Genomic DNA, 142,674 nt, shown 5'->3' with positions numbered 1-142,674 from the left:
CCGATGAAAGACACAGTGGGGTCCTTTCCCTGCCATGGAAGGGGGTTGGACTAGATGACCTTTGGGGTCCCCTGCGGCTCTATGTTTTTTTCTTGGGTTCTAAGCCATCCGAAAGACTGGAGAATGGCCTGCACTGGCTCTTGGCTCTGCGTCAAGAATATTTGTTGCTTAGTTCGATGAAAGGCAGCTGGGCCCCAGGAAGGCACCCCCCCTTCTTTCTTTCTTTTTTTCACCCACCCCCGAATTTCATTCCTGTTGGAAACGAGGCTTTTCCATCCTTTAAGGACACCCAGCTGAGTGACCGGCTCTGACAACCGAGGCAGGGCATCTTTAATGAGGTTTTACTCCTTCCCTGGTTGCACAAGCATGCGCCCAGCCTATCACGGGAAAATGGAAGCCTGCGCTCCATCGTAAGCCTTGAATTAGGGTTTTGCCGCTAAGAATTCATCTGACTTTCATTGAAGCTGCTTGAAAGACTGACCTCTCTCTTTCCTTTTGCCCAAACGCGGCAAAGAGATTTTTTTTTTAAAAAAAAAAAGTTGAAATGCAAACTGTCCCCTTTCTCTCTATCACTTTTTTCAGTGCTGTTGCAACTTCAGTCACTAAATGAGCGGACGTAAGCCGAGGACTACCAATACCTTTTTGGGGGGGAAAGGGGGGGGTCTGTTGTAACTTTTAAGTGGTCACTGAGCCACTGAATGTAAATCAAGGATGACTTGCAATTCTATCCAGTCAGGCCTAAAACACCCTCTACATTATCCTGACTGAGGTTAAAAATGAACAATGCCTCAGTGCTTCTCTAGACCTGCCCCTCCTCGGGACTAGCATGTTGTGGGAACGTGGCTTGTATCTCTGCTTGACCAAAGGACTGAAGAGGTGGAGAGGAAGAGAGGGGGATCTAGATCAGAGGCCCCCAACCTTTTGGGCACCAGGGACCACCGGTTCCGTGGAGAGAGGTTTTTCTGTGGACCGGAGGTTTTGTGTACTGCCTGCATCCCACAGATGGGGCTTTGCTTGTTTGTGCGGACCGGTTGCTGGCATCCCGCAGCCCAGTACCTGTCCATGAACTGGGGGTTGGGGACCCCTGACCTAGACTTTGCGAGATCATGCTTTTTGTCAAGGTCCCCATAGCCGAGGCTTTTGAGACTCCTCATTGTCACTTGTGCAGAATAAAGAAGTCATACAGAGCTCAAAAGGGACACAAGGACATATAATACAGGAGCACAGAGATCTGGCAAAACAAGGTAATCCTGGATTTGTCTGATGGCCTTCAAGGTAGGATCCAGCTGTCGCTTTGCCTCACCTGTTACCAGAACTCAGCTAGGGAGGGTTTAGAATTGCAATAGCGCTTAGACTTATATACCGCTGCACAGTGCTTTACAATCCTCTCTAAGCGGTTACAGAGTCAGCCTATTCCCCCCACCCCCGAACAATTTGGATCCTCATTTTACCGACCTCAAAAAGGATGGAAAGCTGAGTCAACATTGAGCCAGTCAAGATCGAATTCCTGGCAGTCAGTAGAATTAACCTGCAATACTCTAACCAATGTGCCACTAGAGAGAGAGAGAGAGAGAGAGAGAGAGAGAGAGAATTGACAGACAGATGGACAGACAGACAGACAGTGATAGATATTGTAGATAGAAGAGAGAGAGAGAGAGATGGTAGGTAGGTAGGTAGATAGATACATCATCATCATCATCATCATCATCAGAAGAAGAAGAAGAAGAAGTTGGAAGGGACCTTACAGGTCATCTAGTTCAACCCCTTGCTCAGGCAGGAAACCCTATACCATTTCAGACAAATGGCTGTCCAGTCTCTTCTTAAAAACTTCCGGTGTTGGAGCATTCACAGCTTCTGGAGGCAGGTTGTTCCACTGGTTAATTGTCCTAACTGTCAAGAAGTTTCTCCTTAGTTCTAGGTTGCTTCTCTCCTTGACTAGTTTCCATCCATTGCTTCTTGTCCTGCCCTCGGGCGCTTTGGAGAATAGCTTGACTCCCTCTTTTTTGGGGCAGCCCCTGAGATACTGGAAGATGGCTATCATGTCCCCCCTCGCCCTTCTCTTCATTCAACTAGACATCCCCAATTCCAGCAACCGTTCTTCGTATGTTTTAGCCTCCAGTCCCCTGATCATCTTTGTCACTCTTCTCCGCACTCTTTCTAGAGTCTCAACATCTATTTTACATTGTGGTGACCAAAACTGGATGCCGTATTCCAGGTGTGGCCTTACCAAGGCATTGTAAATTGGTATTAGTACTTCACGTGATCTTGATCTTGAACCTGGCCCTTTTATGACTTGTGGACTTCAGCTTCAACTCAGCATGCCTGGCTGAGGAATTCTGGGAGTTGAAGTCCACCTGTCATAAAAGGGCCAAGTTTGAAGACCCCTGCCGTACACCAGTTGGAGAGCCGTTATGAAAGGTGTAACATCAATCAATTACACCAAGAAATAAACACCGCCTCCATTACTATTATCATTTAACCAGAGACCACCTCTTTCTTTTTTTGCAAATATTAAGCTGTGCAGAAGACATCTGGATGTATCTGTTTGAGCCAAACAAAGTTCAGGAGAAGTGGGCGCTCTGCCAAATTGCAAACTGCTTTTACAATTGTGCTAAGATGGGTGGCTAACCAATTTTACAAATAAATAAAATAAAATATTTTCCATTCCCACCCCTCCCGGGCTCCCAAATGTAAGTTCCAATTGGATGACAAGCACTATTTTTAGAATTTGTTCCAAAATAATTAAATAAATACAGGTACCCCTCAACATAGCAGTTCATGTAGTGACCGTGACTACTACTACTATTATTGCTGCTGCTGCTACTACTACTACTACTAATAATAATAATAATAATAATATAAAAATAATAAAAGTTGGAAGGGACCTTAAAGGTCATCTAATCTAACCCCCTGCTCAGGCAGGAAACCCTATACCATTTCAGACAAACGGCTGTCCAGTCTCTTCTTAAAAAGATGATCATTTATCACACGACAGTTGCGACATCCCCATGGACAGGTGATCAACATTCGGACACTTGGCTGCTGACTCATATTTAGGACGGTCGCAGTGTCCCAGGGTCACGTGATCCCCTTTTGCGACCTTCTGACAAGCAAAGTCAATGGATTCACTTAACAAGCGGGTTACTAATTTAACATCTGCAGTCAGCCACTTAACAACAAGGAAGGTCACAAAATGGGGCAAAGCTGACTTAACAAATGTCTCACTAGTTAACCACATAAATGTTGAGCTCAGCTGTGATCAAACTGATGTCGGCCACCGATACAAAATTGATTGTCGCTGGCCAGCCTGGCTGGGCCAAGAATTTCTCCTAAAACACAAAAAAAACAAAGTCCCTAATCCTTTCCCTCAGTCATCCCAGCCAGGGGTTGTCTTCTCTGAGGATCATGGGCTTTGTATTCCACGGAGAAACCTGGGCAAATGACTCGGGCTTCGTAGATTACTCGAGAGCTGTCCAGGGTCCTGAAAAGTCCCAGGAAGACGTTCTGAAAAGCTTCCGCTTTCTTTCTTCTATCCAATATTTTGCTTAAATCATCCTCTCATTGACCCTTAAAGACTTCGGCTAATTAAAATATATAGATTAGTGATTGGTCGATTTGCATTTTGCAGTAACCCTAAACGGCTTTGCATCGTAACCATGGCAAATAATTAGGATGGCAATGGTCTTGTCAATGGTTACGACCTTCGCTGTTCAGCGGAGGCGTAAATATTCTGACGGACAGGTGGGCAGTTTGATTTACCTGCAAACTGCTTCCTTGAACCCTTTGGATGGAAAGTGACTAAAAAAAAATACTTTAAGGGCTATAAAATAAGTCACAGCTGTCTCCGGGGAGTTATCGAAGCGGACTCTGGTCTGTGGAAAGGCTTTGAGGACGGTCCTTTAATTTAAGGCAAGGGATAACTGGCTAATTAAATTAAAAGGACATAATTAAGGCCTTAATTTAGTTTAATTTAGTTTAGGAGCAAAAGGAAAGTACCTGCCCTGCCGTGCTTATAGTGGAAGATTCTGCAAAGAGAACGATTGCGAGAAAAGTACTAGAAGAGAAGGAGGGGGGGGGGACATGATGGCAGTCTTCCAGTATCTCAGGGGCTGCCCCAAAGAAGAAGGAGTCAAGCTCTTCTCCAAAGCACCTGAAGGCAGGGGAAGAAGCAACGGATGAAGCTAATCAAGGAGAGAAGCAACCCAGAACTAAGGAGGAATTTCCTGACAGTTAGAACAATTAATCAGTGGAACAACCTGCCTCCAGAGGTGGTGAATGCTCCAACACTGGAGGTTTTTAAGAAGAGATTGGACAACCATTTGTCTGAAATGGTATAGGGTTTCCTGACTGAGCAGGGGGTTGGACTAGATAACCTTTAAGGTCCCTTCCAACTTCATTATTATTATATAAAACTTTTATACATAAAACATGAAACTCAAGTCAACTGAACACTCAAATTGACTGGCACTAATGGTTGACACGGGTTGCTGCCAGAATCCTAGGTATCAACCAGATGATGATGATGATGATGATTAATTATTAATTATTATTATTATTATTATTATTATTATTATTATTATTATTATTATTATTATTATTATTATTAATGACCAGGTAAATTTATATTGGGACAGAGAGATTTATGACTACTGCTTAGCTCAAAATTTATCTTGCTAAGTGAGAAATTTGTTAAGTGAATTTCACCCCACTTTACGACTTTTCTTGCCATGTCTGTAAGTGAGACACTACAGTGATTCAGCAAGTCATGCAGTTGTTAAGCGAATTTGGTTTTTCCCCATTGTCAGAATGTCGCAAAAGAGAATCAGAATACTATTACGGTCATAAAAATGAGTCAATTGCCAAGTGTCCGAATTTTAATCACGCGACCCTGGGGGTGCAGCAACGGTCGTAAGCGTGAAAAACGGTCATGTCACTTTTTTTCCAGTGCTGTCGTAACTTTGAATGGTCACTAAACAAACCATCGTAAGTCGAGGACTCCCTGTACTTGCTTCAGTTGTATTATTTTAGAACATGAGTACAGGGAGTCCTCGACTTACGATGGTTTGTTTAGGGACCGTTTGAAGTTATGACGGCACTGAAAAAGTTCATTTAGCAACAGTTATGACGGCGCTCCAAAAAGTGAATTGTGACCAGTCCGTCCTCACACTTACGGCCGTCACTGCATCCCTACAGTCATGTGATCAAAATTTTACGCCCTTGGCAACTGACGTGTATGTAGGACAGTTGCAGGATTCCAGAATCACGTGATCCCCATTTGTGACTTTCTCAGCTGGCCTTTTTGACCAGCAACCCTTGCAAAAAAAATAAAAGATTGTTAAAAATCAGTGACAACTCACTTAGCAACAGAAAATCTAGTCCCAACTGTGGTCATAATATGAGGACTAGCTATATCCAAGATTGTCTGGGTAGGAGCATAAGACACAACCAGATAATTTTTTCTCTCTTTTTTTGTGCTGGAGAACCAGGACTGTTTTTTGTTTTTTTTTTGCTGGTTAGAAAGTGGTTTGCAGGCCTGCTGATGGCTTCCAAACTAGGTTTAAACGTGGACGCGACTCTTTGCGCCTCATAACTGTGTATTTATTTTATTGGTCCTTTGGGGTTTTACATTTTGGCCTTTTCATGGTGGTGTTTTCTGGCGGATATTAGTTTTTCTGTCAGCTTTAGCTTTTGGGGAGCGAGGAAGCATTTTAAGAGGAGAATAAAGGAGTAGAAAAGCAGCGGAAACAATCCTGGGTTTGAAGGAAAGATCGCACCTTCCCTCAGCTTAATTAACCATGGCTTGTAAAATAACGGGCGGGTTGGCAAGGATCCTAAAAGCTCTCGAGTTAAGAGCTGAGCAGCTGAGTGTCAGGCAGACGGAAAGTTTAACTTTTTAGGAGAATTTACAAACAGCCTAATACAGGCCGTCCTCGATTTACAGCACTTCATTTAGTGACCATTCGAAGTTACAACGGCGCTGGGGGAAAAAAAGCCACTTATGACCGTTTTCCACACTTCACCACCCAGGGTCAGCTGATCAAAATTTCAGACACTTCAATGGCGCAATTTTCTGCAAATCCAACAAAGGTGGGGGTTTTTTCCCCCTTTGCCTGGGTGGATTTATTTAAAAAAAATAGAGAATTTTTTTTTTAAAAAGAGAGATTTTCTCTTTAAAGACCTAGCACAGAATCGTAGAATCCTAGCTCTGGAAGGGACCTCGGAGAACTTCTAGACCACCCCCCCCTGCCCAAAGCAGGAGTCCTTATTGCATCCTACACAAATGGATTTTTTTTTAGAGGGGAGAAAGAACCAGGAATCTGCAAAAAAAAACCCACCCCCAATTCTGTGCTATTTATTGGCAGGCTAAGTTAATTGAAAAGTGAAAACGAGGCACTTTTGGTGGGGGGGGGAAAGTGAATTAAATCACATTAAATACATTAAATCTCGAGGTTCTCCTCTTGTGACACCGGGAGACAAGTAGGACAGGCCATTTGGGGTGGGTGGTGGGTGGGTGGGGGTCAGGTTTGCCCCAGGAGGAATGGGGCAAGCCAGGAGGTAGGCTAGTCCCAGGACTACAAGTCAGCTTGCCCTGGAATCCGAATCCAACCTGGATGGAGACCCTGGGAAGAAATCTTGGGGGCTCCATGCAGATTTTCCCTGGATGGGAAGGAATAACTTTGTTCAGTTGTTCTGGGCGCCCCAGAAATTTTGGAGGGCTGGCTTTCAGCTGAAGGCTCTTTCTTTTGCTTCAGCACCAGATGTTGTTGTTGTTGATAATAATAATAATAATAATAATAATAATAATAATAATAATAATAATAATAATAATAATAATAATAATTTTATTTGTATACCGCCCTTCTCCCGAGGGACTCAGGGCGGTGAACAGGGCAGTACATGTTAAAAGACAAAATACAAAAATTAAAAGAGATGAAACAAAATGCCCACAACTCTTGCAATAGGTTAAAACACATTAAAAGTAATAAAACCCAACCCCATCCCATTGTTGGGTTTGGGGAGTCTGGGTTAAAAAAAACACAACAACAGGAACACATACACAAATTCACACACAAACACACACACACACACAGGCACAAACCCGCCAAGAATCATGCTTATATTTACCTGGCCTTGCACTAAAGAAACTGCTTGGGTTGCGTCTGAAAATGATCCTTCTTTCCTTCCTTCCTTCTTTCCTTCCTGGCCCCTCTCACACCTTTTCTTCCTTTATTTCCTTCCTTCCCTCCCTCCCTCTTCCTTTCCTCTTTTCACAGCTTCCTTCGTTTTTCTTGTCCTTCCTTCCCTCCCCCATTCGCACCTTCCTTCCCTTTTCTTTCCCTTCCTTTCTTCTCTCCTTCCTTCCTTCCTTTCTTCCCCCATGCACACCTTCCTTCCTTCTTTCCTTCCCCTGTTTACGCCTTCCTTTCTTTTTCTCTCCCTCCCTCCCTTCCCCATTCACACCTATCTTCCTCCCCCTTTCCTTCCTTCCTTCCTCCCCTCCTCTGTCCCTTCTTCCTTCCCCCATTCACACCTTCCTTCCTTCCTCCCCTCCTCTGTCCCTTCTTCCTTCCCCCATTCACACCTTCCTTCTTTCCTTCTTCCCCTCCTCTGTCCCTTCCCCCATTCACACCCTCCTTCTTTCCTTCCTCCCCTCCTCTGTCCCTTCTTCCTTCCCCCATTCACACCTTCCTTCCTTCCTTCCTCCCCTCCTCTGTCCCTTCTTCCTTCCTCCATTCACACCTTCCTTCCTTCCTTCCTCCCCTGTCCCTTCTTCCTTGCCCCATTCACACCTTCCTTCCTTCCTTCCTTCCTTCCTTCCTTCCTTCCTTCCTTCCTTCCTTCCTTCCTTCCTTCCCTCCCCTGTCCCTTCTTCCTTCCCCCATTCACACCTTCCTTCTTTCCTTCCTTCCTCGTTCTCCTTCCTTCCCTCCTTCCAGCCCCCTCCTGTCCCTCCTGCTGAGATTTTTTTTTTTTAAAAAAAAGGTTGAGCCACTTTCTCACCTGTCCTTCAAAAGTCAGCCTCTGCCAGGCGGGGAGGGCAGTGGCCAGAAAGCACCCTGAGCTAGGGGACCCCCTTTTTATAGTCTATGAGAAAGACAGCTGGGAGGGGCTTGGAGCGGCCACTGTGAGACAGTTGGGCCTTTTTTGGCCTCCTCCCCCCCCCTTCGAGGCGGGCCAATGAGCGGCTGGTTGCCCACCCTCTGCCTGGTACTATGGCAAAGGGACAATTACATCATAGATGGAGAATAAGAGTTTCAGAATAAGAGTCTCCTCCCATCGGGGTGGGGCTGGAGAGAAAAGCTGCTAGCAACAGGTCTGGGGAAGATTTGGGGGGGTGGCTGGGGGGCTTCCAGACCACTGAACTAAGTGAACTGCTTTCCTGAGCTTTGTGGGTAATATCTGGAGAGGCTGACTTGGCGAGGGGACCCCTAACTGCCCCATCAGAGGACATCCAGCCCACCCCCCACTTCCCCTTCTTCTGTCAATCAGGTGACAAGGGGGGGGAACCCCTGCCAGGGAGACAAGAGGGTGGCTTTTACTCTGCTGGGGTTCCTCCCCCCCACTCCCCCACAAGCCGAGACCCCTGAATTCCTTCCTCTTCTTGGGAGTCGGAAAGACGGATGGCTAAGCGCCACAAGTCCCCTTTTCCTCCAGGAGATGCTTTAGTTATTGGCAGCTGTGTTACCGGCCGACTCGTCTTGGGGTCAGGAGGACCACAGAGCCCCCCCCGCCCCCCCCGCCCCCCCCGCCCCCTGTGTGATAGAGTCAAGGGCTCAGCCTCACGGCCTGCACCTCTGGGCAGATGCATCGCGGATGGCACACACACACACTCCCCTCCCCAAATGCCGTTTTGAAAGAACCTGCCAGCCATAGCTTCACTTTTGCTCCGTCTTCAAAGCTTCCGCTGGTTTTCAAGCCCTCTCCCATGCTCTGCCCTAGAAAGGAGCTGAATCAGCTGATGGACAATGTGGGGGAAGAGGTGGTTAGAGGGATGGGGTCGGGGTCGAGGTCCTACTACCTATGTCAGGCTGCTGGGGAACACCCCACCTCCGGGAGGTTCCCTGGATGCAGACACACACGCACACCCCGGCCTTTTAGCCTTGCCCTGCACCTGGACATCTAAGCCCTGATGGATCCAGAGAACTTGTGCGTATTATAAATGGATGAATAGAACAGAACAGAACAGAACAGAACAGAACAGAATAGAATAGAATAGAATAGAATAGAATAGAATAGAATAGAATAGAATAGAATAGAATAGAATAGAATAGAATTACAGAATAGAATAGAATAGGGAATAAATAGGAATAGAATAGAATAGAATAGAATAGAATAGAATAGAATAGAATAGAATAGAATAGAATAGAATGTAGACAATGAATAGAATAGAATATAGAAGAATAGAATAGAATAGAATAACAAAATTATAATAGAATAGAATAGAACATCAAAATACGAATAGAATAGAATAGAGTAGAGTAGAATACAGAACAGAACAACAGAACAGAATAGAATAATAGGATAGGATAGGACAGGATAGAACAGAATAAATAGAAATGGATGGATGGATGGATAGATAGATAGATAGATAGATAGATAGATAGATAGATAGATAGATAGATAGATAGATAGACAGACAGACAGAAGATAGATAAGCAAGTAGGCTGCTTACATTCACAGGTTTACAGGTAGTCCTCGACTTACGACCAGAATTGACCCCACAATTTCCATTGCTAAGCGAGATGGTGAAGTGACTTTTGCCCCACGTTGCTAAGTGAATCACTGCAGTTGTTAAGTTAGTAGCACAGTTGCTAAGCGAATCTGGCTTACCCATGGACTTTACTTGTTGGAATCACATGATCCCTGGGGACCCTGCCATCATCATAAATACGAGTCAGTTGCCAAGCCTCTGAATTTTGATCACGTGACCCATGGGGAGGCTGCAACAGTCATACGTGTGAAAAACGGTCCTAAGTCAATTTTTCCAGTGCTGTTGTAACTTTGAACGGTCACTAAACGAATGGTTATATGTCAGGACCACCTGTATTACTTTTGGGAAAGAGCACAAACTTGTTTGTTTAACCTGCATTTAGCCATCTTTATTTTAAACAAAGAAGATTGGAATTTGCTGGAAAGTCTTTTCAAAGTTTCACGCTGGCTGAGGAATTCTGGGAGTTGAAGTCCACAAGTCATAAAAGGGCCAAGTTTGAAGACCCCTGCTTGTGGACTTCAACTCCCAGAATTCCTCAGGCAGGCACGCTGGCTGAGGAATTCTGGGAGTTGACATCCACAAGTCATAAAAGGGTCAAGGTTGAAGACTAACTGCTCTAACTGAATGGTTATAAGTCAAGGACTGCCTATACAGGAAGTCCTCAATTTACGACTACAATGGAGCCCAAAATTTAAGTGGTTAAGTGAGAAACTTGTTCAGTGTGTTTTGCCCCATTTGACGGCGTTTCTTGACCCAGGGGTTAAGCAAAATCACTGCAGTTGTTAAGTGAGTAACACGGCTGTTAAGTGAATCAGGTTCCCCCCCCCCCCATTGACTTTGTCTCTCAGAAGGTCGCAAGAGGGGAATCATGTGACCCCGGGACGCTGTGACCGTCACAGATACGAATCAGTGGCCAAGTGTTCAAATTTTGATCACATGTCTGTAGGGATGCTGCTACGGTCGTAAGCGTGAAAAATGGTCATAAGTCACTTTTTTCCAGTCCTGTTGTAACTTCGAACAGACACTACATGAACTGTTGTAAGTTGAGGACCCCCTAGTACTCATTTTGCCTGCAACTTCTATTTCGCAAGCTACTTCTGGACACCAGCTGCCTCCGGCATTTGCACCTGGTGGTGTCCTGTCCTTGAACAGGACACGTTCTGCGCGTTCTCCAGCTGAACCTAACCAGAGTTCTGCTTATTTCCTCTTTTAGCTGCAAGGGCAGGTCACAGCCACCCCACACATGGTGTTGAATGGGGTGGGAGGCCAATCCCCTGTTAATCATTCCAACACGCTGGTGACCGGTGGCGTAAGCTCTTTCTGAATGTGGATCTAGAGTTGGAAGGGACCTTGGAGGTCTTCTAGGTCTTCTAGAGAGAGAAAATTGCCTGCTTGCCCGGCGTTGGGCAGAAACTTAAATCTCACAACTTTGGTCTGCTGAACGAGGGTTTGGTGCTGTGTCTCTTTTGCAGGCCCTTTCCTGGGAAATAAAGTAAGGTTCTAGTCCTCATGGAGATACATTAAAGGGACAGTGGAAATTGGCTGCTCTGGTTTTGTCCTCTAGTCCTCTTCCAACACGCTGGCTTAAGCTCCTTCTGAACGTGGGTCTACAATTGGAAGGGACCTTGGAGGTCTTCTAGTCCTCATGGTGCTGAATTAAAGGGACAGCGGAAATTGACTGCTCTGGTATTTTGTCCTCAAGTTCAGGGGTCTCCAAATTCGGCAACTTTAAGGCCTTGTGGACTTCAATGCCCAGAATGGGGAATTTTAAATTTAAAAAGAGAAAGAGTTGTTTGCTTGCCGGCATTGGGCAGAAACTTAAATCTCACAACTCCCGCAGGCTCTTTTCCTGGGAAATAAAGTAAGGTTCTAGTCCTCGTGGTGCTGAATTAAAGGGACGGGGGAAATTGGCTGCTCTGGTTTTGTCCTGAAGCCCAGGGGTCTCCAAACTTAACTTTAAGAGGGAATGGGGAATTCTGGGGGTTGAAATCCACAAGTCATAAAAGGGCCAAGTTTGAAGAACTCTGGTATAGTTACTCATCAAACCATAGTGGATCAAATCCCTATAGTTTTATAAACTATTGCTTTGTTGTCATTCTAGATGTTATAATCTTTCCTTTAGTTTTAGTATTTATGTAATTTAATAACAGGCTGCATCCCAGTCCTCACTTATGGATGTTAGATAAATTGTTTTACAGAAGTATTTTAACTTAATATATAATAATAATAATAATAATAATAATAATAATAATAATAATAATAATAATAATAATAATAATAATAATAATAATAATAATAATAATAATAATAATAATAATTGGAAGGGACCTTGGAGGTCATCTTGTCCAAACCCCTGCTAAGGCAGGAAACCCTATACCATTTCAGGCAAATGGCTGTCCAGTCTCTTCTTAAAAACTTCCAGTGTTGGAGCATTCACCACTTCTGGAGGCAAGGAGTTCCACTGGTTAATTGTTCTCACTTTCAGGAAATTTCTCCTTAATTCCAGGTTGCTTCTCCTCTTGATTAATTTCTGTCCGTTGCTTCTTCTCCGGCCTTCATGACCCCCTCCCCCCTTCTTTGTGGCAACGTTATCTTCAGTTTTATTTTGTATGTCATCTGTACCAGTTTACGATTTCAATAAATTAAATTAGTTGATTGATTCATCAAATTGTGGCTGTTTTTGTAACCTGCAGGGATGCGCAAGGATGACATTTGACAGGTACAAAGAGTCAGGACCCCAAGTTAAGTTCAAGTTTAGCTGATTTATTGCTCATCAGGCCTATCCAGGTTTTCCTTGACTTACACCAGTCCCCTTAATAACCGTTCAAAGTTACAACAGCACTGAAAAAATGACTTATGACCACTTTCCATACTTATGATTCTTGCAGCATCCCCATGGTCACGTGATCAAAATTCGGATGCTTGGCCACCCCACTCGTTAATTTCTCCTTAGTTCTAGGTTGCTTCTCTCCTTGATTAGTTTCCCTCCGTTACCTAAATAATAATAATAAGAGAGCCTTGGTGGAGCAGTGGGCTAATGCCTCCTTAAGTAACACCAGCTGCCTGCAATGAGTGCAGGTTCGCATCCCACCAGGCTCAAGGTTGACTCAGCCTTCCATCCTTCCGAGGTAGGTAAAATGAGGACCCAGATTGTTGGGGGCAATTAAGCTGACTTTGTAATAATGCCACTTGGGGTGTGTGTGAAAGCCCTAATAAGCAGGCATATACATAGAATGAAGGCTACTGCTAAGCTTGTAAGCCGCCCTGAGTCTTCGGAGAAGGGCGGGATATAAATGAAATTAAAAATAAATAAAATAATAATAATAATAATAATAATAATAATAATAATAATAATAATAATAATAATTGTGGTTAATGTGCATATCACCAAGATCATAGCATCCGGCCCTCTCAATTCCTGGCAAATAGATGGGGAAGAAATGGAGGTAGTGACAGATTTTATTTTCCTGGGCTCCAAGATCACCGCAGACGGGGACTGCAGCCAAGAAATTAAAAGACGCTTGCTCCTGGGGAGGAAAGCCATGGCAAATCTAGACAGCACACTAAAAAGCAGAGACATCACCCTGCCAACAAAAGTGCTCATAGTCAAGGCTACGGTCTTCCCAGTTGCAATGTATGGCAGTGAAAGTTGGACCATAAGAAAGGCTGAGCGCCAAAGAATGGAGGCCTTTGAACTGAGAAGACTCCTGACCGCTATGGAGCTGAAAACGTACGTTGTTAAGTGAGCCATTGCTTCAGTGAGTTTTGCCCCATGTTATGACTTTTCTTGGCACGTTTGTTAAGCGAGTCACGGGAGCTGTTAAAGGAGTAACAGTTGTTAAGTGAATCTGGCTTCCACCATTGACTTTGCCTGTCGGAAGGTGGCAAAAAGGGGTCACGTGACTCCAGGACATTGCAACCGTTGTAAATGTGAGTCAGTTGTCAAGCATCCCAAGGTAAATCACGTGACCATAGGGATGCTATAATGGCCATAGTGTGAATAATGGTGTAAGTCGCTTTTTTCAGCGCTGTTGTAAGTTTGAACGGTCACTAAACAAACTGTTGTAAGTTGAGGACCACCAGTAACGTGGTTGTTAAGCGAATTTGGCTTCCCCCATTGACTTTGCTTCTCAGAAGGTTTCAAAAAGGGGATCACGTGACCCCCCGGGGACACTGAAAACCGTCATAGACATGAACCGGTCGCCCAGTGTCCAAATTTTGATCACGGGGGATGCTGCTGCAGTGGTCATAAGCGTGAAAAACGGTCATACCTCACTTTTTCAAGTGCTGTTGTAACTTCAAATGGTCACTAAACGAATGGTTATAAGTCGAGGAATACCTGGACGCATTTATGCCAGCATATTCCACAGGCAGCAAGTTTTATATTGTTGCCAATTTTCCTTCAGAAATCATGGGCGCTCCATCACTGGAGGATTTTAAGAAGAGACTGGACACTCACTTGTCTGAGATGGTATAGGCTCTCCTGCTTGAGCAGGGGGCTGGACTAGAAGACCTCCAAGGTCCCTTCCAACTCCTATTCTATTCTATTCTATTCTATTCTATTCTATTCTATTCTATTCTATTCTATTCTATTCTTCTATTCTATTCTATTCTAAATTCTATTATATTCCATTCCATTCCATTCCATTCTATTATTCTATTCTATTCTATTCTATTCTATTCTATTCTATTCTATTCTATTCTATTCTATTCTATTCTATTCTATTCTATTCTATTCTATTCTATTCCATATTATTTATTCCATATTCTATTCTATTCTATTCTATTCTATTCTATTCTATTCTATTCTATTCTATTCTATTCTATTCTATATTATTTATTCTCTATTCTATTCTATTCTATTCTATTCTATTCTATTCTATTCTATTCTATTCTATTCTATTCTATTCTATTCTATTCTTTACCAAGTGATTTGAGAATTTGTGGGGGCGGGTTTCATTAGCAGCTTTTGTGGTTTCAAAAAATGTGCAAAATGTTGGTTTGGTTTTGAAAAAGTTGGCTTACACCCCCCCATTTCATTAAATAAGCATCAACACTGAAATGATTTTTTATTAATGCCATTGTTTTGAATGGCCACTAAATGAAAGGTTGTTTAGGTCGAGGAATACCTATACTGGATCCAAATTGACTGAGAAATTTTTAAAAGAACGCTGCCTCTGTTGATCATCTGTCCCTTCTACGTGGATCTTCTCCGGTCTTCTCCTGTCAGGTGAGATAGTACCGACCTCCCAGAATTCCTACAGAATTCCCAGGGAATTCTGGGAATTGCAGTTCTGGCACATCTTAAGGGCTCCAAGTTGGGGAAAATAGATGACCCCCCATCAGCGTTTCTCAACCCTAACTACTTTGAGGCCTATGAACCTCAACTCCTTAGACGTATGGACTCCAACTGCCAGAATTCCCCAGCCAGCACTTTCCTTCCTTCCTTCCTTCCTTCCTTCCTTCCTTCCTTCCTTCCTTCCTTCCTTCCTTCCTTCCTTCCTTCCTTCCTTCCTTCCTTCCTTTTCTCCATTTCTTCCATTTCTCCATTTTCTTCATCCTTCCTCCAGCAAAATTCTCAAGGCTGTTCCAAAGGGAAGATGTCTCTTCTTCTTCATTTCCTGGAACCAAACTCCAGAAGACGGTAGAGGACAGGAAGGCCTGGAGGAACGTTGTCCATGGGGTTGCAATGGGTCGGACACGACTTCGCAGCTAACAACAACAAAAATCACTTTGGCTCTTCCTTCCTTCCTTCCTTCCTTCCTTCCTTCCTTCCTTCCTTCCTTCCTTCCTTCCTTCCTTCCTTCCTTCCTTCTTTCCTTCCTAAATTCCTTCCTTCCTTCCTTCCTCCATCCCTCCCTCCCTCCCTCCATTTTCCTCTTTCTCCTTCCTCCCCTTCCTCCCTCCCTCTGTTTGTCCTCCTCCTTCTCTTTCTCCATTTCCTTCCTTTCTCCTTCTCCTTCTTTCCTTCCTCTATCCCCAGAGGCTCCAAAACTAGCCAAGAGCTGGGGAGGAAAGATCTCTCTCTCTCTCTCTCCATGTGAGACCTTGGCAGTGGCTGGGCCACTTAATCCCTCTAACCTGGAGGAGCGGCTCCTATTTCAGATTCACAACAGATGTGTAAATTTTAACCCTCCTCTCTAATCCTCGCCAAGCCCCAAATCCCAGCCTGGGCTGGAAAACATCAAATCACCTTCAGGCGGAGTGGAGGCCACCATCTGCCCGCCCGGCTCTGCCTGGTAAACACTGCTAATGGCCCACATTAGTGTCTCTATAGTAACCACAGAAGGAGGCCGTGGATGGGCATGGAGGACTTGCTGAGGGTGCCCAGAGGTGCCCGGGCTCTCCGCTGCCCTAGGATGCTCATGAAGCGGGCATGTGGTGGGCAGCCATAGCTGGGCTTCTCTTGGCATCCCTGCCCATCTCTCAAAATCTGGTTCTGCCAACAGAAGAGAATATTCGTAGCTCAGGGTTGAACTGTGCGGTCCTTGGTGCTCTCTGAACTAGGTTGTGTTCTTGCGCACGTTTCATGACCAGGCTAGGCAATATTATCAGTGTTAGAAGGGAGTGGGGTTTGTGGAGAGGAGGAGGAGGAGGAGGAGGAGGAGTCCTTACTATTCTCTGAGCTTGGTGGTTTTCTTGCACACATTTTATGATCCGACTAGGTAATATTATCAGTGCTAGAAGGGATTGGGGTTTGTGGACAGGAGGAGGAGGAGGAGGAGGAGGAGGAGGAGGAGGAGGAGGAGGAGGAGGAGGAGGAGGAGGAGGAGGAGGAGGAGGAGGAGGAGGAGTCCTTAGTATTCTCTGAGCTTGGTGGTTTTCTTGCAGATATTTCATGACCAGACTAGGTAATATTATCAGTGCTGGAAGGGAGTAGGATTTGTGGACAGGAGGAGAAGGAGAAGGAGAAGAGGAAGAGGAGGAGGAGGAGGAGGAGGAGGAGGAGGAGGAGGAGGAGGAGGAGGAGGAGGAGGAAGACTATGACCGTGGAGTCCTTGATGCTCTCTGAGCTGGGTGGTTTTCTTGCAGACGTTGCATGACCCAAGTAGGTAGCATCATCAGTGCTAGAAGGGAAGGGGTTTGTGGAGAAGAGGAGGAGGAGGAGGAGGACTGTGGGGTCCCTGGTGCTCTCTGAGCTTGGTGGTTTTCTTGCAGACGTTTCATGACCATACTAGGGAACATCATCAGTGTTAGAAGGGAGTGGGGTTTGCTCTCTGTTTGTATACCTCTATGTAAACAGCATCCCAACGTCCTGGGATTGTCATTTACAACTTTCTTAGGGAGCCTCCGGCAAACAAAATCAAGGCCTGATTGCCGAATGTCTGAAGGGCCGACCACTGGACTGTGGTCAAGGCAACCGTCGTAACTTTGAATCTGGGTTGTAAGTACCCCCGGATATGTCCAGCGAGGGTTTCCTGGATCCATGAAGGAACCTCTCGGTACAAGGAAGGACTGATGGGAGTTTAGAAATATTTGAGGACTGTTCTTGTGGCAGTGAGTTCCAGAGGTTAACTCGATGCTCCGTGGGGCACTGCTTTTCCTCTGTGGGTCGAAATCTGCCCTTAAGCTACAGGGGACGTTCCTGGGTTCAAAAGGAAGGCCAGATGGGAAAGCAAAATATAAACACTTTCCAACATTTTCCAATTAATTTCTCTCCTACCTCGAGGGCCAGCAAGGGACCGTCAGTCCAGACAAAACCTAGAAACAAGAAGTCCTCGACTTGCAACAGATCATTTAGTGACTGTTCAAAAAAAAGTGACTTACATCAATTTTTTTGCACTTACAACCGTTAGGAGCGTCCCCTTTTGGTCACGTGATCGAAATGCAGAGGCTCGGCAAACTGCTTCGCATTTATGATGGTTTCAGCGTCCCCGGGTGTGTGTGTGTGTGTGTCACGTGATCCCCCCCCCTCTCGCGTCCTTCTGACCAGCAAAGTCAAAATGGGGGAAGCCGGATCCACTTAACAACCATTTCATTAACTTAACCGCCGCAGGGATTCGCTTAACAACGCTGGCGAGAGAAGTCGTAAGATGGGGCAAAACTCAGTTAATGACCGCCTTGCTTAGTGACAGAAATTTGGGGTTCCGCTGGGGCCGTAAGCCGAGGACAACCTATAGTTATATTTATGCCAGCCTGGAAGAAGCCGATCTCTCTCTATTTCCCCCCCCCCTCTCCTCTAATCCACCTGTTTTTCTTTTGTTTTGTCTTGCGTTTTCCATTTCTAAGCCCGATGCTCAGTGCTCTCTCATTTGGAGTTGAAGACGCTGCTGAGGCAGAAGGTAATCATCAAGGTGGAGGATTAAAAGCTGCTCAGAGACATAATAAAGACGCAGAGTGATCGGAGGCAGAGCACCCAGCCTCCGTCTCCGACGTTTCTAGGCTATGGTGGTTTTTAGAAACGGCCCCCAAATTATCTGTTTTGTGAGCCTTTCCATCTTCCAGGCTAAAAGGCCAGCTGGTGGGACCAAGGCAGGACTGCCGCTGAAACCGTCTTTATCCCATTCCTTTCTCTGGTCTGACTCTCTGCAGCCCTTCTAGTTATTTATTGTTTTTTTTTCTTTCTTTCTTTCTTTCTTTCTTTCTTTCTTTCTTTCTTTCTTTCTTTCTTTCTTTCTTTCTTTCTTCTTTCTTTCTTTCTTTCTCTCTCTCTCTCTCTCTCTTCCTCCCTCCCTTCATAGACTAGACTAGACTAGAATATGGAATGGAATGGAAAATAGAATGGAATGGAGAATGGAGAATGGAGAATGGAGAATGGAATAGAATAGAATAGAATAGAATAGAATAGAATAGAATAGAATAGAATAGAATAGAATAGAATAGAATAGAATAGAATAGAATAGAATAGAATATATGGAATGTAATAGAATAGGACACAATAGGATAGGCCTTATCTGGACCTGGATGCCTTACGTACAGTCACCCATGCCCTTGTGACCTCTCGCCTAGACTACTGTAACGCTCTCTACATGGGGCTGCCCTTGAGATCCACTCGGAAGCTTCAACTGGTGCAAAGTGCAGCGGCACGGACACTTTTGGGAGCCTCCCGATACTCCCATATCACACCTCTCCTCCGTGCGCTGCACTGGCTTCCGGTTGCCTTCCGTGTGAAGTTCAAGGTGCTAACAATGACATACAAAGCCCTACATGGCATGGGTCCGGACTACCTACGGGAGCACCTTCTGCCAATGTCAACACCCCACCGCCCTGTGCGCTCCCACAGAGAGGGCCTCCTCAGGGTGCCACCGCTCAAGGAATGTCGGCTTGTGGCGCCCAGGGGGAGGGCATTCTCAGTGGGTGCGCCAGCCCTCTGGAACTGCTTACCAACTGAAATCCGGATGGCCCCCGACCTCCACACCTTCCGGCGCGACTTAAAGACTTACTTATTCCAGCAGTCCGGCCTGGCATGATAGCTCTAATTGGGGTCCCAGTTTGTTTTGTTCTGATTATTGTTTTCAATACAGTACTGTTTCGTTTTGTTGCCTATCTTACTCTGTACACCGCCCCGAGTCCCTCGGGAGAAGGGCGGTTTATAAAAACAAATAAATAAATAAATAAATATAGAATAGAATAGAATAGAATAGAATAGAATAGAATAGAATAGAATAGAATAGAATAGAATAGAATAACAGAGTTGGAAGGGACCTTGGAGGTCTTCTAGTCCAACCCCCTGCTCAGGCAGGAAACCCTATGTCATTTCAGACAAATGGCTGTCCAGTCTCGTCTTGAAAACTTCCAGTGTTGGAGCATTCACCGCTTCTGGAGGCAGGTTGTTCCACTGGTTAATTGTTCTCACTGTCAGGAAGTTTCTCCTTAGTTCTAGGTTGCTTCTCTCCTTGACTAGTTTCCATCCGTTGCTTCTTGTCCTGCCTTCAGGGGCTTTGGAGAATAGCTTGACTCCCTCTTCTTTGGGGCAGCCCCTGAGATATTGGAACATGGCTATCCTGTCACCCCTTGTCCTTCTCTTGATTAAACTAGACATGCCCAGTTCCAGCAACTGCTCCTTATATGTTTTAGCCTCTCTCTCTCTCCTCTCTCTCTTTTTCTTTCTTTTCTTTCTTTCTTATTTGATGCTATTTTATTTATGTATTTATTAGATGTCAGTTTATTTATTTGTGTATTTATTAGATGTTGAAACTCTAGAAAGAGTGCAGAAAAGAGCAATCAAGATGACTAGGAGACTGGAAGCTAAAACGTATGAAGAACGGTTGCAGGAATTGGGTATGTGTAGTTTAATGAAAAGAAGGACCAGGGCTGACATGATAGCAGTCTTCCAATATCTCAGGGGCTGCCCCAAAGAAAAGGGGATCAACTTATTCTAGAAGGCACTGGAGGGCAATGAGCAATGGAGAGAAGCAATCTAGAACTAAGGAGAAATTTCCTGACCGTGAGAATCAGTGGAACAGAAGCTGCCTTCAGAAGTTGTGGGTGCTCTGTCACTGCAGGTTTTCAAGAAAAGACTGGACAACAACTTGTTTGAAACAGTACAGTATAGGGCAGGGGTCTTCAAACTTGGCCCTTTTATGACTTGTGGACTTCAACTCCCAGAATTCCTCAGTCGGCCATTTTGATGAAACTGAGTTGAAACTTGGCCCTTTTATGACTTGTGGACTTCAACTCCCAGAATTCCTCAGTCGGCCATTTTGATGAAACTGAGGGCTTGGATCCAGACCAGGGGTCTTGAAACTTGGCCCTTTTATGACTTGTGGACTTCAACTCCCAGAATTCCTCAGTCGGCCATTTTGATGAAACTGAGGGCTTGGATCCAGACCAGGGGTCTTCAAACTTGGCCCTTTTATGACTTGTGGACTTCAACTCCCAGAATTCCTCAGTCGGCCATTTTGATGAAACTGAGGGCTTGGATCCAGACCAGGGGTCTTCAAACCTGGCCCTTTTATGACTTGTGGACTTCAACTCCCAGAATTCCGCAGTCGGCCATTTTGATGAAACTGAGGGCTTGGATCCAGGCCAGGGGTCTTCAAACTTGGCCCTTTTATGACTTGTGGACTTCAACTCCCAGAATTCCTCAGTCGGACATTTTGATGAAACTGAGGGCTTGGATCCAGACCAGGGGTCTTCAAACCAGGCCCTTTTATGACTTGTGGACTTCAACTCCCAGAATTCCACATAAGGAATTCTGGGAGTTGAAGTCCACAAGTCCTAAAAGGGACAAGTTTGAAGACACCTGGTGTAGGGTTTCCTGCTCGCGCAGGGGGTTCGACTAGAAGACCTCCAAGGTCCCTTCCAACTCTGTTATTCTGTCATTCTGTTTCTTATATTGATTGAGAAAATTTATATGGCTGCCCTAATTCAGACTCCATGTGGCTTTCAGCAATTAAATCCTAAATACAAACCCCAAGACATCCACACTCATTTTTTTCACTGCCGGGATAACTTCAAACAGTCACTAAGTGAATGGTTGTAAGTTGAGCACTGGCTATTTTGGGGAAGAGAGTTGGCCAAGGAGCTACAGATCTCCCATCTAGCAGTCCTGGCTTGCTCTTAAACTGAAATTGGACCGGTCAGTTTTCCCCAGACAACGTTTCTTCAACTAGAGATGGTCTCTCCAAAATTGGCAACTTGTGGACTTCAGCTCCCAGAATTTCCCCATTCCTTCTTAAAGTTAAGTTTGGAGACCCCTGGACTCGAGGACAAAACCAGAGCAGCCAATTTCCCCCATCCCTTTAATTCAGCACCACGAGGACTAGAACCTTACTTTATTTCCCAGGAAAAGGGCCTGCGGGAGTTGTGAGATTTAAGTTTCTGCCCAATGCCGGCAAGCAAACAACTCTCTCTCTTTTTAAATTTAAAATTCTCCATTCTGGGCATTGAAGTCCACAAGTCCTTAAAGTTGCCGAATTTGGAGACCCCTGAACTTGAGGACAAAATACCAGAGCAGTCAATTTCCGCTGTCCCTTTAATTTAGCACCATGAGGACTAGAAGTCCTCCAAGGTCCCTTCCAATTGTAGACCCATGTTCAGAAGGAGCTTAAGCCAGCGTGTTGGAAGAGGACTAGAGGACAAAACCAGAGCAGCCAATTTTCACTGTCCCTTTAATGTATCTCCATGAGGACTAGAACCTTACTTTATTTCCCAGGAAAGGGCCTGCAAAAGAGACACAGCACCAAACCCTCGTTCAGCAGACCAAAGTTGTGAGATTTAAGTTTCTGCCCAACGCCGGGCAAGCAGGCAATTTTCTCTCTCTTTTTCCCCCCCCTTCCAATTAAGGAATGATTGATCTGTTTTTTTTATCCTTGCTTTTATTTCTCCATTTTTGCATCGCCGTGGCCTTTGGCTAGCGGTGGCCACGTCTGTTTTTCAAGTGGCCATCGAAGGGTTGGGAGGTGGCCCGATCCTGTGGCAGGGGACGAAGGCAGGTGAGAGCCAGCCACAAGGAAAGGTCAGGGTTGAACGTGTAATTACTTGGGAGCTGTTTTTCCACCTGGGTTGCTGCCTTTTTTGTGTAATTAGCAACCGAAGCAGGAGAGGGGAGGGAGATATGTGTGTGTGTGTGTGTGTGTGTGTGTGTGAGTGAGTGAGTGAGTGAAGCTGTTGTACATTTGGAGTCTCCGGACTTCGCCCCAACCTGATTTTTTTTCTCTTTCTTTCTTTCTCTCTCTTTTTTTAAAGGGGTTGATTAATTCTCCAGCACACGTGATGGAGGCTAGCAACCTGTTGTTGAGAATTGCAGGTTGCCACGGGAACCGCCTCAGGACCTACCTGAGCACTGCCAGTGGTAAGGTAGCATTAGCCAAGCCAGGGCAACGGACAGGCTCTGTGCGTGCGTGTGTGTGTGTGTCTGTGTGTGAGTGAGTGAGTGAGACACTCGATCTTTTGCACAAAGCTCACCAAAATGCAGATTCCCCCCCCCCCACACACACACACAACAATCTTTGGAGAAATTCCTTAGTTCTTCCCTGTTTCCAACCAGCTTTTCCTTTCTTTCTTTTTTTAATTTTTATTTTTTAAAATAAGTCTAAGCCTTGTAGTTCCGTTTGCCCGAGAGGCTTATTGCCAGGGGTTTGAGACTATGAGACCCATAGGTCCCAGCCTAGTTAAGCATTAAGGGGTTGGAGGGTTACAATTCAAAGTATCGTTTATTGGGGGGGGGGGGCTCCTGGCTGCAGCGTTTGTGTCTGGAAAAAATAAAAAAATAAAAAAAGGCTTGCAAAGGTGGTTTTTCCCACCCGGCATCTTCAGTTGTTGTTCAGTTGTTGATTTTGAGATTTTTTTTTTTTTTGGATTGGGCTCTTTCGATCTGCAAGTGGACCAAGAACAAAAAAAAATGTATTGGAGGGGATAGGCATATAAACAAATCCATTTAAAGTTCACATTAAAACAAAGAGTCTTGGGTTGTTTGTTTTTTGAAGTTCCAGGCATGCTAAAAAACAAATTCTATTGTTAGTTTCCTTAGATGGTAAAAGGAAAATGAATGTAAATATTTGCTTAAGTGTCTCTAGAATCTTCACAGGAGAAATAGATGGGGGGAAAATCTATTTTCCCTTTTGTTTCCTCCCTCCCTCCCTTCCTTCCTTCCTTCCTTCCTTCCTTCCTTCCTTCCTTCCTTCCTTCCTCCATTTCCTTTCTCTCTCTCTCCTTCCTTCCTTCCTTCCTCCCTCCCTTTCCCCATTGTTTTTTTTCAACCCTTTCTTCTTCCTTTTTCCTTCTTTTCTTTTAATCCATTTCTGCTTCCTTTCCTCCTTCCTTCCTTCCTTCCTTCCTCCATTTCCTTTCTCTCTCTCCTTCCTTCCTTCCTTCCTTCCTCCCTCCCTTTCCCCCATTGTTTTTTTCAACCCTTTCTTCTTCCTTTTTCCTTTTCTTTTAATCCATTTTCTGCTTCCTTTCCTCCTTCCTTCCTTCCCTCCTTCCTTCCTTCCTCCATTTCCTTTCTCTCTCTCTCCTTCCTTCCTTCCTTCCTTCCTCCCTCCCTTTCCCCCATTGTTTTTTTCAACCCTTTCTTCTTCCTTTTTCCTTCTTTTCTTTTAATCCATTTTCTGCTTCCTTTCCTCCTTCCTTCCTTCCTTCCTTCCTTCCTTCCTTCCTTCCTTCCTTCCTTCCTTTCTTTCTTTCTTTCTTTCTTTCTTTCTTTCTTTCTTTCTTTCTTTCTTTCTTTCTTTCTTTCTTTCTTTCTTTCTTTCTCTCTCTTTCTCTTTCTTTCTTTCTTTCTTTCTTTCTTTCTTTCTTTCTTTCTTTCTTTCTTTCTTTCTTTCTTTCTGTCCTTGTCTTCCTTCCTTCCTCCCTCCTTCCCTCTTTCCTCCATTTTCTTTCTTTCTCACTTTCTCCTTCCTTCCTTTTTCTCCCTTCTTCCCTCCCCTTCCTCCCCCTTTCTCTTTCTTTCTTTCTTTCTTTCTTTCTTTCTTTCTTTCTTTCTTTCTTTCTTTCTTTCTTTCTTTCTTTCTTTCTTTCTTTCTTTCTTTCTTTCTTTCTTTCTTTCTTTCTTTCTTTCTTTCTTTCTTTCTTTCTTTCTTCCTTCCTTCCTTCCTTCCTTCCTTCCTTTCCTGTCTTCTCTTTCTTCCTTTTCTTCTTTCTTCCTTTCTCATTCCCTCTCTCCCTCCCTGTTCTACTGCCCTTTTCTGCTGTTCTCCCTCCCCCTCCCCCTCCCCTGCCTCCTATAAAATCCTCACCCTTTGCTGATACAACTTAAGTGCACGCCTCTTATTATTTTTGCCCTTTGGATTATGAAGATAGCTGATGTCTGAGAGCATCAAACTGCGGTTCCCCCCAGAAGCGGCTGGCAACCTCAGAAGTAAATGGAATTTGAATCATCTGCTCTGATGCCCGTCATTATTTTCAGTCTGACCTCTGGAAAAAATGGGGTTCCTGGTTTTTGAGAGCGGCATTTATTTAGGGTTATTTGCTGGGGATCAGAACTGGGGCCCCAATTGCACCCTGGAAGAAAGCTTGGACCTTTGGGGCGGGGGTGGGGGGGCAGCCTGGAGATCGTGTCCTCATTTCCACCCTGCATTCGTTCTAAACAAGTTCACAGCATTAGTGTAAAACGGGAACGCAAAACGGGGGGAAAAGTTCCATCTCTTCCCTGCCTTCCTTGGAAGAAAACCAGGCCTGAAATTCAAAGCAAAAACATGAACAAAAACGCACAAAAAGAATTTGCGGGCATTTTGTTTCAGCCTTCCCCTTCCTAGCAGAGCTGGGGGGTGGGGGCAGCCCCTCGGATTGTGGTCCAGTTCACAGACGGTCCTCAACTTCCCACCACAACTGAGCTCAACATTTCTGTTGCTAAGTGAAACGTATGTTGAATTTTGCCCCATTTTATGGCCTTTTGTGCCACAGCTGTTAACTGAATCCCTGCAGTTGTTAAGTTAGTAACAGGTTAAGGGAATCTGGATTCTTCCCCACTGACTTTGCTTGTCGGCAGGTCATACAAGGGGTTTCACGGGAGCCCGGGACACTGTGACAATCATAAATACGAATGCCAAGCACTTGAATCATGATCACATGACCGTGGGGGAGGCTGCTACGGTCGTAAGTGTGAAAAACGGTCACAAGTCATTTTCCTCAGTGTCCTTGTAACCTTGAACGGTCGCGAAATGAACGGTTGTAAGTCGAGGACTAGCTGTATTTTCCCTGCATGTAAGTCCCTTTTTACAGTGGCGGTGTAACTTTGAACGGTGACCAAACCAATCGTTGTAAGTCGAGGACTTACCTGTGTTGGAAAGTGGTCGATCGATTTACAAAAACATGGTTTGGGAGTCACTGTCAGAAGCAATGGGTCCATGGCAGGAACCAACCTAGAAATAAGGAGGAAGTTCCTGACAGTGAGAACAATGAATCAGTGGAACGACCTGCCTCCAGAAGTTGTGGTCCATTGCTGGAGATTTTCAAGAAGAGATTGGACGGCCATTTGTTTGAAATGGTTTAGCCCAGGGATAGGCAACCTTGGCTCTTTTTATGACTGGTGGACTTCAACTCCCAGAATTCCTCAGCCAGCATGGGGGAACTATGGCCCCTTCATGACTGGTGGACTTCAACTCCCAGAATTCCTCAGCCAGCATGGCTCAGCTTGGAAACTCTTCCCTTTCCCCTCAGCGTGACTGGCTCAGGAATTCAGGGAGTTGAAGTCCACAACTCATAAAGCGGCCTGGGCCTAGGCCAGGGGTAGGCAACTTTGGCTCTTTTATGACTCGTGGACTTCAACTCCCAGAATTCCTCAGCCAGCATGGCTCAGCTTGGAAACTCTTCCCTTTCCCCTCAGCATGGCTGGCTCAGGAATTCCGGGAGTTGAAGTCCACGAGTCATAAAAGAGCCAAGGTTGCCTACCCCTGGTATAGAATCACCTGCCTGAGCAGGGGGGTTAGACTAGGACAGGGGTCCCTGACGCCGAGTCCGTGGACCGGTACCGGGCTGCGACATGCTAGCAACCGAGCCACACAAACAAGCAAAGCCCCATCCACTAGATGCAGGTAGCACTCAAAAACCAGGCACTCTCCGGTCTGCGGAAAAACCTCTCTCCACAGAACCGGTCCCTGGTGCCCAAGAGGTTGGTGACTTCTGGATTAGAAGACCTTCAAGGGTCCTTCCAACTTTTATTATTCTGTATTCTGTAACAGTTCGGAAGAGAAGGACCAGGGGGTGACATGATAGCAGTCTTTCAATATTTGAGGGTCTGCCACAAAAAAGAGGCGGGGGGGTCAAGCTGTTCTCCAAAGCGCCCAAAGGCAGGACAAGAAGCAACGGATGGAAACCAATCAAGGGAGAGAAGCAACCTGGAACTAAGGAGGAATTTCCTGACAGTGAGAACAATTAACCAGTGGAACCTCTTACCTTCAGAAGCTGTGAATGCTCCAACACTGGAGGTTTTCAAGAAGAGCTTGGACAGACATTTGTCTGAAATGGTATAGAGTCACCTGCCTGAGCTGGGGGTTGGACTAGATGACCTCCAAGGTCCCTTCCAGCTCTGTTACTCTGATTATCTTCCATGGCTTCATTTATAGGGGCCTTAACAGCTTACTCTTAATGGAAGCGGCTTCCGAGAGCCACCTGCATTGACAGAGAAGGTCTTAAGTGAACCCTGAAAGAGGTGAAAAAGAACCAGACTCTTCAATGCAGATGGTTGTTAAGTGGCTTCCCCATTGGCTTGTGAGAAGGTCGCAAAAAGGGATCACACGACCCCGGGTCACTGCGACCGTCCTAAATACGAGCCAGTTGCCAAGGCTCCGCATTTTGATCACGCGACCCTAGGGGGGGATGCTGTGTAGAGGTCCTAAGTGCGGAAAAACGGTCCGGTGCCATTGTAACTTTTGTGAGCCAAGGACCATCTGTGAATCCCAATTCCCAATAATCAGTGAGGGCCTATGGATTAACCCCCATGCCAAACCTGTCCAAACCTTCTCAGGGAAACTTCAAACTCCTGGCGCGGAAGACCCCTTTTTGCCAGACAACGGAGAACTCAATAAAGCCAAATTAAAGTCCGCGCAACCGAAGACGTGTCAGCAGGAGGAACCGCGGCAGAAGCGGACGGTCGGGGAGTTTGGCCGCCGTCCCTGCATCGCCTCTTTGTGCTTTTCGACGAGCCCTGAGCATCTCCGGCGCGAGAGAGTCCTCGGCGCCTAATCGGAGAGAGTCTGCGGAGGGCACGGACGGACAGGAGGCCTCTGCCTTGGGGAAACGGCCGTCCACAATCATCTCAGTCCCAGGTGGCTGCCTCGCTCGTCCCTGAATGTTGGGGAAAAAAAGGAGGCATTTTTCACGGTCCGGCTGAATTGATTAGGGAGAACCGGGGACATGAAAAGAGACCGAGAAAGGTTGATCAAGTGGCCAGCGTAGCTTGAAAGGGTTTGGGGAAGTTAGGGGGTGTTTTTTTTTGGGGGGGGAAGGTGAGGGGTGGGAGAAAAATGCTCACTGGATGCCAAGGTTGATGTTCTCGCGATCATCCACACGGAAAGAAGGAGTTAAAAGGAAAGAGATGGCTGGTCGCCGTTCCTTTCCTTTTGCTTGTCTTTGTTTGCCTTCTGCCTCGGTTATTTTTTGCAAACAGCTCAAGCTAGTGAATGTATCCCACACGCTGCCTCCTGTCTTCTCCACAACACTCCTGTGAGGTGGGTTGGGCTGAGGGAGAGGGACTTGCCCAAAGTCACCCAGCTGGCTTTCACTTCTAAGGTGAGACTAGAACTCACCGTCTCCTGCTGATTGGCCCAAAGTCATCCAGGTGGCTTTCACTTCTAAGGTGGGACTAGAACTCACCGTCTCCTGGTGATTGGCCCAAAGTCACCCAGTTGGCTTTCATGCCTAAAGCAGAACTAAAATTCACAGTTTCCTGTTTTCTAGCCTGGTACCTTAAGTACTGTACCAAACTGGCTAACTTCCCCATTGACTTTTGCTTATAGAAGGCCAATGGAGAAGGTCACAGATGGTGATTATGTGACCGTGGGATGCGGTGGTAGCCACAACTTTGAGGACCAGTATCACTTGTTCAAAACCAATGCATGTCCAAATGGTCACTAAATGAGCGCTCATTAAACAAGGACATCCCATATTGCAGGGGTCTTGAAACGTGGCAACTTTAAGACTTGTGGACTTCAACTCCCAGAATTCCTCAACCAGCCAGCTGAGGAATTCTGGGAGCTGAAGTCCACAAGTCTTAAAGTTGCCAAGTTTGAAGACCCCTGCCATATTGTGTGGCTTAGGGTTGATTCCGGCTGTCAGCCCTCCGAGGTAGGCCGAACTTGGACATCAAACACATGCAAGTGAATACTACTTTTAATTTACAGTACAGTTAGTCCTCCGACGTACGACCGCAGTTGAACCCCAAATTTCTGTTTCTAAGAGAAACGGTTGCGAAGGGAGCTTTGCCCCATTTGATGACTTTTCTTGCTGCCGTTGTTAAGTGAATCACTTAAGCAGTCATTCAGTCAGTCACACGGTTGTTAAATGAATCTGGCTGTTCCCCCCTTGACTTTGCTTGCCATAAGGTTGCAAAAGGGGATCAGAGAACCCTGGGACGCTGCGACCGTCATAAATGTGAGTCAGTTGCCCAGCGTTTGAATTTTGGTCACATGACCACGGGGATGCTGCAACGGTTGGAAGTGTAAAAAATGGCCGTAACTCATTTTTTCCAGTGACGTTGTAACTTTGAACGGTCATTAAATGAACTGTTGTAAGTTGAGGACTCTCTGTAACTGAATCTTGCATGTCTGAATGTGCTTCTCTGCTGTCTTTCTTTCTCCTCAAGAGAAATATTGTCATTCTCAAGAGAAGAGAAATATTGTTATCCTCAAGAGAAACTCTTATTCTTCCAATCTTTCCTTATTACCTGTCTCCTATAACTTGGTTGCCTGTATCTTACAATTTATACTGTTTTATTTAGTATCCCAGCATGATTTATGTTGATTTCTTTTTTTAGAATCCTATGACTATCACTAAGTGTTGTACCTCATGATTTATGAGGAATGTATTTTTGCAATGACTGTGATCGTGATCTGTCGTTTTATTGCTTGCGCACTGGAGACAAATTCCTTGTGTGTCCAGTCACACTTGGTCAGTAAAGAAATTGACTCAGCCTTCCATCCTTCCGAGGTAGGTAAAATGAGGACCCAGATTGTTGGGGGCAATTAAGCTGACTTTGTAAAATGCCGCTTGTGGGGCCCCCGAAAGCCCTAATAAGCAGGCATATACATAGAATGAAGGCTATTGCTAAGCTTGTAAGCCGCCCTGAGTCTTCGGAGAAGGGCGGGATATAAATGGGATTAAAAAAAATTCTATTCTATTTATTCCATATTCTATTCCATTCCATTCCATTCCATTCCATTCCATTCCATTCCATTCTATTCTATTCTATTCTATTCTATTCTATTCTATTCTATTCTTCCATTCCCTATCCTATCCTATCCTATCCTATCCTATCCTATCCTATCCTATTAATTCCCCATTCCATATTCTATTCTATTCTATTCTATTCTATTCTATTCTATTCTATTCTATTCTATTCTATTCTATTCTATTCTATTCTATAGACCTACTATTTGATAAGATAGAAAAATGTGGGTTAGATAGCATCACCACCAGATGGATTCGTAGCTGGCTGACAGGCCGTACTCAGCGTGTGGTCCTCAATGGAACTGCATCTACATGGAGGGAAGTCTGTAGTGGGGTGCCCCAGGGGTCTGTTCTGTGCCCAGTGCTCTTCAACATCTTCATCAACAATTTGGATGAGGGGATGGGGAACTCATCAAATTTGCAGACGACACCAAGCTGGCAGGAATAGCCAATACTCCAGAAGATAGGCTTAAGATACAGGAGGATCTGGACAGACTCGAACACTGGGCACTATCTAACAAAATGAAATTCAATTGTGAAAAAAGTAAGGTTCTACATTTAGGCAGGAAAAATCAAATGCACAGGTGTCATATAGGTGGCACCTTGCTCAATAGTAGCAACTGCAAGAGGGATCTCGGAGTCCTAGTGGACAATCACTTCAATAGGAGCCAGCCGTGTGCTGCAGCTGCCAAAAAAGCCAACACAGTGCTAGGCTGCATTAACAGAGGGATAGAATCAAGATCAAGTGAAGTACTAATACCACTTTACAAGGCCTTGGTAAGGCCACACCTGGAATACTGCATCCAGTTTTGGTCACCATGATGTAAAAAAGATGTCGAGACTAGAAAGGGTACAGAGAAGAGCAACAAAGATGATTGGGGGACTGGAGGCTAAAACATATAGGGAACGGTTGCTGGAATTGGGTATGTGTAGTCTAATGAAGAGAAGGGTGAGGGGTGACAGGATAGCAGTGTTCCAATATCTCAGGGGCTGCCCCAGAGAAGAGGGAGTCAAGCTGTTTTCCAAAGCGCCTGAAGGCAGGACAAGAAGCAACGGATGGAAACCAATCAAGGAGAGAAGCAACCTGGAACTAAGGAGAAACTTCCTGACAGTTAGAACAATTAACCAGTGGAACAACCTGCCTCCAGAAGTGGTGAATGCTCCAACACTGGAGGTTTTTAAGAAGAGACTGGACAGCCATTTGTCTGAAATGGTATAAGGTTTCCTGCCTGAGCAGGGGGTTGGACTAGATGACCTCCAAGGTCCCTTCCAACTTCTTCTTCTTCTTCTTCTTCTTCTTCTTCTTCTTCTTCTTCTTCTTCTTCTTCTTCTTCTTCTTCTTCTTCTTCTTCTTCTCATTATTATTATTATTAATATTATTATTATTATTAATATTATTACTATTACTATTACTATTACTATTCTATATTCTATATTCTATATTCTATATTTTGTTCTATTCTATTCTATTCTATTCTATTCTATTCTATTCTATTCTATTCTATTCTATTCTATTCTATTTTTATTCTTTTCTTTTCTTTTCTTTTCCTTTTCTTTTCTTTTCTTTTCTTTTCTATTCTATATACTATTCTATTCTATATCCTATCCTATTCTATATTTTATATACTATTCTATATACTATTCTATTTTCTATTTTCTATTTTCTATTTTCTATTTTCTATTCTATTCTATTCTATTCTATTCTATTCTATTCTATTCTATTCTATTCTATTCTATTCTATTCTATTTTCTATTCTATTTTCTATTCTGTTCTATTCTATTTTCTATTCTATTCTATTCTATTTTCTATTCTATTCTATTCCATTCTATTCTACAAAAAAAGGAAGGTGTCATCCGAGAAACTTTCTCACGCTACAGTTTTGCCTGGGACTAAGTTCTCCCTTATCTGACTGGCGTCTTGGTTATTCCTTCCACTCATTACTACAGTTGGGCAAGCTGGAGTCAACAGATTAATACAGCAAGGACCTCTTTGAGTGCATTAGGTCTCCAGCAACAGCCAAGAGCTGGCTTTGGGTTCAGAAAATAATTTTCTGTTCCACCTACGAGAGTTTTCTTGAATTGAGCAACTCGTTATTTAGAATGGTAGCATTTTGAAGGAAGAAAAAAAATGCAGCATACTAAGTGCATCCGATGACTGTGGAGATTCTCCATCATCCAAGTCATGGTTGTCCCAAATTTGCTTTTGTTCAGGAGGCAACTGGACTTTCTTGTTTTTCCTTTGAAGACGTTTCGCTTCTCGTCCCAGAAGCTTCTTCAGCTCTGACTGGATGCTGAGGAATGGAAGGATTTATACTCCTTGCAGACAGCTGGTCGTTTGCATCCTTTTAGAGAGTCGTCGAGGCCACTTGGAGGTTTATCTGTGTCCTCGGGGTCTCCTGACTGATACAAATGGGTGTGGAGCCTTCTTGGAACTGCTGAAAGGACTGTGCTATAGACAGGAAACGGACGATATCGTATCACAAATAAACTTCCAAGTGGCTTCAACGGCTCTCTAAAAGGATGCAAATGACCAGCTGTCTGCAAGGAGTATAAATCCTTCCATTCCAGGCTGAGGAATTCTGGGAATTGAAGCCCACAAGTCATACAAGGGCCAGGTTGGAAGACCCCTGCCTTAAGGCATTCTTTCTCAACCTGGCTGGGGATTACTGGGAAATGGAGTCCACCCATCTTAAAGCATCCCAGCTGGGAATTCTGGGAGTGGAAGTCCACACAGCTTAAAATTAGCTAGGTTCATTCTACACTATTGACCTGAGCAATTTAAGATTTGCTTAAATCTGCGTTGCTCTGCCGTTTGTTCTTGATTGTTAGGAATGCATTATACTTTAGCTTTTAAAATCATTTCTAACGTGTGGTTTTTAGAAAGAGGGTACCAAAGTTGGTGTTATTATTAACACCAATTGGTTTTCAATGGTTTCCTATCAGCGAGGTGTAGGATTTCAAAGCAATCCTTGAAAATGGGTTGTTGGATTTCATTTTTGAAAGAGAAATTTTGGTTGGAAAGGGTATAAGCACTGGTTAATAAACGGCGTTTCTGAAGGTTTTTTTTTTTGGATACCTGGGTGGGTTCTGACCTCTGCTGGCAAATTTCCCAAGATGAACCAAATACAGAATTCAGGACTTGTTTTGAAGGGAAAATCTAAGGCAAATGTTACGAGGAGTCCTCAATTTACATCCAGATTTGGGACCGGAATTTCTGTTGCTAAGTTACGTCCAATTTCACAACCTCTTTTTGTCACGTCCTGGGAGGTCGCAAATGGCGATCACATGACCCTGGGACGCTGCAACCATTGTAATAGAGGCTGGTTGCCAAGCGCCCAAATTTTCATCCCGTGACTGTGGAAATGCTGCAGTGGTCATAAGTGAGAGGATCATTTTGGGAGTCAAAGGCCATCCTGGCTGGGGAATTCTGGGAGGTGAAATCCACCCTGGCTGGGGAATTCTGGGAGGTGAAATCCACCCTGGCTGGGGAATTCTGGGAGGTGAAATCCACCCTGGCTGGGGAATTCTGGGGGATGAAGTTCACCCTGGCTGGGGAATTCTGGGAGATGAAGTCCACCCTGGCTGGGGAATTCTGGGGGATGAAGTCCACCCTGGCTGGGGAATTCTGGGAGATGAAATCCACCCTGGCTGGGGAATTCTGGGGGATGAAGTTCACCCTGGCTGGGGAATTCTGGGAGGTGAAGTCCACCCTGGCTGGGGAATTCTGGGAGGTGAAATCCACCCTGGCTGGGGAATTCTGGGAGATGAAGTCCACCTTGGCTGGGGAATTCTGTGGTACCTTGAAAAGGGCGATACTTTGAGGCTACCCTTCGTTTTACTTCATTCAGTGGGATCCACAGCCCAGAAACGCAAGAAAACAACCCTGCAGGAATCCTATTGAGGGGTCAGGGTTGAAATTAACCTAAAAATCAAGAGCTTAGAAGGGGGATTTTTACGCTTTGAGAGACGCGCAGTGAGAAAAGGAAGGAGAGCCCAGGAACATTTCAGAAATCCAAGAGAAGCCCGTTTCGCAGATCAGGAATATCCAAAATAGTTCATATGAAGTAAAAGTAAAAAAATACTCCTAGAGGAAGGTTTCCGTAGTGTAGCGGTTATCACGTTCGCCTCACACGCGAAAGGTCCCCGGTTCAATCCCGGGCGGAAACATTTTTTTTAATTGTTCTGAATTCACACACACATACACACACGTGCACGGGGGGGGGTTAAGAGTTTTGCAGGTTACTTTTCCTCCCCCTTTTTTTTAAAAAAAAAATCAGTGGTTCACTTTAATCGAGTCAGCCTCGCTCCTGCATGGTGCAAAGCAATTTTAGCAACAAAAATTAAACTTCCAGGGTTTGCAGGGAATGGGGAGAGAACAGAATGGGGAAGGGGAATAGAAATTTATTTATTTATTTATTTATTTATTTATTTATTTATTTATTTATTGGGACTTATATGCCGCCCTATCTCCCGAAGGACTCAGGGCGGCTAACAAGAGTAACATATAATAAAGACAGAAGTTATGATAAAAATTAAAATTAAAGGCCTCTGTACAATAAATTAAAATGAAAATGAAATGAAATGAAATGAAAATGCAGAAGATGCAGCGCCTGTGCAAAGGGAAAAATCGACAGCGCGCTCGATTTATTTATTTTATTAGATTTATTTGTTTGTTTATGCCCAATTTATGCCCAATCAGGTGGTATAATTTTTAGTAAATAAGAGCAAAGTTGTATGCTAGGAATCAATAATAAAAGCGAAGCTGCGTTGGCCGGGAATCGAACCCGGGTCAACTGCTTGGAAGGCAGCTATGCTAACCACTATACCACCAACGCCACGACGGAATTTCCTTTTGGTTTTAGTCCTATTCCTACCTTCCCTCAATATGGGCCACACCATTTGTGAATCAGAATACGAATGTTATTTTTCTCGCATTAAACTACCGTTCATCCGAAAGATTTAAAAGAATGCCCTGCAGGAAACAAGAGAGAAACGGTGATTTGTCTGGATCGGTCTATTTTCCTTTCCTGAGAGACAAAATCTCCCCCGCTTTTTTAGTAAATGGTTTCTTCCACCTCAGGTACCTAGCCCCTCCCCATTGGTTACCTCGGCAACGTCGGCCCGCTGTCATGGCAACGTGGCCCAACGCCGCCACTCCCCTCTTTCGGGTATCGTTCCGTCCAAACCAAATTTAGACATTTATTTTCCTTTTACTTACAACTCTAATGTCGTTTATAGGTTTTCCGTGTTCACTCGTCAGGAGTTAGTTACGGTACGGCAGATACGGAGCGTGAAAAGTCAAAAAGTGACACCGTCCTGTCATTCTGAAACGGGTTTTTATTTCCTCGCAGTATTTTCTCTCAAGCCCCCCCAATTTTACCGAATGGTTCCTTCCAAGATCCCCCCTTCATATTTTGAATGAAATGATCCCGCCCCTCAAGCTCCGAAGGGGGCTTCCGCGCCTTTTTCCTAAGTCTCGCGAGATCATGCCTCACCGGATTTTTTTTTATTTTTTTTAAAAAAATGCTCCGCCCCTCTCGCGAGAACTGGAAGAATCCCCTCCTCCTCGCTTCCCCTCCCCCCTTTCCGGCCCTTCTCGCGAGATGACGCGGCCGTCCCGAGGAGGCCGACACCGCTTCCGTTTCCGGGCGAAAGGTCGCGGTGGGAGGCTGGAAGAGGCCGGCGGGTTTCCCTTTCCCCCCCTTCCTCCCCCGTTTCCGGGACCTCCTGAGTCCGCAGGAAGGGAAATGGAGCGGGAGTGACGCCGCCGCGGGACCTCCCGACCCCTCCCTCCCCCCCTTTTCCCCACAGCGGAAAAGCCTCGGCTTGGGGGGAGGCCGGCGAGCCACGTCGTAAGTGCGGGGCCGGCGGGAGCGTGGGGGGGGGGAGAGGAGGGAAAGGCCCCGCCCTTGAAGAGCGCCGGCCCCGCCTTGAGACAAATAAGAGAGAATGAGAGAGAGAGAGAGAGCGCGCGCGCGCAACGCCGGACCACGCCCCTTTTCGGCGCCCCGCCCTTGCGGAGGGCCGCCAACGGCCGCGGCCGAGCTCGCGCCGGGGGTGGGCGGGGCTTCTGGCCACGCCCTTGGGCGGGAGGGGAGAGGCCACGCCATCTTGCGGCCGCCCTCCGGGGAGCGTGGCCACGCCCCTCGGACCCTGGACTCACGTGATGCGCGCGCCAGGGCTGGAGAGCAGGCGAGCCCAGGCAGCGTCTTTTTTTTTGGGGGGGGGGTCGGGTCGGGGGTCCGGGCGGGGATGGGGAGCCGGCCTGGCTTAGGATTGTTGCCCTCACCTGCCCTGGGCTGGAGCTGCAGCGTGAGAAAAGGGGTAGCGAGGGATTCATTCATGGATTCTCCTTTGGCTCAACAGCTGGCTTGCTTCCCTCTGGCTGGGCAAAGCCTTCAGATGGGGAGGGGGGGACTACAACTCCCAGAATTCCCCAGGCAGCTTTGCTGCCTGGGGAATTCTGGGAGTTGCAGTCCCCCTCCCCATCTGAAGGCTTTGCCCAGCCAGGGGGAAGAAACACAACTCTGGAGGCAACCTTTGGCTCTGGGTGGAACATGGATGCTGGTAGGGAGGCGACCTTAGCAGAGAGGGGGAGGCAATGCACCCTGGAATGGATTAAGCCATGGGTCTCCAAACTTGGCCCTTTTATGACTCATGGACTTCAACTCCCAGAATTCCTCAGGCAGGCACACTGGCTGAGGAATTCTGGGAGTTGAAGTCCATGAGTCATGAAAGGGCCGAGTTTGAAGACCCCTGGAATAAGCCTTCCTGGGCTGCCTCTTTCTCAAGCCAGGTGCTGGGTTTCCATTGGCAGCCCTCGGGCACTGCAGCTACCTTCCTTCCCTGCGGCTTTGCTTGCGCCTCCCCCTCCCCTATTTTGTGGGCTGGAGTTGCTTTGCTGCCTGGGGAATTCTGGGAGTTGCAGTCTCCCCCCTCCCCATCTGCAGGCTTTGCCCAGCCAGGGGGAAGAAACACAACTCTGGAGGCAACCTTTGGCTCTGGGTGGAACATGGATGCTGGTAGGGAGGCGACCTTAGCATAGAGGGGGAGGCAATGCACCCTGGAATGGAATAAGCCATGGGTCTTCAAACTCGGCCCTTTTATGACTCATGGACTTCAACTCCCAGAATTCCTCAGTCAGGCACGCTGGCTGAGGAATTTTGGGAGTTGAAGTCCATGAGTCATAAAAGGGCCGAGTTTGAAGACCCCCTGGAATAAGCCTTCCTGGGCTGCCTCTTTCTCAAGCCAGGCGCTGGGTTTCCATTGGCAGCCCTCCTCGGGCACTGCAGCTACCTTCCTTCCCTGCGGCTTTGCTTGCGCCTCCCCCTCCCCTATTTTGGTGGGCTGGAGTTGCACTACTAGATGCACGTAAAATGGGACGGGCTGGTGGTGCCAGCAGATGATTTTATTCTTTATTTATTCTTTATTTATTTGATTTATATACCGCCCTTCTCCCGAAGGACTCAGGATTTTAGATTTTAGATTGAGATTTTATTAGATTTATATACTGTAAACCGCCCTTTCCCGAAGGACTCAGGGCGGTTTACAGGGCATTTTGGGGGGGTGGGTGTAACCGAAACCCGGCCGAGATCTGAGTATGTTGCGTTTTATTTTCTTTCTTGCGTGGCGAGCGTTGTTTGGATGAATCCGTAGAAGAGAAGGGCGGAAGGGCGGGCTCCCGGCTGCTCTCTTGAGCTCGGCGGTTTTCTTGCAGACGTTTTTTGACCCATCTAGGTAGCATCATCAGTGCCAGAAGGGAATGTGAGGTTTGCAGAGAGGAGGAGAAGGACTCTGTGTGTGTGTGTGTGTGTGTGTGTGTCCTTGGTGTTTTCTTGGGCGTTTGCTTGCAGACCTGTCACAACCCACCTGGGTAATATCATCACCCAAGAAGGTCGCAGTTGTATGGGTCAGGCTGCTGTCATGTGAAGCAGTAAATAATAATTTATTTTTAGGTTTGTAGCTGGTTATGTGAGCCCAGCAGTTATACTGGATTAAGCTGGGTTGGACATGGTGTGTGAATCCAAGGCAGAGGGCAAGTGTTGTAAATTAAGGTGAGAGTCAGGTCTGCAGCGTTGCCAGACCCTTAATTACAGTAGGCCTGTCTGGCTAAATTTGAATTAAAACATGTTATCCAGCCAGGGATAGAAAAGGTCAGGCCAACAGAAGAGATTATTACTTAGGGTTGAACTGTGAGGTCCTTGGTGCTCTCTGAGGTTTGCAGGGTTTGGGTGGGTTGGTTTTTTTGCAGACATTTAAACCAAAAACTCCAGCCCTATTATAGTAACATTCATTTATTAAAGCAAAGTTTGGCCTGATCTATGGGGGGTCGTTGATGCTCTCTTGTTTTTGTCTGGAAAAAAAAAACCAACCCCAAAGTCAGAGAGCATCAACAACCCCCCACAGATCAGGCCAGGCTTTATTTTGATAGATGAACGTTTTAATGTGATAGGGCTGGGGTTCCTGTGGCACGTCAATTATAAAAGTTTTAAGCCTTATTTACCCTATTGCAGCCTCAACATGAAATTTGGAATGTGATTCACTTGTGTGTGTGTGGTTTTTTTGTTTTTTTAAAAAATTAGCAGTTGGATAATTATACAGGAATGGACACTTTTGTTCTGTCTTAAGAAAATGGAAAAAAAAGATAGATCCTCTAATACGCATTTCCCCTTGAAGACTGTTCTTAAGATTGCTGGCAGATTCCACACTTAACGTGGAAAAATTCCCCACTCCAGTCCTTGGCACTGCCCTCTAATGCTTGGGGAAAATACTTTGCTGAAATGTTGAAAAGGCATCCCATAGTACAGTATTCTAACCTGTGATACAAAATATTTTGTGGGCCAAGGACTGTCCTTCAGAGTGGGCTGGAACGGGGCGAGACCCAAAGCTAAAATTGATTTAAATGAATGGCATACAGCTTTTGCTTGCCTGCTACTTAGTATTTTTCCTTTAAAATTACACTAATAGGAGGTTGGATATTGCCTAAGAGTCATTGGGGTTGGGTGGGTGGGTGGACTATGAGTTGGGCACTCCTAACACAAGGGAGTTATTTTGATTCAGGTTTTATGGCCGAAGTAAAATGCCTTTTAGCTAAACTGCTGAATTAGTGGCCTCTCTTACGCTCTGTTTTTTTTCTCCTTTTTCCTCGACACAGTTTCTTATCCCGTCTAAGGCTCGCTTAGCAGTTGATGCAGAAGATAAAGAGGGCTCGGCTGGAAAACGAAAGCACAGGAAGTTGGGGAAGGTAAGAAGGAAGCAGGAATTGTCCATTTGTGCAACACAAGAACAGGCAGAGCTACAGCTTAAGAGCGGTTGTTAAACGTTGCTTGTCACAATATTTACTTTTGGCCTTTTGGCTGGCATTTTGCTCTCAAAATTAAGTAAAGGTAAAGGTTCCCCCGCACACGCGTGCTAGTCGTTTCCGACTCTAGGGACCAGTGCTCATCTCTGTTTCAAAGCCGAAGAGCCAGCGCTTGTCTGAGGACGTCTCCGTGGTCATGTGGCCGGCATGACTAGACGCCAAAGGCGCACGGAATGCTGTTACCTTCCCACCGGAGTGGTCCCTATTTTTCTACTTGCATTTTGACGTGCTTTCGAACTGCTAGGTTGGCAGAAGCTGGGACGAGTAACAGGCGCTCACTCTTTTACGCGGCACTCGGGATTCGACCCGCCAAACTGCCGACCTTCTCATCGACAAGCTCAGCGTCCTAACCCTCTGAGCCACCGAGTCCCTGACACCTCACTAAATATTTGTGCGGGTAATTGTGTAGCCCTGGTGTTTTGAGATTGGGTGCTTTCATAGAATTATTAAGAGTTGGAAAGGGCCTTGGAGGTCTTCTAGTCCAGCCCCCTGCCCAAGGCAAAAGTCTTTTATACCACCTGGGACAAACATTCCACTATTTTCTTGAAAACGTCCATCAACCAAATACCCATAACTCCAGGAGGCTTGTTCTACTGTTTAATATTTCTCCCTGTGGGGTCCTCGGTGCTCTCTGAATTCGGTTGTTTTCTTGCAGACTTCTCATTACCCAACTAGGTAACAACATCAGTGCTAGAGGGGAGGAGGAGGAGGCTGCTGGCTGTGGGGACCTTGGTGCTCTTTGAGCTTGGTGGTTGTTTTTTTAAACTAATCCTTTGTTTATATGCATCTCTAACCCAAGACAAAATTATATATCTGCTTTGGAAAATGTCTGCTGTTTTGTCGCCCGTAATCACCTACGTAGGGGACAAGATGACTTAGTTTGTGCATGCGTGGTCAGGTTGGACAGTGAAAATGAGGGAGGCTGTTTGCCATTATTCAGTCGGCAGAGGTTAGATCATTTATGACTCTCCTTCCCTTAAACTGACCTTCAAAGTATAAGTCTGCGTAGCCTTAAAGTGAGAGATGGCTTCCTCCATAAGGAGCTCTCTTCCTTTGATTTTTAATTTGGGTATCTCTAGTTGGGTTGCGTTTCCTCATCATTATAGGCTGTGCAGTTTGGGCCCTTTTTTTTTAATGTGGACGTTTTGTGTTTTGTTTTTTTTAAAAAAAAAACTCAACAAAACAAAACCCGGCAAAACAAAAAAACTTTTTTCCCCCAGACATTTCTTAAAGAGCTGTTGAGGCTTTTAAAAAAAAGCTATTAAGTTTTGGAGGTGTTCAAATCAAGCTGCAGTTCCGTGGAATCTGGTACAAACTGTGTGTGTGTGTGTGTATATACATATGCGTGCACACACATACACGTATGTGTGTATATGTGTGTGTATATATGTGTGTGTGTGTGTGTGTGTGTGTAAATTACTAACAAAGAATTAAGGGAGACTGAAATGCATTTCAAACTTATTAGTTTTCATCAGTCAGCCATACCCTTCTGAGATTCGACTGATGAAAACTAAAGTTTGAAATGCATATATGAGCTGTCCGGTGTGACTACTGCCTGTTCGATGGACTTCAAGATAGGCTGAAAACAGGAAATAAAGATTTGCCCCATGTTTGGGGCCTAGCAAGGTAATCTAAATAGTTAACAAAGTATTTGACATATATATGTGTGTGTATATATATATGTGTGTGTGTGTGTGTAGACACACACACACATTTTGTTGTTAGCTGCGAAGTCGTGTCCGACCCATCGCCACCCCATGGACAACGTTCCTCCGGGCCTTCCTGTCCTCTACCATCTTCTGGAGTCCATTTAAGCTCACGTCTACTGCTTCAGTGACTCCATCCAGGCACCTCATTATACACACACACACACACACACACAGCGGGGGAAAAAAAGAATACAGATAGATTTTATAGCTCTCCATGAAGATTACTTTTGAGTTGAAGATTTGAGCTTTATTTTTTTAAAAAGTCCATTTGCTCTCCCTCCTTTGATACTTCATTTTACTGTGAGTTGGATGTACCTTTTTTAGAACATAGAATCGTAGGGCTGAAAGGGACCTTGGAGGTCTTCTAGTCGAACTAGTGCTCAAGACGGGAGGCTTTATACCATTTCAAACCAATGGCTGTCCAGTCTATTTCTGAAAACCTCCAGTGATGGAGCACCCACAACTCCAGGAGGCAAAGCTGTTCCACTGGTTAATTGTCCTCACTGTCAGGAAGTTTCTCCTTAATTCCAGGTTGCTTCTCCCCTTGATTAATTTCTGTCTGTTGCTTCTTCTCCGACCTTCATGTGCTTTGGAGAATAGCTTGACCCCCTCTTCTTTGTGGCAGCGTTATCTTCAGTTTTATTTTGTATATCATCTGTACCAGTTTACGATTTCAATAATTCCAGGTCGCTTCTCTCTTTAACAAGCCTCTACCCATTGCTGCTTCTCCTGCCTTCTGGTGCCCTAGAGCAGGGGTCTCCAACCCCCGCTCCGTGGACCGGTACCGGGCTGCAGCATGCCAGCAACTGGTCTGCACAAACAAGCAAAGCCCCATGCGCAAGATGCAGGCAGCACACAAAACCACACAACCCTCCCGTCTGGAAAAACCTCTCCCCACAGAACTGGTCCCTGGTGGTCCCTGGGGCCCAAAAGCTTGGAGACCTCTGCCCTAGAGCAGAGTTCCTCAACCTTTCCAGGCTGGTGGCCTGGAGGGGGGAGAGGAGGGAGTGGGCCCACGAGCACCCGTGACGTTCATGTGAATGGGGCTGTGTGTGTGTGTGCGTGCGCGCACCAACCAGCCATTCAGGCAGCCTGGTTGTGACCCCTGCCCTAGAGGATAAGTCAATGCCTTCTTCTCTGTGACATCCCCTCAAGTACCAGAAGACAGTTATCATGTCTCCTCTCCCCCCCCCCCCGCCAAATCCTTCTCTTTGATAGGCTACAAAGATGATGAGGGGACTGGAGGCTAAAACATAGAAGGAACGGTTGCTGGAATTGGGTATGTCCAGTTTAATGAAGAGAAGGACGAGGGGTGACATAATAGCAGCCTTCTAGTATCTCAGGAGCTGCCCCAAAGAAGAGGGAGTCAAGCTATCCCCCAAAGCACCTGAAGGCTGGACAAGAAGCAACGGATGGAAACTAACCAAAGAGAGAAGCAGCCTAGAACTAAGGAGAAACTTCCTGACAGTTAGAACAATTAACCAGTGGAACTCCTTGCCTCCAGAAGCTGTGAATGCTCCAACACTGGAGGTTTTTAAGAAGAGACTGGACAGCCATTTGTCTGAAATGGTATAAGGTTTCCTGCCTGAGCAGGGGGTTGGACTAGATGACCTCCAAGGTCCCTCCCATCATCATCATCATTATTATTATAAATCTTTCGCCTTTTATTATTATAAAACTTTTATTCATAAAACATGAAACTCACGTCAACTGAACATTCAAATTGACTGGCGCTGATGGTTGAAACGGGATGCTGCCAGCATCCTAGGTATCAACCAGGTATCTCCTTAAAATGTAAGATGTTCCGGGTAGCGCAGTTTTTGGTAGCTTTGCTGGAGTTATTGCAGGAAGTTGCAATTTCTTGAAGTGTTTTGTAAAGTTTTTGGACATAGTTCCCAGTGCCCCGATGACAATGGGTATCCATAATCACGCAGTTTCGATGGCCAGGTCGCGGTATTTCATAATTTTTTCCAGTTGTTTTTCTTTGACATCTGGCATCTCCTGGTACAGCAATATCAGTCTGCTGTACGCTTCAGTTCTCTATGACTGCAATATCTGGCGTGTTGTGTTCCAAATGGCGATCTGTCTATATTCGGAAGTCCCACAAGATCTTCACCCTCTCATTCGCGACAACTTTTTCCACCCTATGTTCCCACGACTTTTCGGACACAGGCAAGTTGTATTTTGGACGCAATGCCCAGTGGATTAGTTTAGCAACTTGGTTGTTAATAATAATAATAATAATAATAATAATAATAATAATAATAATAATAATAATAATAATAATAATAATAATAATAATAATAATATAGTAGTAGTAATATAAGAATAAAAAATATTAATAATTTATTATTACTACTACTACTACTGCTGCTGCTGCTACTACTACTACTTTATTATTATTAATCTTCGCACAGTCAGCCAGATGTTCAGACTGGATTTGGCATTTTTGTCGACCTGTCTAGTCCTTACCAAGGACCTGGGATAGGCAAATGTGGATGTTTGATGGTATTACAGATCTTGTCGCAGGATGGAAGCAGTTCCTAGTAAGGCCGTCTTTTGCAATTGACTAATGGCGAATTTGTCAATGCCGATGATGGTGTTCAAGTGGTGCTCCAGTTGTTTTGGGATTGCACCGAAGGCGCCTAATTACTATTGGTACTACTACCCTTGCTTGCCTTTGCCACAGTCTTTCTATTTCTGTTAGTAAGTCTTTGTATTTTGTGATCTTCTCCAGTTCTTTCTCGTCTATTCTGCTGTCTCCAGGCACTGCCACATCCACTATGCAGACTTCTTTGTCTTTCTTATCGACAATTGTTAAGTCCGGGGTGTTATGTTGCAGTGCTTATCTTTTTATTTTTGTTGTTGTTATTATACATACCTTGACTTCCTCAACTGTTCATCATACGATTTGGCTTCCAGTCCCTTTGTCAACTTTGTTGCTCTCCTCCGCACCCTTTCCAGTGTCTCAGCATCGTTTTGGTATCGTTGATTGACCTCCATCTAAACGACAGCCCTAAGGGATCCTTCGCAGTTGGGCGATTGCCATATCCCTCGGCAGGGGAGTGCACAAATAATTGAAACGCACAAACACACCCTCATTTGGCCTTGAGACAGAGACACAGCCTTGGTGTTTGAACACAGCCACAGCCCGGCCTTGGAAGACAATCTCAGAGATTGGTTGAGAGGCTGCAAAAGGTTGCATCAGAATTTGCTCGGATATTTTTTTCTAGAGGGGAGAGATAGACCAAATCAGTCCGTGATCGGTTTTGCACACTTGTTTGGGAGGAGGATTGTGGTTTTTAAGACATCGGTTAAGACGGGGTCCTTGGTGCTGTCTTAACAGGGTTGTTTTCACGTCGACGCTTCGTTGCCTAAACTAGATAACGTCATCGCCGTGAGTCTGGGAAGGCTTTGGAGATGTTTCCTTGAGTTTTCCAAGCAATGCACAAAAGAAGTCTCGGCTGCCTTGACCCTTGCTGGACAATTACCCAAAATGGGAAGTGTTTTTCCCCCCTGTCTTTTGAACATTCCTCGGAATTCTTTCAGAGGTTCTGGAAAAAGTCTACGGTTGTTGTTGTTGTTGGTGGGGTGTTAGACCACCTCAGGCTTGTCTCCACTTGGAGTCATTCCACTTTCTCTGAGCTGTTGCCTTCAGATAGCGTGGCAACATATCACTAGTCCTCGACCTACAACCATTGGGTTAGTGACCGCTCAAAGTTATGACGGCGCTGAAAAAAAAGGAACGTGGCCATTTCCCACACTGAACGACCCTTGCAGCACACCCCATGGATGCATAAATCTTTTCTGCTGCTGAGCGGCACTGCGTAGGCAGCTGGGCCCTACAGATTTGGTTGCCGCTTGGCAAAGGAGGTTGGTGACGGGGCGGTATTGTAGCCCAGGGTGCCAAACACTGGGCAGCTGGCTGGTCTAGCCAACACGACCGGGACCACTCCGGGGTGTTCCCTTGGGCCTGAAGACTGGCCGAGCGAGGAGTGCACAATCCCTTTGGCTTTCTGGTCCTTTTTGAACATCATGCAACGGTTACGAAACCAGATCTTGATCTGGTGCTCAGGTTTAGGAGCTTTGCCATCTCCACACGGTGCGGACGGCAGAGATATTGGTGCAGGTGGAATTCTTTCTCCAGCTCCACCAGCGGTTTCGCTGGCCTTAGCTGTGCGGGCTCTGTCGGTTGCCGGGCCGTCTGCCTGGCTTCCTCCGCTGGGGTGCAGGCAGCTTCCTCCCAGCTTTTGTGGGCAGGGGACGCTGGGATAGCAAGCCGTCGCGGGGTAGTCTGTCTCCAGAGCGGGCTGGGCATAAGGCTGGGGCGGGCCTGTGGCGTCCACTTTGCCGTAGCCGCCGCGGCCGCCGTAACCACCAAAGAGCGTCAAGTTTCAACATATACACAAAATTCAGATGCTTGGCCACGGGCTCATATTTATGATGGTTGCAGAGTCATGTAACCCCTTTTTGCGACCTTCTGACAAGCGAAGTCAATGGGGGAAGCCAGGTTGCCTTAACATCCAGGTTACTAACTGATCAACCGCAGCGATTCCCTTAACGAGAAAGGTCGTGAAGTGGGCCAAGATTCATTGAACCAAGGAACATAAATTTTGGGCCCCGGTTGTAGTTATACGTTCTCGAGGGCTATCCTCTTTGGCTATCTGACGTGAGATGGCCGTGGTGACGGGATGTGATGGTTCTGCAGGCCAGCAGCTTGGAGAAGAGTGGCAGTGAAGCGCGGCTGATAGTAAGCAAGCTTCTTTTGTAACTTTACTACAGGTCGTCCTCAATGGTAGCGATTGTCATAAAACGCACCACCACGCGGACACCATCGTAAGGAATTCACTGTGTTGTTAAACGGATCCGCGCTTGTGAAGCGAACCCATTGGTTGGATAATCAAGCGTGTTTGCTGAAAACGAAGCCAGTTGTTATTGTTGTTCCCCCCCCCACTCTGTTTGATGCCCATCTGGCGATGTGGCTCAGAGCGGCTGAAAAAGGCCGTTTTTTTCAGCTAAAGTTTCCTAAATCGCGTTCACACGACTGTGGGATGCTGCAAACAGAAATAAATCCAAGCCAGTTGCACCCAAAATGCAGTCACCTGACCATAAAAAGTAACCTCTTTCTAAGTTCCTTTTGACGGGGTGGGGTGGGTCTGTAGTAACTGATTGCTAAGCGTCGTAAATAGAGAGATGGTTTCCCAACCTTTCCAGGTTGGTGGGCGGAGGGGGAAAAGAGGGGGTGGTTTCATGGGAGGGGCAGGCACATGCACAAGCATCCGTTGCTCGCTCGAGTGGAATCCCGACTGCCTGCGACACGCCTATGAGTGGGGCCGCGAGCCCCCACGGCACTCGCACGACTGAGGCCCTGATAGTTTGCAACCCATAAGCGAGTGGGTGTGACGCTCATGCATGTGGGGCCCCGAGAGCCCACGATGCAGGAGTGGGGCCCTGAGTGCTTGCAACACACTCACGCAAGTGGGGGGCAGGAGCCCCTGTGATGTTCGTGTGAGCGGGGCCTTGAGTGCTTACGACGCTCGCATGAGTGGGGCTATGCGTGTGTGCGCCAGCCGGCCACTCACGCGGCCCAGTTGCGAATAGGCCACGGACCAGTAGTGAGCCGTGGCCCACAGGTTGTCCCATTTCAACAATCAGCATGAGCGGGGTCTGCAAAACACGGCTGCGCTATGGATGGTGGCCTGCTTTTCAGCACAGGGCTGGTGACCTTATAGGGGTGGAAAACACTATTTTCTTGACGTATTTTAGCATTCAGCATTTTATACTTGGTATAAACCTACCTCCGTGAGGCACAAGGCTTGCACTACACAGCAACCATTGAGGTTAAGGCTTCGCTGAGCAATGCTTTGATTTAGGCTGCCCTTGTTTTCATCGTAGAATAGAATAGAATAGAATAGAATATAGAATGGAATAGAATAGAAAATATAGAATGGAATAGAATAGAATGGAATAGAATAGAAATAGAATAGAATAGAATAGAATAGAATAGAATAGAATAGAATAGAATAGAATAGAATAGAATAGAATAGAATAGAATAGAATAGAATATGGAATGGAATGGAATGAAAGAATAGAATAGAATATGGAATGGAATGGAATGAATAAGAATAGAATAGAATAGAATAGAATAGAATAGAATAGAATAGAATATAGAATGGAATGGACAATAGAGAATAGAATAGAATAGAATAGAATAGAATAGAATATGGAATGGAATGGAATGGAATGGAATGGAATGGAATGGAATGGAATGAATAAGAATAGAATAGAATAGAATAGAATATGGAATGGAATGGAATGAATAAGAATAGAATAGAATAGAATAGAATAGAATAGAATATGGAATGGAATAGAATATGGAATGGAATGGAATGAATAAGAATAGAATAGAATATGGAATGGAATGGAATGAATAAGAATAGAATAGAATAGAATAGAATAGAATAGAATAGAATAGAATATAGAATAGAATAGATATTGGAATAGAATAGAGTAGAATAGATATTGGAATAGATATTGGAATAGATATTGGAATAGAATAGAATAAATATTGGAATAGAATAGAGCTTGAAGGGACCTTGGAGGTCTTCTAGTCCAGCCCCCTACTCAAGCAGGAGAACCTATACCATCTCAAACCCAAGTCCTGCAGCCGTTCTTCGTATGTTGTAGCCTCCAGGCCTTTGATCATCTTAGTTGCTCTTCTCTGAATTTTTTTTTCCAGACTCTCAGCATCTTTTTTTTGTGATACGGTGACCAGGATTGGCTTCAGTATTCCAGGTGTGGTCTGGCTAGGGCTTTATAAATCGGTACTAATACTTCGCGTGATCTCGATTTTCATTCCGGTTGACTGTTCGTGCTTTTTTTTTTTAGTTTTATGCAGTTACGAACTGGGTTAAAGCAGTGAGTGGTTGGGTATTAGAACGCAAACATGGTTAATCAATACATCACAGTGGCACTTGTGACCCAAAGGAGTCCTTTGAATTCTCTCCTTTCTTAGGACTGGTCTCGCAGAGTTGTGGGTTTGATTGTTTGTTTGAATTTGTGCAGCTGAGGTAGTGGGAATATCTGTTCCTGTATGTAACTCTGCAGTTGTGATATTATACAGTTTAGCTATGCAGGAAGCCCTCCACTTACAACCATTCTTTTAGGGACCGTTTAAAATTGCAATGGCACTCAGCATTCCTGGGTTTGTTTAATGACCGTAGCCCTTGCTGCCAAAATTGGGCCAATTTTGGGACCACCCACTTGAAGGCTCCTAGCTAATGGGCAGGCTCCATGACAGTCATAAGTCGAGGACTAACTGTATTACCAGTCGGGTGCAGTCAAGGAGGAGCAGCCCTGTTCTGCCCTAAATCCCAAAGAGGCAATCAATCAGCTGGAAGGGACCTTAGAGGTCTTCTAGTCCAGCCCCCTCCTCAATCAGGAGAGTCTATATTATTCCAGACAAATGGCTGTCCAGTCTCTTTTTAAAAACTTCCAGTGTTGGAGCATTCACCACTTCTGGAGGCAAGGAGTTCCACTGGTTAATTGTTCTCACTGTCAGGAAGTTTCTTCTTAGTTCCAGGTTGCTTCTCTCTTTGATTAGTTTCCATCCATTGCTTCTTCTCCTGCCTTCAGGCACTTTGGAGAATAGCTGGACTCCCTCTTTTTTGGGGCAGCCCCTGAGATACTGGAACACTGCTATCATGTCTCCCCACCCCCCTACCCCCACCCCAGTCCTCCTTTTCTCTAGACTAGCCATTCCCAAATCCTGCAACCGTTCTTTGTACGTTTTAGTCTCCCGGCCTCTAATCATCCTGGTTGTTCCTCTCTGCAGATTTTCCCCAAAATCTCAACATCTTTTTTTTCCCCCTAATGCGGTAAGCAAAACCTGGATGCAGCATTCCAGGTGTGGCCTTATACTAAGGATATTTAAACACAGACTCTCCCGTTCTCCTTTACTCTCCTACCATCGGGTAGGAGATATAGGAGTATAGCCAGCCGTACCAACAGGCTGAAGAACAGCTTTTATCCGTGGGCTGTCAGGCTTTTGAACGGGAAATAATTTTATAAACTTTATGCATGATTGACTTGCGAGGCCGGTGCGTTGTGCAATTAGCTCACATGGTGTAACAAGACGGTGGGTTTGTTGTCACCTGTGAGTTGTGGTAGTGGGGACTCAGCCAATCTCAATTTCTTTCCCCCCACCACCACATCTTTTTCTCCCAGCTCCTTGACCAGTTCCGGAGGAAGGCGGAAGATGACAGCGGTGGACGCTCTGCCTGACAGCGCCGAGGCAGTCGAGATGGAGGACGCCTCGACGTCCCACTTCCAGGTGGAGAAACACTCGTGGGAGGGGCTGCGTGACATCATCCACGGCAGCCGGAAGTACACGGGAATGATCGTGAATAAGGCCCCCCACGACTTCCAGTTTGTCCGTAAAACGGAAGAGTCCAGCCCTCATTCCCATCGGCTGTATTACCTAGGTACGACCTCACCTTGCTTGGCAACGTCTAGAAGCCACCAAAAAGATGCGGTTGTGGTTGATCGCGCAGCCAGCCAGATGTTCAGACTGAATTTGGCATTTTCATCCATCTATCCAGTCCTTCCCAAGGATCTGGGATAGGCAAATGTTATTTCACCCGTTAGTTACTTATCATGGGTAGCCCTGTCATAACCATTTTCAGCCCCAAAGTTTCCATGGTTCAGGGACACAATTTTGCCCCATTTTACGGGCTTTCTTGCCACAGTGGCAAGAGTCACGTGGTTCTTAAATGAATCGGGGCCGGGGGAATTCTGGGAGTTGAAGTCCACGAGTCATAAAAGGGCCAGGTTTGATGACCCCCTGGATTAATCTATGGTGGATAACCTTGTTTAGTTTTACTTCAAGCATGCTGGCTGAGGAATTCTGGGAGGTGAAGTCCACGAGTCATAAAAGGGCCACGTTTGAAGAGCCCTGGATTAATCTATGGTGGATAACCTTGTTTAGTTTTACTTCAAGCATGCTGGCTGAGGAATTCTGGGAGGTGAAGTCCACGAGTCATAAAAGGGCCACGTTTGACGACCCCCTGGATTAATCTATGGTGGATAACCTTGTTTAGTTTTACTTCAAGCATGCTGGCTGAGGAATTCTGGGAGTTGAAGTCCACGAGTCATAAAAGGGCCACGTTTGAAGAGCCCTGGATTAATCTATGGTGGATAACCTTGTTTAGTTTTACTTCAAGCATGCTGGCTGAGGAATTCTGGGAGTTGAAGTCCACGAGTCATAAAAGGGCCACGTTTGAAGAGCCCTGGTCTAGGCAGATGTGGATGGTTGATGACGCCAGAGGCCCCATTGCAGGATGTCAAGCTGCCTTTTGCAACTGACTGATGGCGAGCTTGCCCATGCCGGTGTGTTCAGTTGATGGTCCAGTTGTTTTGGGACTGTAATTATTTATTCAATTTCTGTAGCTGCCCTTCTCAAGTCAGTGGCCCTGTGCAACTTAGCCATTCAAAAATGACCTTACAATCAAAAGACTAAAAAAGCCCTTTTAGAACGATGAAAAGATCCCGAATAAACACAGGTAGTCCTTGACTTGTGATCGCCATTGAGCTCCCAAAATTTCTGTGGCTAGGCGAGACATTGGCCGAGTCAGTGTTGCCCCATTTTACGACCTTTGTTGTTAAGTGAATCATTGCAGTTATTAAATTAGTCACCCGGTGGTTAAGTGAATCAGGCTTGCCCCCTTTGACTTTGCTTGTCAGGCGGTCAGAAAAGGGGATCCTGTGAGCTCAGGACACAGCCACGGTCACAACTGTGAGCCGGTTGAATTTTGGCCACGTGATGAGGGGGACGGTGCAAAGGACGTAAGGTTGAAAAAACAGTCCTCTTTTTCAGCGCTGTTGTAACTTTGAGCAGTCACTAAATGAACGGTTGTAAGTCGAGGACTAAATACATACCTAACAGCCGGGATATTTGGCCAGTTCGCAGAACAGCCAGGAAATGGGGCCCTTGGCACATTCACACAGCCCAGTTTCAGGAACACGGCCAGGGTTTTAGGGGTCTTAAAAAAAGGTGGACAGAGTTGAGGCCATTGGAATCCCCCTGTTCCATAGAGCAGGGGCCAGCTGCAGAATTAGAATTCTGAACCAGCTTTGGACAGGAATTTTATTCACGGGGGAGAGTCAGCTTTTTACTTTACATTTATCTCCCTCCCTCTATCCATCTTCATTTTCACTATTTTTATTTATTTATTTATTTACACACACACACACACACACACACACACACACACACACACAAACACACTCCCCATAGGTGGCTGTTCTCCAGTCTCAGAAGCCGTTCCATGATCTTATGACCAGGCTGCCCAGTGGCCTATTCTAGGCCCGTTACAATACAATCTCTTGACTGTCTGTTTTCAGCCTATTCGTTTGTTCATTTCCTTCCTTCCTTCCTTCCTTCCTTCCTTCCTTCCTTCCTTCCTTCCTTCCTTCCTTCCTTTCTTCCTTCCTTGCCTTTATCAGTTTTACAAATAACTCGGGGTGTTGAGCTTAGCAACCCATCCTCCTTCCCTCTCCTCTTTCCCCACAACAACAACCTTGCAAAGTTGGTTGGGCTAAGTGGGAGGGATGGCCCAAAGTCACCCAACTGGCTTTCATACCTAAAGCGGGACTAGAACTCACCCTCTCCTGGTGATTGGCTCAAAGTCACCCAGGCAACTTTCGTGCCTAGGGCAGGACTGGAACTCACCGTCTCCTGGTGGTTGGCTCAAAGTCACCCAAGCAGCTTTCGTGCCTAAGGTGGGACTAGAACTCACCGTCTCCTGGTGATTGGCTCAAAGTCACCCAGGCAACTTTCGTGCCTAGGGCAGGACTGGAACTCACCGTCTCCTGGTGGTTGGCTCAAAGTCACCCAGGCAGCTTTCGTGCCTAAGGTGGGACTAGAACTCACCGTCTCCTGGTGATTGGCTCAAAGTCACCCAGGCAACTTTCGTGCCTAGGGCAGGACTGGAACTCACCGTCTCCTGGTGGTTGGCTCAAAGTCACCCAGGCAGCTTTCGTGGCTAAGGTGGGACTAGAACTCACCGTCTCCTGGTGATTGGCTCAAAGTCACCCAGGCAGCTTTCGTGCCTAGGGCAAGACTGGAACTCACCCTCTCCTGGTGGTTGGCTCAAAGTCACCCAGGCAGCTTTTGTGCCTAAGGCGGGACTAGAACTCACCGTCTCCTGGTGATTGGCTCAAAGTCACCCAGGCAGCTTTCGTGCCTAAGGCGGGACTAGAACTCACCGTCTCCTGGTGATTGTCTCAAAGTCACCCAGGCAGCTTTCGTGCCTAAGGCGGGACTAGAACTCACCGTCTCCTGGTGATTGGCTCAAAGTCACCCAGGCAGCTTTCGTGCCTAAGGTGGGACTAGAACCAGGGCTTTTTTTCTCATAGAACCCTCAGAACGGAGTTCCGGCACCTTTTTTGGATGGAACCTTGTAGGGTAGGCAAGGCGGGTTGTATGACGTGTGAGTTCCGGCACCTTTTTCTTTTACAAAAAAAGCACTGACTAGAACTCACCGTCTCCTGGTGATTGGCTCAAAGTCACCCAGGCAGCTTTCGTGCTTAAGGCGGGACTAGAACTCACCGTCTCCTGGTGAAGTCATCTTGTCACCCAGTCGGCTTTCAGGCCTGAAGCGGGACTGTGACGACGAACTTTACAGATTGTGTCTCTTGAGTTGCTCTCTCAGCTTGCGTGTTTTCTTGCAGACATTTCATTACCTAAACTGGGGGGGGGGCGTCATCAGTGCTAGTAGGGAGTGGGGTTTGTGGAGAGGAGGAGGAAGAGGAAGAGGAAGGGGGGGTAGACAGTGGGGTGCTGGGTGCTCTCTCAGCTTGCTTGTTCTCTTGCAGACGTTTCTTTACTCAAACGAGGTAAGCTCACCACTGCTGATTGTGCCAAGATTGGTCAAGAGCAGGGGTAGGCCACCTTGGCAATTTTATGACTCGTGGACTTCAACTCCCAGAATTCCTGAGCCAGCCATGCTGAGGGGACAGGGAGAGGTTTCCAAGTTTTGCCATGCCGGCTCAGGAAGTCCACGAGTCACGAAGGGGTCCATAGTTCCCTCATGCTGGCTGAGGAATTCTGGGAGTTGAAGTCCACGAGTCACGAAGGGGTCCATAGTTCCCTCAGGCTGGCTGAGGAATTCTGGGAGTTGAAGTCCACGAGTCACGAAGGGGTCCATAGTTCCCTCATGCTGGCTGAGGAATTCTGGGAGTTGAAGTCCACCAGTCACGAAGGGGTCCATAGTTCCCTCATGCTGGCTGAGGAATTCTGGGAGTTGAAGTCCACGAGTCATAAAAGAGCCAAGGTGGCCTACCCCTGGTCAAGAGCATTTCAAAAAGAAAAACTACAGTGTTTAAACTTACAAAGAGCTTAAATAAAAGAGTTTAAATAAAAGGCTTTTTTTTCCTTCTATCATTCTCACCTTATTTAGGGATGCCGTACGGAAGCCGGGAAAATTCTCTCTTGTACTCAGAGATTCCCAAAAAGGTACGGAAGGAAGCCCTCCTGCTCTTGTCATGGAAGCAAATGCTGGATCATTTCCAGGTGAGAACATCTGTCGTTTCTCTCCCCCCCTCGCAGGAGGGTGGTTAAGTGTGAGAATCAGTCATAAAGTTACTTTTGTAGCACCATCGTAGCTTTGACTGCTTGCGAAACAGGACCGTCGTTAAGTGAGGACTAACCCCTATGGTCCTTTACTTAAAGGAAAAATGCATTCTTTTTTTGGGGGTTGCACCCTAAATTCATGGGAGGCCCTCCATTCTTTCACCCCACTGATTCTTGCCCAGGCAACAACTTGGAACGGTCACTAAAAAGGACCGTTGTTAAGTGAGGGCTGTCCGTCTTGTCTTTTATTTAAAGGGAAACGCATTTATTGCTTGGGCCCGTCTGAATTCACACTAGTGGCCTGTTCCTTCATCACGATGATTCCTTCCCTCCCACCTAGGCAGCAACGTGGAACGGTCACTAAACAGGACCATCGTTAAGTGAGGACTACCTGTATTGTCCTATATTTGAAAAGAAACACATTTGTCTCTTGGTGGGGGGGGGGCGCCCTCTGAATCCGTACCAGCGCTCCATTCCATCATTCCACCGGTTCTTTCCCTCCCATCCAGGCAGCAACTTGGAATGGTCACTAAACAGAACTGTTGTTAAGTGAGGATCATCTTTATTGTCGTATATTTGGGAAAAAAATATCTCTGGAGGTGGGGGGGCTCTGAATCCGCACCAGCACTCTGTTGCTTCATTCCACCAGTTCTTTCCCTCCCGCCCAGGCAACTACTTGGAGCCGTCACTAAACAGAACCATCGCTAAGTGAGGACCACCTGTTTTGTCCTATATTTGAAAAGAAACACATTTGTCTCTTGGTGCGGGTGGGGGCGGCTCTGAATCTGCACCAGCACTCCGCTGCTTCATTCCACCAGTTCTTTTCGTCCCGCCCAGGCAAACAACGTGGAAGGGTCACTAAACAGGACCGTCATTAAGTGAGGACCACCTGTATTGTCCCATATTTGGAAAGAAGCACATTTATCTCTTGGGGGGGGCGCCTCCGAATCCGCACCAGCGCTCCATCCCTTCATTCCACCAGTTCTTTCTGTCCTGCCCAGGCAAACAATGTGGAATGGTCACTAAACAGGACCGTCGCTAAACGAGGACCACCTGTATTTTTCTTTATTTGAAAAGAAACACATTTATCTCTTGGGGGGGGGAGGCCTCTGAATCCGCACCAGGGCTCCGCTCCTTCATCCCACCGGTTCTTCCCCCCCCCTTCCCCGCCAGGCGACTCCGCACCATGGGATGTACTCCAGGGAGGAGGAGCTCCTGAGGGAGCGCAAGCGGCTGGGCGTCTTCGGGATCACCTCCTACGACTTCCACCGAGAGAGCGGCCTCTTCCTCTTCCAGGCCAGCAACAGCCTCTTCTACTGTCAGGATGGAGGCAAAAATGGCTTCATGGTGAGTTCCCTTCCTTACCGCCCTTGAGTGACAGCTGCCTTTTTTTTTTTTTTTTTGGCCTCCGTGAACAAAGAGAAAGAAGGAATAAACGCCCCCCCCAAAAAAATTTAGGTTGCTAAGTGAGGCGTTTGTGCTCGAAATAGGTAGGAATAAACGCCGCCCCCAAATTTAGGTTGCTAAGTGAGGCATTTTCTGCTCGAAATAGATAGGAATAAACGCAGCCCCCAAATTTATGTTGCTAAGTGAGGCGTTTGTGCTCAAAATAGGTAGGAATAAACGCCGCCCCCAAATTTAGGTTGCTAAGTGAGGCGTTTGTACTCGAAATATGAATAAACGCCGCCCCCAAATTTAGGTTGCTAAGTGAGGCATTTTCTGCTCGAAATAGATAGGAATAAACGCAGCCCCCAAATTTATGTTGCTAAGTGAGGCGTTTGTGCTTGAAATTGGTAGGAATAAACGCCGCCCCCAAATTTACGTTGCTAAGTGAGGCATTTTCTGCTCGAAATAGGTAGGAATAAACGTAGCCCCCAAATTTAGGTTGCTAAGTGAGGCGTTTGTGCTCCAAATAGATAGGAATAAACGCAGCCCCCAAATTTAGGTTGCTAAGTGAGGCGTTTGTACTCGAAATATGAATAAACGCCGCCCCCAAATTTAGGTTGCTAAGTGAGGCATTTTCTGCTCGAAATAGATAGGAATAAACGCAGCCCCCAAATTTATGTTGCTAAGTGAGGCGTTTGTGCTCAAAATAGGTAGGAATAAACGCCGCCCCCAAATTTAGGTTGCTAAGTGAGGCGTTTGTACTCGAAATATGAATAAACGCCGCCCCCAAATTTAGGTTGCTAAGTGAGGCATTTTCTGCTCGAAATAGGTAGGAATAAACGCCGCCCCCAAATTTACGTTGCTAAGTGAGGCATTTGTGCTCGAAATAGGAATAAACGCCGCCCCCAAATTTAGGTTGCTAAGTGAGGCATTTCTGCTCAAAATAGATAGGAAGAAACGCAGCCCCCAAATTTACGTTGCTAAGTGAGGCATTTGTGCTCGAAATAGGAATAAACGCCGCCCCCAAATTTATGTTGCTAAGTGAGGCATTTTCTGCTCGAAATAGGAATAAACGCCGCCCCCAAATTTAGGTTGCTAAGTGAGGCATTTCTGCTCAAAATAGTTAGGAAGAAACGCAGCCCCAAAATTTACATTGCTAAGTGAGGCATTTGTGCTCAAAATAGGTAGGAATAAACGCCGCCCCCAAATTTAGGTTGCTAAGTGAGGCATTTGTGCTTGAAATTGGTAGGAATAAACGCCGCCCCCAAATTTACGTTGCTAAGTGAGGCATTTTCTGCTCGAAATAGGTAGGAATAAACGTAGCCCCCAAATTTAGGTTGCTAAGTGAGGCGTTTGTGCTCCAAATAGATAGGAATAAACGCAGCCCCCAAATTTAGGTTGCTAAGTGAGGCGTTTGTGCTCGAAATAGGTAGGAATAAACGCCGCCCCAAAATTTAGGTTGCTAAGTGAGGCATTTTCTGCTCGAAATAGGAATAAACGCCGCCCCCAAATTTATGTTGCTAAGTGAGGCATTTGTACTCGAAATAGGTAGGAATAAACGCCGCCCCCAAATTTACGTTGCTAAGTGAGGCATTTTCTGCTCGAAATAGGTAGGAATAAACGCTGCCCCCAGATTTAGGTTGCTAAGTGAGGCATTTGTGCTCGAAATAGGTAGGAATAAACACAGCCCCCAAATTTAGGTTGTTTTTTTATTATTATTCATTTTTTCCATACGTACAGTAGTAATTTTACATCCAGTGTGCTGTTTACATGCTGATACATATTTAATTCCCAATCCTTTCTTCTTTCCTCCAGCCAATGGTGAAATAAGTCCCAGGTTTGATAATAGTCCGTTTCTTCTTTTTTCTTTCCATCTCATGATCAATCTGTCCATCTCTGCGCATTCTAGCATTTTTAAAATTATTTTTTCATCTGATGGTATTCCTTCATTTTTCCAGGGTTGCGCAAATATAATTCTTGCCGCTGTTGTGACATGCAAAGTCAAGTATAAGCTTTGTTTATTAGTCTTTTCTTGCATTATACCTATATAGGAAAAGTTCAGGTTTGAAATCAACATGTTCTCTTAACATCTTTTCTAGCCAAGTATGTATCTTTTTCCAATAATTCTTTTCTTTGTCACATGTCCACCAAACATGATAATACGTGCCTGGCTTATGTTTACATTTCCAACATCTATCAAAGAGGTTGTGCTGGGAAAGAAGCAAGAATACATTTATGTTGCTAAGTGAGGCTCGAAATTTATGTTGCTAAGTGAGGCTCGAAATACAGAGGAATAAACGCCGCCCCCAAATTTATGTTGCTAAGTGAGGCATCTCTGCTCGAAATAGGAATAAACGCTGCCCCCAAATTTAGGTTGCTGAGTGAGGCGTTTGTGCTCGAAATAGGGAGGTATAAAAACGCCGCCCCCAAATTTTGGTTGCTGAGTGAGCACCTGTAAAGGGTTCATTGAAAGGCAATTCCTTTGGCTCCAGGTCTCTCCGATGAAGCCGCTGGAAATCCAGACGCAATGCTCGGGCCCCAGGATGGACCCCAAAATCTGCTCGGCGGACCCTTCCTTCTTTTCGTTCATCAACAGCAACGACCTTTGGGTGGCCAACATCGAGACGGGGGAAGAACGGCGGCTGACCTTCTGCCAGAAAGGTAACGCCGCCGGGGCCTCGGCGCGGGGCTTTCCTCGCCCGGAAGGCCACGGCGGGGTTTCGTGTCGGCGCGTGGACGCACAGAAAGAGTTCCCGCCACATGGAGTCTTGTTTCTCTGTGCCCCTCTGGGGAGGGTTTTATCTATTTAGACAAATGTATATCCATTCACACATAACTCTGGGTGGCTAAGAACAGTTTATAGGAAACAATATAAAGTACCCCCATAAAATGATAAGAGTGCCAGTTTGGTCTAGGGCAGGGGTAGGCAACCTCGGCTCTTTTGATGACTCGTGGACTTCAACTCCCAGAATTCCTGAGCCAGCCATGCTGAGGGAAAAGGGAGAGGTTTCCAAGTTGAGCCATGCTGGCTCAGGAATTCTGGGAGTTGAAGTCCACGAGTCATAAAAGAGCCAAGATTGCCTACCCCTGGGCTAGGGGTTAAAGCACCCAGCTGGAAATAGGAGCCGGTGAGTTAGTCCTGCCTTAGGCAGGGTGACTAATCACCAGAACAGAACAGAGCTGGAAGGGAACTTGGAGGTCTTCTAGTCTAGCCCCTTGCTCAAGCAGGACAACAACCTGTACCAACTCAGATAGGTGATTGTCCAGTCTCCTCTTAAAAACCTGCAGTGATGGTCAGATAAAGGTCTCAGAGGGAGAACCAAAATTGTCCTTTATTGGAGGAGTGGATGCAAACAGGGTACTTAATTCATACTGCCTCCAGGAAAGTCACACTCCTTTAGAAAGTGTGCATTCTCCTTCAGCAATCAATGAATCTTTTTATCAATCTTGTTATCAATGAATTATTCTATCATCTATCTTCCAATTCCTCTACCTACCTAACTACCTATCCATCCATCCATCCATCTATATAAAAGGTAAAGGTTCCCCCGCACACGCGTGCTCGTCGTTTCCAACTCTAGGGGCCGGTGCTCATCTCCGTTTCAAAGCCGAAGAGCCAGCACTTGTCCGAGGACGTCTCCGTGGTCATGTGGCCGGCATGACTAGACGCCAAAGGCGCACGGAACGCTGTGACCTTCCCACCGTAGTGGTCCCTATTTTTCCACTTGCGTTTTTACGTGCTTTCGAACTGCTAGGTTGGCAGAAGCTGGGACGAGTAACAGGCGCTCACTCTGCTACGCGGCACTCGGGATTCGACCCGCCAAACTGCCAACCATCTGATCGACACGCTCAGCGTCCTAACCCACTGAGCCACCGCGTCCCTATATATCCATCTATATATCTATCCATCCATTCTCTATCTATCCATCTATCCTCTGATTTTAATACTACCTTTATTACTTTATAAATAACACAAAGTGACAAACTTATCTAATACTCTTTCCACCTTCTATTTTCCGCACAACAACATTCTTGTGAGGTGGGATGGGCTGAGAGTGAGTGTCTGGCCGAAAGTTATCCAGCTGGCTTTCGTGCCTAAGGCAGGACTAGAACTCACCCTCTCCTGGAAACTGATCAAAGAGAGAATCAACCTGGAATTAAGCAGAAACTTCCTGACAGTGAGGACAATTAACCAGTGGAACAGCTTGCCACCAGAAACTGTGGGTGCTCCAACACTGGAAGTTTTTAAGAAGAGACTGGACATTCACCTGTCTGAGATGGTGTAGGACGTTCTCCTGCTTGAGCAAGGGGCTGGACTAGAAGACCTCCAAGGTCCCTTCCAGCTTCTACTCTACTCTATTATTTTGAATTTATTTCTTATTCTGTTCTATTTATTCCTATTCCTATTCTATTCCTATTCTATTCTATTCTATTCTATTCTATTCTATTCTATTCTATTCTATTCTATTCTATTCTATTCTATTCTATTCTATTCTATTCTATTCCTATTCTATTCCTATTCTATTCTATTTCTATTCTATTCCTTATTCTATTCTATTCTATTCTATTCTATTCTATTCTATTCTATTCTATTCTATTCTATTCTATTCTATTCTATTCTATTCTATTCCTATTCTATTCCTATTCTATTCTATTTCTATTCTATTCCTTATTCTATTCTATTCTATTCCTATTCTATTCTATTCCTATTCTATTCTATTCTATTCCTTATTCTATTCTATTCTATTCTATTCTATTCTATTCTATTCTATTCTATTCTATTCTATTCTATTCCTTATTCTATTCTATTTCTATCCTATCCTATCCTATCCTATCCTATCCTATCCTATCCTATCCTATCCTATCCTATCCTATCCTATCCTATCCTATCCTATTCCTTATTCTATTCCTTATTCTATTCCAGGGGTGTCAAACTCAATTTCATTGAGGGCCGCATCAGCATTGCGGTTGCCCTCAAGGGGCCGGGTGGGTATGGCCAGGGTGGGCGTGGCCTACTGGGTGGGCGTGGCTAGAGTGCGTATGGCCTACTGGGTGGGCATGGCCAGCTCTACATCGTTCGCCTCAAGGCTGCCTATGGGGGCCTGGGCAGGAGTGGGGCAGATCTGAAGGTCTCTGGGCCAGGGCCAAGGCAGTGGGGGCCATTCCCTCACTGTTTCCAGGATGGCTTCACGGGCCACATGAAACCACTTCACGGGCCGGATCCGGCCCCGGGGCCTTGTGTTTGACATGTCTGTTCTATTCCTATTCCTATTCTATTCTATTCTATTCTATTCTATTCTATTCTATTCTATTCTATTCTATTCTATTCTATTCTATTCCTATTCTATTCCTATTCTATTCCTATTCTATTCTATCCTATTCCTATTCCTATTTCTATTCTATTCTATTCTATTCTATTCTATTCTATTCTATTCTATTCTATTCTATTCTATTTCTATTTCTATTTCTATTCTATTCTATTCTATTCTATTCTATTCTATTCTATTCTATTCTTATTAGGTAGATTAACTGAGGGTTTTTAAGACACTTGATATAAAGAGCGTCACAATTTCCCCCCCAGGTTTATCCAGTGTGCTAGATGACCCCAAGTCAGCCGGTGTGGCCACTTTTGTCATCCAAGAAGAATTTGATCGGTTTACAGGGTACTGGTGGTGTCCAACCTCTTGCCAAGAAGGTACGTATTCCAGGCTGCCCTCTCCAAATGGCTGTCTTCTCAAATTAATGTCTGGATCTGCTGGAAAAGAGGGTCCACCGTGTCTTTGGGATGGGAGGAACACCTCTGAGGGCAGCGTGTTCCATAAAAATGGGAGCCATGACGTCTACGGAGATTCTCAAGTCATCCAGGTCACGGTTGTCCCAAAGGTGCTTTTTCAGGGGGCAACTGGACTTTCTCGTCCTTTGAAGACGTTTCGCTAAAACAGAATTTTCTGTTTCTAAAAAAGAATTTCTGAAAAGAAGGCAAATGACCGGCCATCTGCAAGGAGTATAAATCCTTCCCTTCCTCACCATCCAGTCAGAGCTGGAGAAGCGAGAAACGTCTTCAAAGGAAAAACAAGGAAGTCCAGTTGCCTCCTGGGGAAAAAAAGCACCTTTGGGAGCCATAATCCAGACCACATGGTCTGTTTTTTCCCCCCACATCAAGACAAAAAAGGATTATAAGCAGATCCTCTCTGGGTGAGGAAGGACAATTTGGTGTGTGTCCCGTTTCCACAACACGAAAAGATTTTGCTAGATTTGTAGAGGACAGGATGGTAGAGGACAGGAAGGGCCTGGAGGAATGTTGTCCATGGGGTCACGATGGGTCGGACAAGACTTTGCAACTAACAACATTACCTAAAAGAGACTTGGCTTGAAGCCCAGACTTCAGGTAAAACTCTTTCGACCTTGATAGATACCACCTGTGAGAAACTCAACTGTAAAGAGAATTTCTGGGCACCACAATTTGCCTGCTTGAACTATGAATGTAAACATTTACTGACTTTCAGAGCTATATGCGGGGAATTGCTTTTCTATTTCTTTTATCTGAGAAACATTGGATATTGCATGAGATGAAATACCTTGGACTATAAAATCTTACTTGACAAACGACTTCTACAATGAAGACCACCTATAATACAAATTATTTTTAATGTCTGATTTTAAAGTTCTCAGCTTAACACACTATTTAAGAGAATATGGATGAAGACCAGGAAGAGATCCTTTCCATGTTGAAAGCAATACATGAAACCATTCTTTCAGCTTGTGACAAAATAAGATACAACATAAAAGAACAAGACACCAGCTTAGATACACAAACCCAAACTTTGACTACAACCAAAGAACTAACAACGCAGAAGATAACAGAAGAAGTGGAACAATCAAATACTAAGACAGAGGATTCAGTTGACCAACAAATACAGTTAATGGAAAATCCAGAAAAGGGAGTGACCACACTGAAAATGGAAAAGACTTTATAAATCAGAAGACATTTGAGGAGGAAAGAAGAACAGATTGAATGGAAGATAAACATAGCAGGAAAATCATGGGGAATTGGGAAAAATAGGGAGATGATCTAATGAAGATAAATGAGCTACTCCTTCCCCAAAAATGGCAACTAAATGGTCTCTTATTTCAAATAATATATATATAATAATAGAGAGAGATTATTTGATGATTTAAGAGCACTGACATGGAAGGCTAGTTGGCAAAGGAAGAAAGCCAGAATAAGGCTGAAGAAAATTGGGGTTTTGATTTATTAGAGGGGATTTCATATTACTAATTAGAGGGTTAAAGGGAGAAGTAGAGACAAGGGGAATTCTGGTCATTTAATTTAAAATATTTGGAAATTAGTTGAAAATAAGGATTCTGTTTGTTTAATACTTAAAAATTAGACCCCAAAGAAAAAAATATATGAATACGTTTGATTTATTGATTAACCAAGCCCAGGGCTTTTCAACCAGTGGTACGGGTACCACCTGTGGTACATTGGCACCTGGCAGGTGGTACGCGACCATCCTAGAAAAGTGGCAGCGGGGGAGGGGAAGGAGGTGAACCGGTGGCAGCACCGTACAAGCCTGAGCGAGAGACGGCTGGAGCTGCAGGGCTGTCAGGGCTCAGTGGAAGTGCCAGGATCAGCGCCAGGATCCAGCTGGAGCTCGGCGCTGATCCCAGCACGTCTGCTGATCCCAGAAGAAGCGCCGATCAGCTGGAATGTTGCAGCATCTCCAGGGTCTTGTGATTTACATTCAGATGCTTGGCAACTGATTCACATTTATGACGGTCACAGTGTCCCAGGGTCATGTGAAGTGACCAAAACCTGCTGCAACCACACAGCAGACGGGGGGGGGGGGAAATAAAAACCAAACAAACCCCCCACCCCACCCCTGCTGCCAATCCTCAACAGAAATGCTCACAACAATGAAAACCTCGGACAGGAGGAAGAGCGCCGCCGGGCGGGCAGGCGGGTGTGTTGCTCGGCTGTGGCTTGGGCACTTTTTTCAGTGCCATGGTAACTTCGAACAGTCACTAAGCGAACTGTTGTAAGTCGAGGACTACCTGGATTTCATCACTTTCTTCCTTTTTTTTTTTTTTTTTTTGGTCATCAAGTTTTTGACACCTTGCTAGGTGACTGGTGGTACTCGGATGTTGCCATATCCTAAAAGTGGTACAATGGGTGAAAAGGTTGAAAAGCCCTGCGCTAGGATCAGGTGGGTGTGGCCCTTGCTCATCACCTGAGCTCTTGTCTCACCTGTTCCTCCTGTCCCAATCCTAAAGGGCCCTGGCCTGCCTCGGCCTGCTCTTCCCCACATTCCTCTGAAGCCACATTGTGGGCTGTCCCCTGACACCACTGGATGACCTCGCCAGGGCTCGTTGCCTTGGAAGAGTGAGGAAAATTCTCAGGGATGACTCACACCCTGGACGGTATCTCTTTACTCGTAGGAGATATAGGAGTATAGCCAGCCGTACCAACAGGCTGAAAAACAGCTTTTATCCGTGGGCTGTTAGGCTTTTGAATGGGATATAATCTCTGTGAACTTATGCAGAATTGACTTGGGAGGCCGGTGTGTGGTGTAGCTGGTTCACATGGTGTGGTAGGATGGAGGGTTTGTTGTCACTGTGTGTTGGGGGGAGGGAGCACGGGGAGAGGCTCAGCTAATCTCAATGTACACATGTTGTACTTTGACAATAAAGGTTTATTATTTATTATTATTTATTATCCATACCTAAAAGTGGTACAGTGGGTGAAAAGGTTGAAAAGCCCTGACCTAGGCAATCGGCTAGATCAGGACACTGATTAAGCATGTCAATGTTCACTGCAACACTGACAGGGCAAGAGCTGAGGAGAAGAGTCGCCTGTATCATTTCTGCAGGCAGAACGGCTATCCAGTGAACTTCCACTGACGATACAGCAGACCGTATCAGCCCCGTGGGACTCAACATACAGGCACGCCTATGGCATGGACAGCACTGCCGTATATCAGTGGCGCGTCGGAGGCAACGGCGCAGATATTAGCTCCATATAACATCAGCATTGCCCACAAACCAAACCCGACGTGCCAGAATAATGCACCCCAAGGTGCCGCTTCCCAACGATCGTCGGTGATACATAGCATGAAATGCAAGGATTGTCACTGCAACTACATCGGGGAGACGACTAAACGGCTCAGAACCGGGATTCATGAACCCGAGCTGGCCATCGGACGGCGAGAACAGCAATCACAGGCGTGGGTGCATCTGGCCAGCAATAACCACACGTTTGATCTTGCAGGGGTGGAGGCCATCGCCCAGGATACCACCAAGGGCGGCCGACTGCTGAAGGAAGCTTGGCTATCAGACGGACCCTCAATTAATCGCCACGTAGATTTACTGCCTGCCCCTATCAGGCACTAAGGAAGTGGGAGGAACAACGTAAGAACTCACAACGGGTGCAACGAGCGCCTCCAACGCCGGGTCTGAACCGCTGTGGCCCATGCGACGACAAAGAACTACAACCGTTGAAGGGGAGAAATCCCCAATGCGTCCTGTGCAAGAAACAAAAGACCAAGGGCTGGGCACATATACGGAGGCGGGTGTGTATGTGCGTGTGACCATAGGACAAGAGGTGTTAGGGGACCAGCCTACGGAAACGTGCATTCAGACACGGACAAGACAGGCAAGAGTGACAACGAGAGAGGCGGTGATTCCCGAATCCAGGAACACAACGGACGGGTGCGAGACAGCTAGAAGTAATACGGCCAACCGGGGCGGGTAGACCGGTAACTCGCTCAACGAGCAGAGCGCAAAAACAGCCGGTCTTCTAAGCAAGCTTCCCAAGCTCCGGCATTTGACGCTTTGACGACGTCGGCAGTTAGCCGAGACGAAAGCTTAAGTTTATTAAACGGTTGGTTTTCATTTATCCCGGTGTTCGACTACTTCTTTCGTAACGTAATGTGTATATCACACAGAATATATGGGCATTGAGTGTCTCGTGTGTCTTATTTCGAAAGCAGGCATCAGAATTTCCTTTTAACGTGTCCCCATTCTGAAGACAGGGAAAAAAACCACAAATGACAATAAGGTTTCTCTTCTCTCGTCTAATAACGCCTGCTTTCCATTTAGGACCCGAAGGCTGGAAGACCTTGCGAATTCTGTACGAGGAAGTAGACGAGTCTGAGGTGGAGGTGATTCACGTCCCTTCCCCAGCCCTTGAAGAACGGAAAACGGACACATACCGGTATCCCAGAACAGGTCAGTGGGAGATGGTGGAAGGAGGAAAGCGTGACAGGTATTCCCAACAGAGCTGGCAGGGACCTCCTCCATATGTCCATAGGCAGTCTGAGGGTATTAATTTGGGGTTTTAATTGGATTCTAATTGGGATTTTTTATTTATTCAAGGTTAATGTAATCATTTTAATTGATTTTAATTTTTGTAATTGTTGTATTGTTTTTAAAAAACCTTGTGAACTGCCCTGAGTCCTACGGGAAAAGGGCGGTATATAAGTTTAATAAATAATAATAATAATAATAATAATAATAATAATAATAATAATAATAATAATAATAATAATAATAATAATATGGAACATAGAGTAAAAGGCTTAGAAGGGACCTTGGAGGTCATCTAGTCCAACCCTCTGCTCAGGCAGGAGAACCTACACCATTTCAGACAAGCGACTGTCCAGTCTCTTCTTAAAAACCTCCAATGTTGGAGCACCCACAACTTCTGGAGGCAGGTGGTTCCACTGCTGAATTGTTCTAACCGTCAGGAAATTCCTCCTTAGTTCCAGGTTGTCTTCTCTCCTTGATTAGTTTCCGTCCGTTGCTTCTTCTCCTGCCTTCAGGGGCTTTGGAGAACAGGTCAACCCCTCCACTCTGTGACAGGCCCTCGAAAACCGGGGAGAGTGCTATCATGTCAGCCCTCATCCTTCTCTTAATTCGGCTGGATGCACCTCATTCATGCAACCGTTCTTCCTATGTTTTATGCTCCAGTCCCCTTTCTTGCTCTCTTCTCTGCAATCTTTCTAGAAGTCTCAGCGTCTTTGTTTTTTTGTTTTGCCTTTTGTGTCATCCTAAACAATCTGGAGGGACGTGGTGGCTCAGTGGGTTAGGATGCTGAGCCTGTCGATTAGAAGGTTGGCAGTTTGGCGGGTCGAATCCCGAGTGCCACGTAACAGTGAGCGCCTGTTACTCATCCCAGCTTCTGCCAACCTAGCAGTTCGAAAGCACGTAAAAATGCAAGTAGAAAAATAGGGACCGCTACAGTGGGAAGGTAACAGCGTTCCGTGCGCCTTTGGTGTCTAGTCATGCCGGCCACATGACCACGGAGACGTCCTCGGACAAGCGCTGGCTCTTCGGCTTTGAAACGGAGATGAGCACCGGCCCCTAGAGTCAGAAACGACTAGCATGCATGTGCGGGGGAACCTTTACCTTTACCTTTTAAACAATCTGGAGTAATCTAATCAGGGTTTTTCCATGGTGGCACCCTTAACTAACCACTGTGAGGAGAGAGGAGTGTACAGTTAAAACATTGCATAGGGCACCCGACAAAATTATCAATATATTGGATTATCTACTTAGCGCCCCCCTTCCCCCCCCCCTGGGGTCAGGCGCAAAGAAATTAACCTAAGTGAGTAGAACTGATTTTTTTTTCTCCCGGGAGGGGGAAAACATCTGGATGCAGATGTTAAGACCTCAGATCACTTGCATCTCTTTATTTATTTTACGACCATTTCAGGTAGCAAAAATCCCAAGATCTCACTAAAACTGGCGGAGTTTCAAACCGACAGCCAAGGAAAGGTGAGTCTAGTCTAATGTGTCTTTTGGAGCAAAAATTATTTATAAGCCCCGGTCTTATTTTGTGGGAAATATGGTTGTATATGCTGCCTTGTTTCCCCAGCTGTTTCAATGTGTTTTAGGGAGAAAATTAGGCCTGTAACTCTGCTTGTTTCATTTAAAAATGGAAAACAAACACAAACAAACAAAGCTCCAAAACAGCCTCGATTCTCATTTGGTTAATTTGTTAGGGGAAATCTTCATTTTCCTTTTAAAAAAAATTATATCATTAAATAAAACGAAGTCCAACTATCGGGATGATGGCAATTGTTTTTCTGTAGATGTTATTTTTACTCTTATTGGTTTTTCCTTTCTGGGCTGGAATTGATTTATTTTCACCCTGCCCTTTATGATTTTAATTGCCTCTGTTTTTAATTGTCTATTTCGTGCCACCCAAAGTAGTTACGGAGCCTGATGGCTTATAAAAAAGCGACTTGGCAAGATAACCAAATAAAAACGAAAGGGCCTTCATCAATGAATGAATGAAAAGGAAGTTATGGTTTTAATTTTTTTTTAAAAAAAAATTAAGTAATTTACTTTAATTGTCATTTAATTAAGTTTGATTTACACAAGCTACCCAACCCTGGTGCAAATGTGCATATTTGGTGGTACTTTTCCTGGCAGAGCCTTGGTGGAGCAGTGGGCTAAGGCCTCCTTAAGTAACACCAGCTGCCTGCAATTAGTGCAGGTTCGAGTCCCACCAGGCTCAAGGTTGACTCAGCCTTCCATCCTTCCGAGGTAGGTAAAATGAGGACCCAGATTGTTGGGGGCAATTAAGCTGACTTTGTAAAAATGCCGCTTGGGGTGTGTGTGAAAGCCCTAATAAGCAGGCATATACATAGAATGAAGGCTATTGCTAAGCACATTGGTTTGTGCTTCTTAGATTGTAAGCCGCCCTGAGTCTTCGGAGAAAGGGCGGGATATAAATGGGATTAAATAAATAAATAAATTTTGCCACATACATAACTTTCTCCGGTTACACTTTCAATCTCTTTTCCCCCCTCCCTGAATATTTGCAGATCATGCATGCCCGCGACATGGAGCTGGTGCACCCCTTTGCCATCATGTTCCCCAATGTGGAGTACATTGCCCGAGCGGGTTGGACCCGAGATGGCAAATAGTAAGTATCTTGTGTAGTTGAGGTGGAGACAGCTAAGCTACCTTATCCCAGGTTAGAGTGTTTGCGCATTTTGATCAATATCTTGAGTGAGGGGTCCTTGGTGCCCTCTGAGCTTGGTGGGTTTTCTGCAGATTTTTCATTATCCAAACTAGGGTAATAAGAGGACTAGCTCTGATGATGTTACTTAATTGGGTCATGAAACATCTGCAAGAAAAGCTCAGAGAGAACCAAGACCCCCCACAATTCTTTTCCTCCTCTTCCTTCTCCTCTTCCTCCTCTTCCTCCTCCTCCTCTTCCTCTTCCTCTTCCTCTTCCTCCTCTGCACACCCCATTCCCTGATGTTACGTAGTTAGATAATGAAAAATCTGCAAGGAATGCACCAAGGAACCCACATTTATCATCTCCTCCTCCTCCTCCTCCTCCTCCTCCTCCTCCTCCTCTTCTTCTTCTTCTTCTTCTTCTTCTTCTTCTTCTTCCCCTCCGCTCCTTCTTCCTCCTCCTCCTCCTCCTCCTCCTCCTCCTCCTCCTCCTCCTCCTCCTCCTCCTCTTCTTCTTCTTCTTCTTCTTCTTCTTCTTCTTCTTCTTCTTCTTCTTCTTCTTCTTCTTCTTCTTCTTCTTCGCCTTCTTGCCCTCCCCTCCTTCTTCCTCTTCCTCCTCCTCCTCTTCCTCCTCCTCCTCCTCCCCCTCTCTTCTGCACACCCCATTCCCTTCCAGCACTGATGATGTTTCCTAGTTGGATAATGAAAGATCTGCAAGGAAAGCACCAAGGAACTAGCTGGCTGAGGAACTCTGGGAGTTGAAGTCCACAAAGTCTTAAAAAGGTGCCACGTTTGGAGACTCCCCTAATTCACAGCATTACTCAGCCGTGTTCCTAAGGTTTAGCGTGCAGTTATAATAACGATGATAAAGTTGGAAGGGACCTTGGAGGTCATCTAGTCCAACCCCCACCCCACCCCCCGCTCGGGCAGGAAACCCTATACCATTTCAGACAAGTGGCTGTCCAGGATCTTTTTAAAGACTTCCAGTGGTGGAGCGTTCACCGCTTGCTCCCCCTGGCTTTCCTGCTCGCCAACCGCTCTTTTCCTTTCCCCCACAGCGCATGGGCCATGTTCCTCGACAGACCTCAGCAGCAGCTCCAGCTGGTCCTTTTCCCTCCTGCCCTCTTCATCCCGGTCCCGGAAAACGAGGAACAGCGCCTGGAATTTGCCAAAGACGTGCCCGAGAAAACCCATCCCTTCATCATCTACGAAGAAGTCACCAACGTCTGGATCAACGTAAGCCGGGCACAGATACGGGGCCTTTTCTCACTTATAACACCCCACCCCCACCCTCCCCAGATTTTCTGATGCTTCTCATTCTTGCTGTGTCTTGAGAAGACAAGTGAAGCTGGACTCACTTAACAATCGTGTGACTCGCTTAACAAGTGCAATAATAACGATAACAACAATAATAATAAAGTTGGAAGGGACCTTGGAGGCCGTCTAGTCCAACCCCTTGCTCAGGCAGGAAACCCTGCATACCATTTCAGACAAATGGCTGTCCAGTCTTCTCTGAAAAGCTTCCAGGGTTGGAGCATTCAGAGCTTCTGGAGGCAGGTTGTTCCACTGGTTAATTGTTCTGACTGTCAGGAAGTTTCTCCTTAGTTCCAGGTTGCTTCTCTCCTTGACTATTTTCCATCTGTTGCTTCTTGTCCTGCCTTCGGGCTCTTTGGGGAATAGCTTGACTCCCTCTTCTTTGGGGCAGACCCCCAAATATTGGAAGGAAGAGGAAAAGAAAGGAAAGGAATGTGAATAACAGTTGGAAGGGATCTTGGAGGTCTTCTAGTCCAACCTCCTGCCCAGGCAGGAAACCCTATACCATTTCAGACAAGCAGCTGTCCAGTTTCTTCTTAAAAAGTTCCAGTGATGGCGAACCCACAGCTTCTGGAGGCAAGCGGTTCCACTGGTTAATTGTTCTCACTTGTCAGGAAATTCCTCCTTAGTTCCAGGTTGCTTCTCTCCTTGATGAGTTTCCATCCGTCGCTTCTTGTCCTGCCTTCGGGCGCTTTGGAGAATAGCTTGACTCCCTCTTCTTTGGGGCAGCCCCTGAGCACTGCTATCCTGTCCCCCCTCGTCCTTCTCTTCATTAAACCAGACATTCCCAATTTATAAGTTTCAGCCTCCCGTCCCCTGATCACCTTTGTTGCTCTCCTCTGCACTCTTTCTAGAGTCTCAACCTCTTTTTTTTACACTGACTCACTTAACGACTGTGGCAAGAAAGGTGGTAACCTGGGGCAAAACTCACCCAACAACTGTTTCCCCCCGCACCCCCCCCCCCCCCGGATTGCTGCCTGATTGAGCGGACGGGTCCTTAGCCTCTTCTGCCGTTTTTGCCTCCCGGCTAGGTCCACGACATCTTCTACCCTTTTGCCCAGTCCGAGGAGACAGAGGAGGAGCTGACTTTCCTCCGAGCGAACGAGTGCACGACGGGCTTCTGCCACCTGTACAGAGTCACAGCCATCCTGCAGCGCAAGATGTACGACTGGACTCAGCCGTACGTGCCTAGCAAAGGTGAGAGCTGGGAGGGCCCGGGCCTGCCTTTGCCGATTCCCCAGGAGGTGAAAAGGAAAGCGGACTCAGCTCCCTCCTGGCGCTGATGAGGTTATACCTAGTTGGGGTGGTGAGACGTTGCAAGCTCGGAGAGCGACAGAGAGCCACCTTCCCCCTCCGCTCGACAGCCCCTCCTCCCTCCCAACCAGAATGTAACAAGTATCCCACAGCCATCCTTCTCCTCCTTCTCCTCTCCACTTAACCCCGCTGCCTTCTTGCACTGATGATGTTACCTACCTGGGTCATGAAACGTCTGCCAAGAAAACAGCTCAGAGAGCACCAGGGATCCCACAGTTGTTCTTCCTCCTCCTCCTCCTCCTCCCCACTAACCCCGCTCCCTTCTTGCACTGATGATGTTACTGATGATGTTATAGGTTTTACATATGAGGTTTCACTTCCCATTCTGTACACGGGCTTTTCTAATCTTCTCACAACATCCGGGTAGTTTTCCCTCCCACCCCCTCTCCAAGCAAAGCAATTAAAGTAACAGGCTGTCTCTTATATTGTCAGTGCAAACAACATGTCAATGTTTGCACCGTTGACAGTTACCTAGCTGGGTCATGAAATGTCTGCAAGAAAAGAAGCAAGTCAGAGAGCACTAAGGACCCACTGTCATTGTCCTCCTCTTCCTCCTCCTCCAACTTCACCCCTTTTTAGCACTGATAACGTTACCTAGCTGAGTCACGAAACGTCTGCAAGAAAACAAGCAAGCTCAGAGGCCACCAAGACAAAATGGGACGTGTTCCCACTTCATTTTAGACCAAAGCATCCTGTCTTGTTGTAAGGACACTCTTGAGGAGGTCACAGAGGGGAAGACGACTGTCCTGGTTCCGATAAATGAGACAGTTTCAAACAAAATGCAAGCATTGTTTATCTAAAAAGTCTTACTAATGAAACGAAACATCGGCACTCGTGGAGGGATGCCAGAATCTGAAATCTCCTCCCCCCCCAAACCCATCGTAACACACACACACACACACACACACACACACACACACACACACAAAATACCCACCCTTATCTACACATCATAAATCACATTATCCAATTAGTTTTACATAGGAGGTTTCACTTCCCATTCTGTATGCAGACTTTTCTAATCTCACAACATTTTATTTTTTATTTTTTATTTATTTTAATTCCATTTATATCCCGCCCTTCTCCGAAGACTCAGGGCGGCTTACAAGCTTAGCAGTAGCCTTCATTCTATGTATATGCCTGCTTATTAGGGCTTTCACACACACACACCCAAGCAGCATTATTACAAAGTCAGCTTAATTGCCCCCAACAATCTGGGTCCTCATTTTACCTACCTCGGAAGGATGGAAGGCTGAGTCAACCTTGAGCCTGGTGGGACTCGAACCTGCACTAATTGCAGGCAGCTGGTGTTACTTAAGGAGGCATTAGCCCACTGCTCCACCAAGGCTCTTTTTAACATCCGGGTAGATTTCCCCCCCCCCCAAAACGAAGCAATTAAAGTAACAGGCTGTCTCTTATATTGTCAGTGCAAAAAACAAGCCAATGTTTGCAGCATTGACAACGACACTCCCAGGTGTTCTGTTCCCTTCCGCTTGGCTTAAGGCAAGGCAGATCCAGAGGTCTCCCTAGGCCGTCGAACGTTTGTTTAGGCACGGGATGACGGAGGCCGTAGCCCAGCAGCTTAGGGCTGGTGCATTGTCCTCACAGCTGATTTCAGGCAGCAGCTGTGGAACTGGAACCACCAGCTCTCTCCTGTCTTTTCAGCTGACTTCAAATGCCCTCTGAAGGAAGAAGTGGCCCTCACGAGTGGAGAATGGGAAGTTTTGGCCCGACACGGATACAAGGTACGAGGTCTTTTGCTCATCTGGCCAAAACGCCATCTCAGCTCTTTGCCATCTCTTCCCTGGTTTCTTGATTTGAGAGTTTCCTACTGCAGGAATCAGAGAGGTGGTTTGGTGTAGTGGGGTTAAGGCACCAGGACAGATACCAGGAGCCTCTGAATTCTAGTTCTGCCTTAGGCAGGAAAGCCAGCTGGGTGACTTTGGGCCAATCATCAGGAGACGGTGAATTCTAATCCTGTCTTAGGCATGAAAGCCAGCTGGGTGACCTTGGGCCAATCACCAGGAGACGGTGAGTTCTAGTTCCACCTCAGGCATGCAAGCCGGCTGGGTGACTTTGGGCCAAACACCAAGAGATGGTGAGTTCTAGTTCCACCTCAGGCGTGAAAGCCGGCTGGGTGACTTTGGGCCAATCACCAGGAGACAATGAGTTCTAGTTCCACCCCAGGCATGCAATCCGGCTGGGTGACTTTGGGCCAATCACCAGGAGACAATGAGTTCTAGTTCCACCTCAGTCATGCAAGCTGGCTGGGTGACTTTGGGCCAGTCACCAGGAGACGGTGAGTTCTAGTCCTGCCTTAGACATGAAAGCCGGCTGGGCCAGTTGCTTTCTCTCAGCCCAAGGAAGGAGGCAATGGCAAATCCCGTTTTTAAAACAACAACAACAACAACCTTGTCAAGACAACTGCAGGGACTTGTTCAGTTAGTCACCAGGAGTCAGAAACCGACTCAAAGTCTCCCACGTACACAGACGCACAAATGCTGTTTTACTTGAGCAGATTTTTCCAACTGGTAAGATCTTCTTTTGCTGAAAAGGTACCCAGGGCAGAACATACTGTTAATTGCAGGATTTATTCATTTACTTAATATGCAGAGTCTGGGATCTTTTTTGCAACTCAAGCTAAGCAAGGAGTGTCTGCAGGTCAGGTTCAAAAAAAAAAAGTCAGAATGATAGCTGTGATCCAAACTGGTTCAGAACTTTAAAGATGGCACCACCGCTCCCATCTTCAACCCTTCTGGGCTGATAACCTTCAAAGTTAAGGGTGTGTAGCTGAAATGAACTCTGATTCTGCCTCTCACAATCCCGACTCTCAAAGCAATTTTCCACGTGCCCTCTGCCCCTCCCACCCTCTCCCACTGTCAAACATGAAACTTTGGCAGCTACATGCTTTTGACTTGCCGTTAGTGGTGTGTCTGTGTGTGTGTGGTGCTTTAGAAGGGTTTAGATGGAGAAATGAAACCTTTACAATTCCTCTGAAGACCGTGGGAGCCTGAAGCCTTTCCAAGAACACTGCAGCGGGTGTGGAGGAGAAGCAGACGGTTCCCATAACAAAGTTTAAATTGTTTACAGAGACTAGATGAGAAGGGGTGTGTGGGTGGGGGGAGGGTTGGCCGGAATAAATTGTTGTTTAATTCTATGAGTTGGTGTCTGGGAACCTGGGAGTTAGTTTCGCTTCGACAGGACCATGCCTTGTATTCAATAAACAGTCAGATTTTCGGAAACAGAACGAACCCGGCGATCGATTTAGATCCTGGAGCTGGACGTTGACGCTTTCTCTTTGTCCCTCCAGATATGGGTGAATGAAGAAACGAAGCTGGTGTATTTCCAGGGCACGAAGGATACCCCGTTGGAACACCATCTCTACGTGGTCAGCTACGAATCTCCTGGCGAGGTCGTGCGACTCACCACCCTGGGCTTCTCCCACAGCTGTTCCATGAGTCAGGTCCGTTTCTGCAGGTCCGAAGGCCGAACTCTTGCAACCAGTCCACCCAGGTTAAAATGAAACCCGCCCCACCCCGCTAGATGTCTGTGGAGTTTCTCAAGTCATCCAGGTTACAGATATCCCAAAGGTGCTTTCCCCCCCCGCCCCCACTTGTCTGAAATGGTATAGGGTTTCCTGCCGGAGCAGGGGGTTGGACTAGATGACCTCCAAGGTCCCTTCCAACTTATTATTATTATTACTTTCTCAAAAGGCAACTGGACTTCCTTGGTTTTTCTTCGAAGACGTTTCAGTCAGAACTGCGGAAGCTTCTCGGCTGAGAGGCGAAAGGTCTTCAAGGAAAAACCAAGAAAGTCCAGTAGTCATTTTTTTGGGGGGGAGGGGGGGAGGAAAAAAAAAAGCAGCTTTTGGGATCATCCTGGTAGGGCTATGCTTCTAGGTGTCCATATTCCTTCCGTGATGTCTTGATAGTCTCTGGTGACTTAAGACTAGCACCGAACGAACTCAAGAGTAGTGTGATGACCCAGGGCACAGCCCAGAGGCGATGGGAGCCAGCTGGCAATTCTAACCGCCCCTTTTAATTGCTCCAAATTTTCCCCAAATGCTCCCACGTTTCTGGCAAGCCTCCAACAAAAAAAGACACAGGCTGCTGCCTCTTCAGCCACCTCTGGCTGCAAGTAGTCTCACATACAGTCTTGGATTAGGAGAGGAATGCGCTCAAGGCCATGGAGATAACAAGGAATGACACATACACCTCATCAGCCTAACGGGTCTGCGTGAATACAAGATGGCCTGAGCAGTTTCCAAAAGAGAGAAGCCAAAATAACAGGGCGAGGTCTTTACACCAGGGCTTTTCTTCTCATAGAATGTTCAGAATGGAGTTCCAGCACCTTTTTTGGATGGAACCTTGTAGGGTAGGCAAGGCGGGTTGTATGACATGTGTGAGTTCCGGCACCTTTTTCTTTTACAAAAAAAGCACTGCTTTAAACATTCAAGCAACCTTGTCAGTCAGTCCAGTGGTCAAGAGTTTCCAGGTTTCCTAGCAGAAGTCACAGAATAAAGAGATCGACAACAACACACAACACTTCGAGGAATGCCCCTCCCCCACAGCGTCCCTTTAAATCTCAGTCTCCAGGTGTGCCTTGTGGAGAGGGGTGGGATGCTCTCCTTCCGAGTAGTTGAGCCTGCCTGCGTTGTCCCCTCCTCCTCTCCACTCTCCGTGCTCTAGTCCAGGGTTTTTCAACCAGTGGTACGGGTACCACCTGTGGTACATTGGCACCTGGCAAGTGGAACGCAACCATCCTAGAAAAGTAGCGGGGGAGGGGAAGGAGCTGAACCGGTGGCAGCACCGCACAAGCCTGAGCGAGAGACAGCTGGAGCTGCAGGGCTGTCAGGGCTCAGCTGAAGCGCCAGGATCAGCGCTTCTTCGGGGCTGTTAGGGCTGAGCGGAAGTGTCAGGATCAGCACCAGGCTCCAGCTGGAGCTCGGCACTGATCCTGGTGCTTCTGCTGCGCCTAGTAGAAGCACCGATCAGCTGGAATGTTGCGGCATCTCCAGGGTCTTGTGATTTACATTTAGATGCTTGGCCACTGATTCATATTTATGACGGTCACAGTATCCCAGGGTCATGTGAAGTCACCAGAACCTGCTGCAACCACCCAGCAGACGGGGGGGGGGGGGAATAAAAACCAAACACCCCCCCACCCCCACTGCCAATCCTCAACAGAAATGCTCACAACGATGAAAACCTCGGGCAGGAGAAAGAACGCCGCCGGGCGGGCAGGCAGGCGTCTTGCTCGGATGTGGCTTCGGGGGGGGGCACTTTTTACAGTGCCATTGTAACTTCGAACAGTCACTAAGCGAACTGTTGTAAGTCGAGGACTACCTGGACTTCATCACTTTTTTCCTTTTTTTTGGTTATTCATTAAGCTTTTGGCACCTTGCTAGGCGACTGGTGGTACTCGGATGTTGCCATATCCCAGGGGTGTCAAACTCAATTTCATTGAGGGCCGCATCAGCATTGCGGTTGCCCTCAGGGGGCCGGGTGGGTATGGCCAGGGTGGGCGTGGCCTACTGGGTGGGCGTGGCTGGAGTGCGTATGGCCTACTGGGTGGGTGTGGCCAGCTCTACATCGTTCGCATCAAGGGTGCCTATGGGGGCCTGGGCAGGAGTGGGACAGATCTGAGGGTCTCTGGCAGGAGGAGGGTCTCTGGGCCAGGGCCAAGGCAGTGGGGGCCGTTCCCTCACTGTTTCCAGGATGGCTTCGTGGGCCGCATGAAACCACTTCGTGGGCCGGATCCGGCCCCTGGGCCTTGTGTTTGACATGTCTGCCATATCCTAAAAGTGGTACAATGGGTGAAAAGGTTGAAAAGCCCTGCGCTAGGATCAGGTGGGGGTGGCCCTTGCTCATCACCTGAGCTCTTGTCTCACCTGTTCCTCCTGTCCCAATCCTGAAGGGCCCTGGCCTGCCTCGGCCTGCTCTTCCCCACATTCCTCTGAAGCCACAGAGGCCTTCTCCCTCGGCCTCCATAGGGTCCAGTTCCAGCTCATTTTCCTCCACAGATCCAGGCTCCGAGGGAGGCATGACGAGTAGCCTCTTAAGTCTCTAACTAAGACTTTCTGGAAGTCTCCCCCAACTTGGAATTATGGGGGCAGAGCAGAAGTGGTCCACTTGTAACATGGCTGGCAATTACAACAAGAAAAAGATTCCGCGCCGGGAGGGGACGCAAAATGGAGGCAGGTTGTTCCACTGGTTAGTTAGAACAATTAACCAGTGGAACAACCTGCCTCCAGAAGCGGTGAATGCTCCAACACTGGAAGTCTTTAAGAAGAGACTGGACAGCCATTTGTCTGAAACGGTATAGGGTTTCCTGCCTGAGCAGAGGGTTGGACTAGATGACCTCCAAGGTCCCTTCCAACTTCTTATTCCCAACTACTATTTAACTGGGGGAAGAGTTTTCCAGATCAACAAAGGGCCCGAATACACCATATTGGAGTCTTCCTCGTTATGGGTCAGCGTCACAACTGGGCCCCCAATTTCTGTTGCTAAGCGAGACCGTTGTTAAGCGAGCTTCGCCCCATTTTGCGTTCCCTCCCTTCGCGGTTGTTAAGCGGATTGCTGCAGCTGTTAATAACACGGCCGTTAAATGAATCTGGCTTCCCCGTTAAGTTAATAACACGGCCGTTAAATGAATCTGGCTTCCCCGTTGACCTCGCCGAAGGGGATCAGATGACCTCGGCACGTTGCAACCCTCGTAAATAATGAGCCGGTTGCCAATTTCGATGCCGTGACCCTAGGAATGCCGCAACGGTCGTAAGTGTGAAAAGTGAGCGCACGTCACTTTTTTTACAGTGCTTTTTGTTTTAGCTTTGGTCACTAAAAGAACTGTTGTAACTTGAGGACTGCCTGTATCCTGACCAGCACATTCTTTCCAGAATAGGCTGACCTATCGCCAGCTACCTGATCCTTTTTTTTTTTTTTGAGTTCAGGCTCCAGGGTATTCTGGGTATTGAAAGTTCTGGGGAATTCTGGGAGTTGAAGTCCAAAGGTCTTCAAAGTCGCCAGGTTTGGAGTCGGCCTGCTTTAGATATTCGGCAGCACGGTCCGGATGCCGAGTGGTCGTCTGATCTTTCTCCTTTCCCGCAGAACTTTGACATGTTCATCAGCCACTACAGTAGCGTCAGGACCCCTCCCTGTGTGCACGTTTACAAGCTCAGCGGCTCCGACGAAGACCCCCTCCACAAGCAGCCAAAGTTTTGGGCCAGCATGATGGAAGCTGCCAGTGAGTAAAATCGGGCCGGGCGTCTGAATTCAGCCACGGGCACCGCGGTTGGGCCAGCCACACACACAGGTGGCCAAGCTCTGCCTTGAGATCTTAGGAAGAAGGGGTGGGCTGACTTTTCTCTGTGGAACCGGGGGGCGAGGTGGGGTGGGAGAGAGTTTGGGATCGGCTGGTTCTGCCCCACCCTTCGTTCTCGACGGAGATGCATGAATTAATTTATTAAATATATATTGCCACCCAACTCGGACGTCGGTGACTCTGGCTTAGAAAATCAGCACATAAAACCCCCATCTCTCTCTCTGTGTGTCTCTCTGTCTATCTATCTCTGTCTCTGTGTATCTCTCTCTCTCTCTCTCTCTCTCTCTCTATCTATCTATCTATCTATCTCTCTCTCTCTCTCTCTCTCTCTCTATCTATCTCTGTGTGTGTGTCTCTGTCTATCTATCTCTGTCTCTGTGTATCTCTTTCTCTCTCTCTCTCTCTGTCTATCTCTCTCTGTCTCTGTGTATCTCTCTCTCTCTCTCTGTCTCTGTATCTGTTTCTCTCTCTCTGTCTCTCTGTGTGTCTCTGTGTCTCTCACTGTCTGTTGTCGGTGTCTGTGTCTCTGTCTGTCTATGTCTCTGTTTCTTGTCTCTTGCTCTGTGTTTCTGTCTCACTGTCTCTGTCTTGTCTGTCTGTCTGTCTGTCTATGTTTGTCTCTTTCTCTGTCTGTATCTGTCTGTTTCTTGTCTCGCTCTGTGTTTCTGTCTCTCTCTCACTGTCTCTGTCTTGTCTGTCTCTGTGTCTATCTCTGTTTCTTCTCTGTGTGTCTCTGTCTCTCACTGTCTGTCTTGTCTGTCTCTTGTCTGTTTTTCTCTGTCTCTGTGTATCTCTGTTTCTCTCTTGTCTCTGTCTCTGTGTCTATCTCTGTCTCTGTCTCTCTGTGTATCTCTGTTTCTCTGTTGTCTCTGTCTCTCACTCTGTCTCTCGCTCTGTCTCTCTCTCTTGCTCTGTCTCTCACTGTCTGTCTTGTCTGTCTCTGTGTCTATCTCTCTCTGTCTCTGTGTGTCTGTCTGTGTCTCTCACTGTCTCTGTCTTGTCTGTCTCTGTGTGTTTGTCTCTGTCTGTGTCTCTCTTTGTCTCTGTCTCTGTCTGTCTGTCTGTCTCTCTCTCTTTTATACACACACAAACCCTGTGACAGCAACGAAACAAATCAGCCACTCGATGGATGCCACTTACGTCAACCTGGGGCTCGCTGCCAAAACCGTGTTTTGGGGGCCTTATAGAAAAGCAGCAGCACGCAGGCCATCCCTAGTTCAGGGGAACAATGTTTCATGAGGAAGGGGCCAACCCCCACCCCACCCCGAAGGCCGTTTCCCTTTTCCATGAGCTGTTTTACACAGGACCGTTCCCAGAGACACCTGGCGGGAGGACCGGACCATCTTGGCTGGTGAGGAGGGGGCGCCGCATGAGCACGACTGGCGTGACTCCCGCCCCGCCCCCTCTGCTTCCCGTGTTTTGCAGGCTGTCCTGCTGATTACGTCCCCCCCGAGATCTTTCATTTCCGCACGCAGTCCGACGTCGAACTCTACGGGATGGTGTACAAGCCGCACGACCTCCAGCCCGGGAAGAAGCACCCCACGGTGCTCTTTGTCTACGGGGGGCCTCAGGTAAGCCGGTCCCGGTGGGCAGGAGGACAGGCCACCAAACACAGGCGGTCCTCGACTTACGACTGCAGTTGAGCCCAAACTTTCTCTTGAGTAATCGAGACGGTTCTCAAGGGAGCTTTGTCCCATTCTGCGACTTTTCTTGCCACGCCTGTCAAGTGAATCGCTGCAGTTGTTAAGTGAATCGTGAGATCCGGTTTCCCCCATTGCTTGTCAGAAGGTCGCAAAAGGGGACCACGTGACACACACCCCCAGGGCACTGCGACTGTCGTGAATACGAGTCAGTTGCCTAGCGTCTGAATTTTGATTCTTCCTCCCGTGACTGCAGGGATGCTGCGACAGTCGTAAGTATGAAAAACAGTCCTGAGTTGCATTTTTTTAGTGCCATTATAATTTCAAACAAGTCACTAAGCGAACGTTTGTTAAGTCAAGTCCTCGCGTTACAACCATCCATTTAGTGACTCTTCAAAGTTACAAGCGAAAAAAGCGACTTGTGACCGTTTTTCACACTTAACAACCGTCACATCACCCCCAGGGTGACGTGATCAACATTCGGATGCTTGGCAAGTGGTTCGTAATAACGACGGTTGCAGTGTCTTGGGGGACGGTCACACGATCCGCTTTCACAACCTTCTGCCAAGCAAAGTCAATTGGGCAATCCAGATTCACTTCACAACTGTGTTACTAACTTCACAAATGCAACGATACACTTAAACAACCGCAACCAGATAAATGGGGCAAAACTCACTTAACCAGTGTTGTCCTCCGCAGCATCCCTTTTGGGTTCAATTGTGGTCGTAACTTCGAGGAATACGTGTATTCTCAGAAGTTCCCTCCAGGATCAAAGTTCAAAAACCTCCAGCTTCTTCCTGTGTTGCTTCTTCAGAGCCTTCATGCTTCCAACAGATGAAACTCTTCCAAGAACTTCAAGGCATTGTTTACCTTAAAGAATCTTTATTTGAGTAGCACAACCTCGGCACTTACACAGTGGAAGCCAAAATCTGAATCCCCCTCTCCCAGCGCACAGTATCAAAGCACAATTCCCTCCTCCAATTCACAGTCATAAATCACATTCTCCAATTAGTTTGAAATGTGGGCTTTCCCACCAGCCCGCCAATACTTATCATCTCTTATTTCAGTAACCTTGGTTCTCACAGTATTGTTATGTCTAGCTAAACTCTCGTGCACATTCCTTCTCTCCCCCCCCCCCAGTATCATCTAATTCTAACTCTTAACTCTAAGAGTAAAAAACAAGAAGGAAATGGGTGGCAACTCCATATGTCGTCAAAGCAAAAACATCCGATGTTAGCAGCATTGACACCTTGGTTCAGAAAGCAAGAAAATTGCCTTTGAGGGCGGAGGTTGGTTCTCCAACCTGGTGGGTTGGTTTCCCAATGTTTTGTTCCCAGGCGAGGTACACGTCCTCGGCGGAGTTTAGGGGATGTCGGTGTTCTCCTGTATGTAGGGGCTTTGTCAAATGAAGAACACCGACGGCGTCATCCCCTAAATCAAGAGTTCCCCAACCTTTCAGAGTTGGCGACCTGGAGCAGGGGAGAGGAGGGAAAATAGAGATGGTTTTGTGCATAGTAAGTGCACGCGCGCTTGAACACCTGTTGCTCACATGAGCGAGGCCGTAAGCGCTCGCACAAGTGGGGCCACTGATTCTTGCGACCCTCGCACAAGTAGGGCTGCTAACGCCCATAACACTCGAACAAGTGGAGCCGCAAACAACCGTGACTCACACGGGTGGGGCCGCGAACAGCAGCAACGCTCACAAGTGGGGCCGCGAACACCCACGATGCTTGCACGAGTGGGGCTGCGAACACCAGCAACGCTCGCACAAACGGGGCCGCGAACACCCACGGCGCTCGGACGAGCGGGGCCGTGAATACCCGTGACGCACGAGCGCGGCTGTGCACACAGGCGCCTAAGCATGCACTGGCCCAGTGGCCAATATGTCGCAGCCCAGGAGTGGGCCATGGCCCACAGGTTGCCCTAAAAATCTTGCTGAAGGGGTCACCTAGCCCGGTAACGAAACGTTCGAAAACCAACCCACCAATTCGGCAGAACCAATCTTTCGCCCTCGTCCCGCAATCGAGCTGCAGATATTCGCCACTGTTGCAAAATGGCCTTTGCTACCTTGGCGACGTTTTCAAAATGCCTTGGTGGAGCAGTGGGCTAATGCCTCCTTAAGTAACACCAGCTGCCTGCAATTAGTGCAGGTTCGAGTCCCACCAGGCTCAAGGTTGACTCAGCCTTCCATCCTTCCGAGGTAGGTAAAATGAGGACCCAGATCGTTGGGGGCAATTAAGCTGACTTTGTAAAAATGCCGCTTGGGGGGGGGGGCGAAAGCCCTAATAAGCAGGCATATACATAGAATGAAGGCTATTGCTAAGCACATTGATTTGTGCTTTAGATTGTAAGTCGCCCTGAGTCTTCGGAGAAGGGCGGGATATAAATGGGATTTAAAAAAAATCAGGATCCCTCAAAAAGCTGCTTCCCTTACAAATGGGTGCCTTGTTTCTCTCCCCCCCCCCCCGCTTTTTCCTCTGCTCGTCTCCTAGGTCCAACTAGTGAATAATTCGTTCAAAGGGATCAAGTACCTGCGGTTGAACACGCTGGCGTCCCTCGGCTACGCTGTGGTGGTCATAGACGGGCGAGGCTCATGCCAGAGAGGCCTTAAATTTGAGGGAGCTCTTAAGAACCAGATGGTGAGTTCTCGTCCTCTTATCTCCAGGTGGTGGATCTGGCCTTTTGTTTTGCAGTTCAGATGGGTAAAATGTTATATTGTTGTCATACCAGCATGTGTTACGTTGTCATATTGATTGCGCGATCAAGATCACGCGAAGTGTTAATACCACTTTACAAGGCCTTGGTAAGGCCACATTTGGAATACGGCATCTAGTTTTGGTCACCACGATGTAAAAAAGATGTTGAGACTCTAGAAAGGGTGCAGAGAAGAGCAACAAAGATGATTGGGACTGGAGGCTAAAACATAAGGAACGGTTGCTGGAATTGGGTATGTGTAGTTTAATGAAGAGAAGAGTGAGGGGTGACATGATAGCAGCCTTCCAATATCCCAGGGGTTGCCCCAAAGAAGAGGGAGTCAATGGAACCGCATCCACATGGAGGGAAGTGTGTAGTGGGGTGCCCCAGGGCTCTGTTCTGGGCCCAGTGCTCTTCATCTTCATCAACGATTTGGATGAGGGGATAGATGGGGAACTCATCAAATTTGTAGACGACACCAAGCTGGCAGGAATAGCCAACACTCCAGAAGACAGGCTTAAGATACAGGAGGATCTGGACAGACTAGAACATAGGGCGCTATCTAACAAAATGAAATTCAATAGTGAAAAAAGTAAGGTTCTACATTTAGGCAGGAAAAATCAAATGCACAGGTATAGTATAGGTGCTACCTTGCTCAATACTAATAACTGTGAGATGGATCTCGGAGTCCTAGTGGACAATCACTTAAATATGAGCCAGCCGTGTGCTTGCAACTGCCAAAAAAAGTCAACACAGTTCTAGGCTGCATTAACAGAGGGATAGAATCAAGATCACGTGAAGTATTAATACCACTTTACAATGCCTTGGTAAGGCCACACCTGGAATACTGCATCCAGTTTTGCTCACCACGATGTAAAAAAGATGTTGAGACTTTAGAAAGAGTACAGAGAAGAGCAACAAAGAGGATCAGGGGACTGGAGGCTAAAACATATAAGGAACGGTTGCTGGAATTGGGCAGCTGAATCCCACCACTGCCTCCATTGATTTTTGCTCGATGGCTGTCAGAAAATGAAAGAAAGAAAGAAAGAAAAAAAGATGTTGATAGATTAAAAATTGTTCCAAAATACCCTTTCCTTGCCTTGTATATACGCCTCTCGGTATAGTTTCCCGCTTTAGCGTGAGGTTGGACTAGAAGACCTTCAGGGTCCCTTCCAACTCCTGTTATCCTGTTATTCTTTCTTTCTTTTTTCTCTCTCTGCCATCTTCTTCAGGGCCAGGTGGAGATCGAGGACCAGGTTGAAGGTTTACATTACGTCGCGGAGAAATACGGGTTCATCGACCTCAGCCGCGTTGCCATCCATGGCTGGTCGTACGGAGGTTTCCTTTCTCTTGTGGGGCTGATTTACAAGCCCCATGTTTTCAAGGTGAGCCTTCCAGGCTGGCTGAGCCCCGCTCAAAAGGTAAAAGTTTGCCCCATCCAGCCGTGTCCGACTCTAGGGGCTGGTGGCCCATCTCCGTGTCCTAGCCGAGGGAGCCAGTGCTGTCCAAAGACATTTTCCGTGGTCATTCCACGGTTGCTGGAATTGGGTATATGTCTAGTCTAATGAAGAGAAGGACCAGAGGTGTCATGATGGCAGTGTTCCAGTATCTCAGGGGCCTGCCCCAAAGAAGCGGGAGTCAAGCTGTTCTCCAAGGCACCTGAAAGCAGGACAAGAAGCAACAGGTGGAAACTAATCAAGGAGAGAAGCAACCTAGAACTAAGGAGAAACTTCCTGACAGTTAGAACAATTAATCAGTGGAACAACCTGCCTCCAGAAGCTGATTGTTTTAACTTTCACAAAATTTCTCCTTAGTTCCAGGTTGCTTCTCTCCTTGCTTTTTTAAGAAGAGACTGGACAACCATTTCTCTGGAATGGCATTTTTCCTGCCTGAGCAGGGGGTTGGACTAGATGACCTCCAAGGTCCCTTCCAACTCTGTTATCCTATTCTACTCTGTGTTCTGTTCTGTTTATTCTGTTCTGTATTCTGTTCTATGTTCTATTCTGTTCTATATTCTGTTCTGTTCTATGTTCTGTTCTATGTTCTATTCTATGTTCTGTTCTATGTTCTTTCTATTCTATATTCTGTTCTGTTCTATGTTCTATTCTGTTCTATATTCTGTTCTTTTCCATTCTGTTCTATATTCTGTTCTGTTTGGTTCTATTCTACTCTGCTCTGCTCTGCACCTATTCCTGTTCCATTCCTGTGGCCGGCATGGCTATACACGCCAAGGCGCACAGAACGCTGTTGCCTTCCCATCGAAGTGCTAGCTATTTTATCTACTCGCATTTTGCATGCTTTCTTTTTTATCAAGGGGAATAAAAAAAACACCAGAGAAACATACACCCAGTGGATGGAATTAGCAAGGATGGCTAAATTGACTGTTTTGATAAAAGAAAAGAATATCAGTACTTTTGTTTCTACTTGGAAACCACTTCTGAACTTTGTGCTTGAGGTGGAAAAAAAAAGGACACCATGATTATGGGTTTTATTTATAAGATTGATTTGTTGATACGGAAACGGCTAGTTCATATTACTATAGAAATGTAAAAAGTTGAGATTCAATCTCAGCGCCTTTTTTTACTGCAACAGAGGGAGTCGGAAGTCAACGCCTTTTTTTTTTCTCCTTCCCCTCTTTTTTTTCTCCCTTTCCTTATCGTTGTTCCTTACTATTTGCTTTTGTGTCTTTGTATTTTATCTTACAACTGAACAAAAATTAAAAAGTTTATTTAAAAAAAGACAAATCATAACATCCAACAGAAACAACAACAGCAACAAAATTGTGTTCAAAAAAAAGGGGGGGGGGGGTTTGAGAGAAAACGAAACGACCCAAACATCCAACGTTAAACATAAAAGGAAAAGGAAAAAAAAAAATCCACCCTAGCTGGATGCTAGAAAAAAAACTAAAAAAAAAAAACCACCTGATAAATTCTCCCCTCTTTACGTAATGCAAATTACTCATCCGTGAATTTTACCAAACAGTTTTGGTGTTTGGCCAGACGTGTGCAGCAAGTAAAACTGGTCGTGTGTATGTTTTGAAGCCAGAAGACTCGGCTCTAGATTTATCTGATTTCGCTCGTAGGTCGCCATAGCAGGAGCTCCGGTCACGGTCTGGATGGCTTACGATACCGGCTACACGGAGCGGTACATGGACGTCCCGGAGAACAACCAGCCAGGCTACGAAGCGGGCTCAGTGGCCCTGCATGTCGAGAAACTCCCCAATGAGTGAGTATTATGGGATATCAGGTGGGGTGGGAGGCGTAGAGGAAAGGGTATAAGGGCGAGGCCCCCTGAACAAGATTCATGGTATCATCACTTGACTACGAGCCAGCAGTGTTAGTAAAGTACGTTTTGGGCTAATCATGGGCCAGGAGTCTTTTCTTTCCTAACTTGATCAAGTAGGGACGGTTGACACTTATACCCTGGATCATTTCTCTCTCTCTCTCTGTGTCTCTTCTCTACTTCCCAGGCCCAACCGCTTGCTGATTCTCCACGGGTTTCTGGATGAAAACGTGCACTTTTTCCATACCAGCTTCTTGATCTCCCAGCTAATCCGGGCTGGGAAACCGTATCAGCTACAGGTAAGTAAGAGTGCTGGAAATGAGACGGGCATGTGCTGCCCGCTGGGATCAGAGGAGAATTGCAGCTGGTAAGGTGCAGCCCTCTGCCAGCTAAGCTACTGGTATTTTTCCTTCCTTCCTTCCTTCCTTCCTTCCTTCCTTCCTTCCTTCCTTCCTTCCTTCCTTCCTTCCTTCGAAGGGAGGGGATGTTGCAGAAAGGGAGGGGGGAGGAGGAAGACGACCATGGCAACGACTGTGGGGTCCTTGGTGCTCTCTGAGCTTGGTTGTTTTCTTGCAGACATTTCATGACCCAACCGGGTAACATTATCAGTGCTTCGAGGGGGAGATTCTGTCTGCTTATGTACAAGGCTCACCAGACGTGCCCTATCCTTGTTGTTTTTGGGGATTCCTTGTTTGGGCTGTCCTTTACTGTTATCTCAGTTGCTAGCGCAAGCCACAGGCACAAAGCGAAACGCCACTTCTTCCTAGCAGGGATGGTGTCACCTAATGAACTGAAGCCCACAGGTCTTAAGCTTGCCCGATTAGCAAACACTGCCTTAAGAAAGGCCTAGGTTCACGGTTCCTAAACGGAAAAGAATTTACGAGCTGGAATTCCCCCATCGCTTTCACGTTTCCCCTTGATAAATCTCGCTCAAGGAAACTTTGCGAAATTCATGAGCGGGAAAAGGACGGTTACCAAAACGGACGTGGCTCTTTTAGCATTGATCGGCCTCTAAGCGGGTTACAGAGTCAGCATTTACACACACACACACACACACACACACACACACAAAATCTGGGTCTTCCTTTTACCAACCTTGGAAGGATAGAAGGCTGAGCCAACCTTGAGCCCCTCAGGATCGAACTGCTGGCACTGGGCAGAGTGAGCCTGCAATGTTGCATTCTAACCACTGCACCACCACGGCTCGGCACCATCAAACTTTTGGCCTATCCCACAGGTCTGCAACCCACGGCTCCGGAGCCGCATGCGGCTCTTTCAGCCGTCTCCTGCGGCTCCCAGTCCTCTGCCATGTGCAGTCCCAAAAAAAAAGTGGGACTAAAAAAGTTCAACCAATCAATTCAAATATGCAGGGTAGGTGCATATCTCGCCTTGGCTCCACTCTTTAGTCAAACCCTGTTCTGCACATTCGCGCATGTACACACATGCGCACACATTTTTTGCGGCTCCCAGTTTTTCCTTTTGTGAGGAAACCGGTTCCGAGTGGCTCTTTCACTGTTTCAGGTTGCTGACCCCTGGCCTATCCGTTGATCCATTCATTGCCTTGCATCATCTCCTTGCCTCCAGAACCTACTCTGGAATTGAGGTCCACGCATCTTAAAGTTGCTAAAGTTGGGAAACACTTGTGTAGAATGTGAAAATGAAGCGTTGGTGGTGTCTTAGCTACGGCAGACCTGTCACAATAAGGGTGTCTGTGTGTGTGTGTTGTCCCAGGATGTCCAACATGACTGGAGCACCCTGCAATCCCTTTGGTGGCATCCCAAAGCCGTGGTGGCACAGTGACTACAAGGGAAGGAAAGGGAATGGAATAGAGAATGGAATGGAATAAGGAATGGAAGAATAGAATAGAAATAGAAATGAAATGGAATGGAATAGAAAGAGAAGTAGAATGGAATGGAATAAGGAATGGAAGAATGGAATGGAAGAATAGAATAAGGAATGGAAGAATAGAAAGAATGGAATGGAATAAGGAATGGAAGAATAGAATAGAAATAGAAATGAAATGAAATGGAATAGAAAGAGAAATAGAATGGAATGGAATAAGGAATGGAAGAATGGAATGGAAGAATAGAATAAGGAATGGAAGAATAGAAAGAATGGAATGGAATAAGGAATGGAAGAATGGAATAGGAATAAAGTACAATAAGGAATTGAATAGAATAGGAATAGAATAGAATAAGGAATGGAAGAATAGAATAGGAATAAAATACAATAAGGAATTGAAGAATAGAATAGGAATAGAATAGAATAAGGAATGGAAGAATAGAAAGAATGGAATGGAATAAGGAATAGGAATAGAATGGAATAGAAATAGAATAGAATGGAATGGAATGGATTAAAGAATGGAAGACTAGAATAGGAATAGAATAGAATAGAATAAAATATGGAAGAATAGAAAGAAAGAATAGAATAGATATTGGAATATAGAATGGAATGGAATGGAATAGGAGCTGGAAGGGACCTTGGAGGTCTTCTAGTCCAGCCAAGCAAAAGAACCAATACCGTCTCAGACAGGCGACTGTCTAATCTCTTCTTAAAAATCTCCACTGATGGAGCATTTCGGGCTGACTCTGCCGACTACCAACCGTTCAAATCTCACCAGCTCCAGGTCGGCTCAGCCTTCCATCCTTCCAAGGTCGGTAAAAGGAAGACTCCCAATTGCTTGGGGGCAAACAAGGCTGACTCCGTAAACTACTTCGTAAACTGCTTCGAGAGGGCTGTGAAGCGGTCTGCGAGCCTAAGTGCTCTTGCTAAGGGCTATCCCAGGCTGGGAGATCTTAGGATCCCAGCAGCTGGAGAAGAGATCGGTTCCAGCACGGGACAACCCATGCTAGATCGATGATTAAAGGGGCTGAGAGGTGGCAAGGATAGATAAAAGGGATGGGGGTTTCTCCCTGTGGCTTTGGTTGTCCCTTCCCCCCCCCCCCCGCCCTCCTGCAGCTAGGTCCAAGGGCAGGGGTCTTCAAACTTGGCCCTTTTACGACTTGCGGACTTCAACTCCCAGAATTCCTCAGCCGGGCAACCATTTGTATAGCAGGGGTAGGCAACCTCGACTCTTTTATGACTTGCGGACTTCAACTCCCAGAATTCCTGAGCCAGCCACGCTGAGGGGAAAGGGAGAGGTTTCCAAGCTGAGCCATGCTGGCTGAGGAATTCTGGGAGATGAAGTCCACGGATCATAAGAGATGCCAAGGTTGGCCTAGCCCAGGGGTAGGCAAGCTTGGCTCTTTTATGACTCGTGGACTTCCAACTCCCAGAATTCCTGAGCCAGCCATGCTGAGGGGAAATGGAGAGGTTTCCAAGCTGAGCCATGGCTGGCTCAGGAATTCTGAGAGTTGAACTCCACAAGTTATGAAGGGGCCAAAGTTTCCCACATGCTGGCTGAGGAATTCTGGGAGTTGAAGTCCACGAGTCATAAGAGAGCCAAGGTTGCCTACCCCTGGCCTAGGCCGCTTTATGACTTGCGGACTTCAACTCCCAGAATTCCTGAGCCAGCCAGGCTGAGGGGAAAGGGAGGGGTTTCCAAGTTGAGCCATGCCGGCTCAGGAATTCTGGGAGTTGAAGTCCACCAGTCATAAAAGAGCCAAGGTTGCCCACCCCTGCTATAGACCAACTCTACATCCGGTGGAATTACTTGTTTGTACTTTTAGAGGAGGGGTCTCCAAACGTGGCCCTTTTATGACTTGTGGACTTCAACGCTGGCTGAGGAATTCTGGGAGTTGAAGTCCACAAGTCGTAAAAGGCCCCAGTTTGAAGACCCCTGTCCTAATGGAACACAGGCTGTCAGAAACACAGCACAGGTGGTCCTCAACTTGCAAGCACGGCCGAGCCCCAAGTTTCTGTCGCTAAGCGAGACGTTCGTTGAGTTTTGCCCCGTTTTTTTTTACGACCTTTCTTGCCAATTCCTGGCTGAAGGAATTCGGGGAGCTGGAAGCCCGCAAGTCGTACAAGGGCCCAGTTTGAAGACCCTGCCCCCAAGGGGACCCCCGCCCTCCTCCGTGTCTGATTCTTAACCCCTTCTCTTCCCTCTCCCCCCGCAGATCTATCCCAACGAGCGACACAGTATTCGTTGCCCTGAGTCCGGGGAGCACTACGAAATCACGCTGCTGCACTTTCTTCAAGAATACCTCTGAGACGGGGGGGGCGGACGAGCCCTCCCCTCCTGCTCTCCCCCTCCCCTCGCCGTGGACGCCAACATGGTTCCCCCCGTCTCTGCTCCTCGCTGCTTCTTTTCAGCCACGGGGCAGCCTTCGAACGCAGAGCCCCAAAACCCGCCTCGGGGTGGGCTGGTGGATGCGGCGGCACGCCTCTCCTTGCGCTGCTTTCCAGATGGCGCAGCTCTAAATCTTGGTTTTTTCTCTCCCCCTCCCCTCAGCCTCTCTTAGGGCTTTTTCTTATTTTATCCCCCGAAAGTCACCCCCGAATCTCCCCAGTATTTGCTGCTACTTTCTTTGTGCTGGAAATAAAAGACGGGCAGTTTTCCCTTCACACACACACCCCATCCCACCTCACCCTTTGGACTGTCTGCCTGTCTCTCTCTCTCTACTCGCTAGAGTTCTCTGTTGTGTCTCCACCAGCCTGACCCTCTCCCCATACTCCCACTTTCCACCTTGTTGCTGGCTTGGCTCCCCGCCCCCTCCTCCTCCTCCTCCTCCCCCCCACTTCGGATGCGGGAGACCCATTTCCTGACTTTTGGTGGGCTCGGCTGCGGGGAAAGAGGAGAAAAGGGAAATTGACTGGAAGAGGAACTGGGGGGGCGTTGCGAGGGGTCTCTATTTATAAGCATGTGGTGCTGCTGTCTCTCGGATTGCCCCCTCCCTCCCCGCCCCATCCTTTCCCCCACTTACCCACCCCCAACCCCCCTCCCCAGCATGTTTGAAAAGTGCAAGCCACCCTCGTTTCCCTATCCGGGGAACCAGGCATAACGGTGGCTTGAGTTTGCTTTGGGGATTGGTTTTTTTTTTCCCTCTCTTTTCTCCCCCCCCCCCGCTTTTCTTTAACAAAATTAACTTTTCTTTAGCCTTGTGAGTTTATTTATGGAAGTCTTTTTTTTTTTGGTTTCGTTTCGTTTTCCCCTCTTTCTGGTCGTGTCCCGATCTCCCTCCTGTCTCGTCTCTGCATCCTGCCATTGAGGGAGGGTCCCCCCCCTTGCACCGCCCCCCCCCCGGTAAGGTAGGAATTGCTTCAGTTCTCTGCCGGTCAGCGACTGTATTTTTTGGGGAGGGGGGGTGTCTCCCCACCACCCGCCCCCAATCTTCCTGCGGATGTCGCTTGTTCGTTCGCTTTGCGGTCGCCCTCCGCCCTACGGCTCCCCGATGCACCCAGCTCAGCATTCACATCAGTCCGGGAAGAGATCCGGGGTCTTCGCTTGGCGTTGCCCCATCCGGAGAAACCTGCCCTGGCTTGCTTCCTGGGCTACCCACCCACCCACCCACCCCGGCCCGGCTGTCTGCTTCTGCTTCCCCCTGGGTGGGGTGAAATGGAAAAAGAGCAAGGGAACGTCAACCAGCCCACGGAAAGAAGAAGAAAAAAAAAAGAAAATCCCAACCACACAAACACACCACGCAAAAAACAACTCTCCTCCTTTCTCTCCCCCCCTCCCCCCCGGTATCTTTAAGTGCGTATTATGAAAAGAAAATATTTTTATGGATTCTTATTCTTTTATAATTATGAGTGGTAAGATGTAGTGACTCATTAAACTATTGGAACGAGGCATACGGGTTGCTGCCCGCCTGGTGTGACCTTTCTTTTTTCTCTCTTTTTTTAACCTGTTTTTTTTTCTTATTTATTTATTTTTCTTTTTTTTCCAATTTGCAGAATCGCCCACTTGGGAATTAATGAGCTAATAATTGGGGGGGGGCTGGTTTTTTTCTTCCCTAGTCTTTTGACTCCGTTGGGAATGCGGGAACGAGGAAGAACCACGGCTGGTCGCCCCCTCGACTTAACGACCGCAAAGAATTTCTGTTGCTAAGTGAGAAATTGGTTCAGCGAGGTTTGCCTCATTTTACGACACTTCTTGCCACATTTGTTGGGTTGTTGTTAAGTTAGTCACCCGGTTGTTAAGTGAACCTGGCTTCCCCCATTGACTTTGTTAGAAGGTCACAAGAGGGGAATCACATGACGCTCCCCACCCCCGGGGACACCGCAACCGTCATAGATATGAACCTCTGAATTTTGATCACGTGACCGCGGGGATGCCACAACGGTCGTTAAGTGTGAAAAATAGTCATTTTTCAGTGCTGTTGTAACTTCAAACGGTCACTAAGTGGGCTGTTGTAAGTCGAGGACCACTGTACTTAGAAACCGGATGCTTTCCTTAACTGCTTTAAAGTAGCGTCCCACTTAACAACGGGTCACTTAAGTGACCAGTTGAAGTTACAGCTGCCCGCCCCGTTTACCGTCCTGTGTACATAATTTGCAACGTTTTCTGCCAGGAGCCGGCATTCACTTCCCCATTTGCAGACCCCGGATGCACTTAACGACTGCTGTGTTCATTTTACAACCTCGGAGGGGGGTTCACTTAACGACTCCCCCCTTCCCCCCCCACACACACAAAGTCATAAAACTGGGTGCAGTCCCATGGCGACCGCTTAATGATCAGCACAACATGCAAGTGTCCTTCCTGGCTTCATTACGGTCGTAAGTTGAGGACTGCATTTTCGCCACGGCGGTTTCCGTGTTTCCTTTAGAAGCCTGAAGATCTTTCTAGCCGTCCCTGCTCAAGAACAGGCAAAGCATGCTTAGGTTGAGCTTCTCCCCACAACTGGCCTGTACAAATCCAGACAAACCAAGATGGGATCCTGATTAAGCTATATTTGGCTTTTCAAGCGATGCCACCAGGAATTATGATAACGGCTTCTGAGGTGGAGAGCCGACGCCCTGACCAACGGGACTATTTCGAAACGACTGGAGTCCTGTGACTTGTAAATTTCGTCACTGACAAACCTTGATCAAGACACAAGACTGGTGTTTCTCAAGCTGGGCAGCGTTACGCAGTACAGAATAACAGAATTGGAAGGGACCTCGGAGGTCTTCTAGTCCCACCCGCTGCTCAGGCAGGAAACCCCTCTGCCATTCCAGACAAATGGCTGTCCAGTCTCCTCTTTAAAAAAGGCCTCACGTGTTGGAGCGTTCACAACTTCTCGTGGCAAGCCGTTCCACTGGTGAATTGTTCTCGCTGTCAGGAAATTCCTCCTTAGTTCCAGGTTGCTTATCATCTCCTTGATTAGTTTCCATCCGTTACTTCAGGGGCTTTGGAGAAAAGACGGGAATTCTGGGAATTGAAGTCCACACATTTTAGAAAGTTTGAGGTTGAGAAAACACTGCTTAAGAGAAGAAGAAGGAAAAAAAATTGTGTAGGCCCTTGACTTCTCCACAAGGGAAGTCCAAAATGAGCCAAGAACGTAGGTTGCAAAGAACGGTGCTTCAAATCCAGTTTGTAGTTCGAAATTGTCAACTCGCATTTTCTGTGTCGTCTCAGAAGACAAAATGGCTACTCCTCTCCCCCCCCTCCCATTGATGCTTCTGAATAGCAGAGTTTTATTTCTGGCACCTGATTATTATTATTATTATTTTAAAAAAAGATGCTCAGTTTTTCTCACCTTTTATGATTCTGTACACCCGACACCTCTGGCAAAGCTAGCAGGTGCCTCACAAACTTTGTGGTAGCCTCTGTTAATCTGCAGCTTGCAAAGAGTTTGCAGTTCGGTGGCCTGCGTGGGTGCAAGAAATCAGCGATAAGGTGCATGTGGGAATGCGGGTTTTAACTGGCGAGTGTGTGCTTGTGTGTGTGTCTTTCACTCTTCAGTGCCAAATGGGGGTGTCTACTGATGATAGGCAGTCCTCTGTCTGAAACGCTTTAGATCGGGGGTTTTCAAAGGACAGATTAGTCCTCAGTTTACAACCACACAGTTGAGGCTAAATGGTAGTCCTCAACTTAACAACCATTTGTTTAGTGGCCATTCGCCGGGGTCACGTGATTCCCCCTTTGGCGACCTTCTGCCAAGCAAAGTCTCAGTGGAGAGGCCGGATTCATTTGTGACTCACTGAATGACTGTGCCGATTCACTTCAACAACCGTGACAAGCAAGGTTGTAAAGCAATTAACCAGTGGAACAACCTGCCTCCAGAAGCGGTGAATGCTCCAACACTGGAAGTTTTTAAGAAGAGATTGGACAGCCATTTGTCTGAAATGGTATAGGGTTTCTTCCTGCCTGAGCAGGGGGTTGGACTAGATGACCTCCAAGGTCCCAACATCATCATCATCATCATTATTATTATTATTATTATTATTATTATTATTATTATTATTATTATTATTATTATTATTATTATTATTATTTAATTAATTCATTAAACATGAACCTCAGTCAATTGAACATTCAAATTGACTCGTGCTGATGGTTGACATGGGTTGCTGCTAGCATCCTAGGTATCAACCAGGTATCTCCTTAAAATGTAAGATGTTCTGAGTAGCACAGTTTTTTGTAGCTGTGCTGGAGTTATTGCAGGAAGCTGCAATTTCTTGATGTGTTTTGCAAAGTATATTATTATTATTTATTTATTTATTTATTTATTTATTATTGTTATTAATCATCGCACAGTCAGCCAGATGTTCAGATTGGATTTGGCATTTTTGTCTACCTATCAAGTCTTTACTAAGAGATAGGCAGATGTGGATTTGATGGTGGTATTATTATTATTATTATTATTATTATTATTATTATTATTATTATTATTATTATTATTATTATTATTATTATTATTATTATTATTTTATTGTTGTTGTTATTGGGCAAAACTCAACTTCGCCACCGTCTGAACTTCTGGGTTAACAACGGAAATGCCGCGCTCAGTTGTCGTAACTGGAGGACGACCCGTAGCTCTAAAAAAAAATGGGGTTCTCCCACCTCTTCTGGCAACTGTGAACCCCTCCAGCTTCTCCCTGTCTCTTCTAAAATGGGGTGTATGGCTTTTTTGGGGGGGATGTTTCAGAGCTGGAATGACACAGAGCTCAGCGGCTTTTCCCCTGCTCTGCGTCGGAGGCAGCGTTTCCGACTGTGCAGCCCCCAAAAATTAGCTTGACCTTTTTTCGCCGCAGAGCTGTCCAGGTGACCCTCCTCGTCCTTTTCCCCCCTGCACACCTAGGAAGTCCCGTGCCTTTATTTTTCATGCCTTTCGAACCCAGTTCTCTTCTCTGAGCCTGACGAGAAAGCACAAGCCCTGAGTTCTGGTTCACCGCAAGAAAACCACATCCTCCCTTGCGCTGGAGAGCTACCGGTGGGGGTTCCGTGAAAGCTAGACTCGCGTCAGAAAATTGTGGCTTTCAGCTTTGCAAAACCCAGAAGGTGGGAGGCAGGGCAAATGAAAGGAAACGGAGGGGGGGGAGAGGGAGGAGAGAACGTTCATGAGATCTAGTGACTTTTGCCGTTGGAGAGAGACGGGCAAGCAGAAGAAACCTCTTTTCCTAGCTTTTTCTTCTGGGAAAGGTAAGTGCAGTTGTGGGGGGGGGACAGGTCATAAATCGGGGGACGGAGCTGCTGTTGGGCAAGGGAACATCTGGGAGCTGCACTCGAAGACACTAGGAAATGCTTAGTTCTTTTAAGGTAGACTGCCCCGGCCTCTGGAAGCTCCACTTGACCATCCTGCAGCCGGAGATATACTTAACATGGTCCTAAGATGCTCAGCTGCCTTTCAAGCCATCTCATTTGATCACAGGCGCACGCTCTCTTTGTGTGGTCCAATACACACATGAGGAGAGGCTGTCGAGTACGTTGCTGTTGGTGGGGACCATAGAAGTTTTAAGAAATATGACTTAATTATCCGTTTTGGGGCAGCTGCAACTGCCCAAAAAGCCAACACAGTGCTAGGCTGCATTGACAAGAGGGATAGAATCAAGATGACACGAACTGTTAATACCACTTTACAAGGCCTCAGTAAGGCCACACTTGGAATACGGCCTCCAGTTTTGGTCGCCATGCTGTAAAAAAAGATGTCGAGACTCTAGAAAGAGCGCAGAGAAGAGCAACAAAGATGATCAGGGGACTGGAGGCTAAAACATGAAGAACGGTTGCTGGATTTGGGGATGTCTATTTTAATGAAGAGAAGGACGAGGGGGGACAGGATAGCAGTCTTCCAATATCTCAGGGGCTGCCCCAAAGAAGAGGGAGTCAAGCTGTTCTCCAAAGCACCTGAAGGCAGGACAAGAAGCAACGGATGGAAACTAATCAAGGAGAGAAGTAACGTGGAACTAAGGAGAAATTTCCTTAACAGTGAGGACAATTAACCAGCGGAACTGCTTGCCTCCAGAAGCTGTGAATGCTCCAACAATGGAGGTTTTTAAGAAGAGACTGCACAGCCATTAGTCTGAAATGGTATAAGGGTCTCCTACCTGAGCAGGAGGTTGGACTACATGACCTTCAAAGTCCCTCCCAACCTTGTTATTCTATTATAAATTGATGTAGAGATCATGCCAGAATTGGGGGGGAGGGGTGTTTGCTCGTGTCCTAGCATTTCCCTACAAAACTAGATGGGGCTTTTCCACAGATAAAAGAGTCCTGTGAACGAAGAAGGAACACCTAAGTAGAGATGAGCAGGAGTTGTTGATGTAGGTAGGGAGAAGCACTCAAAAAGGACGAGGCCCGGAATTAACTGCAATTTAACGTGGTTGCTCAATTCTAATCTTAGCTGCAAAATCGGGAAGTCATAATTATCCAAAATATTGAAGGGGTAGCAGCGGACACAGCATAAAGACCCCTTGGGGAAGGGATGGGGGGGAGGGAAAGGACTGGGAAAAATATTCCTGCAGTCTAATCCTAATTCTCCCACCCGCCCCTCAATCACCCCACCCTGCACTTTTTAACGGCAAAACATTTGGAAACAGAATGTTTTGCTAAAAAAAAAAAGGTTTTCTTCTAGATTTCCCCCCTAAAATGCCGCAATCTTGATTAGGCAAGGTCTGTTTCCTCTGTGCATATATGTTCACTCGTGTGTGTGTGTGTGTGTGTGTGTGTGTGTGTGTGTGTGTCTAGGGGAGCAGAACTACAGAAACAGACGGCAATGGGAAGGGGGCCAGAATAGGCTCGCTAGCCTTGCAATGGCCCAGACGCAAAGCACAGACAGACGAATTAATTCTACCTTATTGTAAGGTGATGTTAGAGTAGCGTGGCGGCCTGAAGTTGAAGACTCTTGCCTCCCACTGAGAAGGTTGAGACTTTATATCAAGGATGAAACTTTGACCGCTACGTGCCTCTGCGTTTCACCTTGCCTTTAGATTAAGGGAGGGGGAGAGATGTTACTTTCAAGTGGGTTAAATGGAGAAACGAAACTTCGATTCAGCTGAAGTCCGCGAGAGCCTGAAGCCTTTTCAAGGACACCAGAACAGGTGTGGACCTGAAGCAGACGGTTCCGATAACAAACTTGAACTTGTTGATATGAATTATGTAAGATGTTGTGGGGGGGTTGTCTGGGAAAACTATAAGTCTATGAACTGGTTGTGGGAAGTCAGCCCCCCACCCCCAGAGAAGGAAATATTAAAAGGGCGGAAAAATATATTTCCTCAAAGGATCTTAAAGAGGCAGAAAAGCACACCCAGTTTTCTTAATAGCCCCATCTTGGAAGAGTGAGGAAGATTCTCAGGGATGACTCACACCTTGGACGGTATCTCTTTACTCTCCTACCATCCGGTAGGAGATATAGGAATATAGCCAGCCGTACCAACAGGCTGAAAAATAGCTTTTATCCGTGGGCTGTTAGGCTTTTAAATGGGGACATAATCTCTGTGAACTTATGCAGAATTGACTTGGGAGGCCGGTGTGTGGTGTAGTTGGTTCACATGGTGTGGTAGGATGGAGGGTTTGTTGTCACTGTGTGTTGGGGGGAGAGAGCACGGGGGGGGGGAGGCTCAGCTAATCTCAATGTACACATGTACTTTGACAATAAAGGTTTATCATTATTTTATTATTATCTCCTTCCCCCCAAGCAGAAACCAGCTCTGTTGAAATGCAGATGTGATAATCCATTCAGGAAAGTTGGAGGCCTCCAGCTAGAAGATTAGGAAGACAAAGACACCTAAAATCTACACACCCCACCCAAAGTCTAAAACAGGACATAATAGGATTAACCCACAGAGGCCAAAGGGCACACCCAGACTCAGGTCAGAATACATGACACAGGAAATACGAAGCCTCAAACAGGTCCCCAGCTTTGCATGTCCTTAATCCCCAGGGTATCTTCATTTCCACCAAGACAGAGGCATGTGGTCGTTCGTTCGGCTCACCGTGACCACCCTGGTCTTCCTGAAGGTGTCCTGCAGCCCCGTGGATCTGGCCTTGGAAGGGGCATGGAAGGGATGGAAGGAAACACACGCCAAGGGCTACTTGGAGGTGAGTTTGTGTCAGCCTTGTGAGGAAGTCCAGTTGGGAAGTGTGTCCAGCAGACCAAATTCTACCGTATTGGAAGGTTACATAAATGGATCTCAACTTTGGCAGCTTTAAGATGGGTGGACTTCAACTCCCAGAATTCCCCACTCAGCTATGCTTTAAAATGGGTGGACGTCAACTCCCAGAATTCCCCACTCAGCTATGCTTTCAGATGGGTGGACTTCGACTCCCAAAATCCCCAGGCAACATGCTTTAAGATGGGTGGACTTCAACTCCCAGAATCCCCCAGCCAGCATGCTTTAAGATGGGTGGACTTCAACTCCCAGAATCCCCCAGCCAGCATGCTTTAAAATGGGTGGACTTCAACTCCCAGAATCCCCCAGCCAGCATGCTTTAAGATGGGTGGACTTCAACTCCCAGAATTCCCCAGTCAGCTATGCTTTAAAATGGGTGGACGTCAACTCCCAGAATCCCCAGGCAACATGCTTTAAGATGGGTGGACTTCGACTCCCAGAATCCTCCAGCTGGCATGCTTTAAGATGGGTGGACTTCAACTCCCAGAATCCTCCAGCTGGCATGCTTTAAGATGGGTGGACTTCAACTCCCAGAATTCCCCAGCCAGCATGCTTTACAATGGGTGGATTTAATCTCCCAGAATCCCCCATCCAGCATACTTTAAGATGGGCGGATGTCAACTTTCACACTTCTGACCATTGCAGCAGCCCTGTGGTCAAGTGATCAAAATTCGGACGCTTGACAACTGACTCATATTTATGATGGTCGCAGCGATCCGCTTTTGGGCCCTTCTGACAAGCAAAGTCAATGGGGGAAGCCGGATTCATTTCACAACCTTAGTCCTCGCTTAACAACTGCAGTGATTCAGTTAACAACTATGGCAAGAAAGGCTGTCAAATGGGGCAAAGCTGCCTTCCACAACTGCCTCGTCGGCAACCAAAATTTTGGGCTCCATTGCGGTTGTAAGTTGAGGACTGCCTGCATTGAAATCTATCTATTGTTGCTTCTTGGATCAGGCTGACGGAGCGTGGCGTCTCCTCGTCACTGGCCTTGAATTAAAGTGTTCTTTCAAGTTGGTGGTGGTGGGAGGGGGTTTCTCTTGCGGTGAGAAGGGTTGGGGGGGAAGCGTCTGTGTCTCTCGGTTTGTGACAGGCCCTTTGTGTCGTCACAGGAGGAAGACGCTTTCCGGCGGACGATTTGGGAGAGGAACCTGCGCAGAATTGAACAACACAATTTGGAAGCCGCTCAGGGCAAACACAGCTTCCAAGTGGCCATGAACCACTTGGGTGATCTGGTAAACTCTGGATGGGTTGTCGTCGTCGTCGTGGTCGTCCTTGTTGTTGTGCAGTTGCTAAGTTGTGTCTAATCTTTGTGACCCGCAGCACGCCAGCTCCCTCTGCCCTCCACCTACCCCCTGGAGTTTGCCCAAATTCACGTTCGTTGTGTTGATCTTTCTATCTAACCATCTTGTCCTCTGCCGTCTCTTCTTGCCTTTTGTCTTTGTTAACAAGTCCTCTCTTTTCACCGGAGGGCCAAAGTAAAGTTATAAGTCCTTGATTTACGACCAGTGGTGGGATTAAGATAGGTGAACAACTGGCTCTCTTGTTCTGTACCAGCCTGCTACCGGCCCTGCAGAAAAGGCAGGGACAACCCCTTTTACAAGAAGGCAAGAGGCTGGAATTACGCCTGCCAAATTTATAGCTACAAAAACAAACAAGACACGAACCAAGAAACAGGAGCTTTAAGAAACAGGAACTATCCAAGCTGTTGCCTTCAGCAAACCAGCCCTCCCACACATTCCCCTTATATAGAGTTCAGGGCGTGGCTTCTCTCTGCCTCCTTCCGAGAAGCCCCATTGCCTTCCTCTGTTTACTCCTAATTGACTGCCTCCTGCGTCGGGCGTCCTTGAACAGGGCCAGCTGTGGGTCATCTTCATCCACACTGTCAGGCTCACACAAATGGGTCTCCATGGTGACCAAGTGGGAGGGGCCTGCCTGAGGGCTATCATCAGCAAGATCTTCAACCCCCTCAGCAAGGTCTTCAACACCCCCCTTCCTCCTCTGAGTCGTCCGACCCAACTGCCGAACCCACAGGCTGACCCTGAATCACAACATCTCTGTGTGGGATTCCGCTTCCGGAAGTCCATTCTGGGCCTGGGCAACAAAAAATTAGCAACCGGTTCTGCCAAAGTGGTGCGAACTGGCTGAATCCCACCACTGGAGGAAGGAAAGTATTTGATGAGGAAGGAAGGAGAGAAGGAAGGAAGGAAGGAAGGAAGGAAGGAAGGAAGGAAGGAAGGAAGGAAGGAAGGAAGGAAGGAAGGACAGAAGGAGGAAAAGAAGGAAGGAAGAGAGGCAGGGAGGGAGGCAGTGGTGGGATTCAAATAGGTGAACAACCGGTTCTCTGTGGGGATGCCACTTCCGGAAGTCCGTTCTGGGCCTGGGCAACAAAAAATTAGCAACCGGTTCTGCCGAACTGGTATGAACTGGCTGAATCCCACCTCTGCTTACGACCACAAAGTTTCTGTTGCTAAGCAAGGCTGTTGTTAAGTGAGCTTTGCCCCTTTTTACGACCTTTCTGGCCACCACCGTTAAGCAAATCCCTGCGGTTGTTAAGCGAATTGTGAGGCTGTTGAGCGAATCCAGCTTCCCACCATTGACTTTGCTGGTCGGAAGCTGACTGGGAAGTCTGCAAATGGGGATCACGTGATCCCAGGATGATCCCAGAATTCTGGGAGTTGAAGTCCAGAGATGCTGGCTGGGGAATTCTGGGAGTTCAAGTCCAGAGATGCTGGTTGGGGAATTCTGGGAGTTCAAGTCCACTCATGCTGGCTGGGGGATTCTGGGAGTTGAAGTCCACAGATACTGCCTGCGGAATTCTGCTAGCTGAAGTCCACATACCTTAAAGTTACCAAGCTTGAGAAACGGTGCTTTAGTCTAGAGCAGGGGTAGGCAACCTCGGCTCTTTTATGACTCATGGACTTCAACTCCCAGAATTCCTGACTCACTCAGGAATTCTGGGAGTTGAAGTCCATGAGTCATAAAAGAGCCGAGGTTGCCTACCCCTGGTCTAGAGGGTTGCAGTTTGGCTTCCTTTCGATGACTACCTCACAAGCACATCCATCTTCCTTTTTCACCTTCTCTGCCTCGGTTTCTCCCATGGTTTAGTCTGCTGTCTTGCTGAAAAATTAAGAGTCACAAGCCGGAGACAAAATTCCCGATTTCTTCCCCAGACAGATGAGGAGTTTAACCAGATGTTGAATCGTTTCCAGCCCGATCGAGCTGGAGAGAAAGAAGAAGGTGTCACTTACTTCCAAGAATCAGCCACGAAGGAGACCCCCAAGCAGGTGGACTGGCGTACGAAGGGTTTCGTCACTCCTGTAAAAAATCAGGTGAGTTCCGGAGATTCTGTAGTCAAGCTAGATTTTTTTTCTTTTTCCACGTTTACTGGGAAAATCTCCTCCTCCTCCTCCTGCAATGATATGGGACCATGACCGCCAGCTTTGTTCTCCAGTGACCAATCTTTCTCTTCTTCCTCCTCTTTCTCTTCCTCCTTCTTCCATCTCCTCCTCCTCATCCCCCCTTCTCTTTCTTCTCCTCTTTCTCTGATTCGTCTCTTCCTCCTCCTCCTCCTCATCTCCTCTGTAAAGTATTGGGATTTTACTTGAACTAGTGTTCACGTGTCTTTTGAATGCTGCTTAAGGTTGCTCAATTGAGGTGTCTGTGTAACGGTCGCTGACTAGCCCGACTTGCTGTCTCCAAGAAGATCATTGGATGATTTGGGGGCGGGAATGGGTTCCTTTAAACCTATTGGCCGCCGCCTAGTGGCCAACCGTATAAGTAGCTGCGCAGAAGCCTCTGCTTCAGTTCTGTTCCTGTTTGCCTCAATAAAGCAATGTTCCTGTTTGAACCCTCTCGTCTCGCCTCCTGCCTCCAAAGAACTCACAACACAACATCCTCCTTCTTCTCTTCATCTTCACCTTCCTTTTTCTTTCTTCTCTTTTTAATCCTCCCCCTATCTTTCCTTCTTTCTAGCTCCTCCTTCTTCTCCTCTTTCTTCTCCTTCCCTATCTCTTCCTCCTCTTTCTTTTTATTCTCCTCCTCCTTCTGCTGATCCCCTCCTCCTTGTTCTCCTTCTCTTCTCCTCCATTTGTCCTCCTCCTCCCTCTCTACCCCTCCCTTCCCCTTCTCCTTTCCTTTCCTATTCCCTCCCCTCCCCATTCTCCTTCTCTTCTCCTCCTTCTCCTTCTTCCCTATTTCTTCTCCTCTCCCATTTCTCCTCCTCCTCCCTCCCCTTCCCCTTCCCTCCCCATCCCATTCTCCTTCTCTTCTCCTCCTTCTCCTTCTTCCCTATTTCTTCTCCTCTCCCATTTCTCCTCCTCCTCCCTCCCCTTCCCCTTCCCTCCCCTCCCCATCCCATTCTCCTTCTCTTCTCCTCCTTCTCTATTTCTTCTCCTCTCCCATTTCTCCTCGTCTTCCCTCTCTACCTCTCCTTCCCCTTCTCTTCCTTCTCCTTCTCCTCCTCCTCCTCCATTTCTTCTCCTCTCCCATTTCTCCTCCTCCCCCCTCTACCCCCCTTCCCCTTCCTATTTCCTCCCCTCCCCTCCCCATCCCATTCTCCTTCTCCTTCTCCTCCTGCATTTCATCTCCTCCTCCCTCTCTACCTCTCCTTCCCCTTCCTCTTCTCTTCCTTCTCCTTTTCCTTCTCCTCCTTCTCCTTCTCCTCTCCCATTTCTCCTCCTCTCCCATTTCTCCTCCTCCTCCCTCCCCTTCCCTCCCCATCCCATTCTCCTTCTCTTCTCCTCCTTCTCCTTCTTCCCTATTTCTTCTCCTCTCCCATTTCTCCTCCTCCTCCCTCCCCTTCCCCTTCCCTTCCCTCCCCATCCCATTCTCCTTCTCTTCTCCTCCTTCTCCTTCTTCCCTATTTCTTCTCCTCTCCCATTTCTCCTCCTCCTCCCTCCCCTTCCCCTTCCCTCCCCATCCCATTCTCCTTCTCTTCTCCTCCTTCTCTATTTCTTCTCCTCTCCCATTTCTCCTCGTCTTCCCTCTCTACCTCTCCTTCCCCTTCTCTTCCTTCTCCTTCTCCTCCTCCTCCTCCATTTCTTCTCCTCTCCCATTTCTCCTCCTCCCCCCTCTACCCCCCTTCCCCTTCCTATTTCCTCCCCTCCCCATCCCATTCTCCTTCTCCTCCTTCTCCTCCTGCATTTCATCTCCTCCTCCCTCTCTACCTCTCCTTCCCCTTCCTCTTCTCTTCCTTCTCCTTTTCCTTCTCCTCCTTCTCCTTCTCCTCTCCCATTTCTCCTCCTCTCCCCTCTCTACCTCTCCTTCTCCTTCCACTTCTCTTCCTTCTCCTCCTTACCCTTTCCCCTTCTTCTCCTTCTACCTTCTCTTGGTTGTCCTTCTTTTCCTTCACTGTCTCCATCTACCTCCTCCTCCTCCTCCTCCTCAATTAAATACCGAACGGAGACAACCAGCCTTGGCCTCCCGGTCCTGCAGAGCTCCTCCCAGCCTCTTCCTCTCTTCACAGGGACACTGTGGCTCTTGCTGGGCCTTCAGTGCCACGGGGGCTCTGGAGGGCCTGCTCTTCAAGAAGACCGGCAAGCTGGTCCCTCTGAGCGAGCAGAACCTCATGGATTGCTCCTGGAAGCTGGGCAACGAAGGCTGTCACGGGGGCTACGTCAGCCACGCCTTTGAATACGTCCGGGACAACAGAGGCATCAATTCGGAGGAGGATTATCCTTACCAGGAGAAGGTGAGAGAAGGGAACGAGGTGGACATGGGCAAGACACGATGGAGGGATGGATGGATGGAAGAGAATCGTTGTGGCTCAGAGTTGGGCTGTGGGGTCCTCGGTGCCCTCCGAGCTGGGTTCTTTCCTTGCAGACGTCTCATGACCCAACTAGGTAGCATCATCAGTGCTAGAAATGAAAAAGAGTGAAACGAAGCTCTTTTCGTTAAGCTCCTCCTTAATGAAAAGAAGGATGAGGGGGGACAGGATAGCAGTGTTCCAGTATCTCAGGCGCTGCCCCAAAGAAGAGGCAGTCAAGCTCTTCTCCAAAGCACCTGAAGGCAGGACAAGAAGCAACGGTTGGAAACTCACCAAGGAGAGAAGCAACCTAGCACTAAGGAGAAACTTCCTGACTGTTAGAACAATTAACCAGTGGAACTAACTGCCTCCAGAGGTTGTGAATGCTCCATCATTGGAAGTTTTTAAGAAGAATCTGTCTGAAATTCTATTCTATTCTATTCTATTCTATTCTATTCTATTCTATTCTATTCTATTCTATTCTATTCTATTCTATTCTATTCTATTCTATTCTATTCTATTCTATTCTATTCTATTCTATTCTATTCTATTTGGAAGAAGCCCACCCCCTTCCAGTCCTGATGATGTTACCAAGTTGGGTTATGAAATGTCTGCAAGAAAAGAACCAAATCCAGAGAGCACCAAGGACCCCCCAAGACTGTGTTTGTAGTTATTACTCCTCTATTTACTGGCCATTTTTGTCGATTACACAATGAACAGTATGTTAAAAGGTAAAGGTTCCCCCGCACATGCGTGCTAATCGTTTCCGACTCTAGGGGCCGGTGCTCATCTCCGTTTCAAAGCCGAAGAGCCAGCGCTTGTCTGAGGACGTCTTCCGTGGTCACATGGCCGGCGTGACTAGACGCCAAAGGCGCACGGAACGCTGTTAGTGGTCCCTATTTTTCTACTTGCATTTTTACGTGCTTTTGAACTGCTAGGTTGGCAGAAGCTGGGACGAGTAACAGGCGCTCACTCTGCTATGCGGCACTCAGGATTTGACCCGCCAAACTGCCAACCTTCTGATTGACAAGCTCAGCATCCTAACCCACTGAGCCACCGCGTATGTTACTTACTACAATTAAAAGGTCATACTCTACAGGTGCTCTTTGACTTACAAGAATTCAGTTAGTGACCACTCAAAGTTACAACAGCACTGAAAAAAGTGACTTAGGACCATTTTTCACACTTACATCCATTGCAGCATCCCCCCAGTCACATGATCAAAATTCAGATGCTGGGCAACTGACTCCTACTTATGATGGTGGCAGCATCCCGGGGTCACGTGATCACCTTTTGTGACTTTCTGGCCAGCAATATCTTCAATATCTTCATTAACGACTTGGATGAGGGGATAGACGGGGAACTCATCAAATTTGCAGACGACACCAAGCTGGCAGGAATAGCCGACACTCCAGAAGGCAGGCTTAAGATACAGGAGGATCTGGACAGACTCGAACACTGGGCACTATCTAACAAAATGAAATTCAATTGTGAAAAAAGTAAGGTTCTGCATTTAGGCAGGAAAAATCAAATGCACAGGTATAGTATAGGGGGTACCTTGCTCAATAGTAGCAACTGTGAGAGGGATCTCGGAGTCCTAGTAGACAATCCCTTAGATACGAGCCAGCCGTGTGCTGCAGCTGCCAAAAAAGCCAACACAGTGCTAGGCTGCATTAACAGAGAGATAGAATCAAGATCAAGTGAAATATTAATACCACTTTACAATGCCTTGGTAAGGCCACACCTGGAATACTGCATCCAGTTTTGGTCACCACGATGTAAAAAAGATGTCGAGACTCTAGAAACTAAGGAGAACTAAGGATGCTAGAACTAAGGAGAAACTTCCTGACAGTGAGAACAATTAACCAGTGGAACCACCTGCCTCCAGAGGTTCTGAATGCTCCAACACTGGAGGTTTTTAAGAAGAGACTGGACAGCCATTTGCCTGAAATGGTATAAGGTTTCCTGCCTGAGCAGGGGGTTGGACTAGATGACCTCCAAGGTCCCTTCCAACTTTATTATTATTATTATTATTATTATTATTATTATTATTATTATTATTATTATTATTATTATTATTATTATTATTATTATTATTATTATTATTATTATTATTATTATTGTCAATGGGGAATCCAGATTCCCTTAACAGCCGTTTCACCGACTTAACTTTAGTGATTTACTTAACAAATGTGGCAGGAAAGTTTGTAAAAAGGGAGCAAAATTCACTTAGCCAATGTCTCATTTAACAACAGAAATTTGGGGCTCAGTTGAGGCCGTAAACTAAGAACTATCTATATTTGAATAATATGTTAAAAATGGCCATTTCCGAGCAGATCCCCCATCCTTTCACAAAAAAAAAATAGACTGGACAACTGTTTGACAGGGATGGTTTAAGGCTCCTGCTTTGAGCAGGGGGTCAGACTAGAAGATCTCTGAGGTCCCTCCCTGCCCTATAATTCTATCTTCCAAGGCAGGGGTCCTCAACCTTGGCAACTTTAGGACTTGTGAACTTCAACTCCCAGAATTCCTCAGCCAGCTGGCTGAGGAATTCTGGGAGTTGAAGTCCACAAGTCTTAAAGTTGCCAAGGTTGTGGCTGAGGAATTCTGGGAGTTGAAGTCCACAAGTCTTAAAGTTGCCAAGGTTGAGGACCCCTATTGTAAGGAAGATGGGTTTGACTATTTTCCAGCCTGCAGGCAAGGGATGCGGGCTTGCTACGTATCTCAGGGATCAAGCTATTCCATAAAGTGAGGACCACCACTCTTAGCCAAAACAGCAACTGGATCTACTGTAGCCAAATGCTGAATTTGTTACCCCCCCCCCCCACCATGCGAAGTAGCAAATTTTTCACCTAAAATGGGGATTTGCAAGCACCAGAGCCCAGAGGATGCCGTGCTGCAGGCTAATTCTGCTAATTCTGGCAGCAGTTTGGCAAGTCAGCCTTCCGTCCTTCCGAGGTCATTAAAATGAGGAGCCAGATTGTTTGGGGGGGGGGCAGACAGGCTGACTCTATAAACAGCTCAGAGAGGGCTGTAAAGCACTGTGAAGCTGTATATACAGTAAGTCTAAATGCTATTGCTATTTATTCTAAATCACAAATGGAGAGCTAATTTGGTCTCTCAGCTACCATTTAAAAAAGAGGTTGAGACTCTAGAAAGAGTGCAGAGAAGAGCAACAAAGATGATCAGGGGACTGGAGGCTAAAACATACAAGGAACGGTTGCTGGAAATAGGGACCCCAAACCACCCCAGTGATGCCCTCGACGTGATGTCCCGTTGCCTGGAGGCGGTCCGGGTCTGGATGGGGAGGAACAGGCTTCGGCTCAACCCTGACAAGACTGAGTGGCTGTTCGTGCCGGCATCCCGGGAAATTCCGATTATTCCATCTCTTGCCATGGGGGGTGAGCTATTACCCCCCGTAGATAGGGCGCGCAACTTGGGGGTCCTTCTAGACTCACAGCTCTCTTTAGAAGAGCATATTGGAGCTGTGACTAGGGGGGCCTTTGCCCAGGTTCGCCTGGTGCGCCAGTTGCGACCCTACCTGGACCTGGATGCCTTGCGTACAGTCACTCATGCGCTCGTGACCTCTCGTCTAGACTACTGTAATGCTCTCTACATGGGGCTGCCCTTGAAGTCCACTCGGAGGCTCCAACTGGTGCAGAATGCAGCCGCGCGAGTTGTGCTGGGAGTCTCCCGATACTCCCATGTTACACCTTTGCTCCGCGAGCTGCATTGGCTGCCGGTTGTCCTCCGGGTGAGATTCAAGGTGTTGGTAATGACTTACAAAGCCCTTCATGGCATGGGTCCAGATTACCTACGGCAGCACCTGCTGCCGGCGTCAACTTCCCTCCGTCCAGTGCGCTCCCACAGAGAGGGCCTCCTCAGGGTGCCGTTGGTGGACCCCAGGGGGAGAGTGTTCTCTGTGGGCACGCCAGACCTGTGGAACCGCCTGCCGGTTGAGCTCCGGATGGCCCCCGACCTGCGCTCCTTCTGGCGCGATCTCAAAACCTATTTATTCGAGCAATCTGACCTGGTTTGATGGGTTAGGGTTGGGGTTTTAATATGTTTTTTAATTACTGTTTTAAACTTGGGCATAATATTTAATCGTTTTTTAACTTTTGTATTCCTTTTTTATATTTATTGCCCTGTACACCGCCCTGAGTCCTTCGGGAGAAGGGCGGTATAAAAATATAATATATATAATATATATAATGTCTACTTTAATGAAGAGAAGGGTGAGGGGTGACATGATAGCAGTGTTCCAATATCTCAGGGGCTGCCCCAAAGAAGAGGGAGTCAAGCTATTCTCCAAAGCACCTGAAGGCAGGACAAGAAGCAACGGATGGAAACTAACCAAGGAGAGAAGCAACCTAGAACTAAGGAGAAACTTCCTGACAGTGAGGACAATTAATCAGTGGAACAACCTGCCTCCAGAAGCGGTGAATGCTCCAACACTGGAAGTTTTTAAGAAGAGACTGGACAGCCACTTGTCTGAAATGATAGGGTTTCCTGCCTGAGCAGGGGGTTGGACTAGATGACCTCCAAGGTCCTTTCCAACCCTGATTCTATGTTCTACGGATCAGTCTCAAAAAAGGCTGCTAAACGTCCCCTGCATCTTCCTGTCCCATCTCTGCAGGACGAGTTCGAGTGTCACTACAACCCAAAAGCTCGGGTGGGCAACTGCACGTCCTTAGTGCGGATTCAGTCACAGAACGAGACGGCCCTGGAGCAAGCTGTGGCCACGATTGGGCCAGTATCCTTGGGTGTGGACGCTAAGAGTTTCCCATTCCATTTCTATAAGTCAGGTAAGGAGAACTGAAGCAATTGCGGATATGTAGAGCAGGGGTCTTCAAACCTGGCCCTTTTATGACTTGTGGACTCTTTTATGACTTGTGGACTTCAATTCCTCAGCCAGGAAGTGAAGTCCACAAGTCATAAAAGGGCCAAGTTTGAAGACCTCTGCTACAGAGCATCTAATATCTGTAAGATAGATTTGTGGGCTAAATAAAGGCAGTCCTCGTTTAGTGACTGCTTCAGACCATGACCATTCACAGTTACAATGCTCATGAAAAAGGTCCCTTTGCAAGCTATCCTTGTCTTGAAGAGCTTCATGGCTCTTTAAAGCAAAAGAAATTCGGACGGTGAGCACAAGAACCCTTTCATTTAGTGACTGCTCCGCTTAATGACCAAGTCGCTGGTGTCAATTTTGCTTGCTGAAACAAGGATGGCCTCTGTTGGGTTTGGGTAAAATCTTCAGTTCTAGAAGGGAATGAGGTTTTCTCTCTGCTTATATTTACATACCATTGAGGGGTGATTTTTTCTTGCAGACGTTTCACGACCCCATTAGGTAACATCATCAGTGCTACAAAGGAGTGGGTTTTGCTCTCTGTTTATACAGTATTGTTGTTGTTGTTGTTGTTGTTGTTAGTTGCAAAGTCGTGTCCGACCCATCGCGACCCCATGGAAAACGTTCCTCCAGGCCTTCCTGTCCTCTGCCATCTTCTGGAATCCCTTTAGGCTCACGCCTCCTGCTTCAGTAACTCCATCCAGCCACCTCATTCTCTGTCGTCCCCTTCTTCTCTTGCCCTCAACCTTTCCCAGCATTAGGCTCTTCTCCAGTGAGTCCTTCCTTCTCCTTAGGTGGCCAAAGGATTTGAGTTTTAGCTTCAGGATCTGGCCTTCTAAAGAGCAGTCAGGATTGATCTCCTCTAGGACTGACCGGTTTGATCGCCTTGCAGTCCAAGGGACTCGCAGGAGTCTTCTCCAGCACCAGAGTTCAAAGGCCTCCATTCTTTGGCGCTCAGCCTTTCTTATGGTCCAGCTTTCACTGCCATACATTGCAACTGGGAAGACCATAGCCTTGACTATACAGTATACTAGTGGCAAAACAGACATCAAAAAGCCATAAAGGAAACCAAAAGGCCAAAACGCCTCTTCAGCATCAAACAACACCTAGACAACCAAAGACAACAGCAAGATTTAACATTCATCGCGTAATGTTTTATTTGGTATTTCGATTGCACGACTGTAAGCCGCCTAGCGTAGAAGTCTTGGCACGGAAGTCTTAACAGTAAATAAAAATAGAATAAATAAGATTAACACTAGATCAACCATCAGGCAGTAAACAGGCTCCCAATCAAGGAACAACCAATTCAGACCAACAATCAAACAGTAAACAACAGCCTAATCAAGGAAACATCAAGATCACCGCCACCCAATGCTGACAGGGCAAAAGCACCTGTATGTAAGCAGAGAGCCAACCCCACTGACTCCCTTCTAGCACTGATGATGTTACCTAGGTGGGTCATGAAATGTCTGCAAAATACCAACCTAGCTCAGAGAGCATCAAGTACCACACATCAGTCAGTCAGTCTCTCTCTCTCTCCATCCATCCATTATCTATCTATCTATCTATCTATCTATCTATCTATCTATCTATCTATCTATCTATCTATCTATCTATCTCCCCTTCATGGATTACTGCCTTGTCGTGGCGAAGGGGCTTGCGTAATTCAATGAAGCTATGAGCTATGCCGTGCAGGGCCACCCAAGATGGACAGGTCATAGCAAGAGAGTTCTGACAAAACGTGATCCACTGGAGAAGGAAATGGCAAACCACTCCAGTATCTTTGCCATGAAAACCCTATGGACAGTACCAAAAGGCAAAACGATATGACGCTGGAAGATGAGCCCCTCAGGTCGGAAGGTGTCCAATATGCTACTGGGGAAGAGCAGAGGGCTAGTACTAGTAGCGCCAGAAAGAATGAAGCGACTGGGCCAAAGCCGAAAGGACGCTCAGCTGTGGATGTGTCTGGTGGTGAAAGGAAAGTCCGATGCTGTAAAGATTTTTTCTCCATAGGAACCTGGAATGTAAGATCCATGAATCAAGGAAAGCTGGACGTGGTCAAACAAGAGATGACAAGACTGAACATCGACATCTTAGGTATCAGCGAACTAAAATGGACAGGAATGGGTGAATTTAATTCAGATGACCATCAGGTATACTACTGCGGGCAAGAATCCCTCAGAAGAAATGGAGTAGCCTTCATAGTCAATAAAAGAGTAGGGAAATCAATACTAGGATACAATCCTCAAAATGACAGAATGATCTCAGTTCGAATCCAAGGCAAACCATTCAATATCACAGTAGTCCAAGTCTATGCCCCAACCACCAGTGCTGAAGAGGATGAAATTGACCGGTTCTATGAAGCCCTACAGCACCTTATAGAAGTAACACCAAAAAATGATGTCCTTATCATCATGGGGGATTGGAATGCTAAAGTAGGAAGCCAAAAGATAACTGGAATAACAGGCAAGTTTGGCCTTGGAGTACAAAATGAAGCAGGGCACAGGCTGATAGAATTTTGTCAAGAGAATACAATGGTCATAGCAAACACTCTTTTCCAACAACCCAAGAGACGGCTCTACACATGGACATCACCAGACGGTCAACACAGAAATCAGATTGACTATATGCTCTGCAGCCAAAGATGGAGAAGCTCTATACAGTCGGTAAAAACAAGACCAGGAGCTGACTGTGGCTCAGACCATGAGCTTCTCCTCGCAAAGTTTAGGCTTAAACTGAAGAAAGTAGGGAAAAGCACTAGGCCACTCAGGTATGAATTAAATCATATCCCTGTTGAATATACAGTAGAGGTGACAAATAGATTTAAGGAATTAGATCTGATAGACAGAGTGCCTGAAGAACTATGGACAGAGGTTCGCGACATTGTACAACAGGTAGCAACCAAAACCATCCCAAAGAAAAAGAAATGCAAGAAAGCAAAATGGCTGTCTGAGGAAGCCTTGCAAATAGCTGAGGAAAGGAGGGAAGCGAAAGGCAAGGGAGAAAAACATAGATATGCCCAATTGAATGCAGAATTCCAGAGAATAGCTAGAAGAGATAAGAATGCCTTCTTAAATGAACAGTGCAAAGAAATAGAAGAAAACAATAGAATAGGGAGGACCAGAGATCTTTTCAAGAAAATTGGAGAGATGAAGGGAACGTTTCATGCAAAAATGGGCATGATAACGGACCAAAATGGCAGGGACCTAACAGAGGCAGAAGAGATTAAGAAGAGATGGCAAAGAAGAACTATACAAGAATGATCTTAACATCCCTGATAATCACAATGAGGTGATCACTGACCTCGAGCCAGACATCCTAGAATGTGAAGTGAAGTGGGCCTTAGAAAAGCTGAGCAACAACAAAGCTAGTGGAGGTGACAGTATTCCAGCTGAGCTATTCAAAATCTTAAAAGACAGTGCAGTAAAAGTGCTACACTCAATTTGCCAGCAAATTTGGAAAACTCAACAGTGGCCACAGGATTGGAAAAGATCAGTTTACATTCCAATTCCAAAGAAAGGCAGTGCCAAAGAATGTTCAAACTATCGCACCATTGCACTCATTTCTCATGCTAGTAAAGTCATGCTTAAAATCCTACAAGCTAGACTTCAGCAGTATGTGGATCGAGAACTACCAGAAGTACAGGCAGGATTTCGAAGAGGCAGAGGAACAAGAGATCAAATTGCCAACATACGCTGGATCATGGAGAAAGCTAGGGAGTTCCAGAAAAACATCTACTTCTGCTTCATTGACTATGCTAAAGCCTTTGATTGTGTGGATCATAACAAACTGTGGCAAGTTCTTAAAGAGATGGGTGTACCAGACCATCTTATTTGTCTCTTGAGAAACCTATATGCGGGTCAAGAAGCAACAGTGAGAACTGGACACGGAACCACTGATTGGTTCAAAATTGGGAAAGGAGTCCGGCAAGGCTGTATACTGTCGCCCTGCCTATTTAACTTATATGCAGAGCACATCATGAGAAAGGCAGGGCTAGATGAATCAAAAGTTGGAATTAAGATTGCCGGAAGAAATATCAACAACCTAAGATACGCAGATGATACCACTCTAATGGCAGAAAGTGAAGAAGAACTAAAGAGCCTCTTGTTGCGGGTGAAGAAGGAGAGTGCAAAACTTGGGTTGAAACTTAACATTAAGAAAACCAAGATCATGGCATCTGGCCCTCTCAATTCTTGGTAAATAGATGGGGAAGAAATGGAGGTAGTGACAGATTTTGTTTTCCTGGGCTCCAAGATCACTGCAGATGGGGACTGTAGCCAAGAAATTAAAAGACGCTTGCTCCTGGGGAGGAAAGCCATGGCAAATCTAGACAGCACACTAAAAAGCAGAGACATCACCCTGTCAACAAAAGTGCGTATAGTCAAGGCTATGGTCTTCCCAGTTGCAATGTATGGCAGTGAAAGTTGGACCATAAGAAAGGCTGAGCGCCAAAGAATTGAGGCCTTTGAACTATGGTGCTGGAGAAGACTCCTGCGAGTCCCTTGGACTGCAAGGAGATCAAACCGGTCAGTCCTAGAGGAGATCAACCCTGACTGCTCTTTAGAAGGCCAGATCCTGAAGCTAAAACTCAAATACTTTGGCCACCTAATGAGAAGGAAGGACTCACTGGAGAAGAGCCTAATGCTGGGAAAGATCGAGGGCAATAGAAGAAGGGGACGACAGAGAATGAGGTGGCTGGATGGAGTCACTGAAGCAGTAGGTGTGAGCTTAAATGGACTCCAGAAGATGGTAGAAGACAGGAACGCCTGGAGGAATGTTGTCCATAGGGTCGCGATGGGTCGGACACGACTTCGCAGCTAACAACAACAATCTATCTATCTATCTATCTATCTATCTATCTATCTATCTATCTATCTATCTATCATCTATCTATCTATCTATCTATCTATCTATCTATCTATCTATCTATCTATCTATCTACCTCTCTGTCTTTCTAATATATCTATCATCTATCTTATCTATCATCTATCTTATCATCTATCTATCTATCTATCTATCTATCTATCTATCTATCTATCTATCTATCTCTATCTTTCTATATAATGTATCTATCATATACTGTATCTTATGTATGTATGTATGTATGTATGTATGTATCTATCTTTCTATCTATCTATCTATCTATCTATCTATCTATCTATCTATCTATCTATCTATCTATCTCTTTATCTATCTAATATATCTATCATCTATCTTTATCTATCTATCTTATCATCTGTCTGTCTTACTATCTATCTATCCATCTATCATCTATCATCTATCTTATCATGTATCATCTATCTATCTATGTATCTTATCTATAATCTATCTATCTATCTATCTATCTATCTATCTATCTATCTATATCTATCTATCTATCTATCTATATCATCTCTCTCTCTTTCTAATATATCATCTATCTTATCTATGTATCTATCTATCATCTGTCTATCTTACTATCTATCTATCTATCTATCTACCTATCTATCTATCTATATCTATCTATCTATCTATCTATCTATCTATCTATCTATCTATCTATCTATCTATCTATCTTTTTCTATCTTTCTAATATATCTATCATCTATCGTATCATCTATCTTTATCTATCTATTATCTGTCTATCTTACTATCTATGTATCTTATTTATGTATCTTATCTATATCTTATCTATCTATCTATCTATCTATCTATCTATCTATCTATCTATCTATCTATCTATCTATCTATCTATCTATCTACCTATCTATCTCTATTTATCTAACTAATCAAAGAACCACCAACCCCACTGACTTCCTTCTAGCACTGATGATGTTACCTAGTTGGGTCGTGAAACATCTGCAAGAAAACAGCCAAGCTCAGAGAGCACCAAGGACCCCTCAATTATAAAATTAAAATACCAAAACAAGGCTAGTCTGCTGAAGATCAACCCATGTATCTTTGGTTGGACACGCAGGGCTGATGGCCATAGTGGAGTGGGTGAATGTCTATGGAAGAAAAAAAAAGCAACTTTGGGGGTGGAGTGGGTGTGTACATATGGGTACATGCACAGACACAGAGGTTTAAGAGACCTCCTGTTAGTAGGTTTTGAGGACCATCTCTCTCTCTCTCTCTGTGTTCTGTTCTTCTCTGACCAGGTATCTTTGCAAGCAGCTGGTGCACCCACAAGGTCAGCCATGCCATGCTGGCTGTGGGCTACGGCAGTGAGCAGGAGGGTGACAAGACCACACATTACTGGATCCTAAAGAACAGGTGATTCAAGAGGAGATGGCACAGGGTGAAGAAGAAGGGCACTGAAAATCAGTTCCTGGGTCAAAGTGAAATCTCATTTATTTTATCATCAGGTTTAGCTAAGAAAGTGTGAGGGGCTATTTGTTAGATCAGGATTTCTCAGCCTGGGTAAGCTTGCCCCAGCTGGCTTTTTATGCCTAAGGTGGAACTAGAACTCACTACCTCCTGGTGATTGACATCTGGCTTTCATACCTAAGGTGGGACTAGAACTCATTGTCTCCAAGTGATTGGCCCAAAGTCACCCAGCCGGCTTTTATACCTAAGGCAGGACTAGAACTCACCGTCTCCTGGTGATTGGCCCAAGATCACCCAGCTCTTTTATCTCTAAGGACAGACTAGAACTCACCGTCTCCTGGTGATTGGCCCAAGGTCACCCAGCCAGCTTTCATGCCTAAGGCACAACTAGATCTCCCAATCTCCCACTTTCTACCCTGGGGCCTTAAGCAGACCAAACTCCCACTCTTGTATGTGAACTGCATGCATTGAATAGTCTTTGTTTCCCACAGATATTTTTTTTTTAGAAAGCAGTTCAGTCTTGGCAACACAGAGGATCTGGGCCAGCTGTGGAAGGGATACAGGCGAACCTCTTGATCGGTCAAGGGTTCAAGAGTGTCAGAGTTCATTGTTGGAACGTATTTTTATGCAACAACTACAATAGTATTCAGCCAAGTAGATGGCAATATTTACAAGCTTGGATCTATGGTATATAGCAGGGGTCTTCAAACCTGGCCCTTTTATGACTTGTGGACTTCAACTCCCAGAATTCCTCAGCCAGGCACGCTGGCTGAGTTGAAGTCCACAAGTCATAAAAGGGCATGCCTGGCTGAGGAATTCTGGGAGTTGAAGTCCACAAGTCATAAAAGGGCCAAGCTTGAAGACCCCTGCTATATAGTATATACTCTATGTTCTTTTGTTCTAAGTAGAGTTTCCTATTTCCTATTATAGTTACGGTATATAGTTGAGCAGTAAAGCACATGGTGACTGTGCTCTTTCTTTGCTCTGTGTAATACTTCATACAAACAGGATTTCTAACAAAGAGCCGTAGTTTTGCCACACACCATCAATTATCCACCTGTTAATCTCCCTTTTTTCCTTTCTTCTCTTTCCCAGCTGGTCCAAGAATTGGGGCGAGCAGGGCTACATGCGATTGCTTAAAGGAGTGGATAACCATTGTGGGGTAGCCAATCAAGCTTGTTACCCAACTATGTAACTGATCCAGCATCGTTTCACCCCAAATCTTCTCCGCTTCAGAGTTTCAACCTTTCCAACTGAGCTGTCCCTTGCTGGCATCATTGCCCCAGATTGGGTTAATAGTTTAAATCAGGGGATCTTCCAACTTGGCCCTTTGATGACTTGTGGACTTCAACTCCCAGAATTCCTCAGCCAGCATGCCTGGCTGGTGAATTCTGGGAGTTGAAGTCCACAAGTCATCAAAGGGCCAAGTTGGAAGGCTCCTAGTTTAAATCAAATTTATTTCTTCCTGGTTTCTGATTCTAAGTTTTCCCACGGTGTGAAGAGTGCTCGGCTCTTGTTAACAGCTTCCTGAATCTTATCATGAGTGGTCAGCAGTACGCAAGTTTTAATAAATGTTCTGTTGTGCTTATTCAATGCCTGATGGAGTGATTCCTACATCTTTCCTTTATTTTTCCCTCTATCCCAGGGGTGTCAAATTCGCCACGTCACATGACGTGTCACAACGTATCGTGACTTTTTTTTCCCATTGCTGAAGCTGGGGTGGGCACGGTTTTGGCACCCCTGCTCTATCCCCCCCTTTTTTCCCCGTAAATGTGGATACAGATAGAAGATAATATTTGTAGCTCAGGATTGAACTGTGGGGTCCTTGGTGGTCTCTGAGCTGGGTGGTTTACCTGCAGATGTTTCATGACCCAACTAGGGAACATCATCAGTACTTGTCAGTGTGGGGTTTGCTCCCTGTTTACATACAGTACAGATAGTCCTTGACTTACAGCCATTAGTTTAGTGACTGTTCAAAGGCACTGAAAAAAGTGACTTATGACCTGTTTTTACACTTACACAACTGCAGCATCCCCGTGGATAGGGGTTCTATTCTACTCTACTCTACTCTACTCTACTCTACTCTACTCTACTCTACTCTACTCTACTCTGTTCTGTTCTATTCTATTCTATTCTATTCTATTCTATTCTATTCTATTCTATTCTATTCTATTCTATTCTATTCTATTCTATTCTATTCCATTCTATATTCTATTCTATTCTATTCTATTCTATTCTATTCTATTCTATTCTATTCTATTCTATTCTATTCTATTCCATTCCATTCCATTCCATTCCATTCTATTCTATTCCATTCCATTCTATATTCTATTCTATTCTATTCTATTCTATTCTATTCTATTCTATTCTATTCTATTCTATTCTATTCTATTCTATTCTATTCTATTCTATTCCATTCCATTCCATTCTATTCTATTCCATTCCATTCCATTCCATTCTATATTCTATTCTATTCTATTCTATTCTATTCTATTCTATTCTATTCTATTCTATTCTATTCTATTCTATTCTATTCTATTCTATTCTATTCTATTCTATTCTATTCTATTCTATTCCATTCCATTCTATATTCTATTCTATTCTATTCTATTCTATTCTATTCTATTCTATTCTATTCTATTCTATTCTATTCTATTCTATTCTATTCTATTCTATTCTATTCTATTCTATTCCATTCCATTCTATATTCTATTCTATTCTATTCTATTCTATTCTATTCTATTCTATTCTATTCTATTCTATTCTATTCTATTCTATTCTATTCTATTCTATTCTATTCTATTCTATTCCATTCCATTCCATTCCATTCTATTCTATTCTATTCTATTCTATCCTATCCTATCCTATCCTATCCTATCCTATCCTATCCTATCCTATCCTATTCTATTCTATTCTATTCTATTCTATTCTATTCTATTCTATTCCCATTCCATTCCATTCCATTCCATTCCATTCCATTCCATTCTATTCTATTCTGTCCTATCCTATCCTATCCTATCCTATCCTAATTCTATTCTATTCTATTCTATTCTATTCTATTCTATTCTATTCTATTCTATTCTATTCTATTCCATTCCATTCCATTCCATTCCATTCTATTCTATTCTATTCTATTCTATTCTATTCTATTCTATTCTATTCTATTCTATTCTATTCTATTCTATTCTATTCTATTCCATTCCATTCCATTCCATTCTATATTCTATTCTATTCTATTCTATTCTATTCTATTCTATTCTATTCTATTCTATTCTATTCTATTCTATTCTATTCTATTCTATTCTATTCCATTCCATTCTATATTCTATTCTATTCTATTCTATTCTATTCTATTCTATTCTATTCTATTCCATTCCATTCCATTCCATTCCATTCCATTCCATTCCATTCCATTCCATTCCATTCTATTCTATTCTATTCTATTCTATCCTATCCTATCCTATCCTATCCTATCCTATCCTAATTCTATTCTATTCTATTCTATTCTATTCTATTCTATTCTATTCTATTCTATTCTATTCTATTCTATTCTATTCTATTCTATTCTATTCTATTCTATTCTATTCTATTCCCATTCCATTCCATTCCATTCCATTCCATTCCATTCTATTCTATTCTATTCTGTCCTATCCTATCCTATCCTATCCTATCCTAATTCTATTCTATTCTATTCTATTCTATTCTATTCTATTCTATTCTATTCCATTCCATTCCATTCCATTCCATTCCATTCCATTCTATTCTATTCTATTCTATTCTATTCCATTCCATTCTATATTCTATTCTATTCTATTCTATTCTATTCTATTCTATTCTATTCTATTCTATTCTATTCTATTCTATTCTATTCTATTCTATTCTATTCCATTCTATATTCTATTCTATTCTATTCTATTCTATTCTATTCTATTCTATTCTATTCTATTCTATTCTATTCTATTCTATTCTATTCCATTCCATTCCATTCCATTCCATTCCATTCCATTCCATTCCATTCTATTCTATTCTATTCTATTCTATTCTATTCTATTCTATTCTATTCTATTCTATCCTATCCTATCCTATCCTATCCTATCCTATCCTATCCTAATTCTATTCTATTCTATTCTATTCTATTCTATTCTATTCTATTCTATTCTATTCTATTCTATTCTATTCTATTCTATTCTATTCCCATTCCATTCCATTCCATTCCATTCCATTCCATTCCATTCTATTCTATTCTATTCTGTCCTATCCTATCCTATCCTATCCTATCCTAATTCTATTCTATTCTATTCTATTCTATTCTATTCTATTCTATTCTATTCTATTCTATTCCATTCCATTCCATTCCATTCCATTCCATTCCATTCCATTCCATTCTATTCTATTCTATTCTATTCTATTCTATTCTATTCTATTCTATTCTATTCTATTCTATTCTATTCCATTCCATTCCATTCTATATTCTATTCTATTCTATTCTATTCTATTCTATTCTATTCTATTCTATTCTATTCTATTCTATTCTATTCTATTCTATTCTATTCCATTCTATATTCTATTCTATTCTATTCTATTCTATTCTATTCTATTCTATTCTATTCTATTCTATTCTATTCTATTCTATTCTATTCCATTCCATTCCATTCCATTCCATTCCATTCCATTCCATTCCATTCCATTCTATTCTATTCTATCCTATCCTATCCTATCCTATCCTATCCTATCCTATCCTATCCTATCCTATCCTAATTCTATTCTATTCTATTCTATTCTATTCTATTCTATTCTATTCTATTCTATTCTATTCTATTCTATTCTATTCTATTCTATTCTATTCTATTCTATTCCCATTCCATTCCATTCCATTCCATTCCATTCCATTCCATTCCATTCTATTCTATTCTGTCCTATCCTATCCTATCCTATCCTATCCTATCCTATCCTATCCTATCCTATCCTATCCTAATTCTATTCTATTCTATTCTATTCTATTCTATTCTATTCCATTCCATTCCATTCCATTCCATTCCATTCCATTCCATTCTATTCTATTCTATTCTATTCTATTCTATTCTATTCTATTCTATTCTATTCTATTCTATTCTATTCTATTCTATTCTATTCCATTCTATATTCTATTCTATTCTATTCTATTCTATTCTATTCTATTCTATTCTATTCTATTCTATTCTATTCTATTCTATTCTATTCTATTCTATTCCATTCTATATTCTATTCTATTCTATTCTATTCTATTCTATTCTATTCTATTCTATTCTATTCTATTCCATTCCATTCCATTCCATTCCATTCCATTCCATTCCATTCTATTCTATTCTATTCTATTCTATTCTATTCTATTCTATCCTATCCTATCCTATCCTATCCTATCCTATCCTATCCTAATTCTATTCTATTCTATTCTATTCTATTCTATTCTATTCTATTCTATTCTATTCCATTCCATTCCATTCCATTCCATTCCATTCCATTCCATTCCATTCCATTCCATTCCATTCCATTCTATTCTATTCTATTCTATTCTATTCTATTCTATTCTATTCTATTCTATTCTATTCCATTCCATTCTATATTCTATTCTATTCTATTCTATTCTATTCTATTCTATTCTATTCTATTCTATTCTATTCTATTCTATTCTATTCTATTCTATTCTATTCTATTCTATTCCACTCCATTCCACTCCACTCCATTCTATTCTATTCTCAATAAAGAATTCTATTCTATTCTATTCTATTCTATTCTATTCTATTCTATTCTATTCTATTCTATTCTATTCTATTCTATTCTATTCTATTCTATTCCATTCTATTCTATTCTATTCTATTCTATTCTATTCCTATTCTTTCTATTCTATTCTATTCTATTCTATTCTATTCTATTCTATTCTATTCTATTCTATTCTATTCTATTCTATCCTATCCTATTATTCTATTCTATTCTATTCTATTCTATTCTATTCTATTCTATTCTATTCTATTCTATTCTATTCTATTCTATTCTATTCTATTCTATTCTATTCTATTCTATTCTATTCTATTCTATTCTATTCTATTGTAGAATAGAATAGAATAGATGGCAATAGCACATAGACTTATATATCGCTTCACAGTGCTTTAGAGCCCTGTCTAAGCTGTTTACAGAGTCAGCCTATTGCCTCCAACAATCTGGGTCCTCATTTTACCGACCTCAGAAGGATGGAAGGCTGAGTCACCCTTGAGTCCAGTCAGGATCGAACTCCTGGCAGTGATCAGAGTCAGCCTGCAATACCATATTCTAACTACTGCACCACCACAGCTCTAGAATAGAATTGAATAGAAAGAATAGAATTAGAAGTGAATACAAATGAATGGAAATGGAACTGGAACAGAACAGAAGAGAATGGAATAAAATAGTATATGGACTAGACAAGAATAGAGAATAGAGAATGGAAGAGAGGAGAGGAGAGGAGAGAAGAAGAGGAGGAGAGGAGAAGAGAGAAGAAGAGAAAAGAGAAAGAAGAGAAGAGAAGAAGAAAAAGAAGAGAGAAGGGAAGGGAAGGGAAGGGAAGGGAAGGGAAGAGAAGAGAAGAGAAGAGAAGAGAAGAGAAGAGATTTTTTATTGGCCAAGTGTTGATTGGACACACAAGGAATTTGTCTCTGGTGCAGAAGCTCTCAGTGCACACACTCCATACCATATCAAATAATAATAATAATAATAGTACCCAAACAATAAACAACAGCACCAACAACGCAAGACACAAACAGCATCCAAGTGGCACAAAAACTAAAACAGAATGGCAACTATCGCAGCTGGACTTTGGCAGAACGGATGTTTACTTTCCAGCCAGAACGAACGTTCAACTCGGCACGCCGAAATGGTCTGTTGCAATCCCGGCCTTCCCCCATCGTCCGATTTTGGGACTGGCTTGTTTTTCCTAGGGCGTTGCTATCCCGCTTGCACGTCTGGTGGATCGAGACACATTTTAAGGTAAGTAGCCCTTTCTTGAAGGACAGTCTAGGTAGGGTCAAGGGGGCAGTGCCACCCAGAAACCAAATGAGAGCAAACAAGGTTTATAATAGAAGGCCGATATGTCCCCTCCAAAAATAAGATTGAAGCTTTTAAGTTGGAGAGAGCAAATTCCGTTTCTTTCATCCACCGCCACGGTTTTTCTTCCTGCAACACAGTAAGTTATGATGATCGATTATGCAAAAATTAGACAGAGCACATTGCTTTTTCCTTCCTGGGTCTTTCGTCTTTTTCCTTCCCTTTTGACTTCCTTGTACTATTTTTTTTTCTTCCTTCCTTTCCCTTCCCACTCTTTGTCTGGCGCCCTCCAAATGTTTATTTGTATCCTGCTTTTGTTTTTTTATTATTATAAATAACTCAAGGAAGTGAACAAATCCAAAATACCTTCCTCCTCCTATTTTCCCCACAACACAACAACCTTGTGAGGTGGGTTGGGCTGAGAGAGTCACCCAGCAGGCTTTCATGGCTGAGGGGGACTAGAACTCACGGTCACCTGATGATTGATGCAAAATCATCCAGTTGGCTTTCACTTCTAAGGCGGGACTAGAACTTACCGTCTCCTGGTGAATGGGCCAAGGTTACCCAGGCAGATTTCATACCTAAGTTGGGACTAGAACTCACTGTCTCCCAGTGATTGGCCCAAAATCACCCAGACACTTTTATGCCTAAGGCGGGGCTAGAACTCACCGTCTCCTGGTGATTGGCCCAAGGTTACCCATCTGGCTTTGATGCCTAAGGCGGGACTAGAACTCACCGTCTCCTGCTTTCTAGACTGTGCTTTAACCATTGGATCACATTGTCTCTCTTTCTGATATCAATTATCTGGGGATTCTAAGTCTCATCGTTCCCAGCCAATGCATTGGAATTCCAAAAATTAAAATTCCTAACACTACCCTGGAAGCTGCACTCCAGAACATGGGACCAGGAGTCCCAGATTTGAGAAGCAATAAGCAGACAATAACCCCACCCAACTAGGGGCCGGTGCTCATCTCCGTTTCGAAGCCGAAGAGCCAGCGCTTGTCTAAGGAAGTCTCCATGGTCATGTGGCCGGTATGACTAGACACCAAAGGCGCACGGAACGCTGTTACCTTCCCACCGTAGTGGTCCCTATTTTTCTATTTGCAGTTTTACATGCTTTCGAACTGCTAGGTTGGCAGAAGCTGGGACGAGTAACAGGCGCTCACTCTGTTACGCGGCACTTGGGATTCGACCCACCAAACTGCCGACCTTCTGATCGACAAGCTCAGCGTCCTAACCCACTGAGCCACCGCGTCCCTGTTGAGCCATCGCGTCCCTGTTGAGCCACCGCGTCCATATATATATATATATATATATATATATATATATATATATATATATATATATATATATATATATATATATATATATATATATGTTTTCTGAGGTTTCCGCGGGTGTTCGTATGTGGATCTTTGGTATATATATAAAGACACGAGTGGCTCAAAGAGCAAAATTTTGCAGAACTGTGTTGATTTCAATTTTTCTGGCCAACAAGCCTACTTCGCAGGATTGTTGTGAGGGTCACACTCCGGACTGAAGGGGTTTTTTTGAATCCCAAATGTTAGAGGAGCCTAAACACCCACATAAACATCTGTGTGCATGCAGGAGACCTAAAAGGGGCTTTGGTCATTCCGGATGTTTGCTATTGCAGCTGCAACGTGAAGGAAAAAAGGGAATTTGAAGCAATTTCCTCCTGGGGGAACTGGCTGCAATTCATGGGCAGAGAGAAGCTGTAAATGAGATAACAGCAGGGAGAACAGATGAAGCCAAAACAGAGAAATTTAGCTTTCTCTGGTTAAAAGAAAATAAAGAGTTGTGATTTTTCCAACTTAGAATAAGAACATAGAATAATAGACTTGGAAGGGACCTTGGAGGTCTTCTAGTCCAACTTAGCCTTGACTGTTAGTTGCCCTGAAGTTTGCAGACGACACCAAGCTGGCAGGAATAGCCAACGCTCCAGAAGATAGGCTTAAGATACAGGAGGATCTGGACAGACTCGAACACTGGGCACTATCTAACAAAATGAAATTCAACGGTGAAAAAAGTAAGGCTCTACATTTAGGCAAGAAAAACCAAATGCACAGGTTTAGGATAGGTGGTACCTGGCTCAACTGTGAGAGGGATCTAGGAGTCCTAGTGGACCATCACTTAAATAGTGTGCTGCAGCTGCCAAAAAAGCCAACACACTACTAGGCTGCATCAACAGAGGGATAGAATCAAGATCACGTGAAGTGTTAATACTGCTTTACAAGGCCTTGGTAAGGCCACACTTGGAATACGGCCTCCAGTTTTGGTCACCATGATGTAAAAAAGATGCTGAGACTCTAGAAAGAGTGCAGAGAAGAGCAAAAAAGATGATTAGGGGACTAATTAGAGGCTAAAACATATAAAGAATGGTTGCAGGAACTGGATATATCTAGTTTAATGAAAAGAAGGACTAGAAGGGACAGGATAGCAGTCTTGCAGTATTTTAGGGGCTGCCTTAAAGAAGGAGGGGCCCATCATTTCTCCAAAGCACCTGGAGGCAGGACAAGAATGGATGGAAACTAATCAAAGACAGAAGCAACATAAAATTAAGGAGAAAATTCTTGACAGCAAGAACAATTAATCAGAGGAACGGTTTGCTTTCAGAAATTGTGGGGGCTTCATCAATGGAGGTTTTTAAGAAGAGACTGGGCAGCCACTTGTCCGAAATGGTATAGGTCTCCTGCTTGAGCAGGGGGTTGGACTAGAAGACCTCCAAGGTCCCTTCCAGCTTCTACTCTACTCTACTCTACTCTACTCTACTCTAACTCTACTCTACTCTACTCTACTCTACTCTACTCTACTCTACTCTACTCTACTCAGAGAGCACCAAGCAGCCCTCAAGTTGTGGAGTACCTGTAACCCTGTGGCCTAAATAAAATGAAATGCAGAGATACCTCTGCATCTAAAACCAGGGGTAGGCAACCTTGGCTCTTTTATGACTCGTGGACTTCAACTCCCAGAATTCCTGAGCCAGCATGGCTCAGCTTGGAAACCTCTCCCTTTCCCCTCAGCGTGGCTGGCTCAGGAATTCTGGGAGTTGAAGTCCACAAATCTTAAAGCGGCCTAGGCCTAGGCCAGGGGCAGGCAGTCCTTCGAGAGAAGGGCGGTATATAAATCAAATAAATAAATAAATAAATAAATAAACCTTGGCTCTTTTATGACTCATAGACTTCAACTCCCAGAATTCCTGAGCCAGCCATGCTGAGGGGAAAGGGAGAGGTTTCTATGCTGAGCCATGCTGGCTCAGGAATTCTGGGAGTTGAAGTCCACGAGTTATGAAGAGGTCATAGTTCCCTCATGCTGGCTGAGGAATTCTGGGAGTTGAAGTCCACCAGTCATGAAGGGGCCATAGTTCCCTCATGCTGGCTGAGGAATTCTGGGAGTTGAAGTCCACAGTCATGAAGGGGCCATAGTTCCCTCATGCTGGCTCAGGAATTCTGGGAGTTGAAGTCCACCAGTCATGAAGGGGCCATAGTTCCCTCATGCTGGCTCAGGAATTCTGGGAGTTGAAGTCCACGAGTTGTAAAAGAGCCAAGGTTGCCTACCCCTGAATTCTAAACCACTATTACTCAACTTTGGAATTCTGGGAGTTGAAGTCCCACAAATGCTTGCTGGGAAATTCCAGTACTGAAACCCACTTGCCTTAAAGTAGCCAAGTTTAAGAAACACCGGTTTAAACTGATCACAGGTCAGTTGGTCGTGTGTCGCGGCTGCGAAAACGGCGAATGCAATTGTTGTCTGCAAGAACAGCCGTACGGTTTCTAAGTGGTTCTTTCAAATCTCTCTCTCTCTCCCTAATGGTCAAGATGCTGCGGACCCTCCTCCTATTCCTGATGTCCGGCCTCTTCGCCTCTGCAAGCCCCACTTGGACGAGTGAAGGAGGTAGGACTTGTGGGAAGGCTGTAGCCTCGGGAGCTGAACTATTCCCTTCCACTTTTTATTTCATTTTATTATTTTCTTGTTTTATTATTTTTATCTATTGATTATTTTATTTTACTTTACTTTTTCTTTTTTATATTTTAGGTTTTTTTTACTTTTTCTTTCCTATTTTCTTTTATTTTATCATTTTCATTTTATGTTATCTTTTATTTTCTAGTTTATTTTATTATTATTTTTACTATTATTTCATTTTATTATTTTTTGTTTTATTACTTTTATTTATTATTTTACTTTACTTTTTCTTTTTTGTATTTTATTTTATTTTACTTTACTTTTTCTTTCCTATTTTCTTTTATTATTTTATCATTTTCATTTTCTGTTATGTTTAATTTTCTAGTTTATTTTTTTTACTATTATTTCATTTTATTATTTTTTGTTTTATTATTTTTATTTATTTATTATTTTATTTTATTTTACTTTTTTAATATTTTATTTTATTTTACTTTACTTTTTCTTTCCTATTTTCTTTTATTATTTTATCATTTTCATTTTATGTTATCTTTTATTTTCTAGTTTTTTTTACTATTTCATTTTATTATTTTTTGTTTTATTATTTTTATTTATTTATTTTATTTTATTTTACTTTTTTAATATTTTATTTTATTTTACTTTACTTTTTCTTTCCTATTTTCTTTTATTATTTTATCATTTTCATTTTATGTTATCTTTTATTTTCTAGTTTATTTTTTTTACTATTATTTCATTTTATTTTTTTGTTTTATTATTTTTATTTATTTATTTTATTTTATTTTACTTTACTTTTTCTTTTTTATATTTTATTTTATTTTACTTTACTTTTTCTTTCCTATTTTACTATTTTATCATTCTCATTTTATGTTGTTTTATTTTCTAGTTTATTTTATTATTTTTTTACTATTATTTCATTTTTTTGTTTTATTTTCATTTATTTATTATTTTACTTTACTTTATCTTTCCTATTTTCTTTTATTATTTTATCATTTTCATTTTCTGTTATCTTTTATTTTCTAGTTTATTTTATTATTTTTTTACTATTATTTTATTTTATTATTTTTTATTGTTAGTTTATTTTACTTTATTGTTTTTTATATTTTGTTTTGCTTTAGTTTTTCTTTTCTATTTTCTTTTTATTGTTTGATCATTTTTCTTTTATGTTTTATTTTGTTTTGTTATTTTTTTTTATTTTTATTTTTTTTCATTTTTGTTTTATATTTTATATAATGTTTTATATTTATTTATTATCCCTTAAAGAGAGCCAAATCTCTAGAACTAAAATGATTGATTATGATTGATTGGGAAAAACATCATTTAGTACAGGGGTAGGCAACCTCGGCTCTTTTATGACTCATGGACTTCAACTCCCAGAATTCCTGAGTCAGCTATGCTGGCTCAGGGATTCTGGGAGTTGAAGTCCATGAGTCATAAAAGAGCCGAGGTTGCCTACCCATGATTTAGTACTTGATGACATCTGAGGAAAAACAATCTGGGCCCTATAGCTTGTTTGTGTGTTTGTGTGTTTGTGTGTGTGTCTCTCTCTCTTTGTCTTTGTCTCTGTCTCTCTGTCTCTCTCTCTCTCTCTCTCTCTCTCTCTGTGTCTTCTCTCTCTTTGTCTCTGTCTCTCTGTCTCTCTGTGTGTGTCTGTCTCTGTCCGTCTCTCTCTGTGTGTGTCTCTTGTCTCTTTCTCTCTCTCTTTGTCTCTGTCTCTGTGTGTGTCTGTCTGTCTCTGTCTGTCTCTCTGTGTGTCTCTTTTCTCTCTCTCTTTGTCTCTGTCTCTCTGTGTGTGTGTGTGTGTGTGTGTGTCTCTGTCTCTGTCTGTCTGTCTCTCTCTGTGTGTGTGTGTGTGTGTGTGTGTGTGTGTGTCTCTCTCTCTCTCTCTCTCTCTCTCTTTGTCTCTCTCTCTCTCTCTCTCTCTCTGTGTCTGTCTCTGTCTGTCTCTCTCTGTGTGTGTCTCTTGTCTCTTTCTCTCTCTGTCTCTTGTCTCTCTCTCTCTCTTTCTCTTTCTCTCTCTCTTGTCTTTTTGCCTGTCTCTCTGTCTCTGTCTCTGTGTGTGTCTCTGTTTTTCTCTGTGTGTGTGTCTGTGTCTCTCTGTCTGTCTCTCTCTGTCTGTCTGTGTCTGTCTCTCTCTGTGTGTGTGTCTCTTGTCTCTCTCTCTCTCTCTCTCTCTCCCTTTCTGTGTGTCTCTCTCTCTTTTTCTGTCTCTCTGTGTGTGTCTCTCTCTCTCTGGAATTCTGGGAGTTGAAGTCCACACATTTTAAAGTGGCCAGCTTTGAAAAACACTGCTTTAAGGGGCCCGGAAGGGCCACAATCCAAATTAAGACTTGTACAATGCTTAAGCAAACCATAGTTCAGGATTAGTCAGGCTATTGTTATGCAAATGCTGAATGCTATTTTTCCCCCCACCTACACCACTGTTGTTTCTTGACCACAACAGAGCCCGTCCACCGCCAGTACGCCCGACTCGGGGCCTCCACCGTGGTCTTGTCTTGCCCTGTTCCGGAAGGCGGATCCCGGGTGGGATGGAAAAACCACATTACCTCGGAGACAGTTTTGAACGGGGTGCAGAGAGACGGCAGCCTCGTCTTGCAGAATGCCAGTTTGGCCCAAGAAGGGGAATACAGCTGCCAGGATGGCACCACAGGGCATACCTTGCGAAGGATTCGTCTCCAGTTGGGCTGTGAGTGAGGAAAGCAAAAGCCCCAGATTGTCTCTGGCCCAAATGGAGCCCTCTGGAATTATGATAATTAATTCCTTCCTTCCTTCCTTCCTTCCTTCCTTCCTTCCTTCCTTCCTTCCTTCCTTCCTTCCTTTCTCCCTCCCTCCCTCTTTCCTCCCTCCCTCCCTCCCCTCCCTCCTTCTTTCTTCCCTCCTTCCTCCCTCCCTCCCACCCCTCTGTCCTTCTTTCCTTCCCTCCCTCTTTCCTTTCTTTCTTACTTCCCCCTTCCTTCCTTCCGTCCTTCCCTCCCTCCATCTCCTTCCTTCCTTCCTCTTTCTCTCCTTCTTTCCTTCCTTTCTCTTTCTCCCATCCATCTGCTTTCCTTCCTTCTTCCCTCCCTCCTTCCTTCTCTCTTCCTCCTTTTCTCCTTCCTTTCTTCCTTCCTTCCTTCCTTCCTTCCTTCCTTCCTTCCTTCCTTCCTTCCTGCCTGCCTGCCTGCCTGCCTGCCCGCCCGCCCGCCTGCCTGCCTGCCTGCCTGCCAGCATTTCTCACTTTTTTAAGGTATGGACCAATTCCCATAATTCCCCAGCCAGCATGGGGAATTCTGGGAGTTGAAGTCTGCACATCTTAATGTGGCCTTTTATGTTTCTAAGTTGGAGAACTACCTGTAACGGAAGAGGGGGTCCAGGTGTGTGTCTTACCTTTTGGGCTTCTGCTTTGCAGATCCGCCCGAGAAACCATCGATCCACTGCAGATCCATTAGCTACCCGTCGGTCAATTGCTCCTGGGCTTTGGAAGCTGACACCCGTCTGCCCACGTCTTTCTTTGCCAGCTACAGGTGACGAGCGAAGGTGTCCAGGTGTTCTTTTAAAAAGCAGTAAAAGTCTTAGAATGGTGCTGAAGATGGAACTTTTCAGCAAAACCTTGGAGGCTTGATGGGTTGTGTTTGGGTTTTTTAATTGTGTTTATATTTTTGATGGACTGCTTTTATAGTTTGCTTCTGTTCGTGAGCAGCTAAGAATCTTTGCAATTTTGGAGGGCTATACATGTGAGGAAGGAAGGAAGGAAGGAAGGAAGGAAGGAAGGAAGGAAGGAAGGAAGGAAGGAAGGAAGAAGGAAGGGGAAGAAAGGAAGAAAAGAAGGGAGAAGGGAGGGAAGCAGAAGAGGAAGGAAGGAAGGAAGGAAGGAAGGAAGGAAGGAAGGAAGGAAGGAAGGAAGGAAAGATGGGAACAAGGAGGGGGAAGAAAGGAAGAAAAGAAGGGAGGAGGGAGGGAAGCAGAAGAGGAAGGAAAGAGGAGGAAGGAAGGAAGGAAGGAAGGAAAGATGGGAGCGAGGAGGAAGGGGAAGAAAGGAAGAAAAGAAGGGAGGAGGGAGGGAAGCAGAAGAGAAAGGAAAGAGGAGGAAGGAAGGAAGGAAGGAAGGAAGGAAGGAAGGAAGGAAGGAAGGAAGGAAGGAAGGAAGGAAGGAAGGAAAGATGGGAGTGAAGAGGAAGGGGAAGAAAGGAAGAAAAGAAGGGAGGAGGGAGGGAAGCAGAAGAGGAAAGAAGGAAAGAGGAGGGAGGGAGGAAGGAGTTATCCTTCGAGACAAGCATCCTTTTGCAGATATTTGCTTGTTAATCAATCAATTCTACAGCTTCAAAGGTAGCGAGCCACATAAACCAAACCTAACCCATGAAACATCAGGCCAACATTTCTATAAAAATGGTCAGACTCCCCCCCACCCACCCAATGCCATATAAGTATAACCTACCCCCACGTGCCAGAGCTGCAAGAGTCCAATCTCTTGCCCCCATGCCCTTCACTTTTCCCTCTTCCCTTTCAACTGAAACTCTTCTGGTGGTCCCCCATCCAAGGACAAAGCGGGGACGGTTGTGCTGGTGAGTCCATCTGAATGGGGCTGCAGTCTGTGGGAAGGGACCTTGGAGGTCTTCTAGTCCAACCCCCTGCTCAGGCACAAAACCCTATCCCATTCCAGACCAATGGCTGTCCAGTCTCTTCTTAAAAGCCTCCAGTGATGGAGTACCCACAAGGCAAGGAGGCAAGGAGTTCCACTGGTTAATTGTCCTCACTGTCAGGAAATTTTTCCTTAGTTCTAGGTTGCTTCTCCCTTTGATTAGTTTCCATCCGTTGCTTCTTGTCCTGCCATCAGGTGCTTTGGAGAATAGGTTCACACACACACGCACGCGCACCCACACACCGCTTCTTTGTGGCAGCCCTTCAAATATTGGAAGACTGCTATCATGTCACCCGTAATCCTTCTTTTCAGTAGACTACACAGACCCAATTTCTGCAACCTTTCTTTGTGTGATTTAGTCTCCAGTCCCCTAAACTGGACTGACTCTGGATTCAATCCTCCCCTTGGTCGCAGCCACTGGGACACCCGTTCACACAACCCTTCAGCTGCTGCATATGCAATGCATGTCTTGAACCCAGTTTTCCTTGTGGACACAGGCACGGCTTAATGGGAGAAGTCCATCAGTGCAAACAACCCGTTGCGGCGAGCCACAGTTGCAGTATGACCGCCTTGCAGATGTTCTCCACCGATCCCTACATGCTCAACGTGACAGCCGTGAATCCGCTGGGGACAGCCAGTCACTTCTCCCTAGTTTTCATGGATCAGATCAGTGAGTTTTCAAGCAATTCTCACCTCTAGTTGTCCCGGTGGGGGCATTAAAACAGCCTGCCCCCCCCCAGCAAGAAGAAGAAAACAGGGTTTTGTGTTCGGTCCTGGGGCAGAAATTTGGTTTGATGGCCCTTTTAATATCTTGGAACGAACCATCGTGGGTCCAGTTCAACCACTTTATTTAAACCAGGTTAGGTATGTTGAAAGAAAAATCTGGTCCAGTTCCAAGCCGGGAGAAAGGCATTGGAAATAAAATGGAGGCTGGCTGCTTAGGAAGGAAAGTCTGTTTATCGATGAGCAGAACCAGCAACCGCATGCGGTTCTGGGACAGCTGACAAAATGGAGTTGAGAGTAGGTGGGTTTTGATACCTTGTTTGGGGCTTTGTCTTTGAGGTGCCTGTTGGTTGTGAAATGGACTTTGACCTGTGCTTGAGTGTGCCCTTTTAGTATTCTAATTATTGTTGCCTGACTCCCGTTGTGGCTGGGAGGTCATGCCTGGGAGCTTGGTGGGGAATGTAGATTTTTTAGGAGTGTTTTTCTCAATCTGTCAGCTCCAACCTTCTACGAGAACGGTGGCTGTAGGCGTTTTGCTTATGAATAGGGTTGTATAGTGCAGGGATTTTCATCCAGTGGTACGGGTACCACCTGGGGTACACTGGCACCTGGCAGGTGGTACGCGACCATCCTAGAAAAGTGGCAGCGGGGGAGGGGAATGAGCTGAACCGGTGGCAGCACCGCACAAGCAAGAGACGGCTGGAGCTGCAGGGCTGTCGGGGCTCAGCGGAAGCGCCAGGATCAGCACCAGGATCCAGCTGGAGCTCCGCACTGATCCTGGTGCTTCTGCTGAGCCCAGAAGAAGTGCCAATCAGCTGGAATGTTGCAGCATCTCCAGGGTCTTGTGATTTACATTCTGATGCTTGGCAACTGATTCCTATTTATGACGGTCACAGTGTCCCAGGGTCATGTGAAGTGACCAAAACCTGCTGCAACCACCCAGCAGATGGGGTGGGGGAACCAAACACCCCACCCCCGCTGCCAATCCTGAACAGAAATGCTCACAACAATGAAAACCTCGGACAGGAAGAAGAGCGCCACCGGGCGGGCGGGTGTCTTCCTCGGCTGTGGCTTGGGGGGCACTTTTTTCAGTGCCATTGTAGCTTCGAACAATCGCTAAGCGAACTGTTGTAAGTCAAGGACTACCTGTACTTCATCACTTTTTTCCTTTTTTTGGTCATCAAGTTTTTGACACCTTGCTAGGTGACTGGCGGTACTCGGATGTTACCACATCCTAAAAGTGGTACAATGGTTGAAAAGGTTGAAAAGCCCTGGTATAGTGGATTCTTGGAAAGCAGGAGGTGAGACGAGAGGGTTCAAATAGGAACATTGCTTTATTGTAGGAACAGGAACAGAACTGAGAACAGAGGCTTCTGCGCAGCTACTTATACGGTTGGCCACCAGGCGGCGGCCAATAGGTTTAAAGGAACCTATTCCCGCCCCAGAGCCAACCAATGATCATCCTGGAGACTGCATGTCTGGGCAGCCAGCCACAGACACCCTAATTAAGCAATTTCAAGCAGCATTCAAAGGCACGTGAAAACAGTTCAAGTAAAAGGCCCAATATATTACAAATAGGGTGGCCCCAGTCTTTCTTTTTTTTAATAGATATTTTATTAAGTTTTTATAGTTGCAATCATTAGTGCTTAATAAACAAGGTGGGCTCTGGGTCCACATATTTGACATTAATAGTAATACGACTTCCATTCCTACTGTCTACTCCGTTTTTCTAGCCATTTGTAAAAATGATCTCATGTCTGAAAGTATTCTGCATCTTCTTCCCCTTTTCATTTTCAATGTAAGCCTGTCCATTTCCGCACAGTCCAAAATTTGCCTAATTATGTCTTCTTCCGCTGATGTCTCTTCATTTTTCCAGTGCTGTGCAAATGTAATTCTCACTGCTGTTAATACACGTGATATTAATTATATACATTTTTTGGTCCTTGTTCTCTGTAATTATACCTGGAAGAAATAGTTCTGGCTTAAGATCTACCTGGTGTGTTTTTTTTAACACTTCCTCTAACCACACGTCTCGTGTCTTGATGTGGCCAGCTTTTATTTTTCAAGTTACAGGTAGATAATAATAATAATAATAATAATAATAATAATAATAATAATAATAATAAGAAGAAGAAGAAGAAGAAGAAGAAGAAGAAGAAGAAGAAGAAGAAGAAGAAGAAGAAGAAGAAGAAGAAGAAGAAGAAGAAGAAGAAGAAGAAGAAGAACAACAACAACAACAACAACAACAACAACAACAACAACAACGTTAGGAAGGAACCTTGAAAGTCTTCTAGTCCAACCCCCTGCTCAGGCAGGAAACCCTGTACCAGGGCTCTTCAAACTTGGCCCTTTTATGACTTGTGGACTTCGACTCCCAGAATTCCTGAGCCAGCGTGGCTCAGCATGAAAACCTCTCCCTTTCTCCTCAGCATGGCTGGCTCAGGAATTCTGGGAGTTGAAGTCCACAAGTCATAAAGCGGCCTAGGCCTAGACCAGGGCTAGGTAACCTTGGCTCTTTGTATGACTCGTGGACTTCAACTCCCAGAATTCCTGAGCCGGCATGGCTCAGCTTGGAAACTTCTCCCTTTCCCCTCAGCATGGCTGGCTCAGGAATTCTGGGAGTTGAAGTCCACCAGTCATCAAAGGGCCAAGGTTGCCTACCCCCTGGTATACCATTTCAGATAAATGGCTGTCCAGTCTCTTCTTAAAAACTTCCAGTGTTGGAGCCTTCAGAACTTCTGGGGCTGGTAGTTCTCGACTTACGACCACAACCTAGCCCCAAATTTTCCATTGCTAAGTGAGACAGTGTTAAGTGAGTGTTGCCCCGTTTTGCAACCTTCCTTGCCACAGTTGTTAAGTAATCGCTTAGGTTGTTAAGTTAGTAACATGGTTGTTAAATGCATCAGGCTTCTCCCACTGATTTTTCTTGTCAGAAGGTCACAAAAGGGGGAATCGCATGACCCAGGGACACTGCCGCTGTCATAGGTACATGCCAGTTGCCAAGCATCTGAATTTTGATCACGTGATCATAGGGGATGCTGCAACGTTTGCATGAAAAACGACCATAAGTCGCTTTTTTCCGGGCTGTTGTAATTTCTAACAGTCGCTAAACGAACGGTTGTAAGTCAAGGACTACCTGTGTTGGCATTTTTGGTTGATTTAATTCCCTCCTTCACTTTCCTCAGTCCAGCCAGACCCGCCAGAAAACGTAACCGTCTCCCCAGTCCAAGGGAAGAGGAAAACATTGCTTGTGCAATGGAAGGCTCCTAGTTCCTGGTTATATCCTGAATATTTTCCCCTGAAATATATCATCCGTTATTCGAGGGACGGATCCAGGCTTAGCAGAACGGTGAGTGGCAGAGCCGGCAGTCACTCCACAGTTATTTCCTGAACAGCCTGAACTTCTGACCTGAACTTCTCTTTTTATTATTTCATAATAATGTTAATATTTAATAATTATTATTTATTGTTAGTTTTTTGCAATAGAGGTAATCCATGACTTACAGGTACCGTTGGGACCGAGATTTCTGCTGCTAAGCAAGGCAGTTTAACGAGCCACACTGTTGTTCCCAAAACAGGGTCTTAGCTTGGTGTTGAAGCCAACTGATCACCAAACCCATTGTAAGGATTCCCACTTAGCCTCACAACTGCCCCAGCAGTTACTCAGGAATTTAAAAGAGCCAAAAGAAACGCCTGAGCCGAGGTTTCCGCAAGCCAACAACTTTTATTTTGATCAAAAGAGAGTTGGGCGGCCCCACCTCTCTTTGTGGCTGGTCGAGAGATGAAAGCAACAACCAGGAAAGATGTCTTCCACCTTTCATACCTTTCCAGAACAAAAAGATCAGGAACGAAAAGGTACAGAAAAATAATTCCTAGATGATGACTCATACACAGCAACCCAGGCACCATCCGTAACTCCTTTTCCCCCTCCCCTTACCGTGCTCTTTTCATGTAAGAAATCCCCTGTACCTAAAGCATGGAACATTGGCTTTTATATAACTAATTTCCCAATATAAAGCACCTACAAAGCTGCTTGCACATAAACAAAGATGTGTGTGTGTGTGTGTGTGTGTGTGTGTATGCATGTATGTATGTACATATTTGTCGTTAGCTGCGAAGTCGTGTCCGACCCATCGCAACCCCATGGACAACGTTCCTCCAGGCCTTCCTGTCCTCTACCATCTTCTGGAGTCCCTTTAAGCTCACGCCTCCTGCTTCAGTGACTCCATCCATCCACCTCATTCTCTGTCGTCCCCTTCTTCTCTTGCCCTCAACCTTTCCCAGCATTAGGCTCTTCTCCAGTAAGTCCTTCCTTCTCATTAGGTGGCCAAAGGATTTGAGGTTCAGCTTCAGGATCTGACCTTCTAAAGAGCAGTCAGGGTTGATCTCCTCTAGGACTGACCGGTTTGATCGCCTTGCAGTCCAAGGGACTCACAGGAGTCTTCTCCAGCACCATAGTTCAAAGGCCTCAATTCTTTGGCGCTCAGCCTTTCTTATGGTCCAGCTTTCACTGCCATACATTGCAACTGGGAAGACCATAGCCTTGACTATACGCACTTTTGTTGGCAGGGTGACGTCTCTGCTTTTTAGTGTGCTGTCTAGATTTGCCATGGCTTTCCTCCCCAGGAGCAAGTGTCTTTTAATTTGTTGGCTGCAGTCCCCATCTGTGGTGATCTTGAAAATCTGTCACTACCTCCATTTCTTCCCCATCTATTTGCCAGGAATTGAGAGGGCCGGATGCCATGATCTTGGTTTTCTCAATATTAAGTTTCAAGCCAACTTTTGCACTCTCCTGCTTCACCCGCAACAAGAGGCTCTTTAGTTCTTCTTCACTTTCTGCCATTAGAGTGGTATCATCTGCATATCTTAGGTTGTTGATATTTCTCCCGGCAATCTTAATTCCAACTTTTGATTCATCTAGCCCTGCCTTTCTCATGATGTGCTCTGCATATAAGTTAAACAGGCAGGGTGACAGTATACAGCCTTATCAGTGGTTCCGTGTCCAGTTCTCACTGCTATACAGATAGATAGATAGATAGATAGATAGATGATAGATAGATAGATAGATAGATAGATAGATAGATAGATAGATAGATAGATAGATATGGATGGATGGATGGATGGATGGATGGATGGATGGATGGATGGATGGATGGATGGATAGGCAGAGAAAGAGAGGGAGAGAGAGGGAGAGAGAAAAAGAAAGGGATAGATAGATGATAGATAGATAGATAGATAGATAGATAGATAGATAGATAGATAGATAGATAGATATGGATGGATGGATAGGGAGAGAGAAAGATAGGGAGAGAGAGGGATAGAGAAAAAAGGGAGAGAAAGGGATAGATAGATAGATAGATAGATAGATAGATAGATAGATAGATAGATAGATATGGATGGATAGGGAGAGAGAAAGATAAGGAGAGAGGGAGAGAGAAAAAGAAAGGGATAGATAGATAGATAGATAGATAGATAGATAGATAGATAGATAGACAGTCTCTCTCTCTCTCTCTCTGTGTGTGTGTATAATGATTACAAAGTATCACTACTAATATCAATATTACTAATATCAACCTTAAGAATAATAAAATCCCTTCACCATGATATGGAAAAACTTTTATTTTGGTACCAAGAGATAAAAATGACCTCAGCTTTGAAAACTACCGAGGCCCCAATTACAGTTTTACAGCAGTTTTTATATTCAAAGGTGATTCACATACACCTTTGTATGTGAATAATAATAATACAAGCCGAACATATAATATCAATTGGTTACCTGGATTGCAGGGCCATCCCCTCCAAGTCTTCTCGCTTGCAATGCAAAATAGCTAAATGTCACACCACCTATTGCCCTCCTCATTGCCCACCAGTATCTTGCAAAGCTTCTAGTTTCCTGTGCTGGCTAGGCAGGTTTAGGTTCTCTTGTAAGTGAGGCTCAACATCCTGGCTAAGGGGTTGAACCTGTGAATCTGTCTCGCTTCATTGTCCCTGCAGCCCCTCCCAGCCCCCTCGCACTGCTCAACGGTTAACAAGCGCCCTGTCCCATGCAGAGAGGGTTGCTGGATTCGACGTGTAACAGGCAGAAATAAACTCAATGGATAGATCATGCAAATTATTTTTATTCTCAGGCATCCTCAAATCAGTAACTCACGGTTACAGGAGAGGTTCTTCCGGAATACAGGTTGTAATCTGGACCCATCACATAGGTAAAAGAATAATGGATTTCCCCATCCTGTGTAAAAGTTACATGCTGATACGGAGCTCGTGGCTAGGATTCAGGCCGAGAGATAATAAAAACCCTGGCACGTAGCCAGGATGTCCTGTAATAAACTTTGAGGCTGCTCCCACTGACTAGATAAGATATAGGACTAACTAACAACTAGACTACATTTCCCAGAAGCCATCTCTTAAGGAAACGGCATTTAACCCTTTGAACGCCAAATGTTCTTACATACAGTTCTCTCAATGATACAACATTAACCCTGTAAATGCTAAATACTCGAACACAATTCTTAATTCCTAGGCTAGCTACAACAATGGACCAGCTGACTATATACTGGTCCAGCAGAGCAAGCTTGTGCTGCAAAGCCCTCAGTGAGCAGAAAGGACAAAAAGCTGTTAAACAAAAAGTTGTTTCAGAATCAAATGTTCCTTCTCAGAATTCGTCTTCCTCACTCCCACGTTCATCACAACCACACTTGGGTCCTATTTCCACATAGGACCCTTCTTCTGATCCCCAGGGCCTCATCGGCATGTATATTCTTTCATCTGACCCTTCAATGCCTGCTTTTATGACCTTTCTTGCCATGGTGGTTAAGTGAATCATGCAGTCATTAAGCGAATCTGATTTTCCCCATTGACTTTGCTTATCCAAAGCCAGGAGGGAAGGTCACAAATGGCGATCACACGACCGCAGGACACTACAACAGTCATACAGGTAGTCCTCAATTTACAAAGTTCACTTAGGGACTGTCTGAAATTACAACGGCAGTGAGACAGGTGACTTAATGACCGTTTTTCACACTGGTGACCGCTGCAGAATGGTCATCTGATCAAAATCTGGGATGCTTGGTAACTGACTCATATTTATGACGGTTCCAGTGTCCTGTGGTCCTGTGATCCCCTTTTGCAAACTCCCAACAAGCAGAGTCAATGGGGAACTAACTAACAACCGTAGTGATTCATTGAAAACTGTGGCAAAAAGGACATTAAATGGGACAATACTCACTTAACAGCTGTCTCATTCAGCAGCGGAAATGTTGGGCTCAAATGTGGTTGTATGTCGAGGACTTCCTGTAAGTACATGCCAATTGCCAGAGTGTGAAAGCTGGTCATGTCACTTTTCCAGAGCTGTTGTAGCTTCAATCAGTCATTAAAGGAACAGTTGTTAAGTCAAGGACTAAGTCAAGGGGAAAAATTCAGAGAAGAGCAACTAAGATGCTCCAAGCCTGGAGACTAAAACATACGAAGAACGGCTGTGGGACTTGGGTTTGGCTGGTCTAAAGAAAAGAAGAAATAGGGGAGACATGATAGCAGTGTTCCAGTATTTGAGGGGCTGCCACAAGGCAGAGGGGGCCAGGTTGTTCACCAGAGCACCAGAGGGAAGGACGAGAAACAATGGTTGGAAACTGATCAAAGAGAGAAGCAACCTGGAATTAAGAAGAAACTTCCTGACAGAGAGGACAATTAACCAGTGGAACTGCTTGCCTCCAGAAATCGTGGGCGCTCCATCCCTGGAGATTTTTAAGAAGAGACTAGATAGTCACTTGTCTGAGATGATATAGGTTCTCCTGCTTGAGCAGGGGGCTGGACTAGAAGACCTCCAAGGTCCCTTCCAGCTATACTCTACTCTACTCTATTCTATTCTACCTGTATTTTTCTTTGCTTCCCCAGACCAGGCCTATCGAGCAGACCTCCTTTACCCTCACTGGGATCCGTTCTGGTGTAAACTACCACATCCAAGTAGCCGCGAAAGACTTCCTGGATAACGGAGAATACAGCGCCTGGAGTCTTCCAGCCTCTGGGGCGTCCTGGGAGCCAGAGTGAAGACTCGGGGCCCTCCATCCAGTGGGGGATTCAAACGATTCGCACTACTTTGGCAGAACTGGTAGCTAATTTTTTGTTGTCCAGGCCCAGAATGGACTTCCAGAAGCGACGTCCACTACAGAGAACCGGTTGTTCACATACTTGAATCCCAACACTGGTTCTTTCTCTCTCTCTCTCTGTCTGTCTATCTATGTATCTATCTATCCAGTTTTTTTGTAAAAGAAAAAGGTGCCAGAACTCACATATGTCATACAACCCGCCTTGCCTACCCTACAAGGTTCCATCCAAAAAAGGTGCCGGAACTCCGTTCTGAGCATTCTATGAAAAAAAAGCCCTGTTTCTATCTATCTATCTATCTATCTATCTATCTATCTATCTATCTATCTATCTATCTATCTATCTATCTATCTATCTATCTATCTATCTATCTATCTCTATCTCTATCTCTATCTCTATCTCTATCTCTATCTCTCTATTAGCTCTCCATCCCAGGTCAAGGAAGACCTACTTTTCCTCCCGTGGTGGCAAAATTTGTTCACACACAGAGCTTTCACCAATGTGAAATTTCCACAGTCTGTCCTGCTCAAAGCTCCTTTCCAATTTGGCTCTTTCTGGTTATTTTTATTTTAACTGATTGATTACAGGTAATTGTCAACTTACAACCACAATTGGAAGCCTTTTTTTTTCCTGTTAAGGATGAAGATGGCTGCTCAGAGGCCCTCATACCTTAAACTATAAAAATCACCAAAGACACTTGGTAGTTGGTGGTCTAATAAATGTAATAGTCAGCGGTGTGCAGCAGCAGCCAAAAAAGCTAATACAATCCTGGGTTGTATAAACAGAGGCATAGAATCAACATCACACAAACTATTAGTACTGCTTTATAAAACCCTAGTAAGGCCACACCTGGAATACTGCAACCAATTTTGGTCACCATACTACAAAAAAGATGTTGAGACTTTGGAAAAAGTTCAGAGAAGAGCAACTAAAATGATAAAAGGCCTGGAGACTAAAACATATGAAGAACAGCTGCAGGACTTGGGTTTGGCTAGTCTAAAGAAAAGAAGAAACAGGGGTGACATGATAGCAGTGTTCCAGTATTTGAGGGGCTGCCACAAAGAAGAGGGGGGTCACGTTATTCACCAAAGCACCAGAGGGCAGGACGAGAAACAATGGATGGAAACTGATCAAAGAGAGAAGCAACCTGAAATTAAGGAGAAACTTCCTGACAGTGAGGACAATTAACCAGTGGAACAGCTTGCCTTCAGAAATCATGAGCGCTCTATCACTGGAGGTTTTTAAGAAGAGATTAGACAGTCACCTGTCTGAGATGGTAAAGGTTCTCCTGCTTGAGCAGGGGGTGGACTAGAAGACCTCCAAGGTCCCTTCCAGTTCTATTCTATTCTAATAAACAAGTCGCTTTGGGTAATGTGGGAAGTCACACACACACACACACTCCCGCCCCCAGAGAAATAAATATTTTTGGGAATATTTAAAAGGCAGAATATATTTCCCTAAAGGATTTTAAAAGCAGGAACCAACCCTGCCCCCAAGTCTCTCTGTCCCAAACAGAAACCAAGACTGCAGAATTGCAGATGTGATAATCTTGTCAGAAAGACTGGAATCAGGAAACTGGTATTAGGAAGAAAGATCGCTAGAATTTAATTTAATTTAATTTAATAATTTGGTTTCTATACCGCCCTTCTCCCGAAGGACTCAGGGCGGTGAACAGGGCAATACACAATAAAAATCAGATACAAAAATTAAAAAACCATTAAAAACCAATTAAACATCATGCCCATAAAATCAATACATATTAAGTTAAAAACTAATTTTAAAAAACCCAACCCCACCCCGTCAGACCAGGCCAGCTTGTTCGAAAAAGAATGTTTTAAGATCGCGCCGGAAGGAGCGAAGGTCGGGGGCCGTCTGGAGCTCAACCGGTAAGCTGTTCCAAAGGTCTGGCGCGCCCACAGAGAACGCTCTCCCCCTGGGGGTCGCCAATCGGCATTCTTTGATCGGCGGCACCCTGAGGAGGCCCTCTCTGTGGGAGCGCACTGGACGGAGGGACGTTGACGCCGGTCGCAGGTGTTGCCGTAGGTAATCCGGACCCATGCCATGAAGGGCTTTGTACGTCATAACTAACACCTTGAACCTCACCCGGAGAGCAACCGGTAGCCAATGCAGCTCGCGGAGCAGAGGTGTAACATGGGAGTATCGGGAAACTCCCAAGACAACTCGCGCGGCTGCATTCTGCACCAGCTGGAGTCTCCGGGTGAACCTCAAGGGCAGCCCCATGTAGAGAGCATTACAGTAGTCTAGACGAGAGGTCACGAGCGCATGAGTGACTGTGCGCAAGGCATCCCGGTCTAGATAGGGCCGCAACTGGCGCACCAGGCGAACCTGGGCAAAGGCCCCCCTAGTCACAGCTCCAATATGCTCTTCCAAAGAGAGCTGTGAATCTAGAAGGACCCCCAAGTTGCGAGCCCTATCTACGGGGGGTAATAGCTCACCCCCCATGGCCAATGATGGGATAATCGGAATTTCCCGGGATGCCGGCACGAACAGCCACTCAGTCTTGTCAGGGTTGAGTCGAAGCCTGTTCCTCCCCATCCAGACCCGGACCGCCTCCAGGCAACGGGACATCACGTCGAGGGCATCGCTGGGGTGGTTTGGGGTGGAAATAAAAAGTTGGGTATCATCAGCATATTGGTGATACCCAACTCCAAAACCACGAATGATCTCACCCAGCGGCTTCATATAGATGTTGAACAGGAGAGGCGAGAGAACCGATCCCTGAGGAACTCCACAAATGAGAGGTCTCAGGGTCGATCTCTGCCCCCCTGCCAACACCGACTGCGAACGTCCCAGGAGGTAAGAGGAGAACCACTGGAGAACCGTGCCTCCCACTCCTAACCCCCTGAGACGTCGCAGCAGGATACCATGGTCGATGGTATCAAAAGCCGCTGAGAGGTCTAAAAGGACTAGGACAGAGGAACAACCCCTGTCCCGAGCCCGCCAGAGATCATTCACCAGCGCGACCAATGCCGTCTCCGTGCTGTACCCGGGCCTGAAACCCGATTGGTACGGGTCTAGGTAGTCAGCTTCCTCCAAGAACAAAGGGAGCTGATGCGCCACCACGCTCTCAACAACCTTCGCCAAAAACCGAAGGTTGGAGACCGGACGATAGTTGTTTAAAATTGCTGGGTCCAAGGCCGGCTTCTTGAGGAGGGGTCTCACCACCGCCTCCTTCAAGGCGGCGGGAAAACTACCCTGACTCAAAGAAGCAGTAATCACTGCCTGGAGCCAGCCTCGTGTCCCATCCCGGGCTGCATAAGTCAGCCAGGAGGGGCACGGGTCCAACAAACACGTGGTGGAGCTCAGCTTCCCCATGATCTTGTCCACTTCTTCAGGGGTCACAGGATCGAACTCTTCCCAGATTAAATCGACAAGACCGCCCGTATCCTCTTCAACAGACTCTGCCCAGTCGGAGTCCAAACCGGTCCGGATCCGAGCGATTTTGTCCGACAGAAATCGACTAAACTCCTCGGCTCGACCCTGCAAGGGTTCCTCCCTCACCTCCTGATTAAGGAGAGAGCGAGTCACCCTAAACAGGGCGGCCGGGCGATTCTCTGCGGACGCAATGAGGGTGGCAAAGTGGTTAGACCTAGCCACCCTCAATGCTGCGAGATAAGTTCTCGTAAACGACCTTAGTCGTAACCGGTCGGATTCGGATCGGCTGGACCTCCAACAGCTCTCTAGGCCCCGTCTCCGACGCTTCATCTCGCGGAGCTCCATGGAGAACCATGGGGCCCGTTGGG

At 45.7% G+C, this 142,674-nt stretch overlaps 3 protein-coding genes across 9 annotated transcripts; all 3 read left to right on the top strand.

The window, feature by feature from the left end:
- Positions 1 to 35,142: 35,142 nt before the first annotated feature.
- DPP9 (dipeptidyl peptidase 9) lies at positions 35,143 to 90,835 on the top strand. Of its 4 annotated transcripts, none has more exons than XM_081320954.1 (21): positions 35,143 to 35,337; positions 38,640 to 38,729; positions 48,782 to 49,038; positions 53,014 to 53,126; positions 54,360 to 54,533; positions 57,065 to 57,233; positions 60,154 to 60,267; positions 64,671 to 64,799; positions 66,286 to 66,347; positions 67,403 to 67,503; positions 68,600 to 68,777; positions 69,887 to 70,052; positions 71,835 to 71,914; positions 73,480 to 73,632; positions 77,276 to 77,411; positions 78,915 to 79,060; positions 81,622 to 81,768; positions 83,056 to 83,208; positions 84,906 to 85,048; positions 85,293 to 85,404; positions 89,164 to 90,835. In XM_081320954.1, exons 2-21 carry the CDS (start codon positions 38,674 to 38,676, stop codon positions 89,254 to 89,256), a joined length of 2,682 nt encoding a protein of 893 aa, XP_081177080.1. In that variant the 5' UTR covers positions 35,143 to 35,337; positions 38,640 to 38,673; the 3' UTR covers positions 89,257 to 90,835. The 4 variants fall into 4 exon arrangements, with proteins under 4 accessions (XP_081177080.1, XP_081177082.1, XP_081177083.1 ...); XM_081320955.1 differs by lacking the exon at positions 35,143 to 35,337 and adding an exon at positions 37,225 to 37,539; XM_081320956.1 differs by lacking the exons at positions 81,622 to 81,768; positions 83,056 to 83,208; positions 84,906 to 85,048; positions 85,293 to 85,404; positions 89,164 to 90,835 and adding an exon at positions 79,829 to 80,065.
- Positions 90,836 to 94,518: 3,683 nt separating this feature from the next.
- LOC308666754 (procathepsin L-like) lies at positions 94,519 to 116,062 on the top strand. Of its 4 annotated transcripts, none has more exons than XM_081325647.1 (8): positions 94,519 to 94,610; positions 97,348 to 97,505; positions 98,689 to 98,811; positions 100,750 to 100,908; positions 103,044 to 103,268; positions 107,959 to 108,127; positions 114,306 to 114,420; positions 115,570 to 116,062. In XM_081325647.1, exons 1-8 carry the CDS (start codon positions 94,529 to 94,531, stop codon positions 115,667 to 115,669), a joined length of 1,131 nt encoding a protein of 376 aa, XP_081181773.1. In that variant the 5' UTR covers positions 94,519 to 94,528; the 3' UTR covers positions 115,670 to 116,062. The 4 variants fall into 4 exon arrangements, with proteins under 4 accessions (XP_081181773.1, XP_081181776.1, XP_081181774.1 ...); XM_081325648.1 differs by having other exon boundaries at positions 94,533 to 94,610; positions 97,106 to 97,505; XM_081325649.1 differs by having other exon boundaries at positions 94,568 to 94,610; positions 97,103 to 97,505.
- Positions 116,063 to 125,286: 9,224 nt separating this feature from the next.
- On the top strand, positions 125,287 to 139,124 carry EBI3 (Epstein-Barr virus induced 3). The gene is made up of 6 exons (XM_081320397.1): positions 125,287 to 125,442; positions 127,910 to 128,152; positions 128,855 to 128,969; positions 130,582 to 130,754; positions 133,993 to 134,156; positions 138,701 to 139,124. Exons 1-6 carry the CDS (start codon positions 125,358 to 125,360, stop codon positions 138,851 to 138,853), a joined length of 933 nt encoding a protein of 310 aa, XP_081176523.1. The 5' UTR covers positions 125,287 to 125,357; the 3' UTR covers positions 138,854 to 139,124.
- The last annotated feature ends 3,550 nt before the right edge of the window (positions 139,125 to 142,674 follow it).

Source organism: Vipera berus, assembly GCF_964194415.1.
Source record: "Vipera berus genome assembly, chromosome: 1".
NCBI classification, from domain to species: Eukaryota; Metazoa; Chordata; class Lepidosauria; order Squamata; family Viperidae; genus Vipera; species Vipera berus.
The sequence above is the reverse complement of the archived record's forward strand: the minus strand, read 5'-3'. Positions and strand labels throughout refer to the sequence as shown.

Excerpts from the sequence above, each read along its gene's own strand:
- LOC308666754 (XM_081325647.1), top strand. The coding sequence starts at position 94,529 with ATGAGATCTAGTGACTTTTGCCGTTGGAGAGAGACGGGCAAGCAGAAG. Across the intron at positions 94,611-97,347 it reads AGCTTTTTCTTCTGGGAAAG|GGTATCTTCATTTCCACCAA; the intron begins GTAAGTGCAGTT and ends CTTAATCCCCAG. Across the intron at positions 114,421-115,569 it reads TACTGGATCCTAAAGAACAG|CTGGTCCAAGAATTGGGGCG; the intron begins GTGATTCAAGAG and ends TCTCTTTCCCAG.
- DPP9 (XM_081320954.1), top strand. The coding sequence starts at position 38,674 with ATGCAGAAGATAAAGAGGGCTCGGCTGGAAAACGAAAGCACAGGAAGT. Across the intron at positions 53,127-54,359 it reads AAATGCTGGATCATTTCCAG|GCGACTCCGCACCATGGGAT; the intron begins GTGAGAACATCT and ends CTTCCCCGCCAG. Across the intron at positions 85,405-89,163 it reads GGAAACCGTATCAGCTACAG|ATCTATCCCAACGAGCGACA; the intron begins GTAAGTAAGAGT and ends CTCCCCCCGCAG.
- EBI3 (XM_081320397.1), top strand. The coding sequence starts at position 125,358 with ATGGTCAAGATGCTGCGGACCCTCCTCCTATTCCTGATGTCCGGCCTC. Across the intron at positions 125,443-127,909 it reads CACTTGGACGAGTGAAGGAG|AGCCCGTCCACCGCCAGTAC; the intron begins GTAGGACTTGTG and ends TGACCACAACAG. Across the intron at positions 134,157-138,700 it reads GATCCAGGCTTAGCAGAACG|ACCAGGCCTATCGAGCAGAC; the intron begins GTGAGTGGCAGA and ends TTGCTTCCCCAG.